Source organism: Salmo salar, chromosome ssa16 (assembly GCF_905237065.1).
Source record: "Salmo salar chromosome ssa16, Ssal_v3.1, whole genome shotgun sequence".
NCBI classification, from domain to species: Eukaryota; Metazoa; Chordata; class Actinopteri; order Salmoniformes; family Salmonidae; genus Salmo; species Salmo salar.
The window spans coordinates 25,667,235-25,811,413 of NC_059457.1; the positions used below are offsets into that span (position 1 = coordinate 25,667,235).

The 144,179-nt window shown below is 41.9% G+C and overlaps 1 protein-coding gene across 1 annotated transcript; it reads right to left on the reverse strand.

Annotated features, from left to right (window-relative positions):
- Positions 1–17,133: 17,133 nt before the first annotated feature.
- LOC106573452 (semaphorin-3D-like) lies at positions 17,134–87,081 on the reverse strand. The gene is made up of 18 exons (XM_014148513.2): positions 86,765–87,081; positions 68,062–68,303; positions 58,987–59,147; positions 53,767–53,829; positions 53,520–53,639; positions 53,328–53,421; positions 52,521–52,649; positions 49,739–49,875; positions 45,864–45,978; positions 45,647–45,716; positions 45,378–45,522; positions 43,456–43,678; positions 43,046–43,134; positions 42,602–42,643; positions 39,973–40,130; positions 34,709–34,773; positions 34,438–34,577; positions 17,134–18,601 (listed from the first exon to the last, which is right to left on the reverse strand). The coding sequence occupies exons 2-18, from the start codon at positions 68,249–68,251 to the stop codon at positions 18,119–18,121; spliced, it is 2,424 nt and encodes an 807-aa protein (XP_014003988.1). The 5' UTR covers positions 68,252–68,303; positions 86,765–87,081; the 3' UTR covers positions 17,134–18,118.
- Positions 87,082–144,179: the final 57,098 nt, after the last annotated feature.

The following is a 144,179-nucleotide window of genomic DNA, read 5'->3' on the forward strand; positions in this document are numbered from 1 at the left end:
TTACCTCTGCTGCAGAAGATAAGTTCATTAGAGTTAACTGCACCTCAGATTGTAGCCCAAATACAGTAACAGACACATCTCAACATCAACTGTTCAGAGGAGACTGCGTGAATTAGGCCTTCATGGTCGAATTGCTGCAAAGAAACCACTACTAAAGGACACCAATAAAAAGAAGAGACTTGCTTGGGCCAAGAAATCGAGCAATGGACATTAGACCGGTGGAATTGCGTCCTTTTGTCTGATGAGTCCAAATTTGCGATTTTTGGGTCCAACCACCTTGTCTTTCTGAGACGCAGAGTTGGTGAACAGATGATTTCTGCATGTGTAGTTCCCACTGTGAAGCATGGAGGAGGAGGTGTGATGGTGTGGGGGTACTTTGCTGGTGACACTATCTGTGATTTATTTAAAATTCAAGGCACCCTTAAACAGCATGCATGCCACAGCATTCTGCAGCGATACACCATCCCATCTGGTTAGCGCTTAGTGGGACTATCATTTGTTTTTCAACAGGACAATGACCCAAAACACACCTCCAGGCTGTGTTAGAACTATTTTACCAAGAAAGAGAGTGATAGTGCTGCATCAGATGACCTGGTCTCCACAATTACACAACCTAAACCCAATTGAGATGGTTTGGGATGAGTTGGACCACAGAGTGAAGGGAAAGCAACCTAGTACTCAGCACATGTGGTAACTCCTTCAAGACTGTTGGAAAACCAATCCTTATGAAGCTGGTTGAGAGAATGCCAAGAGTGCGTAAAAGCTGTCATCAAGGCAAAGAGTGGATACTTTGTTTAACACTTTTTCGGTTACTACATGATTCCATGTGTGTAATTTCATAGTTTTGATGTCTTCACTATTATTCTACAATGTAGAAAATAGTAAAGATAAAGAAAAACCCTTGAATGAGTAGGTGTGCAAACTTTTGACTGGTAGTGTAGTCTAAGTGACAGATGTTTATGAAGGAAACTTCCCGCATAATTTCTTGCATTGAAACATACTCATGTAATTTATACATACCATAATGACACACACACACACACACACACACACACACACACACACACACACACACACACACACACACACACACACACACACACACACACACACACACACAATATGTGTGAATCTCCTTTAGCACACAGCTCATACACCCATGCATACCCTACAAGACATGGCACCAGAGGTCTCTTCACAGTCACCAAGTTCACCAACAGACTTTGGGAGGCGCACAGTGTACAACACATGGAACTCTGTTCCACATTAATGAAATCATGAAAGAAGTCAAATCTGATTTTTTTTTTAAACAAATAAAAATGCACCTTATGAAACAGCGGGGACTGTGAAGAGACACACATACAGGCACACGCATACACACACATGATAACATGGGCACGATACACACACAGACACATGGATTTTGTGTTGTAGATACAGCATGTATCAGTAGAGCAGTGGCCTAAGGGCACACAGTTCATGTGTTGTGAAATCTGTTTTGAAGTTTAATGTTATGTTTTTAACTGTACATAACTACTTTAATTTTGCTGGACCCCAGGAAGTGTTTCTTCTGCCTTGGCAGCAGCTAATCAGGATCCATAATAAATACAATCACCTCGTCTCTCTCAACAATCCCCCATGCTGAACACAGGCTGTGTAAATTGAGATAATGGAGCGATCAGGCATGTGATCAGGCATGTGATCAGAACTCAATAAGAGCAGACACACATGTACAAATACACACACTAATATACAAAAACACAAACCATAACCAATAAAGCAGTCAGCAAATACCAGCATTATAATTATTATTATATACTTACCAATCTGTTTGCATTCATGTAGTGTCTAACAAGGTCTATAGTTTGTCCTATGGGTTCCATGGGTTAATGATATGATGGTGTGTGATGGCTGGTCCCCCAAGCATTCAGACACAGCTTTGATACCAAAGACATCTGAGCCCTACCCACCATCCACTCCATGCCCTCTGACCCCTGATCAGCGGAACATGGCCGTGATCAGAACCTGAGGGAAACAGGATACGCTTGGATGCACTCTGCTCCACGCCACCCGATATCCCATCACCACTGACTCCACAGAGAGAGGAAGGGGGCAGGCAGTCGGCTCAAACACATACAACAGAGAGAGAGAGGAGAGAGAGCTTCTGGACTTTCAACAGCTCTACATTGAACCCCGTTGCAAAGTGACACAAAACAGCATTAAAAAGAGATTGCAGTAGCGAGAGTTAACAAGAGAGACAGGGAGAAAGAGAGAGAGAGAGAAAGAAAGAAAGAAATTAGGCTTCCCAGTCAATATAATATGTAAGTAAGTAATTGCTCACAAACAAATATAGATTTGTCAATACATAACCTTCATTTTCCCTGATACATACTATGAAACATCTGCAATTTATGTTAAGATCAAGATCTCCTGTTATTACTAAATAAAAATAAGGTAAAGAAATAAGGTAATATTCATTGACAAATCAACTTGACCTTGAATTCCAGTAAAGAAGAAACTCAGGATGCTATTTTTTTAGGAGCAAATACCCTTATCTGCCTGAAGTTGAGGTAATATGAGTTAGGAAAAGTAGCTATCTGAATCAGAGTGGTATAAGTCTGACAGATCTGGCTTAGACGTTTGAAACCCTTCCAAACCCTCTGTTAATGGAGACATTACACAGAGGTGTGCATGTGTGTGTCCGGGCATCCCCCCTGTGTGTTTAGGGCATTCGCTGCACCCTGCATGTCCCGACACACATACTGCAGTGAGGAGAAAGGCTGTACATCAGTAAATCACCTGTACAGACCACAGGTAGTTATTAGCTGCTCAGAGCGAACAACTGTTTCTGCCTCACACACACATTCCTCTAGACCCATCACCCCAGGCTGCCATCAATACTAATCTACGCACACACACACACACACACACACCGCTGTTTCCACCACAGCCCAGCAGAAGTTGACTGTCAACACCTGAGTAACAGAGACATCTGCGCGTTGGTAAATACCCTGTAATATACGTACTGAAACACCTTGCAGCTCTGACATCTCAATTCCGCTGTCTTTTTTCTTTTTCCTCCATAATCTTCCTGTCAGGGGTTTGATATCTTGATTTTGGCAGTGAGGCTTGTGAAGTTCTCTCCGGGTCACACTGTTTTCCCAAAAAACACCTTTGCTTTGCATTCCACTACCACAGCACACCTGAATAAACTAGCGTACATACAAACCTAAACTTACTGACATCAATATCAAAGAAAACCAGGATGTTTCAAGTGATAGGATTATTGCGATTGCCGTAGCATTACAATAATACTGCATGGATTCCACTGTCTGTATGAAAATCCTATGAGCCCATGTTGACCACACCCTAAACAATAACATAGGTCTACTGCAAAGTAGAGAAATGCCTTGAGCCTCATGCTTGTATTTTTCGTGTCTATTCGTGTGGTCTCTTCTCACCTCTCATAGCAGGGGTTATAGCTGACTCTCTCACTCATTACACCAATAACATCAACTCATACAGGTCTCTACATTCTCCTCTCTTCCCCTCCCCTTTTATGACCAGGGATAGGCAAACATTTCAAAATACCACAAAGATCAACGTATCAAAATAATCTGCAAAATGATTGCATTTTGAAATGTATTCAATTAACATACATGTATTTTTTTAAATGTAAAATACAGAAAATACATTTGCAAGTAGATGACCGGAACACCAACAACATTCTCATTATTTTTTCTTTTATTGTTATTTCACCTTTATTTAACCAGGTAGGCTAGTTGAGAACAAGTTCTCATTTATGACTGCGACCTGGCCAAGATAAAGCAAAGCAGTGCGACACAAACATCAACACAGAGTAATACATGGAATAAACAAACATGCAGTCAATAATACAATAGAAAATGTCTATATACAGTGTGTGAAAATGAGGTAGGATAAGGGAGGTAAGGCAATAAATAGGCCATAGCGGTGAAATAATTACAATATAGCAATTAAACACTGGAGTGATAGATGTGCAGAAGATGAGTGTGCAAGTAGAGATACCGGGGTGCAAAGGAGCAAAATAAAATAAATAAATAACAGTATGGGGGATGAGGTAGTTGGATGGGCTATTTACAGATGGGCTATGTACAGGTACAGTGATCTGTGAGCAGCTCTGACAGCTGGTGCTTAAAGTTAGTGAGGGAGATATGAGTCTCCAGCTTCAGTGATTTTTGCAGTTCGTTCCAGTCATTGGCAGCAGAGAACTGGAAGGAAAGGCGGCCAAAGGAGGAATTGGCTTTGGTGGTGACCAGTGAGATATACCTGCTGGAGCGCGTGCTGTGGGTGGGTGCTGCTATGGTGACCAGTGAGCTGAGATAAGGCGTGGCTTTACATAGCAAACACTTATAGATGACCTGGAGCCAGTGGGTTTGGCGATGAATATGAAGCGAGGGCCAGCCAACGAGAGCATACAGGTTGCAGTGGTGGGTAGTATATGGAGCTTTGGTGACAAAATGGATGGCACTGTGATAGACTGCATCCAATTTGCTGAGTAGAGTGTTGGAGGCTATTTTGTAAATGACATCGCCGAAGTCAAGGATCGGTAGGATAGTCAGTTTTGCGAGGGTATGTTTGGCAGCATGAGTGAAGAATGCTTTGTTGTGAAATAGGAAGCCGATTCTAGATTTAATTTTGGATTGGAGATACTTAATGTGAGTCTGGGAGGAGGTTTACAGTCTAACCAGACACCTAGGTACTTGTAGTTGTCCACATATTCAGAGTCAGAACCGTCCAGAGTAGTGATGCTGGACAGGCAGGCAGGTGCGGGCAGTGATCGATTGAATAGCATGCATTTAGATTTACTTGCATTTAAGAGCAGTTGGAGGCCACGGAAGGAGAGTTGAATGGCATTGAGGCTCGTCTGGAGGTTAGTTAACACAGTGTCCAAAGAAGGGCCAGAAGTATACAAAATGGTGTCGTCTGCGTAGAGGTAGATCAGAGAATCACCAGCAGCAAAAGCGACATCATTGATGTATACAGAGAAAGGAGTCAGCCCGAGAATTGAACCCTGTGGCACCCCCATAGAGACTGCCAGAGGTCCGGACAACAGGCCCTCCGATTTGACTCACTGAACTCTGCCTGAAAAGTAGTTGGTGAACCAGGCGAGGCAGTCATTTGAGAAACCAAGGCAGTTGAGTCTGCCGATAAGAATGTGGTGATTGACAGAGTCGAAAGCCTTTGCCAGGTCGATGAATACAACTGCACAGTATTGTCCCTTATCGATGGCGGTTATGATATCATTTAGGACCATGAGCGTGGCTGAGGTGCACCAATGACCAGCTCTGAAACCAGATTGCATAGCGGAGAAGGTACGGTGGGATTTGAAATGGTCAGTGATCTGTTAGTTAACTTGGCTTCGAATAGACCTTAGAAAGGCAGGATAGGATAGATATAGGTCTGCAGCAATTTGGGTCTAGAGTGTTTCCCCCTTTGAAGAGGGGGATGACCGCGGCAGCTTTCCAATCTTTGGGGATCTCAGACGATACAAAAGAGAGGTTGAACAGGCTAGTAATAAGGGTTGCAACAATTTCAGCGGATAATTTTAGAAAGAGAGGGTCCAGATTGTCTAGCCCGGCTGATTTGTATGGGTCCAGATTTTGCAGATCTTTCAGAACATCAGCTATCTGGATTTGGGTGAAAGAGAAATGGGGGAGGCTTGGGCAAGTTGCTGTGGGGGGTGCAGGGCTGTTAACCGGGGTAGGGGCAGCCAGGTGGAAAGCATGGCTAGCCGTAGAAAAATGCTTATTGAAATTCTCAATTATCATGGATTTATCAGTGGTGACAGTGTTTCCTAGCCTAAGTGCAGTGGGCAGCTGGGAGGAGGTGCTCTTATTCTCCATGGACTTTACAGTGTCCCAGAACTTTCTGGAGTTTGTGCTACAGGATGCAAATTTATCCTGTTATGGCTAGGGGGCAGTATTTTCACGGCTGGATAAAAAACGTACCCGATTTAATCTGGTTACTACTCCTGCCCAGTAACTACAATATGCATATAATTATTGTCTTTGGATAGAAAACACTCCAAAGTTTCTAAAACTGTTTGAATGGTGTCTGTGAGTATAAGAGAACTCAAATGGCAGGTCAAAACCTGAGAGATTCCTTTACAGGAAGTGGCCTGTCTGACCATTTCTTGAACTTCTTTGCCATCTCTATCTTTTACAAAGGATCTCTGCTATAACGTGACACTTCCTACGTCTTCCATGGGCGCTCAGAGCCCGGGAAAAACCTGAATGTCGTCATCCCAGCCCCAGGCTGAAACACATTATCGCCTTTCTCAAGTGGCCGATCAAGGGACTGTGGGCTTAGGCGCGTGCCCTGGCCGCCCCCGTCTTTGTGATTTTTCCTCTGTTTGCCGAAAAGGAGATTCCCGGTCGGAATATTATCGTTTTTTTACGAGATAAATTGCATAAAAATTGATTTTAAACAGCGGTTGACATGCTTCGAAGTACGGTAATGGAATATTTAGAATTGTTTTGTCACGAATTGCGCCATGCGCACGACCCTGATTTACCATTTTGGATAGTGTCTGGGACGCACGAACAAAACGCCGCTATTCGGATATAACGATGGATTATTTTGGACCAAACCAAGATTTGTTATTGAAGTAGCAGTCCTGGGAGTGCATTCTGACGAAGACAACAAAAGGTAATCAAACTTTTATAATAGTAAATCTGATTTTGGTGAAGGCTAAACTTGCCGGGTGTCTAAATAGCTAGCCCGTGATGGCTGGGCTATGTACTTAGAATATTGCAAAATGTGCTTTCACCAAAAAGCTATTTTAAAATCGGACATATCGAGTGCATAGAGGAGTTCTGTATCTATAATTCTTAAAATAATTGTTATGCTTTTTGTGAACTTTTATCGTGAGTAATTTAGTAAATTGTTAGCAAATTCCCCGGAAGTTTGCGGGGGGTATGCTAGTTCTGAACGTCACATGCTAATGTAAAAAGCTGTTTTTTGATATAAATATGAACTTGATTGAACAAAACATGCATGTATTGTATAACATAATGTCCTAGGTGTGTCATCTGATGAAGATCATCAAAGGTTAGTGCTGCATTTAGCTGTCTTCTGGGTTTTTGTGACATTATATGCTAGCTTGAAAAATGGGTGTCTGATTATTTCTGGCTTGGTACTCTGCTGACATAATCTAATGTTTTGCTTTCGCTGTAAAGCCTTTTTGAAATCGGACAGTGTGGTTAGATAAAGGAGAGTCTTGTCTATAAAATGCTGTGAAATAGTCATATCTTTGAAAAATTGAAGTTTTTTGTATTTTTGAGGAATTTGTAATTCGCGCCACGCCTATCATTGGATATTGGAGCAGGTGTTCCGCTAGCGGAACGTCTAGATGTAAGAGGTTAAGTTTGAAAAAGCTAGCCTTTGCTTTCCTAACTGCCTGTGTATATTGGTTCCTAACTTCCCTGAAAAGTTGCATATCACGGGGGCTATTCGATGCTAATGCAGTACACCACAGGATGTTTTTGTGCTGGGCAAGGGCTGTCAGGTCTGGAGTGAACCAAGGGCTATATCTGTTCCTGGTTCTAATTTTTTTGAATGGGGCATGCTTATTTAAGATGGTGAGGAAAGCACTTTTAAAGAATAACCAGGCATCCTCTACTGTCTGAATGAGGTCAATATCCTTCCAGGATACCCGGGCCAGGTCAATTAGAAAGGCCTGCTCGCTGAAGTGTTTTAGGGAGCGTTTGACAGTGATGAAGGGTGGTCGTTTGACCGCAGACAGCAGAGGTGTATTTGGAGGGCAGGTTGGTTAGGATGATATCTATGAAGGTGCCCGTGTTTATGTATTTGGGGTTGTACCTGGTAGGTTCATTGATAATTTGTGTGAGATTTAGGGCATCAAGCTTAGATTGTAGGATGGCCAGGGTGTTAAGCATGTCCCAGTTTAGGTCACTTAACAGCACGAGCTCTGAAGATAGATGGGGGGCAATCAATTCACATATGGTGTCTAGGGCACAGCTGGGGGCAGAAGGTAGTCGATAGCAAGCGGCAATGGTGAGAGACTTGTTTCTGGAAAGGTGATTTTTTTTTAAGTAGAAGCTCAAATTGTTTGGACACAGACCTAGGTAGTAAGACAGAACTCTGCAGGCTATCTCTGCAGTAGATTGCAACTCCGCCCACTTTGGCTGTTCTATCTTGTCGGAAAATGGAAATTTCAGGGTTTTTGGTGGTCTTCCTAAGCCAGGATTCAGACACGGCTAGGACATCCGGGTTGGCAGAGTGTGCTAAAGCAGTGAACAAAACAAATTTAGGGAGGAGGCTTCTAATGTTAACATGCATGAAAGGCTTTTACGGTTACAGAAGTCAACAAATGAGAGCGCCTGGAGAATGGGAGTGGAGCTAGGCACTGCAGGGCCTGGATTAACCTCTACATCACCAGAGGAACAGAGGAGGTAACGGTTACAGAAATGTTTTACTGGCTATGACTGTGATATGTTGTTGTTTATTTACCTAATGTTGAATGTACTGACAGTAGGTCACTCTGGATGAATATAAACGTATACTGGTATGTGAAAATTAACATAGCTAAATGAACTGCAAAGCTCGCTGGGTATTATTATTGGCCTTTTTTCGGGGCGGAGCTCATTAGAATAATACTCGGCCTGCTTTGCTCATTTTTACATATACATTTATATGTAGTTCATTTTGCAGATGCTCTTATCACACCATTGTGCCATCAGACTGATTCCAATGCAGGGTGACAGGGGGCCACAAAATGGTGAACCGCTATAAAAAAAAATAGTGTAGCAAAGTATTTTGCATTTTGAAAAAATAAATTACAGCTCTGGAAAGTGTCTTGTAGTTCAGCCCAGTGTAATACAAAATACAAACCATCTTTGCTTACGTCTGTCTGTCGGTCTGTCTGTCTGGGCCAGTTGCCCTGACCTACTGACCTCTCTTATGCAATAAGCTACAGACAGAGAGACAGATAGACTGGGTTGAGTCACGCATAGCAACACGCAACGCTGTGGCACCCTGACCAATCCACTGGGGAGGTTCCATCTAAAGAAGGCTACAACAGAACACACAAACAAACTCACATCAGCGTATTTCACCAAGAGGAAATATAAGAATGAGAGAAAAGCAGAGAGATACTACTGGTGCTTGATAAAGGAGCATACTGAGCCACAGAGGAGGCACTCAGTCAATCCCAATGGATGAGAGTACGAGGGCACCACTGGTGGACATTCTGTGCATAGGCCATGAAACCCTAACGCTTCACTCTGCAATCAGAAGTGACAATACACAACTTCCCTTGCCGTGATTCCATATGTGTTATTTCATAGATTTGATGTCTTCACTATTATTCTACAATATAGAAAATAGTAAAAAAATAAGAAAAACCCTGGAATGAGTAGGTGTGTCCAATCGTTTGACTGCACTGTAAACCCATTGATTCTTGAAGAATATGACTTATAAATACCTCATGAGCTTGGTTCAATTGTCGTACCCCATCAGAACCCAGAATGTAAGCTTGTTTTACTGCAGATTCTAGCTTTTATCCTCGAGAGTCTAAGACCTGTCTAAGCTAGAGGGGGGTGGGGGCAAAGTTAAAATACAGAATTGTTTTAAGATGACACATTTACATAAGTATTCAGACCCTTTACTCAGTACTTTGTTGAAGCACCTTTGGCAGTGATTACAGCCTCAAGTCTTCTTGGGTATGACACTACAAGCTTGGCACACGTATTTGGGGAGTTTCTCCCATTTTTCTCTGCAGATCTTCTCAAGCTCTGTCAGGTTTGATGGGGAGAATCGTTGCACAGTAATTTTCAGGTCTCCCCAGAGATGTTTGATCGGCTTCAAGTCCAGGCTTTGGCTGGGCCACTCAAGGACATTCAGAGACTTGTCCCGTAGCCACTCCTGCTTGTCTTGATTGTGTGCTTAGAGTCGTTGTCCTGTTGGAAGGTGAACCTTCGCCCCAGTCTGAGGTCCTGAGCGCTCTGGAGCAGGTTTTCATCAAGGATCTCTCTGTACTTTGTTCCGTTCATCTTTCCCTCGATCCTGACTCCCAGTCCATGCCGCTAAAAAACATCCCCACAGCATGATGCTGCCACCACCATTCTTCACAGTAGGGATGGTGCCAGGTTTCCTCCTGACGTGATGCTTGGCGTTCAGGCCAAAGAGTTCAATCTTGGTTTCATCAGACCAGAGAATGTTGTTTCTCATGGTCTGAGAGTCCTTTAGGTTCTTTTTGACAAACTCCAAGCGGGCTGTCATGTGCCTTTCACTGAGGAATTGCTTCAGTCCAGCCACTTGTCATGACGTTGCCCTCTTTGGACACTGCGAGCACCATCAAATCAAATCAAATCAAATGTATTTTTATATAGCCCTTCGTACATCAGCTGATATTCTCAAAGTGCTGTACAGAAACCCAGCCTAAAACCCCAAACAGCAAGCAAAGCATGTGAAAGAAGCATCCCCTGACCTCTATACTTCTGACACCAGGCTCTGTAAGAGCAGTCATACATTCCTATGAGGAGACCCTCTCCTCAGGGCCCCAGTATAGAGAGAACAAAGGAGTTCTTCCACCTCACAGAACTGGAGAACCGAACGACATTTATGTTCTGGAGAAGGTATAAAAGATCGGTGAAGAATCCAGCAATGAACTGGTCTGTTTGGTTCAATTTTGTGAAACTCATGAGAGACAATACGGCCACATTACCATAATCATGTTTATAGAAGAGTCTCAGGTATGAGACTTACATCTAAATGGTTGTATAAAATGAATGAATAAGGATGGAACTGTTTGTGAAATTGTGTAATGTGATTTTGGACTGTTTAATGAAGGAAACTCCAATTCCCTTTGGGGTCTTAACTAAATCAAAGGAACGCCCCCAGGGACACAGACAGGACCTGGCGTCATGAGGCAGCCTTTTTCTATGTCCCGAATAAAACCCCCACCTTGGTTTTCTATCAGCAGACCGAGCTTACCTCAATTACGAGATGGCTAAAGGTTGGAGACCAGCATTCCTCTTTCTGAACTTTAATCATACCACGTGGTTAAACTCTTAGACTATCAATACCGACAGAATAAGAACTAGTCTTTGATATGAATTACTAGTCTGCAGCTAGGAATTCGGTATCATTGAACGCGAAGACTGACAACCGCCGAAAACATCTGTTCTATAACGACATGAATGAATGTCACTCTGAACAACCCATTCTAACCACAACAGAGAGAGAGAGAGAGAGAGAGAGAGAGAGAGAGAGAGAACGGACAAACTCTCCAACAGAAACAAACTGTTCAACAGAGATCCCGACGACACACTGAGCGTAAATATATATATATAGATTGCAATTGTTCCCGAATGAGTGAGCGTTCATGTGCAAAGGGTTAGCATTTCAATTGTTATAATTATCAACTCTGTAGTGTCTTCTCAGCTGACCCCAACCCCCTTTTGTCTAACAAGCCGCCATGCCGGTTTAGCCCACTAGGGCACATTCCCACATAATTTCTTTGTAACGATATCTACTGTTTGTTATGCATTTCTGTGAATTACTTAGTTAGTAAATAAATGATTTTAAGACAATTGATGTATGGATGACTCATAGTGAAGACTGGGTTCGTGCAGATAACCAACAATTTACGACGTTTGGAATGAGACTGACGAGGTAAAGAATAATCAGAAGACTAAGTGATCAGATATTAAAATATCTGAAAGTTATATTAGGAAAATTATAACTTTGTAATCTGAATATTTTCCTTGGTGCCCCGACTTCCTAGTTAATTACAGTTACACGATTAATCAGTTTAATCGCGTAATAATAATTAGAGAGTTATTTGATAAATATGTCTTCAGTTTTAATGATGCCAAAGACACGACACACTCTACTATAAAGGTCTGGTGGGGTGCTGTAGATTGCTGTCCTTCTGGAAGGTTCTCCCATCTCCACAGAGGAACTCTGGAAATCTGTCAGAGTGACCATCGGGTTCTTGGTCATTTCTCTGACCAAGGCCCTTCTCCCCCGATTTCTCAATTTGACCGGGCGACCAGCTCTAGGAAGAATCTTGGGGGTTCGAAACTTCTTCCATTTAAGAATGATGGAGGACGCTGTGTTCTTGGGGACCTTCAATGCTGCAGACATTTTTTGGTACCCATCCCCAGATCTGTGCCTCGACACAATCCTGAGCTCTACTGACAATTCCTTTGACTTCATGGCTTGGTGTTTGCTCTGACATGCACTGTTAACTGTGGGACCTTATATAGACAGGTGTGTTCCTTTCCAAATCATGTCCAATCAATTGAATTTAGCACAGGTGGACTCCAATCAAGTTGTAGAAACAACTCAAGGATGATCAATGGAAACAGGATACAGCTTAGCTCACATTTGAGTCTCATAGCAAAGGGTCTGAATATATATGTAAAATTAGCTAAAAGAAAAAATAACTGTTTTTGCTCTGTCATTATAGGGTATTGTGTGTAGATTAATGAGAAAAATAAATAAAACATTTTAGAATAAGGCTGTAACGTAACAAAATGTGGAACAAGTCAAGGGGTCATAATACTTTGCACAAGTCAAGGGGTCATAATACTTTGCACTGTATAATTCCATAAATTTTATTAACTGGTACCGGGGACCTTCAGATGAGGCGTGTGGGCATCCTAGAGCACCATCGTGTTCATGAGAGTCTCATCTTTCAATAGAGTGGACATAATACTTTGTAGCGCAGACCGAGATATTTTCGGGAATTCTCATGGTCTGACAAACACCGCTCTAGCTCTGCCACCTTTAACCGCAGATGTGTAAGGTCGATATTGGTGGATGCAGTGGATTGAGATTTAGCCCATGCAACACAGATATCTCTATCTTAAAAAGACGGATTTTGATGGGGAATTTGTTATTATGTTAATTCGATTTTTTACGGAGTGTGCGGAAATTGCAGGCTATGGGTTAATGTAAAAAAAAAAATGGCCACAGAGCAGCGCACACCAGTGGGGGTTGGCTGTTAATTTGGGAACTGGTAATGGCTGTCTGGTATCCAGATCCTGGGGAGCCTAACTAGCAGGCAGTTTTCCGCCTGTCCAGATCTGTAGACCCCTGCTCCCTGACTGTGCCCTGCCAATGCCTTCTAACCATCCCTGCCCCCCTCTTCTACCCCTGTAGAGACCTCTCTCACCCATACTCATCACCCCTTTATGCCTGCCTTAACCACACTTCATCCTCTCCTCTCCCTTCAGTGATCTTCTGATGCTGTCTATGCCTACTGGTAACAATTCTCTCTCTCTCTCTCTCTCTCTCTCTCTCTCCTCTCCTCTCCTCTCCTCTCCTCTCCTCTCCTCTCCTCTCCTCTCCTCTCCTCTCCCTATGGAGTGGGCTAACTGACTGAGACAGTGGGAGGCTGGTGAGTGGGGAAGTAGTGGGTGCCATGGGTATGACTGGAACACAATCCCATACTAAAGGATATTTGAGATCATCAGAGGGTATTAAACATTTAGAAACAAACGGGGGATTTCTCCCAGTGATTTATGTGCTCTTTTATGAACCTCAGAAAGCATACGAAGAAAACAACCACGGTCGTGTGAACATGCTAATCATTAACAATGTGTGTGTGAACATTATAACGGGCAGATTAGGGCTGTTGTTTCAGGCTTTTCTGGAGGTTAATCATAAAGCTGTGTCATGTTTGCCTCCTTTGTGGTCTGTTCCTCTGACTGTTAAATAAACAATAGGCAAAGATAGAAGAGCTTCTCAACGCAACGCACAGTCATGCTGAAATATTCATCATCCTTGTTATGGGACAGAGAGAATTCACAGCGGAAAGGAGAGGGAAAACCTTTTACACCAAGCAATATAAGTCACATCTGTTGTATTTTTAAATGCCATACAACAACTACAGTACTATTTAAAGAGAGTGAAAAAATTGTGTGATCCCATTGTTGTCCTTCCTGTGTGCTACACAGTGATACACAGTGAATTTCGTTGTCAGATTTATGTCAAGGTTGCCATCAATATGTATCAATTACACTAAAAGCCGGAACACAACATATTCAAAAATACAACACTAAATAGCCTAACTCTTTTAGACTCCTGGAGCCTCATTTATCAATCATTCGTAAGCACAAATCTGCTCGTAAACCATGCAGGAGAAACGCTTCACGCAAAGTGGGAGATTTATCAATATGAACATTTGCTTGAGTGTGTGTATAAACTCAGCCTATGCTGCCCTTCAGTCACTTTCAGAACAGTGCTGTGGGCAGCTGAGCGAAAATGGAGGCAAACTAAACTTACAGAGGACCTATCATCCTTTCACTCCCTCCTCTCTAACTTCTCATTCCCTGTATCCACTGCTAAAGTCAATTTCTATCACTCTACATTTCAAGCTTCTGCCTCTAACCGTAGGAAACTATTTTCCACCTACTCCTCCCTCCTTAAACCTCCACCCCCTTCCCTACCCTCTTCACTTTCTGCAGACAACTTTGTCAACCACTTTGAATAGAAGGTTGACAACATTTACTCAGCCTATTGAGTCCACTGGTCCCACTCACACAGAACTACCCTTTGCCTTGACCTCTTTCTCCCCTCTCTTCAGATGAAATTCTGCGACTAGTGAGGTTCGGCCTTCCGACAACCCAACCGCTTGATCCCATCCCCTCCTCTGTTCTCCAGACCATCTCTGGAGACCTTCTCCAATTCCAATTTTCCCTCATCAACTCATACCTGACAACTGGCTGCGTCCCCTCTGACTTCAAAATGGCCCGAGTTGCTCCCCTCCTCAAGAGACCAACACTCGACCCCTCTGACGTCAAAAACTTCAGACCGGTATTCTTTCTTTCTTTTCTTTCCAAAACAAGTTGAGCGTGCTGTCTCTGACCACCTCTCTCGCTATCTCTCAGAGTTAAATAAAGGTTAAATAAAATAAAAAAAGATCTTCTTGACCCTAACCAGTCAGGCTTTAAGATGGGTTACTCAACCGAGACTGCTATTCTCTGTGTCATGGAGGCTCTCCTCTGTTCTCATCCTCCTAGATCTATCCGCTGCTTTCGACACTGTGAACCATCAGATCCTCCTCTCCTTTGTCTGCACCATGTACTCTCACTACTGGTGTCCCCCGGGGATCAGTTCTAGGCCCTCTCATATTATCTTTATAAACCAAGTCACTCCACTCCGTTATATACTCACATGGTCTCTCCTATCATTGCTATGTGGATGACACTCAACCACTTTTCTCCTTCCCCCCTTTTGACACCCAGGTGGTGACACGCGTCTCTGCATGCCTGGCAGATATCTCAGCTTGGATGTCGGCCCACTACCTCAAGCTCAATCTTGACAAGACAGAGCTGCTCTTCCTCTTAGGGAAGGCCTGCCCATTCCAAAACCTCCATAATGTCCCCCTCCCAGAGTGCAAGGAACTTTGGCGTGACCCTAGACAATGTAGAGTACAACCCTACCTCACACAGGAAGCGGCACAGGTCCTAATCCAGGAACTTGTCATCTCCCGTCTGGACTACTGCAAAAAAGAAAGAACGGATTCCGGTCTGAAGTTTTTGACGTCAGAGGGGTCAAGTGGTCTGAGAGTCTTTAGGTGCCTTTTGGCAAACTCCAAGAGGCTGTCATGTGCCTTTTACTGAGGAGTGGCTTCCGTCTGGCCACTCTACCAGAAAGTTCTGATTGGTGAAGTGCTGCGGAGATGGTTGTCCTTCTTGACGGTTCTCCCATCTCCAGAGAGGAACTCTGGAGCTCTGTCAGAGTGACCATCAGGTTCTTGGTCACTTCCTTGACCATTGCCCTTCTCCCCTGATTGCTCAGTTTGGCCGGGTGGCCAGCTCTAGGAAGAGTCTTATTGGTTCCAAATTTCTTCAATTTAAGAATGATGGAGGACACTGTGTTCCTGGGGACTTTTAATGCGGTAGACATTGTTTGGTACCCTTCACCAGATCTGTGCCTTTACACAATCCTGTTTCGGAGCTCTATGGACAATTCCCTTGACCTCATGGCTTGGTTTTTGATCTGACATGCACAGTCAACTGTGGGACCCTATATAGACAGGTGTGTGTGCCTTTCCAAAAAATGTCCAATCAATTGAATTTACCACAGGTGGACTCCAAACAAGTTGTAGAAACATCTCAAGGATGATCAATGGAAGTAGGATGCACCTGAGTTCAATTTCGAGTCTCATAGCAAAAGGTCTGAATACTTATGTAAATAAGGTATTTGTGTTGTTTATTTTTAATACATTTGCTATTGTGTGTAGATTGATGCAACATTTATTTGAATTTAATCCATTTTAGAATAAGGCTGTAAAGTAACCAAATGTGGAAAAAGTCAAAGGGTCTGAATACTTTCCGAAGGCACTGTATGTAATGTATTGTCATAATTACATTTTAAAGGCTAATAAAGCTAACTATTTATAAAGGAAGAACCCTCCAAAGATAAAAGGGTTCTCAGTAGAACCCGTTATAAAATGGTTATTGGTAGAATCCTTAGAGGGTTCTAGGCAGAAACCTTCATAGAGGGTTCTAGGTAGAACCATATACAGGAGGTTCTTTGAAGAACCCTACATAGAGGGTTATATCTAAAGGGTTCTACCCAGCACCAAAAAGGGTTCACCTATGGGGACAAACTGAAGAACCCTGTATGGTTCTACTTAGCACTTTTTTCTAAGAGTACAGAAGAACTTTTAAAAACCAAAAACACCTTGGGCTTTATACTGTTACAGTCTGTCCAATCAGCCCAATACTGACAAACCAACCTCTCCTGTTCATCAGCTTTATCTCCCATGGAAAACACACACACAAACACATACAGATACACAAACAGTTCTCCTTGTTCAGCATCTATGGCCAGCTGGGACTGAATCATCCTGACATGCTTTGAAGAGGAATAGATCATTCTGGCCCAAGCATTAAGGCCAGCTAGTGTGTGTAATCAGTGTGTGTGGTGTGTCATCAGTGTGTGTGTGTGTGTGTGTGTGTGTGTGTGTGTGTACAGCTGCTGTTACTATATCAGGACTGGACCAACTGAGCTAAACAAAGTTCACTGCAGTAAAAAAAAAACTTACGGTGCATTTTTCATTTCTCTCTCTCATTCTCTCTCTCTCTCCCCCCCATACTCATCCATGAGAAATTATAAGACAAGAGTTTATTTACATAACTTTCAGACTCTACCAAAATAAATCTACCTACAAAAAGAAAAACATTCACTTTGTACAAAAATATGATTCTTTGTTCATTCTAGACATAATGTGATTATCATAGTATCAGTCCTATCTAAGCTTAACTAGAGCATGCAGTTTCACCTGTACATGTTATAGAAGTATTTACAGTCATTCAACATGAATGCATCTGATTAAGACACAAAACACTGAGCTCTGGGTACGTCTCAATCGGCTAAAATAGAGTTATGGCTAGAAGGGATGCAGCTAATGTCAAAGTCATGTCACACTCTCACTGTGAACTTAGACTTTGAACAAACCTGCCCATCCACCGAAAGCCAGCTTAGTTAGTTAATGCTTGCTAGCTTACAAGGGCGGTAGTTAAAATTGTCAAAGAAAGTTGTTTGTAGCAAGTGTAGCCAATATCAGTTTGACAACTACGGCATAGTGATTGCAGTGATGTTCCCCTTAAATGTTCCCCTCGTAGTAAAACATAATGATTCTAAACACTCTCCAAAGTCCCAAATTCGGCAGACAAGTTCTAAACTTTCACTGGAATTTAAAATAACTTTTGTCATTAGCTGCAGATCTTCTTAAATAAGGTTACTTTGTTATGTCTGCAAAGGCACTATTGAGACATGGCCCTGGGCTGAGACACAGCCATAGGGATCATGGGTAGTGTAGTTTGAGAAGCCAGGCCTACGTGAGCCCTATGAGTGTTTGACTGGTATGAAAGAAGATTATATCTCTGTAAGAAGAGTCTATCGGGGTCCATATTATCAACTGCAGGACCCCTGTTCCCATGCCGTTATAACTGTCCCTCAACATGATCATCTTCCCTATTGTCCCCTCTTACACCTATAAACATTGATGGTCTCCCCTAATATTTTTGACTGATTACACTTTTTGCTACTGCTGTTTCAGTAGCAACTCCTCCTATTTGGTACCCTCACCACTTCATCCAGTCCTCCACTGCCCTACCCTCTCGCCATCCTTCTGTTTATCCCTCTCTGCACCCCTCTCTCCATGGTGTCGTCTGTTCCTGCTCTTCTTCAGCTCCTGGATGTGTTTCCATTTTCCTGCCCCTAACCCCGCCCCCTGCCCTCTCCCCCCTCTCCTATTGGCCGGCCTCTTTTCCAGCCACAGCGAATCACAGTAGTCCTCCAGCGAGCCAATGGGAGAACTCATCACACGCAGATAGTCCTTATAGCGCTGACGAGACTCAGCCCCGGGGCGAACTTCGACGCTGGGGTCCTCGCTGGGCTTGGTCCGCCCATCCAGATGCCCGTAGGGAATGAGACGAAGTGTAAGGCGGAGCAGAGTGTGTGTGAAGTGTGTGTGTTCCTGTGCCACACACACATACACGCCAGCGTCGGCAGGATGGAGAGAGCGGATGAGAAAACCACGGTCAGTAAGGACCACTCTGTCATCTGGCCTCACCTAGGAGAGGGGGTGAGATGAGAGAGTACACTTGCTATAAGCAGTCATATACTATAGTACTCTATAAAGACAACCATATAATAGGAATGAAACATTGGACAGACTTTTAGCCTAACACAACCAAGAAAACACAGGGAGATACGCAGGACAACATTGATAATGAAACATGTGGAATGTGTGATATGGGCATTAGGTAGCCTAGCGGTTAGGAGCGTTGGACCAGTAACAGAAAGGTCACTGGTTCAAATCCCTGAGTTGAATAGGTGAAAGATCTGCCGATGTGCCCTTGAGCAAGCCACCTAACCCTAATTGGTCCAAGGTCACCGTCAATAATGGTGGATCCCGGGCTCTGACCCCACTCTCAGGAGGAGTGGGATATGCAAAGAAAATAAAATCCAATTCACTTGTACATGTAAAATAGGACAAATGTGAGCACCTAATTATCGTATCTTATATCTGGGTGAACGAACACTCACAAGGTCTAACAGGGAAAACCAGACCCATCAACACCAGACTGTAACCCTTCAACAACATGTCACACACACACCAATGCCTCACTCACGCACACAGCTAATTTGCACCCAAGGTGTGTTAAGCATGGTAATGGCCCTTGAAACAGGATGCACATTAAAGGTTTGGGTGCAGTGTTTGTCGACTGATGGGGTCAGAGGTGTGTGTGTCACGGTCAGTGGTGCTAGTGTAGCAGAGTGATAATGGTCTTCCCACTATGCCCACAAACATCCCCTATGATTCATCAGGTGACACGGCCTAAAACAACACAGCTGGGCTCTGTGTGTGTGTGTGTGTGTGTGTGTGCGCGTGTGAGAGAGAGAGGGAGTAAGCGGGAACGTTTCAAAGCATACCTCCCCCCTGCCAGCGGTGAAGAGGAAGAGATCATTCTGGCCAGCTAGTGTGTGTGATCTGTGTGTGTGTGTTGATGTTGATGATGTGTAGTTGAGCCAGAGGCAGCAGACCGTACAGCTGGGATATGATTAGAGTCTGGACATGGTGGCCCATATAGCGAGGTGTTTAGCACTGTGCTATTATAGATATATACTTTACAGGTGGAATCTGACTGTAGTTTGTAGAGAGTAGAGTGGAATGTACTGTATGTTTCACATGATTCTGCATTTATTCTGAGTATGTTTTGTTTGAGTCAACAGTTTGGAGACACCAGCTCTTAGGTTTTATAGCTGAGTTTTACAAGGGGATGTGTTCAGCGGATATGGGGGACATGAAACACAGTGAATTAACAGATACTGATATGCAGGTGTTCTGACCAGCTGGTCCAAGGTACTTCCTGTCACAGACGGTCTGGATTGGAAATTATGTAAGGAGAAGAAGTATAGAGAGAGAGGGAGAGGGAGAGATAGAGATAGGTGGGGTGGGGGGAAGAAACTGAAGAAACGGAGGGCGAAGATTTGAAAAGGGAGGAAGGGATTGAGGAGAGGTAGAGGACACACGGAATGAGTTGGAGGACAGAAGGAAGGAACGGAAAAGAGAGAGAAAGTGTGATGGGAGGAAAGGAAAGGCGGGAGGGTGAAATGTTGAAATTAAACAGACAACACCCGCTCCTATATTAAGTCCAGCTGTAAGACCACACACACACACAAACGTGCGCGCACACACACACACACACACACACACACACACACACACACACACACACACACACACACACACACACACACACACACACACACACACACACACACACAAAGTGCGACCAATTTGAATAGGCGCAAAATATTTTGCTGTGCGACCAGGAGTTTCAGTTTTGGAGCACTGCACGACTAGGAAAACACTTCTCCCAGACAATAATAGTTTTAATGATAAGGCATTGCTGTACCAACTTTTCCGACTTAATTGAGGAAAATAAGAACAATCCGAAATGTATTTTTGATACTGTCGCAAAGCCAACTAAAAAGCAGCATTCCCTAAGAGAGGATTGCTTTCACTTCAGCAGTAATACATTCATTAACTTCTTTGAGGAAAAGATCATGATCATTAGAAAGCAAATTACAGACTCCTCTTTAAATCTGCATATTCCTCCAAAGCTCAGTTGTCCTGAGTCTGCACAACTCTGCCAGGACCTAGGATCAAGGGAGACACGCAAGTGTTTTAGTACTATATCTCTTGACACAATGATGAAAATAATCATGGCCTCTAAACCTTCAAGCTGAATACTGGACCCTATTCCAACTAAACTACTGAAAGAGCTGCTTTCTGTGCTTGGCCCTCCTATGTTGAACATAATAAATGGCTCTCTATCCACCGGATGTGTACCAAACTCACTAAAAGTGGCAGTAGGAAAGCCTCTCTTGAAAAAGCCAAACCTTGACCCAGAAAATATAAAAAACGAATCGGCCTATATCGAATCTCCCATTCCTCTCAAAATGTTTTGAACAAGCTGTTGCGCAGCAACCCACTGCCTTCCTGAATACGAACAATGTATACGAAATGCTTCAGTCTGGTTTTAGACCCCATCATAGCACTGAGACTGCACTTGTGAAGGTGGTAAATGACCTTTTAATGGCGTCAGACCGAGGCTCTGCATCTGTCCTCGTGCTCCTAGACCTTAGTGCTGCTTTTGATACCATTGATCACCACATTCTTTTGGAGAGATTGGAAACCCAAATTGGTCTACACGGACAAGTTCTGGCCTGGTTTAGATTATATCTGTCAGAAAGATATCAGTTTGTCTCTGTGAAGGGTAGGTCCTCTGCAAATCAACTGTAAATGTCGGTGTTCCTCAAGGTTCCGTTTTAGGACCACTATTGTTTTCACTATATATTTTACCTCTTGGGGATGTCATTCGAAAACATAATGTTAACTTTCACTGCTATGTGGATGACACACAGCTGTACATTTCAATGAAACATGGTGAAGCCCCAAAATTGCCCTCGCTGGAAGCCTGTGTTTCAGACATAAGGAAGTGTATGGCTGCAAACTTTCTACTTTTAAACTCGGACAAAACAGAGATGCTTGTTCTAGGTCCCAAGAAACAAAGAGATCTTCTGTTGAATCTGACAATTAATCGTGATGGTTGTACAGTCGTCTCAAATAAAACTGTGAAGGACCTCGGCACTACTCTGGACCCTGATCTCTCTTTTGGCGCACATATCAAGACTGTTTCAAGGACAACTTTTTTCCATTTACGTAACATTGCAAAAATAAGAAATGTTCTGTCAAAAATTTGGCAGAAAAATTAACCCATGCTTTTGTTACTTCTAGGTTAGACTACTGCAATGCTCTACTTTCCGGCTACCCGGATAAAGCACTAAATAAACTTCAGTTAGTGCTAAATACGGCTGCTAGAATCCTGACTAGAACCAAAAAATGTGATCATATTACTCCAGTGCTAGCCTCCCTACACTGGCTTCCTGTTAAGGCAAGGGCTGATTTCAAGGTTTTACTGCTAACCTACAAAGCATTACATGGGCTTACTCCTACCTATCTTTCCGATTTGGTCCTGCCGTACATACCTACACGTATGCTACGGTCACACGACACAGGTCTCCTAATTGTCCATAGAATTTCTAAGCAAACAGCTGGAGGCAGGGCTTTCTCCTATAGAGCTCCATTTTTATGGAATGGTCTGCCTACCCATGTGAGAAACGCAGACTCGGTCTCAACCTTTAAGTCTTTAGTGAAGACTCATCTCTTCAGTAGGTCCTATGATTGAGTGTAGTCTGGCCCAGGAGTGTGAAGGTGAACAGAAAGGCACTGGAGCAACGAACTGCCCATGCAGTCTCTGCCTGGGCGGTTTCCCTCTCTCCACTGGGATTCTCTGCCTCTAACCCTGTTACAGGGGCTGAGTCACTGGCTTACTGGTGCTCTTCCATGCCGTCCCTGGGAGGGGTGCGTCACTTGAGTGGGTTGAGTCACTGACGTGGTCTTCCTGTCTGAGTTGGCGCCCCCCCCTTGGGTTGTGACGTGGCGTAGATCTTTGTGGGCTATGCTCGGCCTTGTCTCAGGATGGTAAGTTGGTGGTTGAAGATATCCCTCTAGTGGTGTGGTGGCTGTGCTTTGGCAAGTGGGTGGGGTTATATCCTGCCTGTTTTGCCCTATCCGGGGGTATCATCGGATGGGGCCACAGTGTCTCCTGACCCCTCCTGTCTCAGCCTCCAGTATTTATGCTGCAGTAGTTTATGTGTCGGGGGGCTCGGGTCAGTCTGTTATATCTGGAGTATTTCTTCTTTTTTATCCGGTGTCCTGTGTGAATTTAAGTATGCTCTCTCTAATTCTCTCTTTCTTTCTCTCTCTCAGAGGACCTGAGCCCTAGGACCATGCCTCAGGACTAACTGGCATGATGACTCCTTGTTGTCCCCAGTCCACCTGGCCATGCTGCTGCTCCAGTTTCAACTGTTCTGCCTGCGGCTATGGAACCCTGACCTGTTCTCTGTGATTACTGTTATTTGACAATGCTGGTCATTTATGAACATCTTGGCCATGTTCTGTTATAATCTCCACCCGGCACAGCCAGAAGAGGACTGGCCACCCCTCATAGCCTGGTTCCTCTCTAGGTTTCTACCTAGGTTTTGGCCTTTCTAGGGAGTTTTGCCTAGCCACCGTGCTTCTACACCTGCATTGCTTGCTGTTTGGGGTTTTAGGCTGGGTTTCTGTACAGCACTTTGATATATCAGCCGATGTAAGAAGGGCTATATAAATACATTTGATTTGATACCATTGTTTCTGAGTACCCTAGAGAAAAAAGCAAGTGCATATTCAATAGCGTCATGGTTGCACCACAACTGCAGCGTAAATGGCTTGCTTGTAGCCCAACCAGGTCAAAAGATCTGACCCATATTACCGCTGCAACATATTTTCTATAGCAGATTGCATTAAACGTATTTTAGGGTGTTTTCACACTTGATCCCTTTAAGCCAATTTTTGTGAACTCAGTGCGCTTCGCTTACTTTTTTTGTGCAGTGTGAACACTCCACAGGAACTCAGACCCATCAAAAGAGCCCCAAAAGCAAACTGAACTGAGACCATCTCAAGCGTTGGTCTGAGTTTCGTTCACTTGAATTCCGTGGTCTGATTCCCTTTTTGAAGGCAGTTGTCATTATTCCCCCACCCCACGCTTGACTACTGCAACACTGTTTCCCCTGCCATAAACCCTCACATTAGTGCCACAAAAGAGAGAAGATGATGATGTTTGCAGAAAAAAAACATGCCGTTTTTGGATATTGATTAGCGATTCTCAAGGATGCACAGAAATTCCAAAATGTGTGTGGAGTTTTAGGTTCAGAATATTTACAAGATGTGCTCTATATGCTAAGAGAGCTTCATAAGCTGTTTATTCAATAGTGGGGTTTGAATAGTGTGAGAAGACAACAACATATTTGGTGAGAATCACGACAAAGGGGACAAAATCAATTCTAGCTTTTAAAGTGGCAGAAGCCTACATTGGATGTACAATTTTCAATGACAGCATTATTTATTCTGTTAGCAATAATATTGATATGTTAATAGAATCTTCTGATTACAATTATTATGTCCCATGTTTTAACTAAACACAATCTATTAGCTTCCAAAATGTAAGTAGGAAACACATTCTGATGGAATGGGTTGTCCTGCACTTTGTAAAAACCCAGAGTGCATTGAGTGAATGTTGGAAAACGTTATTGGTTCCTTTGTAAACATAGCAATGTGAATGCAAAGAGGACTCGAACCACAAAGTAGGTGAAGTGAACTGGCAAAAGAGCTTAGTCCTCAGTAAAAGGCAAGGGCAGTGTGAAAACAAACATAACTGAGTTACCTCACTTTTTTTAACCCCAGAGTTCACTTTAAAGAGGACTGAGATCCGTTATTTTAAAGAGGACTACAGTACCTGTCAAAAGTTTGGACACACCTACTCATTCAAGGGTTTTTCTTTATCTTTACTATTTTCTACATTGTAGAATAATAGTGAAGACATCAACATTATGAAATAACACATATGGAATCATGTAGTAACCAAAAAAGTGTAAAACAAATCAAAATATATTTTATATTTGAGATTCTTCAAAGTAGCCACCCTTTGCCTCGATGACAGCTTTGCAGACTCTTGGCATTCAATCAACCAGCTTCCTGACGAATGCTTTTCCAACAGTCTTGAAGGCGTTCCCAGATATGCTGTGCAATCATTGGCTACGTTTCCTTCACTCTGCGGTCCAGCTCATCCCAAACCATCTCAATTGAGTTGAGGTCGGGTGATTGTGGAGGCCAGATCATTTAATGCAGCACTCCATCACTCTCCTTCTTGGTCAAATAGCCCTTACACAGCCTGGAGGCGTGTTGGATCATTGTCCTGTTGGAAAACAAATGATTGTCCCACTAAGCGCAAACCAGATGGGATGGTGTATCGCTGCAGAGTGCTGTAGTAGCTATGCTGGTTAAGTGTGCCTTGAATTCTAAATAAATCACAAACAGTGTCACCAGCACAGCACCCCCACACCTCCTACTCCATGCGTCACAGTGGGAACTACACATGCAGAGATCATCCGTTCACCTACTCTGCGTCTCACAAAGACACAGCAGTTGGAACCAAAAATCTAACTTGGACTTATCAGACCAAAGGACAGATTTCAACTGGTCTAATGTCCATTGATCGTGTTTCTGGCCCCAAGCAAGTCTCTTCTTATTATTGGTGTCCTTTAGTAGTGGTTTCGTTGCATCAATTCGACCATGAAGCCCTGATTCACACAGTCTCCTATGAACAGTTGATGTTGAGATGTGTCTGTTACTTGAACTCTGTGAAGCATTTATTTGGGCTGCAATTTCAAGGCTGGTATTTCTAATGAACTTATCCTCTGCAGCAGAGGTAACTCTTTCCTGTGGCTGTCCTCATGAGAGCCAGTTTCATCATAGGGCTTGATGGTTTTGCCACTGCACTTGAATAAACTTTCAAAGTTCTTGAAATTTTCCAGATTGACTGACATTCATGTCTTAAAGTAATGATGGACTGTCGTTTCTCTTTGCTTATTTGAGCTGTTCTTGCCATAATATGGACTTGGTCTTTTACCATATACGGCTATCTTCTGTATACGACTCCTACCATGTCACAATACAACTGATTGGCTCAAACGCATCAAACGCAAATGAACATTTAACAAGGCACACCTGTTAATTGAAATGCAGCCCAGGTGACTACCTCAAACTGGTTGAGAGTAGAAAAAAAATTAAAAATATGAAAAAATATGTATGAAATGTATGCATTCACTACTGTAAGTCGTTCTGGATAAGAGCGTCTGCTAAATGACTAAAATGTAAATATAAATGTAGAATGGCAAGATTGTGCAAAGCTGTCATCAAGGCAAAGGGTGGCTACTTTGTAGAATCTCAAATATAAAATATATTTAGATTTGTTTAACACTCTTTTTGGTTACTACATGATTCCATATGTGTTATTTCATAGTTTTGATGTCTTCACTATTATTCTACAATGTAGAAAATAGTAAAAATAAAGAAAAACCCTGGATTGAGTAGGTGTGTCCAAACCTTTGACAGGTACTGCATATGTGAAAACCCCCACATTCATAAAACATGTCGTGGGCCGTTCTAAAATGACTTGTGTGTCGTTAACCATTTGTTTACACAGTGATGTTACCTCATTGGCTAGCTAGCTGACAACTTGGTAATTTTACCAGTATATCCAAACATTTGGGGGCACAGAAAGTAAGGAAAGGAGATAGCTTACTCAGGAGATCAATGTTCATCGCAATGAATGAATAAGAGATCTCTTGCATGTCGTCATCACAAATCTGACATTTTTAAGAAGACAATTTTCAATGTAATGCGTCTCAATAGGAAAATTGTGCTTTTACTCAATGCAGAAACCTAATATTCCACATGACTAATTTCAATAACAGATATTTGTGTCAACATCTTAGCATTTATAATAAACTAACAGTGTTACATATTTGTTTATGGAGCACAACATGTGCTTCAAAAGTAACTAGAATGAATACTCATGAAGGCCCATTATAAGCTGTATCTCAATCAATTAAAAAATATATATTTTCTTGTGCTCCTAAATTTCATTTGGTGCTCCTAACCTTTTAAATTCCTGTACAGTACATAAAGGTTGATGAAAAGCTTCTCTAAAGGTTATTCCACCAGTAGTGTGTGTGTGGACAGCGGTTAGTGTGAATGTTCCTCTCTGTGGGATTTCTCCCTTTTCTCTGTGGGACTTGGATTAGAAAGAAAATTATGTTAAATAGCATCCGTAGCCACACACTTATCAACATAGTCATGGTCAAACTATTCCAGCGACAGTACTCCTGTATTCAATCTTTCAACCTCCTTCCCATTGTGTTGCTAACCCATAAACCCATGGCCCTGCCTGGGGAGGACAGGGTTATGGTTTCCCTTATAGAGGCACACATAAACACATGCATATGCACATTCACACTCACAATCATACACACTCACATCACGCATGGCCAATAAAGAAAGCGGGGAAGGTCTGGGGTAAAAGGTTGAGGTGACAGGGAAAAGAAGGGACATTAGGAGAAGTAAAATAAGGGGAGAAGAAAGGATGGAGGAGAAAGGCGAGAGGAGAGGGGTGATGAGAAGAGAATGATAGGGGAGGTAGAAGGGACAAGGAGAAGGTGTAATAACTGAAGGTGTTGATTAGGCCAGTCTCTGTCATCTGGTTAAGGAGATGAGTGTCAACTTCAATGAGTTTCTCTGCTCCCCTTTCCTTACCAAAACACCCCCACCCTCTCCCTGTACCTCTCTCGATTCCTCACCTCCCAGACCCACTACTCTAACACAAACACATGTATCTCGCTATCTCTCTCTTTCTTTTCTTCACGCCTCCTCAAATACATCCTCTTCCATGTAAAATACAAATAAAACCCTTTCCTCTATTTCCATCTCTCTTTCTGTTTTTTGCTCTCTCTCGCTCTTCCAGTGTCTGGTCTCAGTCAATCACCACCTGTCTAATAGAGAAAGGGTTCCTGAAGGTTCTATTTCCTCATAACGATCAGTGAGTTCAGGGAGAGAAGAGAATAGATGAGGTGGTAGGTGGAAGAGGAGATGAGCATGATAAAGAGAGAGAAAAAAATACTGATATTTGTATGGGCGGTGTTTCTGCACAACTATCATTATCACTCCTCTCCATCTTGAAGTCACTAGTGTTTGACCCCTGGTCATCGGCTCTCTGCACTACAGAGAGAGTTGACAGTTGAATGTGTAGGTCTTAGACAAGGTTACTCATCGAACATCAAACAAGGAGAAGACCTGATGCGTATACTGTTACATACCACACAGTGGTGGAAAAAGTACCCAATTGTCATACTTAAGTAAAAGTAAAGATACATTCATAGAAAATGACTCAAGTAAAAGTGAAAGTCACCCAGTAAAATACTACTTGAGTAAAAGTATAAAAGTATTTGGTTTAAAATATACTTAAGTATCAAAAGTAGATGTAATTGCAAAAATATACATAAGTATCAAAAGTAAAAGTATAAATCATTTCAAATTACTTCTATAAGGCAATCCAAACAGCACAAATGTATTGTTTTTTATTTATTTACAGATAGTCAAGGGCACACTCCAACACTCAGACATAATTTACAAATTAAGCATTTGTGTTTAGTGAATCTGTCAGATCAGAGGCAGTAGGGATGACCAGGGATGTTCTCTTGATAAGTGTGTTAATTGGACCTGTCCTGTTAAGCATTGAAAATGTAACGAGTACTTTTGGGTGTCAGGGAAAATGTATGGAGTAAAAAGTTTTCTTTAGGAATGTAGTGGAGCAAAAGTAAAAGTTGTAAAAAAAATATGAATAGTAAAGTACAGATACCCCAAAAAATGCACTTAAGTAGTACTTTGAAGTATTTTTACTTACATACTTTACACCACTGTACTACAATCTTAGAAAAAAAGTGCTAAGTTGAACCATACAGGGTTCATCGGTTTGTCCCTATCGGGAAACCCTTTTTGGTGCTGGGTAGAACCCTTTAAATAGAACCCTATATGTAGTGTTCTTCAAAGAACCTCCTGTATATGGTTCTACCTAGAACCCTCTATGAAGGGTTCTACCTAAAACCCTCTATGAAGGGTTCTAATCAAGAACCCTATTATTGTTGGGGGGTTCTTCCTAGAACCCTTTACGAAGATTTATACCAGCCTTAATAGGCTTTAAAATGTAATTATGACAATACATTACCTACAGTGCATTGGGAAAGTATTCAGACCCCTTGACTTTTTCCATGTTTTGTTACGTTACAGCCTTATTCTAAAATGTATTACATTATTTTATTTCCTCATCAAGCAAAAACAGGTTTTTAGATATTTTTGCTAATTTATAATAATTTGGCAGCGATTACAGATTAATTTACCACAGGTGGACTCCAATCAAGTTGCAAACACATCTCAAGGATGATAAATGGAAACAGGATGTACTTGAGCTTGTACTTTAATACATTTTAGAATAAGGGTGTAACATAACAAAATGTGGAAAAAGTTAATGGGTCTGAAAACTTTCCAAATGCACTGTTTATAAGGCCTTTCTTCTAGTGCCTAGTTATAGGGGTGCAACAACTAATAACTAACAGACTGGATTAGTTTAGAAAACTCAATGTTATTTATCTTTGTGTAGCATAAAATGAATCAACCAATTAATGTAAAAACACAGATATTACAGTAAAACAAACAATTCTGAAAAACTCCCTGCAATAGAGCATGCTGGGAAATATTATATATGGTTCTATGTAGAACCCTTGCCTTTCAATGAATAATTCTTGCCTTCCAAAGAATCATTCTTGCCTTCTAAAGAATCATCAAAGAACCCTTTTTTCCAAAACCGGATCTTAGGATGTTAAAGGATCTAGTTAGAACCCTTTGCCTTACAAAGAACCCGTAGAATCATATCCTTCCACAAAGAACCCTTTTGGAACCCTTTGTTCTAAGAGTGTACCCTTCTCCTGACCTTTTCCTCTCATTCTTCTCTTTCTCCTCCTTCTCTTCCTACAGTAATTCTGGCAGTTCCAAAGTCCAAAGTGTATTTTCTGTAATTTTCTGTAATTCATAAATCCCTTAGCCGACTAAGTTCAAAATCTGCCGGTGTGCCTTTGAGCGAGACACTTAACCCTAGTAGAGACCCACAGCAGAGGTGTCATAAAACCTAGCGGTCAAACAGGGCAATGGTTCCAATTGTTTCTCCACCATTAATTTTCTCCATAGGGGATTTTAGGAACTGTTAAAATAAGTGCTGTGTTTCTTGTAGGCTTACCCTGGCATGACATTTTGATAACCATGTAAATCTCTCTTGGACAAGTTCACTTTCATCAATATATTCAGCTCTATTTACTCTCAGTTTCTAAAATGCTAATTAGAATCAAAGTAAACATCACACAAAACTACAAATCCCTGCAAGTTCCAGCACGTCATCTCTAGCTGACACCTTTGCTAACAGGTATTGTGTCAATTTAAAACATGCACAAGACAGTTCACAGAATCGTCCATTTAAAGAAATGTTGGCAATTTATTTATTACTACATTTAGCTAACATTAGATAGTTAATCCAGAGATTCTTACCTTTGCCTCGATTCAACAGTCTCGTCCAGATCATCATGACATTTGTAGTTCTTTAGTTCTTTAGTTTCATTTTGGGGGGGTAAATACAGGCTAATATAATGATCAAAGACACCTTGTCCTAGAGACATTCACACGGTTATTAAAACAAACCTACACGGAAACACAGCCCTTATTTTAAGTGTTTCTAAAATCCCCTATGGGAAAAATGAATGGTGGTTTGACCAGTAGGTTTTATAGGTATTATGACTCATACTGTGGTACTCTATTGCTGCTGTAAGTCACTCTGGATAAGAGTGTCTGCTAAATGGCTAAAATATGAACATGGCATAAGTCAGGGCAAAATGTGTAGAATTGCAGGAAATGTGCTTAAAAACATTTCTCTCCACCCTATGGCAGAATGTCAAAAATTGCATGACATGAGTTATAAAATTGTAATGTTTTTCTCTAAGCAAATTATAATTTTTTTCTTGCAAAGACTGCTGTTCTAGAACATTGAAGCACCCCTCCAGGTTGTTTTGGTTTGGTTGTTGTTTTGCTGTCATGTAAGGGCACATGATGTAACAGTTAAAGCAGTTAAAATGTCTGTTTTTCAGCCATGGGACATGATGACTTACAACGAACCTCTGTAGTACTGCCAGTACTGTAAGCTTCTGATAACACAAGATTTACTTATTTCCTGACCTGACCCCTCTCTACAAGCTGTGTGTGTGCGCAGAGAGGCAAACGGGTGAGGACCCAAAAAAGGCGAGAAAAACATTTCCGCACGGAAGCAGTGTGAAGTGCAAGAAAAAATGTGCCTATTTTCAGAGAATAAGAACATAATACACATTTGATTAATCTCAATACTCCTAACTTTCCAAACCACAATAGACAGATAAAATAGTTCCAGAGAGAGTTGGGGTCTTTGGTCTGTGCTCAAGGTTTATCATGACATGGAATGAAAATCTCAGTCTCCCCAGACAGAAATACATAGCCCACTGGGCACACACTAAATCAACGTTGTTTCCATGTAATTTCAACAAAATTTGTACAGGTTGTACCAACGTGGAATAGACGTTGAATTGATGTCTGTGCTCAGGGGGAGGATACTATAAAATCTTTTCTTCAGTTTTTCACTCTCAAAATCACACTTTTTAAAATAGAAAATCAACGCAATTGGAAGTTCTATGTCCACAACAATGCTTCAACCACATCAAGAGACCACTTTCCACATCAGGAGACCACTTTTGAGGTCTGGGGAAAATTGTAACATTTTTAAAAGGGGGGGGGTGTAGTTGCTTTTAATTAAATTGCACACCAACAAGAGACCATTGTGTTTCGTTAACAGTGTTTCTGTAGGGGTTCTTGTAGTGGTGTTTAATGTGACGGGAGAGTTTGCTAAACAAATACCCACCCATTTGATACGAATTATTATGATATCATTCTGCCATTGCAATCAACATTTCATTTGGAAAGTTTAGGCATACTAATTGGGTACACTACAACACACAGGTGCACAGAAACAGACGTTATTCTTTAGAAAGTTGCAGGAAATACAAATCACTGATGCATTCTTTTCATGAATTATGAGAAAGTGCAATTTCACTACGTTTCTAATAAGTACATACATTTAACCTTCTGTGCTCAGTCCAGACGCTCAGCCAATGATTTCGATATGAAACTTCGGATCTACACAGCAAATTGGCCAGTGTTGATTTTTTTTGGTCTAAAATGTCTAGTGTTGTTTCAGGAGTTAAATTCACACTGTTAGAGTGAAATTAACACTCAGTGTTGTAAAATAACCCCAGTGTTGGTGTTAATAACCAGAGTTATTGTTTTACACTGTGGAGAGTAAAACAGTCCCATCAAAACCAAACCCATCATTACCATATTTCCCAGCATGCTTTGCAAGTATTATTTTTTTTGGGGGGGGGGGTTAATATCTGTGTTTTTGCATGTACATTGATTGAATGATTAATCTTATGCTACACAAAGATAAATAACATATATTTTTCTAAACAAATCCAATCAGTTAGAGACATTTATTGCACCCGTTACTGAAATGGTTGTTCCGGTTTAAATTGTTTAGGTCGTCTACTTAACCTGAGTGCCTAATAATGGTAGTCATTCTGAATGCAGGTAGAGGGGTGAATAAAAATTCGAACTGTTGGATATCTTAACTCTGGCTGGATTCCAAAAGGAATTACACTTTGTCAGACAGTATCATATGGTTTGCAGGCCTGATGTGGCCTGTTATTTGTATAAACCAGGATGTTCCTAACACCCCGTTAGTGTAAAACTAGACCAACAACATAAAGTAAAATAAGATATGATAACATTTGCCTAGGTAATCATTTGGTAAAAGCCACAGACCTTTAAAACCTGTTGGGGCTAGGGGGCAGTATTGACAATTTCGGAAAAAATATGTGCCCATATTAAACTGCCTCCTACTCAAACTCAGAAGCTAGGATATGCATATTATTAGTAGATTTGGATAGAAAACACTCTGAAGTTTCTAAAACCGTTTGAATGGTGTCTGAGTATAACAAAACTCATATGGGAAGCAAAAACCTGAGAGAAATCCTACCAAGAAGTGGAAATCTGGATGCATGGGCTCTCTTCAAGTCGTTTCCTATTGAATACACAGACGGTGATGTAGTAATAATTGTGCACTTCCTACGGCTTCCACTAGATGTCGACAGTCTTTACAAAGTTGTTTGAAGCTTCTACGATGAACAGAGCCCGAATGACAAGGAAGGGAAGTTGTTGAGGCAGGGGTTGACATCACTTCTTGGAGCGCATTCATGAGGATGGATCCCTCCCGTTCCAAAACCTTTTTCAAGACACAGGAACCGTCCGGTTGAAATATTATTGAATCTTCACGTTCTGAAGGCCCTAAAGATTGATGTTTTACAACGTTTGACATGTTTGAACGAACATCGTGACATCGTCCACGCGCTTTCTACACTTGTAGTAGCTTACTGGACGCACGAACAATAAGGAGTTATTTGGATATAAATTATAGACTTTATCGAACAAAACAACATTTGTTGTGGACCTGGGATACCTGGAAGTGCCTTCTGATGAAGATGATCAAAGGTAAGGGAATATTTCTAATGCAATGTATGATTTTAGATGACTCCAAGATGGCGGCTATCTGTATAGCCTAGTGTATTTTTCTGAGCTCAGTACTCAGATTATTGCAGAGTGCTTTCCTCGTGAAGCTTTTTTGAAATCTTTCATAGCGTTTGCATAAAGGAGATGTTCATCTATAATTCTTTGAATGACAGTTTAATTTTGTATCAATGTTTATGACAAGTATTTTTGTAAATTGTGGCGCTGATTTGATGGAAAATATTTTCTGAACGTCACGCGCCGATGTAAAATGCTGTTTTTATATATAAATATGAACTTTATCGAACAAAAAAATGCATGTATTGTGTAACATGACGTCCTAGTAGTGTCATCTGATGAAGATCGTCAAAGGTTAGTGCTGCATTTAGCTGTGTTTTGTGTATTTGTGATGCATGCTAGTTGCTAGGAAAATGGCTGTGTGGTTGTTTTTGTCGATGTACTCTCCTAACATAATCTAATGTTTTGCTTTCGCTGTAAAGCCTTTTTGAAATCGGACAACGTGGTTCGATTCAGTAGAAGTGTATCTATAAAATGGTGTAAAATAGTCATTTATGAGGTTTTGTATTTCGCGCGACGTGATTCCACTGGCTGTTGACTAGGGTGGGACGCTTGCCCAGGGAGGTTAAAATGGAGACCAATTCAACAACCATGTCTCTGTAACTAACAAGTACAGTCATGAGTGGCAACCCTACAATTCACTCGAAAAGAAAAGGCACAATGGGAAATATGCAAAATAGGCTTCACACCATATAGTGTTAAAACAGCCAAAATCACTCACCGTAACAGTGTTTTTGCATAACACTAATAGGAGTTAACTCTAGATTAACACTAGTGTTGAATATAAATAACACTGTGAGGGTTAATTACACCATAGTGTTAAATTTGAGTAACACTGGCAAATGTAAAGCAGTGTTCTTTTTTTTAAGTATTACATTAACACTCAAAATGTAACACTATAATCAGAGCAATTTTTACACTCTGTAGAGTAGGACCATATGTTATCTGAGGTAGCGTTAAAATGAACTCTAAGTGTTTTTGATTTGTCGCTGCAACATTTACTGTGTACACGATTCATGTGGATAGTCTATTTTGAGAACAAAATGGTGAATATTGCAGAAAAGTTTGAATCCCTGTGTGTGTGCATGTGTGTGTGAGTGCTTGTGTGTGTGCTTGTGTGAGTGCTGTCTCACCTCCTCTCTGTGTTCAGCTCCAGGTCTGTGTATGAACCAGCGTATGGTGGCCTGTTGTGATTTGGGGAGACACTCCAGGAAGGTTGAGTTATTCTCCACCCCAAACATTATCCTCTCCTCCACCCTGCCTCCACGCAGAGCTGAGGACACAGAAATTAATCCATGTAGTGTTAATATCGTGATTGTCTGAGCAACACGCATGTGCACGCACACACACGAGAAGGTACTGTATCAGGTCAGGGAAGCATTTAAGTCTTGTTTTATCACTTACTGTCATCTGTGTCCCAACACTGGCTGGATGGGTCTCCATGTTTAATGTCTTGTCTCCTAGCTCTCCTGTCAACCCAAAACGCACACATAAAACACACACACACGCCACAGGGTCAGGGGTGAAAGGTCAATAAAGGTAATAAGGTCACGTCCTTCTGTCAAGGCAATGTTTGGCTCCATACATACATTCTTCAGTGTGAGGTGAGTTCATAGTAGTTAGCCTACAGCAAGACCAGGGGCAACATTTTACTCTTTCAAACGCACACACAAAATGGTACCTGCGGCGTGTGTGTGTATGTGTGTCCTGAGTTCATATTACAGGTAACAGGAGTTACTTCAGGCTAGGATTTAAGCTGCTCTGTCTGTCCTGATAACCCTGTTAAATATGTCTAACATACTGACAACAACCACATATGGACAACACACTGAACCCAACATACTGACAGCCACATATGGATAACACACTGAATACAATAGGGAAAGGGGGATACCTAGTCAGTTATACTGAATGCCTTCAACTGAAATGTGTCTTCCGCATTTAACCCAACCCCTCTGAATCAGAGAGGTGTGGGGGGCTGCCTTAATCGACATCCACGTCTTTGGCGCCCGGGGAACAGTGGGTTAACTGCCTTGCTCAGGGTCAGAACGACAGATTTCTACGTTGTCAGCTCAGGGATTTGATCCAGCAACCTTTCGGTTACTGGCCCAACGCTCTAAGCCAGATATTCAAGTGCCTCTCTTTCTGAAAGTTATGGATGGGTCCATGGATGTTTACACAGTCAACCACATACATTCTATATATTGAGCTTAAACTTCAGATATATGCCTCCCTAAATCGTTTTGTCTCTTTTGCTCTCCAGCTATATGCCTCCCCCTCTCTCACCATCTCTCTCTATCCGTCATAGATTTAGGTAATGTGTAGAGTTTTGTATTCTGCAGCCTTTATGTCCTCAGATCAGTTTTCAAAGTCACAACAGGTAAAACCAGGATTCCCACTATCCCACAATGCAATAACATGACCCTTACTCCCACATCATGCAATGGTGTGACCCCAAACTAAACTCATCAAAAAAAGAAATGTCCCTTTTTCAGGACCCTGTCTTTCAAAGATAAATTGTAAAAATCCAAATAACTTCACAGATCTTCATTGTAAAGGGTTTAAACACTGTTTCCCATGCTTGTTCAATGAACCATAAACAATTAATGAACATGCACCTGTGGAACGGTCGTAAAGACACTAACAGCTTACAGACAGTAGGCAATTAAGGTCACAGTTATGAAAACTTAGGACACTAAAGAGGCCTTTGTACTGACTTTGAAAAACACCAAAATAAAGATGCCCAGGGTCCCTGCTCATCTGTGTGAATGTGCCTTAGGCATGATGCAAGGAGGCATGAGGACTGCAGATGTGGCCAGGGCAATAAATTGCCATGTCCTTACTGTCAGACGCCTAAGACAGCGCTACAGGGAGACAGGATGGACAGCTGATCGTCCTCGCAGTGGCAGACCACATGTAACAACACCTGCACAGGATTGGTACATCCGAACATCACACCTGCGGGACAAGTACAGGATGGCAACAACAACTGTCCGAGTTACACCAGGAACGCACAATCCGTCCATCAGTTCTCAGACTGTCCGCAATAGGCTGACAGGCTGGACTGAGGGATTGTAGGCCTGTTGTAAGGCAGGTCCTCACCAGACATCACCGGCAACAACGTCGCCTATGGGTACAAACCCAACGTCGCCTATGGGCACAAACCCACTCAGTATTTTTGTTAAACGGAAAACCCAAACATATGGCAGCAGATCCACAAGGTCTGCCATGAGAGGTGACTGTATAGTTCCCTTAAGGAAAAGCACCTTTGGTAAATCCGCTTTCTCTGTGAGAGCGTCCCATGTCTGGAATACACTGCCATCAGACACACATAACTGCACCACATATCACACTTTCACAAAATGCATGAAGACATGGCTAAAGGTCAATCAGATTTGTGAACATAATCACTAGCTGTGTATTGCCACTTTCCATGTTGTCTGTTGTCTGTAGCTTGTGAGGTGTGGAAACACTGTTGTTTTTATGGATTTTGTCTTGTTGCTTTTTTGTTCTATGTTGCTCTGTCTGTATGCTACATCTTGCTTGTCCTATGTTGCTCTGTCTGTATGCTATGTCTTGCTTGTCCTATGTTACTATGCGTGTGCTCACTGTTCAATGATTGTCTATATTGTAATTGTTTTTAATAACCTGCCCAGGGACTGCGGTTGAAAATTAGCCGGCTGGCTAAAACCGGCACTTTTACTGAAATGTTGATTAATGTGCACTGTCCCTGTAAAAAATTTAATAAACTCAAAATAAACTCAAACCCTCCTTCACTGGACCAGACGGGACTGGCAAAAATTGCTCTTCACTGACGAGTCGCGGTTGTGTCTCACCAGGGGTGATAATCAGATTCGTGTTTATCGTCAAAGGAATGAGCGTTACACCGAGGCCTGTACTCTGGAGCGGGATCGATTTGGAGGTGGAGGGTCCGTCATGGTCTGCGGCGGTATGTCACAGCATCATCAGACTGAGCCTGGGGTCATTGCAGGAAATCTCAACTCTGTGTGTTACAGGGAAGACATCTTCCTCCCTCATGTGGTACCCTTCATGCAGGCTCATCCTGACATGACCCTCCAGCATGATAACGCCACCAGCCATACTGCTCGTTCTGTGCGTGATTTCCTGCAAGACAGGAAAGTCAGTCTTCTGCCATGGCCAGCGAAGACCCCGGATCTCAATCCCATTGTGCATGTCTGGGACCTGTTGGATCGGAGGGTGAGGGCTAGGGCCATTCCCCCCAGAAATGTCCGGGAACTTGCAGGTAGGTGCCTTGGTGGAAGAGTGGGGTAACATCTCACAGAGAACTGGCAAATCTGGTGCAATCCATAAGGAGGTGATGCACTGCAGTTCTTAATGCAGCTGGTGACAACACCAGATACTGACTGTTACTTTTGATTTTGACCCCCCCCGTTCAGGGACACATTATTCCATTTCTGTTAATCACATGTCTGTGGAACTTGTTCAGTTTATGTCTCAGTTGTTGAATCTTGTTATGTTCATACAAATATTTACACATGTTAAGTTTGCTGAAAATAAACGCAGTTGACAGTGAGAGGACGTTTTTTGTTGTTGCTGAGTTTATATAGTTTGACTAGGCCACTGCTATAGTCTGACTAGGCTATTTATCCTGGATGCACAAACACACACAAACAAAAAGAGGACAACGGAGAGTAACAGTAACATTAATCATTAGCCCATCAAAGAGTTTCTAATCAATGCTTCTGCCATAAGAGAGAGCAAAAGAGGTAAGTGAACACCCCTGTGGCACAGAGAAACGCTGAAGAAACAAAAGCCCACCAAAACAAAAATTTGAGAAAATATCTGAACACTCTATAATAGTCCCTAGAGCCCTGAATTGGGACAAAAATACGGCAAGGTCAGGTAGGATATAAACATTCTCTCTTCTTCAGGTTCATTAAATCATGCTTGCGGACATCTTCACATACCTGATCTGACAGTGAAGGATGAACATGTCAGAGTAAATGACAAATTTACCTCATTTCATGGATAACGAAGAGGTAATCTATTGATCCTGAGGCCTGCTATGGTTCAGATACCTTAGATGAAAAGAATAGCAATGTGGCACAGCTGTTGTATATGCTCCTATATAGTTTATTTGTTCTTCAGGCTACAAAATGTTATATTAATATACAGAGAATATGGGACATTTTTACACCTGGAGAAATGTGTATGTATGTACACTAAGTGTACAAACCATTAAGAACACCTTCTCTTTCCATGACATAGACTAACAAGGTGAATCCAGATGAAAGCTATGATCCCTTATTGATGTCACTTGTTAAATCCAACTCAATCAGTGTAGATGAAGGGGAGGAGACAGGTTAAAGAAGGATTTTTAATCCTTGAGAAAATTGAGACATGGATTGTATATGTGTGCTATTCAGAGGGTGAATGGGCAAGACAAAAGATTTAAAGTGGAACTGACAGCATTTAGCAACATGAAATCGTATACAAATCTGTTCATATACACCCTCAGGAAGAATATGTCACTTAAAAAAAAAATATGACAAGTGAGCACTTAGATATGGACATTTTCACATTTTCATGAATTCTTAGAATGTTTGGGAATTACGTATACTATGGCATTTGTGAAATTTCTATAGCAATATAGAGTGGGAAAGTGGCCTAACAAAAACATCTGTCTCGTCTAGGACCAGAGTCTACGCAGAGCTATAGTAAGCCTTTATTTGCAACATAGGCCTGCCATCATTCACTTTGAACTGGACTGTGTGTTTACATACAGTTGCAACAGTGCGACATTAGAACGCATTTGCCTAAAGCCACAAAATACACCTGAATGGATTTCTGCAAATATGTAAATATCACTTGGGAGTCCTAATGGTCAGTTATGCACATCAACAACAAAAAGATCAACAACTAATGTGAGCCAGATAAAGATGAGCTAAAATCTAACGAAAGAGCATTAGATAAACCCTTTCAAACCTTTTCAGTTAGTTGACTGTCAAAATTACACTAATAAACGATGAGGAATTGTAGCCTACTCGTTCTTCTGCAGCTTGTCTGCCAACAATGAATGCTTGTCCCAACCATATTTGGCTAGCTTGCTAGCTAGCAACTTCCAGACGCAGATGAGAGAACACCTTACTCTGACCATTTTACTCACCCTAGCAGAGCTGGTGGGCTGTTTACATGTTATCTAGAGCATTCGTGACTCACTATTACTTAAGTTGCCTACGTTTACTGCCACTGGCCGGTCATATTCTGTGAGTGCTGCGCGTTCGTAAATTCATCAGTTAGTCTGCGCTCTGGAACAATCAGACGAGAGTGCTATGAAATCAGAGAAGATAGCCCGAGTGAATGTGCGAACGCAATCAATATGATAACTGGATAACAATTGTTCAAGTTCTTGCTAGCTAACCAAATGACACCTGCATCTCTAGCTGTGTATAGACACCGAAAAACGATATGAGGGGAAAAAGTCAGTTACTCACCCACTCCTCCAATGACATGACATCCTCCTAACAGCCTTAGTTACATTTGGACGTTTTTGTCCAAAATATTGAGCCATTCCAAATAGAGGCAGCAGACAATGTACCAGGCCAGCTGTGATGTGATGTGTGTGTTTGTGTGTGTGTGTGTGTTTTGTGTGTGTGTGTGTGTGTGTGTGTGTGTGTGTACTCTACCTCTTGGATGCAGGGATGTATCGTGAGCAGGTGTGTCCGTCCCAGGCACAGTAGGGGTCTCTGGCGAGGCAGCACTCTGCACACACCTGACCATACAGGTGACACCTGCTCAGTGACACCTGGGCTAGCCCCGCCCCCGAACCCACGTATAGCTGTTGCTATGGAGACAGAGATGGAGAGAACAAACAACCTCAGAGAAGGGTACAGTCCAGCCAACTTTTTTCAACTAATCAACTAATCAACTCACCTTGTTACAGTATATGTTGTTGTTTTTTTATCTAAGTTTTGGAAAGTGTGTGTGTGTGCCCATTTGAGTGCACATGTGTGATTTAGTACACCCACATGTCCAGTGGTATATAGTACAGTATCCTCGGGGTTCTAACCTCCAATTATTATTACTGGAAGTCAACCCCCATAACTCTAAAGCTCATTTAAACAACAAAACCTTCAACAACACATGAGAGAGAGAGACAAAAAAGCAAAAGAACGAGAGAGAGAGCGAGAGAGAGAGAGATGTTTTGTATGGATCTGTCGGGACTCGTCTGAACCAGGGATTTCAAAACAAACTCTGAACGGAAACATGGAAAACACTGGGGGTTGGGCTGGGATGAGATGAAAACACACACACCCCCACACACACACATACACACACATGCTGTGGTAGATGAAGGGAGGCTGTGATTGGAGTTGAAGGGTCTGCTGACATCCCGTACCCTCAGATAACGAGGGAGGAGAAGAGAGGGGGAGGGAGAAGGGGGATAGAAGGGAAAACGAGTGGGAAGGTGGCTCTGGATAATGCAGCTAATGGCATTGAGCCTGATTTACAGTGCATTCAAAAAGTATTCAGACCCATTCCCTTTTTCCTCATTTTGTTACGTTACAGCCTTATTCTAAAATAGATTACATAAAAAAATGTCCTCATCATTCTACACACAATATCCCATAATGATAAAGCGAAAACAGGTTTGTAGATTCTTTTGCTAATTTATTAAAATTAAAAACAGAAATAACTTATTTACATAAGTATTCAGACACTTTACTATGAGACTCGAAAATTAAGCTCAGGTGCATCCTGTTTTCATAGATCATCCTTTGATTTGTTTCGACAATTTGATTGGAGTCCACCTGTGGTAAATTCAACTATTTGGACATGATTTGGAAAGGCACACGCCTGTCTATATAAGTTCCCACAGTTGGTAGTGCATGTCAGAGCAAAACCCAAGCAAAAAGGTCAAAGGAATTATCTATAGTGCTCCTAGACAGGATTGAGTCGAGGCACAGAACTGGGGAAGGTATCAAAAAATGTCTGCAGCATTGACGGTCCCTCAAGAACACAGTGGTCTCCATCATTCTTAAATGGATCAAGGTTGGAACCATCAAGACTCTTCCTAGAGCTGGCGGCAAACTGAACAACCGGGTGAGAAGGGCCTTGGTCAAGGAGGTGACCAAGAACCCGATGGTCATTCTGACAGAGCTTCAGAGTTCCTCTGTAGAGATGGGAGAACCTTCCAGAAGGACAACCATCTCTGGAGCACTCCACTAATCAGGCCATTATGTTAGAGTGGCCAGACAGAAGCCACTCCCAGGTAAAAGGTACATGACAGCCCGTTTGTAGTTTGCCTAAAGGACTCTCAGACCCTGAGAAACAAGATTCTCTGTGCAGATGAAACCGAAATTGAACTATTTGGCCTGAATGCCAAGTGTCACTTCTGAAGGAAACCTGGCACCATCCCTACTTGAAGCACGGTGGTGGAAGCATCATGCTGTGGGGATGTTTTTTAGCAGCAGGGACTGGGAGTCAGGATCGAGGGAAAGATGAATGGAACAAAGTACAGAGAGATCCTTGATGAAAACCTGCTCCAGAGCCCTCAGGACCTCAGACTGGGGCGAAGGTTCACCTTCCAACAGGACAACGACCCTAAGCACAAAGCCAAGACAACGCAGGAGTGGCTTTGGGACAAGTCTTTGAATATCCTTGAGTGGCCCAGCCAGAGCCCGGACTTGAATCCGATCGAACATCTCTGGGGAGACCTGAAAATAGCTGTGCAGCGACGCTCTTCATCCAACCTGACAAAGCTTGAGTGGATCTGCAGAGAAGAATGGGAGAAAATCAATGACGGCCTACCCCGGCCAAACCCGGACGATGCTGGTCCAATTGTGCGCCTCCTCATAGCTGGATGTGATGCGGCCTGGATTCAAACCAGGTACTGCAGTGACACCTCTTGCACTGAGATGCAGTGTCTTAGACAACTGCGCCACTCGGGAGCCCCAAATACAGGTGTGCCAAGCTTGTAGCGTCATACCCAAGAAGACTTGAGGCTGTAATCGCTGCCAAAGGCGCTTCAACAAAGTAAATACTTATGTAAATATAATATTTCAGTTTTAAAAAAATTATACATTTGCAAAAATGTCTAAACCTGTTTTTGCTTTGTCATTATGGGGTACTGTGTGTAGATTGATGAGAGGAAAAAAAAATTTTTAATACATTTTAGAATAAGGCTGTAACGTAACAAAATGTGGAAAGTCAAGGGTTGTGAATACTTTCCAAAAGCACTATACTGTAGCTATATGATACATTTAGGGAGGGGTGGAGATGGAAAGGAGGGATAGAGAAGAGGGGTGTTCTTACCTGTTTAGAAGAGATCTCCATACTCAGGATTGGAGTGGGAGTCTGGAGGAGAAAGTAACCATTATCTCCACTACACACATATACACAAAGATTCATACTTTAATACAGAGAACAGTTAGCTAATTAGTTCTGTTTGGGAAAAAACACTCTCTTTCCTTCTACAGAGCTGACTTCATGTTAGGGAGGTCAACCAATAAGTCTGTGAATCAATGTGAGAAAAGGAACTCACTCTGTCTCTGTAATACTAGACGAACACACCATCTCTCCTCTCTGTACCCCTAGATCTACTGCTGTGTGTTTAGAATAGGACATTCATATTTCACTGCTGTTTGATGAGCTGACAACCTCTTGAGAGAAACAACTACAGTGTTTGTCTTCAAAAAGTTCACGTCAGGTTTAAACAGGCTTTGGGGGAACAGAATTAACTTTCTGAGTGTTTCTTACCTGGAACACCTGGAGTTCCTCCAAAATCACCTCCTCAGTGGACCAGTTCTCCTGAGTGATGCTCACCACCTTCAGAACTGACCCAGCATCTGAACACACACACACACATAAGAAACATGTACATACATGGACACATGCACACAGTGACTTTCTCGTTTGGAAACTTTCTATGGAGCGAGTTCTACTGAAATGGGACTACTGGCTCCAAACAGACTATGATGATGTAGAGCTCTGAGCATTAGAGCAAAGATAAGGGGTTCATAGAGCTCATACACTGAAGATGAAACCTATTGCAACCGAACAGCCTTCAAACAGCCTTCAAACACATCAATATTAGAACAGAAAAAAATACTGTGTGTGTTAGCGTGCGTCTGAGCATGTGTGTGGATGTGTGTGTTGGAATCCCTCACCTGTACCCAGAAACATGATTTCATACTGTCCATCCTCAGCCATGACACGGTCCACCACTATCTGTGTCAGTGCGTAGTCGACACGTACGCGTGTGAACACGGGCCGGCCGGTCAGGGGGTAGACAGAGCGGAACATGAGTGGGTGGAAGCGGATGAAGCTGACCACCTCGTCTGAGAAGTCCTTGGTGCTTTTTATCCTGGGGTCATACGTCTTACTGGGACACTGAGGACGGAAGACACTGTCAGTTCCTGAAGATAATCAAATAATGTGTCGTTTCAGAGACTAAATGAGATCAACTAACACAATTTATCTGGAGCTATTAGAGGGCAGTAGAAAGATCAGTCAAGAAAAATACAGTATGGATGTCTACCTTAAAGCAAATACTGACCTAGGTACCTACTGGTAAGACAGACATTTTGGGGATTCGCTGTCATTAAAGTGCTTGTCATATTTTTTCAGGATGGCCAGTGGCCTCTGAATAATAGGTATATGTCACCCTCTGGCGGTGACATGTGGTACTACTCCATTAAATTAAGTACATCTGGCTCACACAATCCTTTTGTACCGGTTTGTTCCTTTTACAATACAGTAATAAGCCATCACTTTATGGCCCTATGCTTGTTGACTCTGGATGTTCTCTCTCTCTCTCTCACACACACACACACACACACACACACACACACACACACACACACACACACACACACACACACACACACACACACACACACACACACACACACACACACACACACACAATCTTGTTTAATTAACCTTGTGGGGACATACAATTGATTCCCATTCAAAATCGTATTTTCCCTAACCGCTAAACCTAACCCTAATTCTAACCCTAACCTCAACACTAATTCTAACCTTAACTCTAAACCCCTTACAAATAGGTTTTTTTCCTTGTGGGGACTGACAAAATGTCCCCATATGATCAAATATTTAGTTTATCTACTATTATTTTGGGGACTTCTGGTCCCCACAAGTATAGTTCAACATGTCCATAGCAGGGTAGTGTTTTTCATCATGAATCTTGTTCTGGAGGGAGCTCTGCAGAGAAGTCACTAGCTGACAGTCACAATTTCACATTTTAGTCATTAAGCAGATGCTCTTATCCAGAGTGACTTACAGTAGTGAGTGGATACATTTTCATTTTTACTAGTCCCGTATGGGAATCAAACCCACAACCTTGGCATTGCGAGTGCCATGCTTTACCAACTAAACCACACAATGTCATAAAATCTGATTTTAAACCTAACCCTAACCTTAACCACACTGCTCACCCTAATGCTTAACCCTAACCTTAAATTAAGACCAAAAAGCTAAAAAAATATAATGAATTTTTACAATATAGCCAATTTTTACTTTGCAGCTGGCCCATCTAACAAGAATCACTTAGTTCTGGCTTAAGGACAAGACTTATCCCAATAAACATCCACCTGCCACACACATACACAGTCACAGTACCTCATGTTAATCAGTTCTACAAACACTGCGTAACAGGACACATATGACGTTGATCACCGTGACGACTTAGTGACATCATCAAAGCTGCCCCCCAGACTGACGTTTATTATTGTTCATCAAGACAGAGACTGAGAGACTGGGTTACACACACACACACACACACACACACACACACACACACACACACGCACGCTTTCACATATAAACGTTGACTTCTGTCACACTCACAGACTATTAATTCATTATGTGCACAGGCACATGCAATAGATAGGTGTTTATTATTGTTAATCAGGACTGGTTCATACATCAGGATTGGGTCATATTGTAAGCCATTTAAGAGGGGTCTTTCTAAATAATCCTGGACAGAAACAATATTCAGTCTGCTTTCAGGCAGGAGGGAAATGGAGTGGGGTATGGTTAACAGAGATGAGCGTGTTTGTTAGTGTACCGTTCCAGGGCGAGGGTAAGGTATTCTCCCCTCATATTCTACCCAACGATGGTCAGGTCCCTCCTTGTGAGCGTAGGGTCCGTTGAACACAGCTCGTATGTCAGACATGCTGTACACACACACCGCCGAGCCACGGAACACAGAGCTGGGGGAAAAACACAGTACAGTGTATGTAGTAAGTATGTTATAGTGGGAGAAATAAGCTGAGAGGTAGAGACATGTCTCAGTAAGGTATGGCGTAAGGTATGGTGTACTAAGTGTCATTTTACCTGGAGGTGGTGAAGACTCCATACACTACAGGGTTCTTCTCATCTCTAGTGGGAAGCATGAATATGTCCTCTACAACACACACACACACGCACACACGCACACAGACACAATCACAGACACACAAACATAAAAGTTAAGAATGTGGCATTTAGTGTGCATGCGTTGTGTGTGTCGACGTGGAAGCATGTCAGGTGTGCGTGTGTGTTTGTGTCTTACGGAGCTCGTCAAAGTGTGTGTCCACTCCTTCAGGTCCAGGGATGGAACACACCAGTCTGGCTTTGAGGAATGTCGTCCACTTATTGGTCAGACTCCTCAACCCTCCCACGTCATTCTGAAACACAACCACAACACAACCATAACACAAACATAGTCTGACAAACAAATACAACTGAAATCGGGTTTAAAACCATAGTCCAAAGACCTGACATACTGTAACAACCACAAAACAACTGCACACCTTTTTACAGACCTTGAAATCCTAAACTCCTGTTTGAGACTAGTTTAAATAAACCCAGGTGAAGGTAGACACATGTCCCCGTTTAAATGTGATTATTCAACTGGCAGAGGAATGAGGCCTGCTCATTAACGGTAATGATGACGGCAGTCACTATAAACTGACAAAGGATGGAGAGAAGACTGAAAAAGAAAATTACTGACAAGGAGGAGAGAATATGGTAGAGGGATTTAGTAAAACAAGAATAACAGTACGAAGGAGGAATTGAAGCAAGAAAAAAGGAGAGAAATAAAACAAAAAAATAGAAAGATGAGGGAAGAAGAATTGAAGGTAAACTAGCGAGTTCATTAATTATGCAGATATTCTAATTAGCATATGTATACCCTTGGCTGAGTGCTCTTCTCAATAAAACATTGCCTTTCTCAGGGCTAGGGCAGGAGTACTCAAGTATATCTCAAGTACAGGGCCCCTTTATCCAGGACAAGGGCCCTTGACTAACCTCCCTATTACACGTGGCCTGGAGACTATCTTAAATAGACACACAATTATAAAAAAACTGTTCGGATAATGGCTTTAGTGTTTTCTAAATGGAATTATCTTCAAACGAAGCTCTGTTATTCCATTTATCCAGAGAGGAACCCCTCTATGGTCAGCTGTAGACACAGGAAAAGGAATCCCTCTCCTGCCTCACCAGCCTTACAGCTTACTCCCCAATCATAAACACTCCAAGTGCCTGTAACTGGGAATGTTGCAATACAGCTTGGGCATTTTATTGTGGGAAGATGTGGCGACATAACTCAGTACAGGGACAGTCTCCCCACTACCTAAAAATACCAAACCTCACATAGCTGGGAACTGAAACTGAATCTCTTCTTCCAGCAGCGGCCAGGAGCTTCCAATAGCAAGTCTGGGTGCAGACTTTTGTTCCAGCCAAGAAGTAACCCGCCTGATTCAACGAACCAACCTGCTGTAGTCACAGAACTACACTCAAAAAGTCCTGCTGTTTTTACGATAACTTACTGGCAGCCAGTTACCTGTAAGTTACTGTAAAAGAAAAGGTACAGTATGTTACTGTAAATTCCAAAGAATCTTTGGCTTAACAGTACATTACTGCAAACTTTACAGCAGGGGTCTTCAACTTTTTCTTGCCCAGGGACCCCTATCATACATTAGCACAAAATAACAAAATCTTGTCTTGTATTATCATCAGGTGAATGATAATGGTAAGAAGAGGTAATCAACATTTTAAAATGAATAGATTTGGTAGATTATAATTGGAGGAAGTGTAAACTCTAACATAGCCTATTATACAGAAAGGTAACTCCAAACACATTTTTGTTAAGAGCAGCTGTTAGCTGGTTAAACAAAGGTTAGCCATTTTTTGGCAAGAATTATTGTTCAAGTCAAGAAAGCTTACCACACACTTGCCACACTATTCACGGGTGCTTTTTCAAAGCCTATGTCAGATATACCAGTGTAATTGCACTCCAATTAGTGTAATTCAAAATGTGTTTATTCTGTTGTTGCTAGTGATATTCATACAAGTATTGGAATAAAATCTTCTTTCTATTTTCGATGTTAAAGCAATGTTTATTAGGAATATACAGTAACATATTGTACCTTTTTATAGTATTCACAGGTAACTGGCTGCCAGTAAGTTACCATAAAAACAACAGGATTGTTTTACAGTGTAGAATGAGATTCTATTTCTATGGCTGTAGTCTCCATCTAGCCCCCAACAAGCCTGAGTAGAGCTGCTGCTGTATTGCTTCATTAATTCAGCTCCTTCAGAACCGTGATCATGGAAGGAGTAAGAGCTACAGGTAGGGGCTAGAGGTACGGTGCCTTGCAAAAGTATTCATCCCCCTTTGCCTTTTTCCTATTTTGTTGCATTACAACCTGTAATTTAAATAGATTTTTATTTGGATTTCATGTAAAGGACATACACAAAATAGTCCAAATTGGTGAAGTGAAATAAAAAAAATAACTTTACGGAAAAGATTTTACGGAAAAGTGGTGCGTGCATATGTATTCACACCCTTTGCTATGAAGCTCCTAAATAAGATCTGGTGCAACCAATTCCCTTCAGAAGTCACATAATTAGTTAAATGAAGTCCACCTGTGTGCAATCTAAGTGTCACATAATCTGTCACATGATCTCAATATATATACAACTGTTCTGAAAGGCCCCAGTCTGCAACACCACTAAGCATGAGGCACCACCAAGCAAGCGGCACCATGAATACCAAGGAGCAATCCAGAGTTGTGGAGAAGTACAGATCAGGAGGGTGTTTCCTTGGCCATCAAGGAAAACGCTATGTCTGGCGCAAACCCAACACCTCTCATCACCCCGAGAACAACATCCCCACAGTGAAGCATGGTGGTGGCAGCATCATGCTGTGGGGATGTTTTTCATCGGCAGGGACTGTGAAACTGGTCAGAATTTAAGGAATGATGGCTGGAGCTCAATACAGGGAAATTCTTGAGGGAAACCTGTTTCCGTCTTCCAGAGATTTAAGACTGGGATGGAGGTTCACCTTCCAGCAAGACAATGACCCTAAGCATACTGCTAAAGCAACACTTGGAATGGCCTAGCCAAAGCCAAGACCTCAATCCAATTGAGAATCTGTGGTATGACTTAAAGATTGCTGTACACCAACGGAACCCATTCAACTTGAAGGAGTTGGAGCAGTTTTGCCTTAAAGAAATGGCAAAAATCCCAGTGGCTAGATGTACCAAGCTTATAGAGACATACCCCAAGAGACTTGCAGCTGTAATTACTGCAATAGGTGGCTCTACAAAGTATTGACTTTGGTTTGGTGAATAGTTATGCACGCTCAAGTTTTCTGGTTTTTTTTGTCTTATTTCTTGTTTGTTTCACAATAAAAATGATTTTGCATCTTCAAAGTGGTAGGCATGTTGTGTAAATCAAATGATACAAACCCCCCCAAAAAATCTAGGGGGCTAGAGTAGGTGCAGGACCAATATGGGACTGGACCAACTATCCTACTGTCATCCTTACAAAAATAATTGAGGTTTCACGTTAAAAAAGTTCACATGTGAAAATAGGATATGCAGTTCTACTTGTGAAAAACTATAAATAAACACATTTAATGTGGCAGCAAATTAATTGTAAATGGATGCAAAAAAATAGTTTTCAGTCATTAAAAAAAACCGCCTCCCTCTTTCCTGCAATTGTCTGGGGAGAAACACATTTGAGTTGTCCACACGTCTGAAAACCATGTGTTTTTCACATTATTTTTTTCATTGTCTTTTTTTTGTAAGGGCATACTTAATTCATACACCTCAACTGCTGTCCTGGGACCTGACATTAGGCTGCCCTGTCAGCCAGACACAAAGAGAGGTTAAACTTTAATTTACCCTCTTTGACAGCAGTGGTCGGCTCCTCTGTCAGCAGACTACACAAGAGGAATGTACCAGGAAGTATCCTCCCAGGGGGGTTTAAGTATATCTGTGGGAGAAGCTAGCTCTATAGCAGTGAACACAAATCTATCACTGTACACGCGCCCTGTTAGATGCCTGTCCTCCTCTTCGCCCCTTCCCTGACATCTCCCCAAACCATCCCTCACTCCTCACCTTCTTTCTTTCACCATTCTACACCTCTCCCCTCTCTCACCTTGCAGACGCGTGCTACGCGGGACAGGACACTCTTATCGCTCCTGTCGCGTGATGACTCTCGGAAGAAGAAGTAGATCTTGTCATCGTCAGGGTTGTAGGTGTCGGACACAGGGTGAGCTGATATAAACCTGGCCTCTAGAGAGAGAGCGAGAGCAAGAGAGAGAGAGAGAGAGAGAGAGAGAGTTATAAAAGCAACATTGTTCATTTCCAGCCTGACCCTATGGACACAGCGGAGCGTCTTTTAGAAGTTAGAGTTAGCACGCGCCTCAGTCTCCTTGGAGCACCTTGATTTATGAACGTTAAAATACCTCCAGACAGAGCCATGGAACAGAGGAAAGGAACTAGACAGAGTGAGAAAGAAAGAGTCAGTGGCTGTGATTTGGGTGTTACAGTAACATGACATCAACCCTGGAAACTAACCGAAGCCTCTGGGTGGATTCCTTAACATAGTCCAATGTAGGCCTGCTCACACACACACTACACATAGTCACTGTTACTGTACGTTAGGTAAAACCTCTGACACACACGTACACAGTGACAGCACGCCTCCAGAGATCTCCCTCACACCCTGCCCCTGGCTCTGAAATGTGGTGAGTGTGTGTCAGGAGTTGGAAACTGGTGACATCTTTTGATACATGACAAACGTAGACGAGAGTGATTCATAGAATAGACAGAGAGGAGTGTGTATCATAGAATAGTGCTTGTAGTGTGTGTATGTAGACCAGGGACCTGTGAACTGTGACACACTGTAAATCCCCTAGTTGGTACAGTACGTATACCCTGTACAGTAGGTGTGGTGTCTATAGTGTGGAACTTGTGTAAAAGTCATAAATGAATAACTGGACTATTTGCTTTGGGCAGCAATGCCAATAACCTCCCTCAAGCCCAAAATGAGAACACAAAGCAGCTCTGTGTATCAATGGAATGACTGGGAAGTGAAACACTCAATGACAAAACTAGCCTATGAATGAACTCACCTGCTTCAACCCTTCAATCCTTATGTACCGAGACTGAGAGGAAGGATGTATTCTAAAGAACTAGGCCAACAGTTACTGAGATATAATGTCATGCCACAATGAATGGCTCTACAAGCTGATAATTCACAGCTCTACAACATGTGTGTGTGTGTTTGTGTGTATGTTGTGTGTGTGCACAGCAAATTGTCCAGTGTTAATTTTTCAATGTAACATTTCTAGTGTTGATTCAGGAGTTACAATCACTCTATAAGAGTGTAAAATAACCCCCCAGTGTTGGTGTTAATAGCCAGAGTTATTGTTTTACACTTTGCAGAGTAAAACAGTCCCATCAAAACTACACCCATCATTATCATATTTTCCAGCATGCTCTAGTGCAGGTCGATTTTCTTTTAAGATTTTTTAAATATTTGTGTTTTTGTATTGATTGATTGATTGGTTGATAAATGTTATGCCACACAAATATAAATAACATACATTTTTCTAAACTAATCCAATCGGTTAGTTACATTTGTTGCGTTAGTTACTGAAATGGTTGTTCCAGTTTAAATGGTTTAGATAGCCTTCTTATCAACTTTCCTAACCCATACAGTCATTCTGAATGCAGGTTGTGGGTGAATAAACTGTTGGATATCCTAACTCTGGCTGGATTCCAATAGGATTTACACATCACTTTGCATGCCAGCTTAATGTGACTTGCAGGCCTGATGTGGCCTGTAAACCAGGAGTTTCATAACGCCACTGAGTTAGGGTAAAACTAGGCCATCAAAGTAAGGCCTTGTGATGACTATTCAGTGCTTGTTTTCTCACATAAACTAAAATTGTAGTGAACAGTGTAGAATATTAGCAACCAGGAAATGAGATAGTGATATCTACATTGGCCACTTGCCCTGATATCCACTAGATAACAGAACCACAAAGTCAAAACAGCTTTTTTGACAGCAGATGCCGGCACGGTGGGAGAAATCAATAGGCGTATATCACAGCCAATCACAACACTGGCGGATAAGTAATACTGTGAAACACTATCATTTTACTATTACTGCAGATATATTATGGACATTTTCTGAAATTACAATGCAAAAAAATACTATGTGTAGCACCTTTATTTACCAGCCCCTAATATCATGCTTGGACAACCTGGGATACAAATGCTAGTTGGTGGCATTGCTATTTGGCAGTCTCGGCCACGTACATAGGCATATGGTACGTGGCCTTCAGATTGCAGGCCTGCTTAAGGGTAGAGCAAATCAACTGGCTAGGTACGGTCTCAACAGTTATGGGCAGGAGAAAGTGTGGTGGAGAAGGTGCTTTTTGTTTCCTTAATAAAGCTGCAATATGTAACTTTTTGGGCGACCCGACCAAATTCACATAGAAATTTGAGTTATAGATCTGTCTTTGTCATTGAAAGCAAGTCTAAGAAGTGGTAGATCGGTTCTATGTGCACCTTTTTCTATGCCTACAATTCTTAAGTTGAGTTTTTGCGGTTTTTACTTTTGGTTTTGTACACCAGCTTCAAATAGCTGAAAAAATATATTTTTGGTTTTGGAAAACATATTTCACAGTGGTTTAGATGGTAAAATGATTCTCTACACTATACTTGCTTATTTTGTCACATAACCTGAAATTAGTCAAACTACTAGAATTTTAGCAACCATAGCAACCATGAAATGTATTCATAGATTTCTGCATAGTGCATCTTCAATGACCTTTGAAATGTTTGAATCCTTTACGATGTAATGTTATTTGTGGATTCAAATTAAGTATTTACAATGTGTGTATGTGCGTGTGTGTGTGTGTGTGTACCATTGATCCAGTAGTCCTCCGAGATCTCAGTGCGTATATAGTGCTGGTCAGGGGGCGGGCCCAGGGAGCGGGTGAAAGTTGTGTCTTTACCCAGGAAGTCTGATGCTGTGCCCGCATACAGGAATTGATCTGCAACCAATCAGACAAAAGGAGGGTTAGCACTGGACCAACGATGATGAGGGTCAAGTAAAACTGTAAATGTGAACCTATTAGAGTAACCAGCTCAACTCAGATAAAAAGGAAGAAAGCAAACCTGAACAAAAACAATTAGTCAATCGCTCTAAAATGTGCGTCATGCTTTCAGTGATATGACATTCTTTGGCATAACCAGATTTCTGAAAGACGATATGCAGAGCAAATATGTTTCAATGAATCTAGCCTTGACAAAAATATTTCTAATAATTTAGGAGTTGGCCTAGTAGATTACAATGTCTTTCTTACCTCATAACACACACACACACACACACACACACACACACACACACACACACACACACACACACACACACACACACACACACACACACACACACACACACACACACACACACACACACACACACACACACACACACACACACACACACACACACACACACTCTGGGGATAGCAGAGAGAATCTTGAGGGAGATACTATGTGAGCCAGAGTGTTTATAGTTCCATGTAGAGGGGTTTTGAACACCAGGACATGACAGAGAAGGTGTTAGGGCTGAATGTGGGTGTAGAATGGTCTCAGGGTGGGGCTGAGGTACTGTCAGTAGGTCTAGGTTAGTAAAAAGAGGACATTATGATGGGGCGTAGTCTGACCTGTGAGTACAGAGGTGAAAGGTTGCCTGGGGTCGTAAGGACATTTCAGCCTCCCAGACTCCACTGTACCGGACAACAACTGGAACACACCCTCCTGAAGAGAAAGAGAGAGAGAGGGAGAAATAGAGAAAGACTGTGTAAGTAAGCAGTGTGTGCTGTGTGTGTGAGTGTGTGTGTTCTCCCCGACTCTACCTCTCTGCGTCCTGAGATCTCAATGAAGGCACAAATGGGGTGGAAGGCTCCTGTCCCACAGGCGTACAGATGGGTGTGGTTATAGTTGTGGAGCACACGCACAAAATTGCCACACTCCAACTGAGAGTAAGAAGAAAGGAACCAAGAAGAGTAAGATATTTTTGGAGTGTCATTTTTTACTCAAACAGTGATTTTATTGTCAATGTGAATGAAACAAGGCTTCAAGCTTTTTCCAGATTGTACTCACATGAGCACTCTTGCCGGCCAGTTTACACATCTCAACTCTGTCTCTGGGGGCTGGCCAGCTGATCTGGGAATAGATGGACAGGGAGGTTTACATGACAGACAACACACCACAAACAATACCACTGATCCTGCATCAGAACCACACAACTCAAGACATAAGAACAAAGCATTACGCACAAAACCCTGAGAGGAAACTTATGTCAATCAGATAGGAGTCAGCCTGTCCTAACAGTGATCTTAAGGGGGGATAATGTTCTGTGTCCCTTGTACTGTATGTATACTGTATGTAGCTGATGTTCATACAAGTGTTATAACTGGCTTATCTTCTTAGAATGTTCACCCCTAACCCGCTACCAAGGAGCGACATCACTGGGGTTACACAGACTCCACACATCCCCCCCACACATGCATATACACGCACTTACGTCAGCGTAATAGGATTCCATAACATTTCCTCGCTCCATGGAATTCATACACGTCTTATGATTTGACATATTGAGTACACAGTACAGTACAGTACAGTATAGTATATTTCAGTTCTAGGCAAGAGAGGATTTTGTCTTGAGCTGGATTTGAGAAAACCAGTAACATAAATCCTATACCACCAATCAATCAATGCATTCGTTTCACAACGGGAGGATTGGGTCACTCTTGACTTCACAATCTGCAATGTACCTGGTATTCACTTAGAACTCGGCATATCATGTGGTTACTTGTTGGTCACTTTGGAATTCATTGCAACAGGTACCATTTTTGCAACTGGTACCACTTTGTCGCAGGTAAGTAAGGATTATGTTGAATTCCATTGTACCCATAGTGCAATTTCAATGTAGTCATAGTTGTAAATATCATGTACTTACCAGCTGAAATAGGACAGTAAGATGTGTTGCAAACTAAGGAAAATGAGACACACCTGTAAATGTGCACTCTGTGTGTTGTCTGAGTGTGTCTAATGTTCTGTCTATCTTATTACTAGATCTACACTGAGTATACCACACATCTTGACCTCAGAACAGCCTCAAATAGTCGGGGCAAGAGACATCAATAAGTGATCATATCTTTTACCTGGATTCAGCTGGTCAGTCTATGTCATGGAAAGAGCATGGTGTTCTACATGTTTTGTATACTCATATTCACACAGCTCTACCACAGAACAATCTAGTCTAACTATCTGGCCAGCATCAGTATCAATGACCAGAAATCAACAGTTAGAGAGCAGCACTCAGACTTTCAACAACCCGATAAAGATCAAAGAAACTTGACTCGGTCTGGCGCAGGGATCAACCACAGCTGCATAAACAAACACTCACCTCTACAACAGCAAATCTACACTGAGTATGCCAAACATTAGGAGCACCTTCATAATATTTAGTTGCACCCTCCCCTTTGACCTCAGAACAGCCTAAATTCGTAGGGGCATGCAGTCTACAAGGTGTCGAAAGCATTCCTGTCACGACTTCCGCCGAAGTCGGTCCCTCTCCTTGTTCGGGCGGCGTTCGGCGGTCGACGTCACCGGCCCTCTAGCCATCGCCGATCCATTTTTCATTTTCCATTTGTTTTGTCTTTGTCTTACACACCTGGTTTCAATCCCCCAATTACTTGTTCATTATTTAACCCTCTGTTCCCCCATGTTTGTTTGTGAGTAATTGTTTGTATGTAAGACGGTCCATTATGTGGGCTCGCTTTATTGTATATTATTTGTCTATTTTTGAGTAAATTACATTTATTTACTCATATCTTCTGTCCTGCGCCTGACTGCTCTACACAAGCTACACACAGACCACATTACAATTCCACAGGGATGCTGGCCCATGTTGACTCCAAAGCTTCCCACAGTTGTGTAACGTTGGCTGGATGTCCTTTGGGTGGTGCACAATTCTTGACACACACGGGGAACTGTCGAGCGTGAAAAACCCAGCAGCATTGCAGTTTTTGACACAAACCGGTGTGCATGGCACCTACTATCATACCCCGTTCAAAGGCACTTAAATCATTTGTCTGGCCCATTCACCCTCTGAATGGCACATGCACACAATCCATGTCTCAATTGTCTCAAGTCTTAAAAATCCTTCTTTAACCTGTCTCCTCCCCTTCATCTACACTGATTGAAGTGGATTTAACAAGTGACATCAATAAGGGATCATAGTTTTCAACTGGATTCACCTGGTTAGTCTACAGTATATCATGGAAAGAGCAGGTGTTCTTAATGTTTTGGATACTGAGTATATGTGTCCCATTTGCAGCTATGTGTGTGTGTGTGTGTGTGTGTGTGTGTGTGTGTGTGTGTGTGTGTGTGTGTGTGTGTGTGTGTGTGTGTGTGTGTGTGTGTGTGGTCTAGGTCAAAGTCAAGGTCAGCAGGTAGACAGTCTGATAGACAGACAGAGCACCGTGTTAATTGACTGGTGCTAATTCCATCCACTCTACAAACTCTGCCCACTACTACAATACATCACTGATTACGCTGCATTCCTCCCAGATCCACTCCACATAGCTGTGTCAGTAGTCATGTGGAAGATATGTAGCACAAGCACAGTCAGGTTTAAATGACTACTTCAATTTGGTATTTGGTGTTTTATTAGGATCCCATTAGCTGTTACAAAAGCAGCAGCTACTCTTCCTGGAGTCCACACAAAACATGAAACATAATACAGAATGACATAATACAGAACATTAATAGACAAGAACAGCTCAAGAACAGAACTACATAAGTTTTAAAAATGTAGCCTACATATCAATGCTTAAACACAACCTATCTAGGTCAAATAGGGGAGAGGTGTTGTGCCGCGAGGTGTTGCTTTATCTGTTTTTTGAAACCAGATTTGCTGTTCATTTGAGCAATATGAGATGGAAGGAAGTTCCATGCAATAAGGGCTCTATGTAATACTGTACGCTTTCTTGAATTTGTTCTGGATTTGGGGGTTGTGAAAAGACCCCTGGTTGCATGTCTGGTGGGATAAGTGTGTGTGTCAGAGCTGTGTGTAACTTGACTATGCAAAAGATGTGGGATTTTCAACACATTAATGTTTCTTATAAAAAGAAGAAGTGATGCAGTCAGTCGCTCCTCAACTCTTAGCCAAGAGAGACTGGCATGCATAGTATTTATATCAGCCCTCTGATTACAATGAAGATAAAAACGTGGCACTCTGTTCAAACTTGCACTGCTTTTCTTTCATAATTTTTTGGTTTGTTGCATGAATACAATTGCTCACTGTTCGTTGTTGGCATTTCCTGCCTAAGTTTGCCCACGTTGCCAATGAAATAATCACTAAAATAATTGGTAACATCAAATGGTTTTGTGATGAATAAGCCATCTGATGTGGATCTGATGTGGATGATCTTGTTCCTGTAGTGTTGGTAAACACCCTGGTAGGTTGATTAGTAACCTGAACCAGATTACAGGCGCTGGTTACAGTAAGAAGCTTCCTCTTGAGTGGACAGCTTGATGAAAACCAGTCAATATACAGGTCCCCAAGAAAGTAGACCTCTCTGTTTACATCACATACACTGTCAAGCATTTCACACATATTATTTAGATAATGACTGTTAGCACTTGGTGGCCTATAGCAACACCCCAAAAGAAAAGGCTTTAGATGTGCCAAATGAGCTTGCAACAACTTCAATAACACTAGGCATAAGATATTCTCTAAGCATTACAGGGATATGGCTCTGAATATATACATCAACTCCTCCCCCATAAGCATTTCTGTCTCTTCTATAGATGTTATATCCTTGTACTGCTACTGATGTATCATCAAATTAATTATCTAAGTGAGTCTCAGAAATGGCTAATATATGAATGTTATCTGATGTTAGAAAGTTATTGATTCCATTAACCTTATTTCTAAGGCTACATATATTAATATGGGATATTTTCAGCCCTTTCCTGGGTAGCTTATCAGAGATAGACATAACACTGAAAAGAGCAGACAAAGCAAGAGAAAAAATATACATTCAGCAGTCCATTAATCAATTGGTGTGTGCGTGTGTGTGTGTGTGTGTGTGTGTGTGTGTGTGTGTGTGTGTGTGTGTGTGTGTGTGTGTGTGTGTGTGTGTGTGTGTGTGTGTCCTGTGGGGTTGAGGCTACGAACCCATAGGCTTGGCTCAGATATAATGATGGGAAACTAAATCTAGTATCTAGTAATGAGTCCTTGGAACATACATACAGTGCCTATAGAAAGTCTACACTCCTCTTGGATTTCTTCACTTTTTATGGTGTTACAAAGTGGGATTCATTTAATTGTCATTTTTTGTCAACGATCTACACAAAATACTCTGTAATTTCAAAGTGGAAGAACCTTTTTAACATGTTTTAAAGATGAATGAAAAATAAAACATACATTGATTAGTTAAGCATTTCCCCCTCTGAGTCAATAAGAAAAACCTTTAGCAGCGATTACAGCTGTGAGTCTTCTTGGGTAAGTCTAATAAGAGCATTGCATACCTGTATTGTGCAATGTTAGTCATTATTATTTTCAAATTTCTTTCATCTCTGTCAAGGTGTTGGGGATCATAGCTAGACAGCAATTTTCAATTATTAACTTGACCATGCTTAAAGAGATATTAAAGAGATATTCAATGTCTGATTTGTTATTGCTACCGATCTACCAATCACTGTCCATCTATGTAGTTGAATCTGTGCTTGACATTCAATACTTGACTAAGGGACATTACAGATGTTGTATGTATGGGGGATAGAGGAAGTGGTAGCCATTCCAAAATTATGTTAACCCCTTTGACATTATGGAATATTCTGTGTAGATCAATTCCAAAAAATACAATGAAATCTATTTCAATCCCACTTTTTAACGCAACAAAATGTGAAAAAAGTTCAAGGGGGTGTTTACTTCCAACCTATAGGCACTGTAGCTGAGCCTATTGGAGAGAGTTGGGTGATTCCCTGCGTGAGTGTGCATGTCTGAGGTGTGGCAGTTTATGTCTGCATGGGGTTATAGCTAGTCAGCTGTTAAGACTTGAGTCCTGCCCAGGGCTTTCCTTCCTTCTGCTGGAGAGATATACTATACTGTCTCCTATAGGTCCAGCTCATACCCTTTTTTGCATAATCATGCCAAATTATACTGTGTTGGCTTAGATATTTTTATTTCCACATTGTCCTTTCCTGCACAATTACATTTATCTAGCTATTTGGATGAAGATTGTGCCCCCTAATTCCCTGCATAATTAAAGTAAATGGTTCTCCAGAAAGGTTGCAGGTGTAGCATACCTTCCTGGGGGCTCTACTGAGTTGGTCAGGGTCCAGTAGGTAAACTGAGTCTCTGGTTCCCAGCAGCAGCCTGCCTCTCTCCTCATCCAACAACACAGAGTGGGAATGGAGACCATCAGTAGGACTCAGGAACACTGATACACTACCACTCTGGACCAGCTCTGAGAGAGAGAGAGGGAGAGAGAGAGAGTTAGGGTCAAAACACTCACAGGACTGCATGCAGACTTTCATACACATATTCTGATGCATGGAAAAAGTTTGGTTTGGTTCATCAAGACTTCATAGAATACACTTAGCTTAATGAGCCTGGAAACTATAAGCAGTTTGGAGATGCATTTTCTAGACAGAGACAGGTTGTGTGTTGAAACAGGTCATGGATGTCTGCGTGTCTTGGCATGAGCTGAAACTTTCTAATCACTTGTCTCACTATTCAACACCTTAACTGAACGAAGAGAGTGAAAATCCTTCTGTGCGTGCATGCGTGTGTGTGTGTGTGTGTGTGTGTGTGTGTGTGTGTGTGTGTGTGTGTGTGTGTGTGTGTGTGTGTGTGTGAGAGAGAGAGAGAGAGAGTTGCTGTCATTGCTCATCACCTCTCCTACACACACAAAGACTTTAGAATGCAGACTGACAGAAAGAGAAGCTAATGCATGGGCACGCTACACTCACATTACAATAAGGGCATAATGAGATATTACAGTGGGTTTTATCTTCAGACAGTGACAGTGTTAAAGACGCCAGGATAATCTGATCTCGACCCACAGTGTTACTGACAGGCTGTAGATGGAGAAGGAAATGAGGAAGAGTGGGTTAGTCCTCAGTCGCCGCCATACCTGCATCATTATCAATAACCCACCATCACCATTGTAACAGATCCCTGTCACCCCAACATATCCATACCTATACATCATCCATCACCATCTTCACTAAATCTCCAGACAGTTAAACCTGACCATTAAACTGATGTCACATGTCTGTCAAGACTAGGTTTAGATTAGACCCTGATCAAAGTTACAGTTCCAGGGGGGGAAGCCTTCTGAATAGCTCCCATACATACATATATTAAACCATGCACATCAATGCCTGCCCTCCACCCCTGAATATATCTTGCTCATCCATGAATACTTTCTTCTAGAGTGAGAGCGGAGCTTCAGAGACAGACCAGTGAGAGGTATGTATGCATGTCTTCACCATATCCATTCACCTGTCTCTAACCTATCTAATCTCCCCATAGGTCAAATGCAGTTAGAAACATGATGTTATTGTCACGCCCTGACCATAGAGAGCCCTTGGTTCTCTATGGTGTTGTAGGTCAGGGTGTGACTAGGGGGTGTTCTAGTCTTTTCATCTCTATGTTGGTGCTCTTGGTATGGTTCCCAATTAGAGGCAGCTGATGTTCGTTGGCTCTAATTGGGGATCATACTTAAGGAGTCCCTGTTCCCACCTGCTTTGTGGGATATTGTTTTGTGTATGTGCATGTAGCACCACTACCTGCATCCGCCAAGTTCGTTAGACTTGGACCAGATGGTGAAGCATGATTCATCTCTCCAGAGAACGCATTTCCACTGCTCAAGAGTCCAACGTCGGAGAGGTTTACACTCCAGCCGACGCTTGGCATTGCGCATCTTGATCTTAGGCTTGTGTGCAGCTGCTCGGCCATGGAAACCCATTTCATGAAGCTCCCGACCTTTCTTCCAGAGGCAGTTTGGAACTCGGTAGTGAGTGTTGCAACCAAGGATTTTTACACGCTACGCGCTTCAGCTGAGGCAGTTTGGAACTTGGTAGTGAGTGTTGCAACTGAGGATTTTTACACTCTACGCACAACAGCACGTGTGGCCTACCATTACTTGGCTGAGCTGTTGTTGCTCCTAGATGTTTCCACTTGACAATAACAGCACATACAGTTGACCGGGGCAGCTCTAGTAGGGCAGAAATTTGACAAACTGACTTGTTGGAAAGGTGGCATCCTATGACGGTGTCACGTTGAAAGTCACTGAGCTCTTCAGTAAGGCCATTCCACTGCCAATATTTGTCTATGGAGATTGCATGGCTGTGTGCTCAATTGTATAAACCTGACAGCAACGGGTATGGCTGAAATAGCCAGATATACTAATTTGAAGGGGTGTCCACATACTTTGTATGTTACGTTTGGTATGGTACGGGGCAGCAGGTAGCCTAGTGGTTAGACTGTTGGGCCAGTAACCCACTGTTCCTAGGCCGTCATTGTAAATAAGAATGTGTTCTTAACTGACTTGCCTAGTTAAAAAAAAAAAAATTGTGGATGTATATTATCCATTTTGTATGACGCAGTATGTTATGAAATTGCAATATGTATGATATGTTAGAGTTAAGGGTTAGGGGAAGAGTTAGCTAACATACTTAGTAGTTGCAAAGTGCTAAAATGTAGTAAGTAGTTGCAAAGTTGTTAAAATGCTGAAGTTGTCCGTGATGAGATTCGAACACGCAACCTTTGGGTTGTTAGACGTTCATGTTATACACCCACCCACCCAACCATCCTCCTTTTCTTTTTGCCTTAATGGCTTATGTAACCTTCTGTCTTTTCTAACCATACCAAATGTAACATATCATACTCATTTTAGTCTCGTCAATGAGACCAGGCTGCATGAAATCATACTTGGGAGGAAAGTACTTTTCTTGTTGAGGGTAATTGCTCTGGGTGAGTTTTCCCAAAACCACTGTAGCTAATATGGTACTTTACTTCACTTGACAACCCAGACTCAAGCACACACACGCACACACCTTCCCTCACCCCAAACTCCCCAAATTGAGGTGATGTTGACTTTATGTTTCTATGCTGGATGAATGAAGGCTGGTGACTCCAGAGATCTGGGTGTGTGAGGGGGTCACTCTGAGAGGTTTGACACTGTGATTAGCCTGAGGGTGTGAAGGCTTAGCGAGGTTACTCACTACCAATATTGGAACTTTTAGACCCCTCCCTTGCCCCCTAATACCTCTTCTTACGCACACACACATCACCCCCACGCACTCACCTTTCTCTCTCGCTCTCTCTCTCTCTCTCGCTCTCTCTCGTTCTCTTTCGTTCTCTCTCTCACTCACACACACGAACCCACACATACACGCAGAGCCACTATGCCCTTTCCACACTAAACCTACAGAGAGCTTAGCCGTGCTAGCCCTTGGTAACTCTGTAATTTGCTCGGTAAACACACAGCACTAGGATCCCAGGGATAGGCCAAGCTTAGCCTCACTGTTAGCACTTAGCTTAGCGCTGAGCTCCAGCCATGACACCCCCCCTTTCTCCACAGTCTCTCCACAGGCACCGTTCAGCAAACCCTGATCCCCATGGAGTTCTACTGGTTTATTTGAGTTAGATAGCATTTCACATCGGCTAGTGGCTAGCATCAGGCCTTAAGATAACCCTACTGACGGACTGTCTGAGTGCATGTGTAGCGTGTGGCAGCTACAGCGCCACAGCCCAGGGCGTGTTCCCTATATGGTGACTAAGAGGCTTCCTCTCCTCCCCAACCTATTCTCTGAGGATGGGAATCAACAGTGACAGAGAAATATGTTTCTGCGTATGATATACAGATGAATATCCTGCAGGGAAATAAATTATAGTTTTTATCTCAAGTTTATCAGATAACAGAGTTCAAACACTGAGATCTTCAGTCAAACTTAATCAGTGTCATGTAAAACAGAATGAGGATTGTTTTCAGATTGGAATGTCATAACTATATAGGGTTGGAGGGTTAACACTCCCGCGATACTGTATAGGAACATTGTGTAATATCACAGAGCTATCGACCTGAATCAGCTTGGAAAAATGTATGACATGGAAGTGTTCCCCTGGCAAAGAGATATGGAGAACATGGATTTACAGTTACATATAATTCAGGGCTATAAAGTAAACTGCTTGTCTGGATCTGGATCAGCATGTGGGTTATGGAACAATTGATTTACATGAGTTTAAAGTGGGAGGGGAGGGCCAGTCAGATTAACTCTGTAGAATATATGCCTGTACTACTATCATAAGACAAAATGCAGGGTTTCAAAAACTCCTTCCATACTGTGGCCATACATGTTATGGATTGATCCACCAAGACCCTGAGAGAGGTTTCAGACTAGAGCTAGGGCTGGTATATCAGTGAATCTTGAATGTTGTTCAAAACAACACAGTACTATGTTGTTGATTGTTCTCCCTTTTGAAAAATTCTGAACGCTTTCACCTCTGAAGGAATCAAAGGACAAACGTTGTCTGATGGTTACTGAGAGGAAAGTTCACTGCGAATACGCTTTCTGAACTCCAGTTCATTCAGCCAGGGATGACGTGTGTATTTGAAGTGTGTGATCATAAAGAGATGATGTTGTTTGAAGCATGTGGTCAATCAGGGATGAAGATGTTTTGGAGGAGTTTGTTCAATCGAAGATGATTGACTTCAGTAGAGTTTGTTCAATCGGAGATGATTGACTTCAGTAGAGTTTGACTTTGCCAACTGTATTTTCAGAGGGGATGATGTTATTTTTTAAGTGTGATTTCAGTCAGGGACAATTTTGCTTGGATGGATTTCATAATACACTCTCAGAGCCTAATCTGACAACATTCTGAATATTTGAGTTTTGCTGAGATCTAAGGCTCAAGTATTCAACTGGCATGAAACAAGGCAATTTGCAGAGCTGAACCTGCATATTTCTACAGGACAAATTGCTAAATAAATAGTGTTTCAGGAAGTTATTATTTCTACCACTACTTATGTACTACAATGTATTTATGTTGTAAAATAACAACATGTAAATGAGCTTCTATTTTCAGCGATGCTGGGTCTGTAGGAGACTTGGCCAGTGAAGAAGGTTGGGGTTAGGGGATGAGAGTCCAAGGATGCAATTGGGATGCGGGGGTTTGTATCTGGGTTACAGTAGTGCAGGGGTTGGCAAAAACCGGCCTGTAATATATATTTTTTGCCCCCAAAAAGTTTTTAGTAAAAAATGTTTTGGGGTCAAGAAGTACTGTAAAATCACCAGGAATTCAGCAAAAAATGTGTTCCCAAGTAGTCCCACAAAAAAAGAGACGTGACTGTGTCTCAATGCAATCAAGGTTTCAAACGATTGTTTGTTAGAAATAAAATCTATGTTTGGGCTTAGTTGTGATCAAAATTGCAGTATAGAAATTTGTATTATTATTTTCCGACCATTCACTCCAACAAAAATTGTCCCGTGGCCTCATCTAGTTGCCTACCCCTGGAGTACTGATTGTGAACTAGTGACTGGTGACTTTATGTTGGGGTGAGGGTTTACAAGTTAATAGTTAGATCAGGGTTTGGTGGTCAGGGTTGAAGTAGGGGTTTTGGGGGTTACAGTCAGAGTAAAGCTTGTAATGAGGTTCTTATGGGTGGTTAGTGTGTTTGTGTTATTGTAGTGTTTGTGTTAAAGTTTGAGTCATTTTTTTGCTACGGGGTAGAATGGGTTTTTAAGGAGCTATAGCTTCACCTGTAGGGCTTAAAAACAAACACAGCCTCTAGTTTACCCAACCCTAAACACACGGACACACACAGAGGACCACAGCTACCACACAGCCAGACCCATTCTGGTCCTGTATTGCTCAGTCAGTAGAGAAATGCCAGGATGCCAGGATACGATTTGGTCCTGCCGTACATACCTACACGTACGCTACGGTCACAAGACGCAAGCCTCCTAATTGTCCCTAGAATTTCTAAGCAAACGGCTGGAGGTAGGGCTTTCTCCTATAGAGCTCCATTTTTATGGAATGGTCTGCCTACCCATGTGAGAGACGCAGACTCAGTCTCAACCTTTAAGTCTTTACTGAAGACTTATCTCTTCAGTAGGTCCTATGATTAAGTATAGTCTGGCCCAGGAGTGTGAAGGTGAACGGAAAGGCTGGAGCAACGAACCGCCCTTGCTGTCTCTGCCTTGCCGGTTCCCCTCTCTCCACTGGGATTCTCTGCCTCTAACCCTATTACAGGGGCTGAGTCACTGGCGTACTGGTGTTCTTCCATGCCGTCCATGGGAGGGGTGCGTCACTTGAGTGGGCTGAGTCACTGACGTGGTCTTCCTGTCTGGGTTGGCGCCCCCCCCTTGGGTTGTGCCGTGGCGGAGATCTTTGTGGGCTATACTCGGCCTTGTCTTAGGACGGTAAGTTGGTGGTTGGAGACATCCCTCTAGTGGTGTGGGGGCTGTGCTTTGGCAAAGTGGGTGGGGTTATATCCTGCCTGTTTGGCCCTGTCCGGGGGTTTCATCGGATGGGGCCAGTGTCTCCTGATCCCTCCTGTCTCAGCCTCCAGTATTTATGCTGCAGTAGTTTATGTGTCAGGGGGCTAGGGTCAGTCTGTTACATCTGGAGTATTTCTCTTGTCTTATCCGGTGTCCTGTGTGAATTTAAATATGCTCTCTCTAATTCTCTCTTTCTCTCTTTCTTTCTTTCTCTCGGAGGACCTGAGCTCTAGGACCATGCCTCAGGACTACCTGGCATGATGACTCCTTGCTGTCCCCAGTCCACCTGGCCGTGCTGCTGCTCCAGTTTCAACTGTTCTGCCTGCGGCTATGGAACCCTGACCTGTTCACCGGACGTGCTTGTTGCACCCTCGACAACTACTATGATTATTATTATTTGACCATGCTGGTCATTTATGAACATTTTAACATCTTGACCATGTTCTGTTATAATATCCACCCGGCACAGCCAGAAGAGGACTGGCCACCCCTCATAGCCTGGTTCCTCTCTAGGTTTCTTCCTAGGTTTTTGGCCTTTCTAGGGAGTTTTTCCTAGGGAGTTTTTCCTAGCCACCGTGCTTCTTTCACATGCATTGCTTGCTGTTTGGGGTTTTAGGCTGGGTTTCTGTACAGCACTTTGAGATATCAGCTGATGTACAAAGGGCTATATAAATAAATTTGATTTGATTTGATTTGATACCAGGATGCCAGGATTGTGTATTTGATTCCTGGGGCCACCCATTCGTAAAATGTATGCACGCATAAAAATGATTTTGTGGATAAAAGCGTCTGCTAAATTGCATAACAACAAAATATTTAAGTGCCTTTGAATGAGGTATGGTAGTAGGTGCCAGGCGCACCGGTTTGTGTCAAGAACTGTAACGTATCTGGGTTTTTCACGCTGAACAGTTTTCTGTGTGTATCAAGAATAGTCCACCACCCAAAGGACATCCAGCCAACTTGATACAAATTTGGGAAGCATTGGAGTCAACATGGGCCAGCATCCCTGTGGAATGCTTACGACACATTGTGGAGTCCCTTCCCAGACGAATTCAGGCAGTTCTGAGAGGCAACAAAGTTTGGGGGGGGGTTGCAACTCATTATTAGGAAGGTGTTCCTAATGTTTGGCATACTCAGTGTATATTTATGTATGACAGACTGAGCTACATACTTTACATACCATACTCATTGTGTATTTCTGTATAAATATAGAACTATATAAAGCACATGTGTATTTAAAACAAATTAAATGTTTGCCTATCCATCATCACCACTATATATGCTTCATAGATTTAACATGGTAACAGGGTGTAAAATAGATTTTCCTTACTGTAGAGACTAAAGCCAATGCAGAGGCTGAAAAGACTACAGTTATTGTAGTTTTACAGCCTGACAAATAAAACCCAACCCTACGCTCTCCCTTTAGTACCTACAGTACGGACCACCCCACATAGCTCTCTGTTTTCAAGCGATCTTTCACACCTCATATCTTTTAACACAGCGGCCAAGTGATTGTTTATTGGTGTGTGTATTGGTACGTGTGTGTGTTCTGATAACAGTTGTGGGTCGTTCCACGAAATGATTACCTTTTGCGTTTTAAGTAGAAATTGTGCACAAATATTGCATTTTAAAAGCCTGTTATATTGAATGAAGTGTCCTTTAATATAGACCATATGGAAAATTGTGCCAGCATGCAGCATTTTGACATGTACTCTCTGTGTATCCTCTGTGACTTCTAGGAAGATTTTAACCCACTTAACAGCAACATTTCTCCAGGTTTTCACCATAATTTTAAAGCCCTTATTTTGTTGCTTTGACAAAGTAATTTCTAAAGATTACTATCTATTTCATTTGATTAGGGATTCATTTTAAGGAAGAAAATAACTGTTCCTCATTTTAATGTCAACCCTGTTACATGAACTGAACTCTCATTTTACTATGGTGAAACTATTTTACATCTAATAGTCAAATCATAGTGTAAAAGCAGGTGAGCTGGTTTTACTCTTTTTGGCAATTTTCTGGTGTTTTGTGGTGGTGAGTGGGTTGAGCATGACATGCCAACTCTGTTACCCATAGATAGACAGGCTAGACATTTTTTCACAATTCAACATTTTTCGTGAAGCTTGCATTCAATTACCCCTTCCTATTGCACAGAACAAGCTTCCAATCCCTCTGTTACAAAGGCATCTACGGCTGATTTAAGACGATATCGTCAACACTGTTATGGTCAACCCTGTTACGGTCAACCCTGTTGCGGTCAACCCTGTTACTTTATTTGGCACTTAATAGGCAGTTACTTTATTATTTTATTTTTTACCAAGTTACACTAGTCAAAATTGGTGTTGGACCCTTCAAACTCACATGAGCTGAAAAGAAAAGTGAAGAAATCTAAAAGTAAAATGATCAAAAAGAGAGAGACAGAAGTCAGAACAATCAGCTGGACATTGCGCCAGAGAACGGCTCATTAACAGATAATTCAACATGGCTACTGATGAAAATACTGCAGGTAGCTATCATAGAGCAACAGTTAAAGTAACTGGCATGATGGAGAAAACGCTGTTGTGTATTTTGCACTTTATGCATATATTAGGTTCCATCTCTGTTGTAGATATCATTTTCTCTCTTTGTAGATGCGGCAGTCAGTTCTTGCTCAGAGCATGCTGCCAAAAACCCGTGCCAACTTAAAGTTAGGCCGTTGTTTCTCAAAATGTTGGTTCAGAACCTACTGGTGGGTCATAGCTAGTTCATCCTCCTAGCTAAAGCATCTTTTAAAACTAGTATAATAATTTAATCAGGTTAAATCATATACTAAACATGATTATTTAATTTGTCCTAAGCCATATAACATTCATCCATCAGTGCATCTCTTACCTTTGTAGGTAAGTTGGACTCTGGGGACACTCTGTTTGACACTTTCTCCAGAGGGCAGGAGGACCAGCAGTACCATCCCCAGAAGCAGCAGCCCTGGGTGGGCTAGAGACAGCCTAATCCTCCCCTGACCTCCAGTAAAGCTCCAGGACAGTCTCTCAACAGGCTCACACTCAGTCCCTCCAGTCTTCATGATGCGAAAGTGAAGGTTTTCTTCTCTGTTCCACTACTGTTTCTCAACAGTCCTGAAAGAAGGAGGAGAGCAATGTCAAGGAGTTTGGGAGTTAACCAAGGTAAGTCGGCTTTCTTCTGTGTCTCTTCTCTTCTCTCTCTCTCCCTCCCTCTCCCTCTCTCTTCCTCTCTCTTCCTCTCTCTCCCTGCATGAGTGTGTCTGTCTGTTCTCTGTGTGCGTGTGTCTGTATTTGTGTGTGTGTGAGTATTCAGCTGTTTCTCCATGGTACCGTACAGGCATGTGTGTTCTCTGTACCAGGCCAACATCAGCTGTTGCCTTTTCCTACCTCTCCTTTTGTGTCCTTCTAAATCTGTTTGCGCAAAACAGAAGGTCAGGCAAACAAAAACAGCCACCATCTTTCACACATAGATCCTTCTTTCTAAGGTCTCTTTCGCCTCCCTTCTCCCCCTCTATCTTTCTTTATCTGTCTCTCTCTTTCTCATTGCATTCTGTACCTAAATGACAAAATTATTCTGGCCCATGGTTTAGACCAATAATACAGGACAGGATGGATAGAGAGTACAGCAAAGGGTTTAGGGGCAGCCTTAAGTCTGTGAGTGGACACAGACTTAATAGTAATTGTTAAGTCTGTAGAAGGTCAGAGGTGACACTAGGGGTGAGACTAAGGGAGAGGCCTGTATGTAGGGCTGAGTAACCAATAACAATGCAGTTTCCTGAACTCTCAGAAAATCTGTTATTTCCTTGCAGTGATTAATCCTAACACATTTCACCTATCTCATCTAGTTAATGATTAACTATCCAATCACAAATGGATGCTTCAGAATGCAGATCCTCCCCCTCGCTCCCTCCCTCTTTCCCTTCATCCCTCTCTCTCCCTCCATCTCTCACTCTACCTCCCACACAGATAACATACATCAACCTGTCAAGGTTTAACATAAATAATGTCAGACTAAATTCATGAATCTGATTAATTCTACATAGACACATTTTTCAAACTATGCAACAGCAAAAAGGAGCGAGAGAGAGAGACAGAGATAGAGAGAGAGAGATAGATAGAGCAAGAGAGACAGAGGGTAGTAGAGAGAGAGACAAGAAAGAGAAATAAAGAGAGAGAGAAAAAAGAGAGAGAAATAGAGAGAGAGAGATAGAGAGACAGAGAGGAAGAGAGAGAGCGAAGGAGAGGGAGAAAGAGAAAGAGAAAGAGAGAGAAAGAGTGAGAGAGAAAAAAGAGAGACAGGGAGAGAGAGAAAGAGAGAGAGAAAGTGAGAGAGAGAGAGCGAGAGAAAGCGAGAGAGATAGAGGGAGACAGGGAGAGAGACAGACCAACCAACCAGCACATGTCCTCTATGCTTATTGTTATTGTTCAATATATGGTTATTTTAACCCCTGATTATTGTTGCTACTGTTGTTCCATTGACAATATTGATTATTATTATTTTAATTATGTTAATATTGTAAATCTCCAAAGTAAGCTTTGGCAATATGTACATTGTTATGTCATGCCAATAAAGCAAACTGAATTGAATTGAGAGAGCGAGAGCGAAAGAGCGAAAGAGAGAGAGATAAAGAAAATTAGATAGAGGAAGAGAAAAAGAGAGCAAGAGACAGTGAGAGCAAGAGAGAGAAAGAGAAAGAGAGAGAAATTACTGTACGACAGACCACGTATTCACCCTGCCCACTAGAGGTCGAATGGCCGATTAATTAGGGCCGATTTCAAGTTTTCATAACAATCGGAAATCGGTATTTTTGGACACCGATTTGGCCTGATTTTTACCTTGTCAGCTCGGGGATTCAATCTTGCAACCTTACGGTTAACTAGTCCAATGCTCTAACCACCTGCTTTACATTGCACTCCATGAGGAGCCTGCCTGTTATGCGAATGCAGTAAGAAGCCAAGGTAAGTTGCTAGCTAGCATTAAACTTATCTTATAAAAAACAATCAATCAATCATAATCACTAGTTAACTACACATGGTTGATGATATTACTAGTTTATCTAGCCTGTCCTGCGTTGCATATAATCGCTTAGGTACACGTTGCTCCAACCATAAACATCAATGCCTTTCTTAAAATCAATACACAAGTATATATTGTTAAACCTGCATATTTAGTTAATATTGCCTGCTAACATGAATTTCTTTTAACTAGGGAAAATGTGTCACTTCTCTTGCAACAGAGTCAGGGTATATGCAGCAGTTTGGGCCGCCTGGCTCGTTGCGAACTGTGAAGACTATTTCTTCCTAACAAAGTCAGCCGACTTTGCCAAACGGGGGATGATTTAACAAAAGCGCATTTGCGAAAAAAGCACAATCGTTGCACGACTGTACCTAACCGTAAACATCAATGCCTTTCTTAAAATCAATACACAGAAGTACATATTTTTAAACCTGCATATTTAGCTAAAAGAAATCCAGGTTAGCAGGCAATATTAACCAGGTGAAATTGTGTCATTTCTCTTGCGTTCATTGCACGCAGAGTCAGGGTATATGCAACATTTTGGGCCGCCTGGCTCATTGCGAACTAATTTGCCAGAATTTCACGTAATTATGACATAACTTTGAAGGTTGTGCAATGTAACAGGAAGGTTTAGACTTAGGGATGCCACCCGTTAGATAAAATACGGAACGGTTCCGTATTTCACTGAAAGGAAAAACGTTTTGTTTTCGAGATGATAGTTTCCGGATTCGACCATGTTAATGACCAAAGGCTCGTATTTCTGTGTGTTATTATGTTATATAATTAAGTCTATGATTTGATAGAGCAGACTGACTGAGCAGTGGTAGGCAGCAGCAGGCTCGTAAGCATTCATTCAAACAGCACTTTCGTGCGTTTTGCCAGCAGCTCTTCGCTGTGCTTCAAGCATTGCGCTGTTTATGACTTCAAGCCTATCAAGTCCCAAGATTAGGGTGGTGTAACCGATGTGAAATGGCTAGCTAGTTAGCGGGTGCGCGCTAATAGCGTTTCAAACGTCACTCGCTCTGAGACTTGGAGTAGTTGTTCCCCTTGCTCTGCATGGGTAACGCTGCTTTGAGGGTGGCTGTTGTCGTTGTGTTCCTGGTTCGAGCCCAGGTAGGAGCGAGGAGAGGGACGGAAGCTATACTGTTACACTGGCAATAATAAAGTGCCTATAAGAACATCCAATAGTCAAAGGTATATGAAATACAAATCGTATAGAGAGAAATAGTCCTATAATTCCTATAATAACTCCAACCTAAAACTTCTTACCTGGGAATATTGAAGACTCATGTTAAAAGGAACCACCAGCTTTCATATGTTCTCATGTTCTGAGCAAGGAACTGAAACGTAAGCTTTCTTACATGGCACATATTGCACTTTTACTTTCTTATCCAACACTTTGTTTTTGCATTATTTAAACCAAATTGAACATGTTTCATTATTTATTTGAGGCTAAATTGATTTTATTGATGCATTATATTAAGTTAACATAAGTTTTCATTCAGTATTGTTGTAATTGTCATTATTACAAATAAAGAAAGAAAGAATTGGCCGATTAATCGGTAACGGCTTTTTTGGTCCTCCAATAATCGGTATCGGCGTTGAAAAATCATCATCGGTCGACCTCTACTGCCCCCCCTAATTGACAAACAAACAAACCAAAACAAAGGCAAAGTCTTCTCATGCTTTGTTGGCGTTCGACTCAATTTGGCATGAGGGTCAGCTATACACATTGATGGAAAGTGCTGTTGGGGAAAAACATACAACATTATAAAATCCATGTACACAAACAACCAACAGCACCCAGCCTCACCCTACTAGAATCTGAAGTCAAATGTCTGCTGATGATCTGGTGCTTCTGTCCCCAACCAAGGAGGGCCTACAGCAGCATCTAAATCTTCTGCACAGATTCTGTCAGACCTGAGCCCTGACAGTAAATCTCAGTAAGACAAAAATATGGTGTCCCAAAAAAGGTCCAGTTGCCAGGTCCACGAATATAAATTCCATCTAGACACCGTTGCCCTAGAGCACACAAAACATGATACATACCTCAGCCTAAACATCAGCGCCACAGGTAACTTCAACAAAGCTGTGAACGATCTAAGAGACAAGGCAAGAAGGGCCTTCTATGCCATCAAAAGGAACATAAAATGTGACACCAATTAGGATCTGGCTAAAAATACTTGAATCAGTTATAGAACCCATTGCCCTTTATGGTTGTGAGGTCTGGGGCTGCTCACCAACCAAGAATTCACAAAATGGGACAAACACCAAATTGAGACTCTGCAAAAATATCGTCAGTATGCAAGGTAGAACACCAAATAATCCATGCAGAGCAGAATTAGGCCGATACCCGCTAATTATCAAAATCCAGAAAATAGCCATTCAATTCTACAACCTCCTAAAAGGATGTGATTCCCAAACCTTCCTTAACAAAGCCATCACCTACAGAGAAATAAACCTGGAGAAGAGTCCCCTAAGCAAGCTGGTCCTGGGGCTCTGTTCACAAACACAAACAGACCCCACAGAGCCCCAGGACAGCAACACAATTAGACCCAAACAAATCATGAGAAAACCAAAAGATAATTACTTGACTAAGAATTCACCAAAAAAACAGAGCAAACTAGAATGCTTTTTGACCCTAAACACACACCCAAAATTCAGGAAATCTTTGACTATGTACAGACTCAGTGAGCATAGCCTTGCTATTGAGAAAGGCCAGCGAAGGCAGACCTGGCTCCCAAGAGAAGACAGGCTATGTGCTCACTGCCCACAAAATGAGGTGGAAACTGAGCTGCACCTCCTAACCTCCTGCCAAATGTATAACCATATTAGAGACACATGTTTCCCTCAGATTCCACAGACCTACAAAGAATTCGAAAACAAATTCAATTTTGATTAACTCCTATATCTATTGGGTGAAATACCACAGTGTGCAATCACAACAGCAAGATTTGTGACCTGTTTCCACAAGAAAAGGGCAACCAGTGAAGAACAAACACCATTGTAAATAGAACCCATATTTATGTTTATCTATTTTCCCTTTTGTACTTTAACTATTTGCACATCATTACAACACTGTGTATAGACATAATATGACATTTGAAATGTTTTTATTCTTTTGGAACTTTTGTGAGTGTAATGATTACCGTTATTTTATAATTTTTTTTCACTTTTATTATCTATTTCACTTTCTTTGGCAATTTAAACATGTGTTCCCCATGCCAATAAAGAGCCTTAAATTGAAATGGAATTTAGAGAAAGAGAGAGTCAGGGAGAAAGAGAGAGAGAAAGAGAGATCAAGAGACAGAGCTATGTGGAATTTATCCTTGTATTGTCAGAGATACACCATATCACTCTTGTTTAAACAAAATGGAATCAGAGCTGAGAGGCAGTAATTCATCCACAACACACACCCATCTCCCTACAGCTCTATATACTGAAGGGGATAAGGGATTGATAGAAATGACTCGTGTTTACTTGGACCGACCACCTCAGGCCCTTTGGGCTTCTGTGCTACAAAGTACAGGTAAAAAGCTTGATATGATGGAAAATGTATCAGTGTGTGTGTGTGTGTGTGTGTGTGTGTGTGTGTGTGTGTGTGTGTGTGTGTGTGTGTGTGTGTGTGTGTGTGAGTGTGTGAGTGTGTGAGTGTGTGAGTGTGTGAGTGAGTGAGTGAGTGAGTGAGTGAGTGAGTGAGTGAGTGAGTGAGTGAGTGAGTGAGTGAGTGAGTGAGTGAGTGAGTGAGTGAGTGAGTGAGTGAGTGAGTGAGAAGGTGGTCTTTCTCCTTCACATCAGGGGGTGAGTAAAATTCATGTAATGTACAGTGAGGGAAAAAAGTATTTGATCCCATGCTGATTTTGTATGTTTGCCCACTGGCAAAGAAATGATCAGTCTATAATTTCAATGGTAGGTTTATTTGAACAGTGAGAGACAGAATAACAACAAAAAAATCCAGAAAAACGCATGTCAAAAATGTTATAAATTGATTTGCATTTTAATGAGGGAAATAAGTATTTGACCCCCTCTCAATCAGAAAGATTTCTGGCTCCCAGGTGTCTTTTATACAGTAAACGAGCTGAGATTAGGAGCACACTCTTAAAGGGAGTGGTCCTAATCTCAGCTTGTTACCTGTATAAAAGACACCTGTCCACAAAAGCAATCAATCGGATTCCAAACTCTCCACCATGGCCAAGACCAAAGAGCTCTCCAAGGATGTCAGGGACAAGATTGTAGACCTACACAAGGCTGGAATGGGCTACAAGACCATCGCCAAGCAGCTTGGTGAGAAGGTGACAACAGTTGGTGTGATTATTCGCAAAGGGAAGAAACACAAAAGAACTGTCAATATCCCTCGGCCTGGGGCTCCATGTGTAACGGCTAGTTAGTTAGCGGTGGTGCGCGCTAATAGCGTTTCAATCAGTGACATCACTCGCTCTGAGACTTGAAGTAGGGTTTCCCCTTGCGTTGCAAGGGCCGCGGCTTTTGTGGCACGATGGGTAACAATGCTTCGTGGGGTGTCAGTTGTTTACATTTTAGTCATTTAGCAGATGCTCTTATCCAGAGCAACTTACAGTAGTGAATGCATACATTTCATGCCCTTTTTTTTTTTTGTACTGGCCCCCCGTGGGAATCGAACCCACAACTCTGGCGTTGCAAACACCACGCTGGCGTTGCAAATACCATGCTCTACCAACTGAGCCACAGGGAAGCCATGTGATGTGTGCAAGGGTCCCTGGTTCGAGCCCGGGTTGGGGCGAAGAGAGGGATGGAACCTACACTGTTACATTGGTGCCATGACCCGGATCATTGGTTGCTGCGGAAAAAAGGAGGAGGTCAAAGGGGGGGGGTGAGTGTAACCGATGTGAAATGGCTAGTTAGTTAGCGGTGGTGCGCGCTAATAGCATTTCAATCAGTGACGTCACTCGCTCTGAGACTTGAAGTAGGGTTTCCCCTTGCGTTGCAAGGGCCGTGGCTTTTGTGGCGCGATGGGTAACGATGCTTCGTGGGGTGTCAGTTGTTGATGTGTGCAAGGGTCCCTGGTTCGAGCCCAGGTTGGGGCGAAGAGAGGGACGGAACCTACACTGTTACACATGCAAGATCTCACCTCGTGGAGTTGCAATGATCATGAGAACGGTGAGGAATCAGCCCAGAACTACATGGAAGGATCTTGTCAATGATCTCAAGGCAGCTGGGACCATAGTCACCAAGAAAACAATTGGTAACACACTACGCCGTGAAGGACTGAAATCCTGCAGCGCTCGCAAGGTCCCCCTGCTCAAGTAAGCACATACACATGCCCGTCTGAAGTTTGCCAATGAACATCTGAATGATTCAGAGGACAACTGGGTGAAAGTGTTGTGGTCAGATGAGACCAAAATGGAGCTCTTTGGCATCAACTCAACTCGCTGTGTTTGGAGGAGGAGGAATGCTGCCCATGACCCTAAGAACACCATCCCCACCGTCAAACATGGAGGTGGAAACATTATGCTTTGGGGGTGTTTTTTTGCTAAGGGGACAGGACAACTTCACGGCATCAAAGGGACGATGGACGGGGCCATGTACCGTCAAATCTTGGGTGAGAACCTCCTTCCCTCAGCCAGGGCATTGAAAATGGGTCGTGGATGGGTATTCCAGCATGACAATGACCCAAAACACACGGCCAAGGCAACAAAGGAGAAGCACATTAAGGTCCTGGAGTGGCCTAGCCAGTCTCCAGACCTTAATCCCATAGAAAATCTGTGGAGCTGAAGGTTCGAGTTGCCAAACGTCAGCCTCGAAACCTTAATGACTTTGCAAAGAGGAGTGGGACAAAATCCCTCCTGAGAAGTGTGCAAACCTGGTGGCCAACTACAAGACCCGTCTGACCTCTGTGATTGCCAACAAGGGTTTTGCCACCAAGTACTAAGTCATGTTTTGCAGAGGGGTCAAATACTTATTTCCCTCATTAAAATGCAAATCATTTCATAACATTTTTGACATGCGTTTTTCTGGATTTTTTTGTTGTTATTCTGCCTCTCGCTGTTCAAATAAACCTACCATTAGAATTATAGACTGATCATTTCTTTGTAAGTGGGCAAACGTATAAAATCAGCAGGGGATAAAAATAGTTTTTTCCCTCACTGTATCAGACATATCACACAAACACACACACACACACACACACACACACACACACACACACACACACACACACACACACACACACACACACACACACACACACACACACACACACACACCATTCAACACCAGCGCCTCTGCAGTATCTGTGTTGGAGAATGTAGTGTTAACAGAGAGAGACTCAAGCTTTAGGAGAGGAGCTTCAACAACCCTCTTAGCCAACTCATACGGAGACAGCAAATGAGGGAGAAAGCAGTGGGCTTGGCTGTACTAAACACTATTTTCAGAGAGAGGTAAAGCCCTATTAAAGTATTAAAGAGATGTCAGGTTAGATCCCCTATGTGCCTCGATAGAAAGAAAGAGCGAGAGAGAGTGCATGTGTGTGTGTGTGTGTGTGTGTGTGTGTGTGTGTGTGTGTGTGTGTGTGTGTGTGTGTGTGGAGTCCTGAGCTTTTGACATACTGAATGTCTCTAGAGAATATGTAACTATGCCTCCATTACAGAAGACACTTATCCTGAAGGCACCATTCATCTAGATAGAACGCATGAGAAGGAGAGAGAGAAAAGGGGGCACAGGGAAAGATGGAGGGAGAGGAAGAATTGGTTGTCCAGCCAGTGCCATGCAGTTAAGCTAACATCCCTGTTTCATGGTGGACTGCATTAAGTGTGTTTGTGTGTGTGTGTGTGTGTGTGTGTGTGTGTGTGTGTGTGTGTGTGTGTGTGTGTGTGTGTGTGTGTGTGTGTGTGTGTGTGTGTGTGTGACGGGGCAATAATAACTGTTATCTTTGGCAGGGTGGGCAGCACACAGTGCAGGGGGCAAGGGGAAGCGGTTATGATGGTGATAGTGACAGTGACAGACCAAAGCTAATAGTTCTCTCTCTCACACACACACACACACACACACACACACACACACACACACACACACACACACACACACACACACACACACAGCAAGAGTCTGGACGGTGTAAAGTTCAGTTCTGTTATAGCTTGTGGTGTTCAGCTCGACAAAATGATGTCTCATCAAAAATACAGCATTCCGCTTTGAACTATCCAACGGTTTTGGTCAAACAGTGACAAACCCAACCCAAAAGCATGTCACTAAATATTCTAAATCCTGTTTCTAAACCACCAGCCATAACCGACATACCAGAGTCCCCAACAAATAATTTGGGAATCATTGTAATGGAACCTCAGTTGTCGTGGATTGCTGATGGCGGTCATATACAGTGCCAGAGGAATGTTCCCTAGAATTGCTCCCTCTCTCTCTTTCCCTCTCTCGCTCTCCCTCCCTCTATCTCTCCCTGTAGCACTACCTCCAAAGAAAGACCACCCTAAGTAAAGCATTTAGCGACAATTGAGGAGGGAGAGATGGAGAAAGAAAGAAAGAGATAGAGGGAGCGAGCGAGCGAGCGAGCGAGAGAGAGAGAGAGAGCGAGAGAGAAAAACAGGGGAGAAAGTTAGGGTACAAAACACACACAGGCATGCATGAAGACTTTCATACACATAGTATGATGCAAGGAAAAAGTTTGGTTTGGTATATCAAGAATTCATAGAATACACTTGGTTTAATGAACCTGGAAACAACGTAGCACAGTTTGGAGAGACGTTTCATAGAGACAGGTTGTGTGTTGAAACAGGTCATGGATGTCTGCGTGTCTTGGCATGAGTTGAAACTTTCTAATCCCTTGTCTCTCGGTTCAACACCTGAACTGAATGGAGAGAGACTGAACATCCATTGAATGCATGGTGTGTGTATGTGTGAGAGGAGAAAGAGGGAGCGAAACAAGGAAAGACCACCCTTGGTAAAGCATTAGCTACCACTGAGGTACCCAGTAAGTAAGCCATAATCACATCTCTCCATCTATCAAGGACAAAGTGAATTAGACCTCCTATTATACACACACACACACACACACACACACACACACACACACACACACACACACACACACACACACACACACACACACACACACACACACACACACACACACACACACACACACACACACACACACACACACACACACACACACACACTATTCCCTGACCAAGGGCACAGACTTGGCGTAATAACAAAGCTAATTGGTTTTAGCTCTCAGGACTTGAGCTGTTTTTCTTGGCAACAGTCAATCATGTTTCTTTGTGCTGTTTAAGAAAGCATGTTGCTAACTCCCATGTGGTTCTACTAGGCTAAATACATGACTGACACTATGTTATGTTGAAACAATACACAACATAAAATATACTAACAACATTTAAATGTTCTATGCTATGACTCAAATGACTGTATAAAACACAGTTAAGGGAGAAACATAATAAAATGAAGCTCAGAAGGCCCTAAAACAACAGTGTAACTTATAGCAGGATTTCTCACAGTCAGTGTTGGTGCTGTTTTGTTCACAGTGTTAGTATGTTGTTTCTCCATTCATAAAAAGCTTCCATTGACTTACACTAACATAACTCTGAAGTGATGTCTGTGTAATATTGTTCACAAATGCTCCACTAATGTTTATTTTCAATTATTTCCACTAATATTAGTGCCACCTCCTCTATTGTCTCACTCACCTCTCCTCACTCCTGAAGAGAGACCTCCCTGTTCTACTGTATGGGAACTGTTGTGTTTTACACACACACACACACACACACACACACACACACACACACACACACACACACACACACACACACACACACACACACACACACACACACACACACACACACACACACACACACACACACACACACACACACACACACACAGAGAGCGAGAACTCCTTGGGTTAAAGTGAAAGGGGTGAAATGTGTTTCATTGCACAACCCTAAAGGCTACAGTAAACAAATACTCTGATATCCTCTGCATTTACCATCCCTACAGGACTTAACATTAGTGATAATATCAATATAATAACTATATAGCACATTCTAGTATGATGTGAAATAGAGGTCGACCGATTAATCGGAATGGCCGATTAATTAGGGCCGATTTCAAGTTTTCATAACAATTGGAAATCGGTATTTTTGGACGCCGATTTGGCCGATTTTAGATTTAGTTTTAACTTTTTTATTTTTTTACTTTTTTTTTTTAGATCTTTATTTAACTCGGCAAGTCAGTTAAGAACACATTCTTAATTTCAATGACGGCCTAGGAACGGTGGGTTAACTGCCTTGTTCAGGGACAGAACGACAGATTTTTACCTTGTCAGCTCAGGGATTCAATCTTGCAACCTTACGGTTAACTAGTCCAACGCGCTAACCACCTGCTTTACATTGCACTCCACGAGGAGCCTGCCTGTTACGCAAATGCAGTAAGAAGCTAAGGTAAGTTGCTAGCTAGCATTAAACTTATCTTATAAAAAACAATCAATCAATCATAATCACTAGTTAACTACACATGGTTGATGATTTTACTAGTTTATCTAGCCTGTCCTGCGTTGCATATAATCGCTTAGGTACACGTTGCTCCAACCATAAACATCAATGCCTTTCTTAAAATCAATACACAAGTATAGATTTTTAAACCTGCATATTTAGCTAAAAGAAATCCAGGTTAGCAGGCAATATTAACCAGGTGAAATTGTGTCATTTTGCGTTCATTGCACGCAGAGTCAGTGTATATGCAACAGTTTGGGTCGCCTGGCTCGTTGCGAACTAATTTGCCACAATTTTACGTAATTATGACATAACATTGAAGATTGTGCAATGTAACAGGAATAACGTTTTGTTTTCGAGATGATAGTTTCCGGATTCGACCATATTAATGACCTAAGGCTCGTATTTCTGTGTGTTATTATGTTATAATTAAGTCTATGATTTGATAGAGCAGTTTGACTGAGCGGTGGTAGGCAGCAGCAGGCTCGTAAGCATTCATTCAAAATAGCACTTTCGCGCATTTTACCAGCAGCTCTTCGCAATGCTTCAAGCATTGCGCTGTTTATGACTTCAAGCCTGTCAACTCCCGAGATTAGGCTGGTGTAACCGATGTGAAATGGCTAGCTAGTTAGCCGGGTGCGCGCTAATAGCGTTTCAAACGTCACTCGCTCTGAGACTTGGAGTAGTTGTTTCCCCTTCCACTACGTGGGTAACGCTGCTTCGAGGGTGGCTGTTGTCGATGTTTTCCTGGTTCAAGCCCAGGTAGGAGCGAGGAGAGGGACGGAAGCTATACTGTTACACTGGCAAGACTAAAGTGCCTATAAGAACATCCAATAGTCAAAGGTATATGAAATACAAATCGTATATAGAGAAATAGTCCTATAATATCTACAACCTAAAACAACTTACCTGGGAATATTGAAGACTCATGTTAAAAGGAACCACCAGCTTTCATATGTTCTCATGTTCTGAGCAAGGAACTTAAACGTTAGCTTTTTTACATGGCACATATTGCACTTTTACTTTCTTCTCCAACACTTTGTTTTTGCATTATTTAAACCAAATTGAACATTTCATTATTTATTTGAAGCTAAATTGATTTTATTGATGTATTATATTAAGTTAAAATAAGTGTTCATTCAGTATTGTTGTAATTGTCATTATTACAAATAAATAAATAAAATCAGCCGATTAACCGGTACCGGCTTTTTTTTGGCCCTCCAATAATCGGTATCGGTATCGGCGTTGAAGAATCATAATCGGTCGACCTCTAATGTGAAAGTGTTTTAGCAGTCTGTATTGCATCATATGTGTTCATCTGCACTCTGAAGTTTGAATGTGGGTTATCCAACACGACAGAATGTCAACATCGGAACCAACAATAGCCTGCTTTGAGATGTTATCGCTGTTATAGCTTTCGAGCATAACAGCAGCATATGCTTATCTCTATATAATTACATGAAAAACTCACATTAATTAAGCATAAGTTATTAACTGATTAATCGTTATGATTGCTATAGAGGCCCCTGACATACTTCCATACATGCTAACGTGAGAATCCATCTAATCTGAGATGATTAGATGAATAGTGATAGAACACATCTTACAGGTTTAAATAGCTATCATACATCATCCACAAGAACATTTTAATCCATGCCAAAAAAGTAAAGGAAGGTAAGGAGGTAAAGAAACCCAACACCCAGTCCATTCTTAGTAGTGTACAGTGACTATTTGATCCTGTGCCTGAGGAAAGGCTGTAGTTCCTGTGCTAATGTGCCTCCTAATAAATCCTATACATCATCCTGACAAAGCTCTTTGGTCGGATCCAATGACCTATAACAGCTTTAGGGGACTTTTCAGTATAACTGGACTTGGTTAGGGGACATTTCAACGGTGACTCTTTTTTGGAGACCATTTATCATGCAAACATCAGATAAAAAATAGCTGCAATCCAAGAACTAACTTCCCCCGAAAACCTTAATGCATTCAATCAATACAGGGTGAGGTTCCAAAGGGATGATATTACAACAGAATTCCTTCAGTTGAGCTTTTACAGGAAAACCTACTCAGTGCTGGAAACCAGAGGGAAAGTATCAGGTTCCAGCCCTGTGGTCCTTGTGCACTCTGGCAGAGATGAGACTGTTATATGATGACAGAGCTGTTATCTGTAGCCCAGTGCTGTAGTGGTAAGACAATACTACGGTCTATGATAATAGACATGTGCTGCTGTTATTAGAGGCTCATTTCATGTTTACTGTAGCGATTTAATCTTCCGTTATGTATAAATGTGAGAGCCCTCAGGTCAGTGCAGAAGATTGCTTGTGTGTGTGTGTGTGTGTGTGTGTGTGTGTGTGTGTGTGTGTGTGTGTGTGTGTGTGTGTGTGTGTGTGTGTGTGTGTGTGTGTGTGTGTGTGTGTGTGTGTGTGTGTGTGTAACCTTACGCACCTGAGAGGGTTAGGCCGACGGACAGTAACAGGACAGGTAAACCTAAACACTAAACATCCTGAGAGCTACACTGATAGGATTAATCGCCTGTGACTAAAAGGACTGACAGGTCTGAGTGCTGCATTTACATCAGCCCAATGGCCTGAGGAGACAGCCATACTTCTTCAACACTCATTACACTTACTCCTGCTAGGGGATGGGCAACTCCCATCCTGGAGAGCTAAAGGGTGTTTCAGGCTTTTGTAGGACATTATTAGCTGAATGGTGATAAGCAGGTCATGGACCTGAGGGAACTGACTTTCTGCCATATTGCTTTCTGTGAAGGGGAGTGAATAAGGGGAAATAGAAGTAGACATAATGATATATAAGAACTGCAACGCTGCTGGGTTTTTCACGCTCAACAGTTTCCCATGTGTATCAAGAATAGTCCACCACCCAAAGGACATCCAGCTAACTTCACATAACTGTGAGAACCATTGGAGTCAACATGGGCCGCTTCGACAGCTTGCAGTCCGTTCCCCGACAAATTGAGGCAGTTCTGGCGTGCAAAAGGGGTTGCAACACAATATCAGGAAGGTGTTCCTAATGTTTTGTACACTCAATGTATAAAGAGAGAGAAGGAGGACAGACAGGAAGGAATGAGAGCCAGCAGGGCTGTTCTGTGCCACTTGGATGTTGTAGACTCTGAGCACACACACACTCATTTTCACGCATACATGCACACATACACACACAAATGTGCACACACATAAACACGTGCACACACACACACACACACACACACACACACACACACACACACACACACACACACACACACCATCTCATCTAAGGTACCCCTCTCTGTTTGCGTAAAGGGATATAAAATCATAACCATATAAGGACATGCTATTACCACCAGTCAGATAACTTCCAACTGCAGAGGTGATTCTAGGTATTTAACCTCCTGACAAAAAACAAAATACTCTAACACAAAACATAACAGATTACAGTTCCGTTGGCTCAACATTCCAAAATCCTGATATGCTATTGATAAAATGTCAGTGCAGATTCTATAATTATTACACAAACATGCACGCACACACACACCTTCCACCCCTGACCAGGAGAGCTCTGAGAGAGTGGGAATGCTTTCAGCCCAGTCCAGGAAAACGTTCAGCCATAAAACCCATGACGCTGTCACACAGCTCAGGAATGGTGCTGAGGGCCATTCTAAACACAGCAGAATATTGATGCGTACTGGAGCCTGTCCAGCACAGCTGGATATATTGTAGCATTGATGTTTTATTTCAGAAAAGCAGGTGTGAAATGGCCTCTTCATTGCTATCAATTTTACCTCTTCCAAAAGGTAAATATTTTCAAACACAAATGTCTGTATCAGAATCAACCTCCAGTCCTTTGCTTGCACCCTGTCCCTGCCACTGTGTGTCTGTGCTTGCGTGTTGTATGTCTATGCCTGTGCATACACTAATCAGTCTTAAGCATGTCTGACAAAGCATGGTCAGTGAGGCAATGATTGGCTGCTGTTTAAAGAGTCCAATCACAGGAGGTTTTCTCTGTTGTCTTTCTGAGGCGAAACGGCAGAAAATTTGCCAGCATTTATTTAGCTACGTCTCCTCTGACTGACACTACTGCCAGACAGAGGAGAGCAATCACCATCCTCATACCTCTCTGTCTCTTTCTCTCTTGATCATTCTGTCTCTGTCACTTTCTCTCTTGGTCTATCTGTCTCTGTCTCTTTCTCTCTTGGTCTATCTGTCTCTGTCTCTTTCTCTCTTGGTCTATCTGTCTCTTTCTCTCTTGATCTATCTGTCTCTATCTCTTTCTCTCTTGATCTATCTGTCTCTATCTCTTTCTCTCTTGGTCTATCTGTCTCTGTCTCTTTCTCTCTTGGTCTATCTGTCTCTGTCTCTTTCTCTCTTGGTCTATCTGTCTCTGTCTCTTTCTCTCTTGGTCTATCTGTCTCTGTCTCTTTCTCTCTTGGTCTATCTGTCTCTGTCTCTTTCTCTCTTGGTCTATCTGTCTCTTTCTCTCTTGATCTATCTGTCTCTATCTCTTTCTCTCTTGGTCTATCTGTCTCTTTCTCTCTTGATCTATCTGTCTCTATCTGTCTCTCTCTTTCTCTCTTGATCTTTCTGTATATTTCTCTCTTTATCTTTCTGTCTCTCTCTTTCTCTCTTGATCTTTCTGTCTCTGTCTCTTTCTCGCTCTTTCTCTCTTGATCTTTCTGTCTCTGTCTCTCTTGATCTATCTGTCTCTCTCTTTCTCTCTTGATCTTTCTGTCTCTCTCTTTCTCTCTTGATCTTTGTCTCTTTCTCTCTTGATCTTTTTCTCTCTCTCTCTTTCTCTGTTGATCTTTCTGTCTCTGTCTCTCTTGAACTTTCTGTCTCTGCCTCTTTCTCTCTTGATCTTTCTGTCTCTGTCTCTCTTGATTTATCTGTCTCTCTCTTTCTCTCTTGATTTTCTGTCTCTCTCTTTCTCTCTTGATCTTTGTCTCTTTCTCTCTTGATCTTTTTCTCTCTTGATCTTTCTGTCTTGATCTTTCTGTCTCTTTCTCTCTTGATCTTTCTCTCTCTCTCTTGATCTTTCTCTCTCTCTCTTGATCTTTCTCTATCTGTGTCTTTCTCTCTTGATCTTTCTGTCTTTCTTCCTCTCTTGATCTTTCTGTCTCTCTCTCTTTCTCTCTTCCTCCCTGTTTCTCTCTCCCTCTCTTTCTCTCATTCTCTCTCTCTGCCTACCCTGTGTCCTGGTAGGGTCTGCAGAGCTGAAGTACAGCTATATAGCTGGGAGCAGGCTGGCCTGGGATGGCTAGAATAACGAGGTAGCAGGTTATGACTGCGTCTTTATCCTGCCCTGCCTGTTACACTGACCACAGGGTGTCAGAGAGCTTCAAAACAGACACTGTGTGTGTGTGTGTGTGTGTGTGTGTGTGTGTGTGTGTGTGTAACATTATGAAAACTGTTACCAAGCACACACATATGTAACCAAAGAAAAACAATGAATCATTATACTTATAAAATATTATGAACTATTATATTATTCCTTTGTCAATCTTCTGCCATGCTGCCTCTTTGAGCTTTTTTTAAGGAAAAACTTCAGCTCTACTTCAGATTTTGACAGAAGGGTATTAAGCCACTGAGTCAACACAGTGACCAGACAGTACCACACCCACCCACACACACACACACACACACACACACACACACACACACACACACACACACACACACACACACACACACACACACACACACACACACACAACCTCAGGACACAGAACATTAGCACTGAGGTGTGAGAAAAAGTGTGTAGCGAGGAGGAGAGTTTACTACTGTCAGAAGACTGTCAGAATGTCCTCATACCAAACTCCTCTTAAACATTCTGTCTGTCTCTCTGAAATACTCCTTATACCCCAGTGGACTAAATATTTTCATCCACATCGTATGCAGTATTTATGGACTGTGAGAGATAAAGACAACACTATATCATAAAGAGAAAGAAATATGTATACCATATGAGGCTTATCCAATGTTCAACTCCTGGCTCATGAAAGCCTAGTTTTATGAGAACTATCCAGCTGTTCTACTTCTAGCTAGGTTATACAAATCAAATTCTACAAGCTTTGTCCTACACCTCTGTAGCTTCGGAACACACCACTTGTTAGTAAACCAATCTAAACCTTGTCAGTAAACTGTTTGTGTGCTTATCTTGTAGGCCGATTGTTTTGTGAGAAATAGTTAGTCGTGGAAACCCGATGTTGAATTGCAATGAATTCTAAGTAGGGCAGAAATTAGCTTTTGAATCAGGAACGTTTCCTCTCATGACCTCTAGATGCCAGAACGTCGAATGAAATGATATGTTAACTTACTTTACAGGTTGTCCATGCGGTTGGTCTATTTGGCGGTAGGAATGTGTGTCAATATATCCACAGGAACGTATAATTACATATTTTCAAAGTGGTGGTAGTGCATTCAGATTCCCTACACCTGAAGCATGTGCAGAGCCATGTAAACATGCTTACGACCTAGGCAAGTATGCATGCGTCACCTGCATGTCTTTTCATCTTGTGTGCATGCTTCAGGTAAAATAAATCTGAACGCACTACCAAGCGCTTTGAAAAGTTGGTGTAATTATACTTTCCTGTGGATATATTGTCTCACTTTCCCACTGCCAAAAGGACCAACCGCACAGACAAACTGTAAAGTACTGTACATTAAAATATGATTTGATTCAACATTCTGGATTGTAGAGGTCGTGAGAGAAAACATGTTTGCCAATGTCGGGTTTCCAGACAAGAAGTGCTCTAGCTGTGCCATTAGTCATAATTCAATATGCAGCAGTTAAGAGCTGATGGCAAACTGATGAGGCTATGAAGACATCAAAACATTCTGCTTACAAAACACATTGCCTAAAATACCAACACCCAATGAAATATGTACCTAACAACACGTGCATTTGGCTATTCATCGTACACTTTTCTAACCAGATTAATTATTTGCATTATGCATGGTCAAGTTCTACACGAATTTTCACATACATGTAGCGTTGACTTATTGTTAATCGAGCCTAATAAATAAAATAAAATAATCCATAATTCTTTATCAATTTACCTGTTCTCAACGTGGTCTTGTCGCTCCTGGAGTAGGATTCCTCCCGTGCGTAATGATGACAGGAGCAGACGACCCAGGAGCGCTGTTTAAGAACTCACACAAAACTCAGCAACAACTTTCCCTAAACCTTTCATTGACGCGCACTGCCCTCTCCAAACAATAAAACAGTCAAAGGGTTAGCTGGGTTATATCACAGCAGCAATAAAAGTCGCACAAACTAAATTGCCCCGATATTTCCCCGCCCTTCCTTTTTATTAAACTCTGAGCGGTTTGACGCACGCTCGGTAGTCTCCGCCACAGCGATGAACTCTGTGCACTCCACTTGTGCATGCTGGATGGATAGAGGGATGAGTTGGATGTGCGGCGTTTTGCCTCAAGGGAAGTGGGGATGGCAAACCCCCACTCAATAGAAAAAATGCTTATGTTATAGGTAATAATAAACTGGACTGCTGTATAACCTCTGCTGTATAACCTCCAAAACACATTGATTTTAATATATTTAAACTAGGGCTCTATTCAATCAAATCCGCTTTAGCCAACATACACATAACGGTTGTTTTGGCACTGTTGGAGGTGGAACTGTGTTAGAGCTGTCAAATCCACAAGAAGCTCCTGGCATTATACCTAAAGTTGACATTGTCACTGGCTGCATGGAGACAAATTAAGAGAAATCCAATGCAGCCTTGTTCGGACACAGGAATGTGAGATGTAATCTACACCTGATTAGACTGATATAAATCCTAATTATTTAATTAAATTATGTTTTAATTGGAGCATCATTATTAGCCTAAACTTTCTCATTCAGAACTTCTAATGCCAGTGGGATGGGTGTGGCTTCATGATAATGATCAAGAGCAGTTGCTCACCCATTTGACAGCTTCAATGCAGTTACACCTCTGACACGACCGACATTTTCAGATATGTGGGTGTCAGCTATCGCTCGTTAACTTTTGATCTGATTGAATCTAGGCACCACTCTGTTTTAAACCTACACTCAAAAAATGCTGGGTTAATAGCAACCCAGCTCTGGGTAAATAGTGTACAGAACCAACCAGGACTTAGAGGTAGATGTAACTTAGTAAATGTAAATCTGTATCCCTCCATTTAGTATGATACAGTATGTTAGTTCGCATGGATGTCCATCGTGATATGTTAGGAATTACAATTCGTATGATATGTTACGAATTGCAATTTGTACAATATGTTATGCATTTGCAATACATATGATATGTTATGAATTCCAATTTGTTGTGGCTAACATTAGCTATGTGGATAGCGCTAATGTAACCTATGTGGCTAATGTTAGCTAGGCTAGGGGTTAGGGGTTAAGTATAGGGTTAGGAGTTAGGTTAAAGGGTTAAAAGAAGGCAAAGACACTTTTGTAGCTTTAATGAGCCTTACAAAACAGTATGATTTACTCAAGTGCCTATGCATATCCCAATGTTGGGAGAGTTACCACTTTGTTATAAAATTTCAATAATAATGTTACTACTACCCGATAGTTATTTTGGCCAGGTGTGAGAGCAAATGTCATTCCGGTTCATGTTAAGTTTGTACACTGCAAAGTTCACTTTTCATTCAATATTTTTGCACATTATATATGTGACTCATTTCAGGAAACTAGGCGTATGTTGAGCGACATTACTTCACAGGAGAGGCATTTGAATGTCATTTTGTGGGATGAAATTCCTTCTGGAACATGTAAACTTTCATGTTAATAACAAACCTGTATGCCGTCTGTAAATATGAATAAAATAGTTAAATTATGAGCCTAGTTGGTTTAGTGACAAAAAAAGCCAGGAGCCTTCACGCTAGCCATGATTGGCTGAGATAATGGATGAGTTTGGATTAGGCTGCCATGTAGCAGGATTCTGTCTATAACATAGACTCAGTGTGTGTACGTAATCCTTTCTAACGCAGCTTTTTTTAGTAAAGATATCACAAAGAACTGCAAAAGTGTTGCTAAAGCTCTCAACTTTCTGGAGGACCGAGTTTTGAAATCAGTAGAATGCCTGGTGGAAGTAGAGTATGATAGCTAACAGGCGATTGATTGCAAATGCGGAGGGAGTCGAAAAGAGAACACAGAAGGCTGTTGTTTAAAACACCTGTCTTCAGATGACATCTTCAAACTAAGGGCAACCATGGCAACCATGACAGAGAGGGAGAAGTGTTTAACAATGTGTATAGGTAAGAGAGTCTGGCTAACTACATTTTCAGATATTATTTCTAATTTGGTCAGAAAGTCATTACCATTGCAAGTTAGTGTACTGTTAGCTAGCTGTCTAATGTTAGCTGGCTGGCTGGCTCGCTAGCTAACGTTACATGTATGATCTGTGTAGTAATATTATTCGTATCTCAGAGCGATTTGCATTGCTAGATATAGCCTAATGTTAGCTAACTAGCTAACATTGAACCTAGTTGATGGTTAGCTTTAGCTACCTGAAGATTCATGCAGGGTAGTACCATTATGAGTTGGGATTATGGTTCATTGTTTAGCTACCTAGCTAGCTACATGTCTAAACAAAAGACTCCACTATGCAAGTAACCATTTCACTGTACCTTTTACACCTTCTGTATCCTGTGCATGTGACATACAAACATTGATTTTATTTTATATTTGTGTTTACCAGAGACAGTAATGTGAAGAACAACATGACCTGCAACGAAGTCAAATTAGGATATAACGTTAGGCCAACGAGACCATGTCCAAGTTCTGAAATTCTCTGGTAGAATGCCCTGCTTTTATTTCATCACACTTACAACCATAAGCTATTTTCTGTAATTAGCTTGCCAATAACTTGTAAACAATGATCTTGTTGTGAGTTTATTTTCCTGTAATAATGAATACAAATTAGCTAAAGTTAAGACGTTGTCAGATATATGATATGGTCATTATTTGAACTGGCTAGCCAGCTAACTTAACGTTAGGAAGCTAGCTAACAAGTTAGAAACGATTAAAAACATTGTTTAGAAAGTTGCTTTTAGTTCCCTGGTTTGCTTGATTGAAATATACATAGATGTAAACGGATGGGGAGAAACTAAAGCCCTGCGCCAAAGTTGGCACCTCCATTCTCTCTGGGTATGAACACAGATGGAAGAGGAAGCGAGACACCTCACTCACTGTTTTTTTAAATGAATTTTTCTGGTTCAATGAAAGTGAATGATCTAAGTAGACCAGATGCAGCTGCTATTGCATTGGTGTCTATAGGAGACACACCCAGTAAACATGACCGATTAACCTAACAAACAGAAGCAAGGTGAATGGTAGCCCTACTGCCTCCAGATGGCGCTATTATTCCTTACATCGTTGGTCATTCTGGAGTCGTACTCTAATGTGTGTCCTCCGTCGGCTGGTTTGTATTTAAAACATACTCCGTTCAGACTGCAAAGGCCTTGGTTTCCTCCTTAATTAACCTCTTGGGGCTAGGTGGGACGCTAGCGTGCCACCCGTGGTGCACTCCATCAACAGCAGGTGCATTTCAAGAGCGGCAAATTTGAATCCAAATAAATGTCAAAATTCAAATTTTTCAAAAATACAACTATTTTACACCATTTGAAAGATAAACATCTCCTTAATCTAACCACGTTTTACGATTTCAAAAAGGTTTTACGGCGAAAGCATAAATTTAGAGTATGTTAGGACAGTACATTTACAAGAGTTGTGTGTAATGTTTTGTCAAGTCAAAGACAGGGTCACCAAAACCATAAAACCAGCTAAAATGATGCACTAACCTTTTACAATCTCCATCAGATGACACTCCTAGGACATTATGTTAGACAATGCATGCATTTTTAGTTCTATCAAGTTCATATTTATATCCAAAAACAGCGTTTTACTATGGCATTGATGTTGAGGAAATCGTTTCCCTCCAATAACCGGCAGTCAAGTCAGCGTAACAAATTAAATAATTAAAATTAGAAAACATTGGTAAAATATTATATTGTCATTTAAAGAATTATAGATTTACATCTCTTGAACGCAATCAACTTGCCAGATTTAAAAATAACCTTACTGGGAAATCACACTTTGCAATAATCTGAGCACTGCGCCCAGAAAAATACGCGTTGCGATACAGACTAGACGTCATGTTGGGGAGATCTAAAATCGAAAATACTATGTAAATAATCCATTACCTTTGATTCTCTTCATCAGATGTCACTTCCAGGTATCACAGGTCCATAACGAATGTAGTTTTGTTCAAAAAAGCTCATCATTTATGTCCAAAAATCTCCGTCTCGTTAGCACATGATGTAAGCCAGCCGGACTTCTCGTCATGAACGAGGGGAAAAATATATTTCCGTTCGTTCAAACATGTCAAACGTTGTATAGCATAAATCATTAGGGCCTTTTTTAACCAGAACATGAATAATATTCAAGGTGGACGAATGCATACTCTTTTATAACGTATTGGAACGAGGGTACCCAACATGAACTCGCGCGCCAGGTGTCTAATGGGACATCATCGTTCCATGGCTCTTGTTCGGTCAGATCTCCCTCCAGAAGACTCAAAACACTTTGTAAAGGCTGGTGACATCTAGTGGAAGCAATAGGAAGTGCCAAAATATTCCTAAACCCCTGTGTTTTTCAATGGGATAGGTTTAAAGTCAATACAACACATCAGGTATCCACTTCCTGTCAGAAAATGTCTCAGGGTTTTGCCTGCCAAATGAGTTCTGTTATACTCACAGACACCATTCAAACAGTTTTGGAAACTTTAGAGTGTTTTCTATCCATATATAATAAGTATATGCATATTCTAGTTACTGGGTAGGATTAGTAACCAGATTAAATCGGGTACATTTTTTTTATCCAGACGTGCAAATGCTGCCCCCTAGACCCAACAGGTTAACTCTATTTAATGATGAGAAAGCGGAATAAAACTGAGGAAACATGCGTACTGTCTTAATAAAACACGATTTTCCACAACCATGCCAGAGTGGCTAATGCTACTTGCTTATTTTGCACACCAGCTTCAGCCACGGGTAAACAACAGACTGCTGCAACCTGATTGGCTGAACACGGTGTACAACATCGGGAAGTACCATTAGCCACTCTACTGTAGCATGGCGGTGTAAAATGGTGCTTTATTAACTTCTCTAGGGTAGGGGGCAGTATTTTGACGTCCGGATGAAAGGCGTGCCCAAATTTAACTGCCTGCTACTCAGGCTCAGAAGGTAGGATATGCATATTATTAGTAGATTTGGATAGAAAACACTCTGAAGTTTCTAAAACTGTTTGAATGATGTCTGTGAGTATAACAGAACTCATATGGCAGGCAAAAACCTGAGAAAAAAACAACCAGGAAGTGTGGAAATCTGAGGCTTGTAGTTTTTTAAGTGATTGCCTATACAGTACACAGTGACTTAGGGTTCATTTTCACTTCCTAAGGCTTCCACTAGATGTCAACAGTCTTTAGAACATTGTTTCATGCTTCTACTGTGAATATGGAACGAACAGGAGGGCCTGGAGTCAGATGAGTGAGGAAATGACATGAGCTCAGAGGCATGCGCTCACGTGAGTGTGAGCTGTGTTCCTTTTCTTTTCTGAAGAAGAATTGTCCGGTTGGAATATTACTGAAGATTTATGTTAAAAACATCCTAAAGACTGATGCTATAAATCGTTTGACATATTTCTACGAACGTAAATATAACTTTTTTTTGACTTTTCGTCCTGACATTTTTGCGCGCTTCCTGCATTTGGAGTAGTGGACTGAACGAGCAAACAAAAAGGAGATATTTGGACATAAATGATGGACTTTATTGAACAAAACAAACATTTATTGTGGACCTGGGATTCCTGGGAGTGCATTCTGATGAAGATCATCAAAGGTAAGTTAATATTTATAATATTATTTCTGAGTTTTATTGACTCCACAAAATGGCGGGTTTAGTTTCGTGTCTGAACGCTGTACTCAGATTATTGCAAAGTGTGCTTTCGCTGTAAAGTTTTTTTGAAATCTGACACAGTGGTTGCATTAAGGAGAAGTGTATCTATAATTCTTTGAATTACAGTTTAATATTTTATCAACGTTTATGATGAGTATTTCAGTAAATTGATGTGCTCATTCACCGTAAGTTTTGGGAGGCAAAACATTTCTGAACATTACACGCCAATGTAAAATGGGGTTTTTGTATATAAATATGAACTTTATCGAGCAAAACATACATGTATTGTGTAACATGAAGTCCTATGAGTGCCATCTGATGAAGATCGTCAAAGGTTAGTGATTAATTTTAGCTGTATTTTGGGTTTTTGTGACGCCTCTCCTTGCTTGGAAAATGGCTGTGTGGTTTTTCTTGTCAAGGTGATGTCCTAACATAATCTAATGCTATGCTTTCACCGTGAAGCCTTTTTGAAATTGGACAATGTGGTTGGATTAACGAGAAGATTATCTTTAAAATGGTGTAAAATACTTGTATGCGTGAGAAATTTGAATTATGAGATTTTTGTTGTTTTGAATTTGGCGCCATGCTATTTCACTGGCTGTTGAATAGTGTGTCCCGCAGGTGGGACGGTCACGTCCCACATACCCAAGAGAGGTTAACTCGATTTGAAAGCCAGTCTGCCTAAAAAAACAGGGGACATATCCGATCTGTAGACAAAACGACGCCTGTGCACCCTGAATGGAGGATGTTCTATACTTAAGTGGTCGCCGGGGATAGGAGTGTATGTATTTTTTTTTTTTTTTGGCCCACCCCTCAGCTTCCCTCAACCGCTCCCATCTATCCCTGAACACCATACAATTTTGATTAGCCATATATTTTTCAACTGTACTGTGATGCTTCACAAAATCCTGAACCTTTCTGTTCGCATTGTATTGCAGATTGTAAATTAAAGGTAACATGTTTTGCTAAGAGTATTATTATATTATTGATCGATTGACTATGACTTTTCAAATCATCCAGCAGTGCCATTTGCAGAGCGAGCTCCAGGTACATATTTAATATAAATTCTTCAGCCATTCCTGTACCTGCGACAAAAACATATAGGATAGGAGTGTATTACTGGCTGGGCACATTAAAGCAGGATACCAAGATGACCAACGACGTAAGGAATAATTGCGCCATCTGGTGGCAATAAGGCTATGTGAACGGCGCTGTGCATATCTCTAACCACATAGCAATTGATAAAGTCAGAAAATGACAAGAGAGGTACTTGACTACAACCTACAAGGAAAAAGAAAGCAGGGAAGACCTTAAACCTACTGGAGACACTCCACTCTACATGAATGGAGTAAAGCGGGGTTCTCCTGGCAAGAGACAAAAGCCCTCGTTCAGAAGAGAGCGAGGTGGAGAGCCATGGTCTTCGCCCTAGTATGCAGCTAAGGGGGGCAAGAGGATTGAATGAAGTGTCATAATTTGAAAATGACTTTGATGATTATATAACTATTACTGGGATAATTATACAGCATAATAGCAAACGAATGTTTATACATTCGGCAACAACTTAATTGAATGGAATTTTCACACTAAGCTAGGCCGGTGCCAAGCTGCATTGTCACATCCTCTCTAGCATGTTCCTCTGCCCCCTACTGTTTCTTCTTCTACGGGGTGTATTCCTGCAGTCTTCCTCAGAGGTGCAGGTTAGAGATTACAGCTGTGTTAGGGAGGAGATCCTCAGAGGCCTGTCTTTGGCCTGCCTGTCTTCCTGGTTCACTGGGTTCCCTAGAGGAGCCGTAACTTGATGTATCAGACACACACGGTAGATATTTTGGCAGGCATCAGCATGTGGGGTGCAGACAATCACACACAGATGCCTCCTTAGGGTCTCACAGAAATATAGGTTGATATTGGTCAATATAGACTCACAAATACACACACACACACACATAGTATATACTTTGGCAGGCTTTTGGTAGGTGTGGCAAGGTTAGATAGAACTCTGATTTTCCCATGCGAAGAATAGTTTGTTTTGTAGTGAGGTGTGTGTGTGTGTGTATTCTTTGGCAGGTGTTTAAGAGCCAGAGACAGGTGTGGTGGGTCAGAGCTATGTCCTCCACTCACTGGTTCTGAGATTTATGACAGGGTGTGTGTGTGTGTGTGTGTGTGTGTTATGGGTGGGTGTGTGTGTACTCCTGCCCTTCCTCATGTCAACTCATCGCACATCAACATGGTTCCCTAGAGTATGGGTGTGCGTATGTGTGTGTCTTTGGTGTCATCAATGCCACTCACCCATGACAGTGCTGAAACACACACACGCACTCGCATTTCAACCTAACCTCACCCAAATGCTTCATAGATTTAGAATAAGAGAAAAGATCATAGTGGGGATTTCATTTCAACATGAGCCCACTGGGCAAAAACTGGTTGAATCAACATTGTTCAACGTCCTTTCAATGCAAAAAATCTATGTGATGACGTTGAATCAACGTGGAAAACTGATTGGATTTTCAAAAAGTAATCAGTCTTTTTTTCAACCAAATTGTACCCTAAATCCAATCATAAATCCAATCACGTTTTTATTTATTTCACGTTGAATTCACGTTTGTTGACAACTCAACCAAATTTAAATCAAAACTGCACTTTGAATTGATGCCTTTGCCCAGTGGGAAGGCATTGTGTGAACAAATCCTAAAACGCTTGCTGCCTAATCTCTGTTAACTAACACACTAACTAGAGGAGTGGTTCCCAAACTTTTTATAGTCCCGTACCCCTTCAAACATTCAACCTCCAGCTGCGTACCCCCTCTAGCACCAGGGTCAGCGCACTCTCAAATGTTGTTTTTTGCCATCATTGTAAGCCTCCCACACACACACACACTATATGACACATTTATTTAACATAATAATGAGTGTGAGTTTTTGTCACAAATCGGCTCGTGGGAAGTGACAAAGAGCTCTTATAGGACCAGGGCACAAATAACAATATAATAATAATCAATAATTTAGCTCTTTATTTAGCCATCTTACATATAAAACCTTATTTGTTCATCAAAAATTGTGAATAACTCACCACAGGTTAATGAGAAGGGTGTGCTTGAAAGGATGCACATAACTCTGCAATGTTGGGTTGTATTGGAGAGAGTCTCAGTCTTAAATCATTTTCCACACACAGTCTGTGCCTGTATTTCGTTTTCATGCTAGTGAGGGCTGAGAATCCACTCTCACATAGGTACATGGTTGCAAAGGGCATCAGTGTCTTAACAGCGCGATTTGCCAAGGCAAGAAAGTCTGAGCGCAGCCCTATCCAGAAATCATCTGGCAGTGGCTTTTGATTAAATTCAATTTTCACAGAACTGCTTGTTGCAATTTCGATGAGGCTCTCTTGTTCAGATATTGGTAAGTGGACTGGAGGCAGGGCATGAAAGTGATAACGAATCCATTTGTTTATGTCGTCTGTTTCGGGAAAGTACTTGCGTATTTATGCACCCAGCTCACTCAGGTGCTTCGCTATGTCACATTTGACATTGTCCGTAAGCTTGAGTTCATTTGCACACAAAAACATCATGCAATGATGGCCATCAACACGGTTCCCTAGAGTATGGGTGTGCGTATGTGTGTGTCTTTGGTGTCATCAATGCCACTCACCCATGACAGTGCTGAAACACACACACACTCGCATTTCAACCTAACCTCATAGATTTAGAATGAGAGAAAAGATCATAGTGGGGATTTCATTTCAACATGAGCCCACTGGGAAAAAAACTGGTTGAATCAACATTTTTTTCCACATCCTTTCAACCCAAAAAATCGATGTGATGATGTTGAATTAACGTGGAAAACTGTTTGGATTTTCAAAAAGTAATCTGTATTTTTTTCACCCAAATTGTACCCTAAATCCAATCATAAATCCAATCACATTTTTATTGATTTCACACTGACAACTCAACCAAATTTAAATCAAAACTGCACGTTGAACTGACGCATGTGTGTTGTCCTTGTTAAAGCAGACAGAAAAGAGCTCCAATTTCTTAATCATAGCCTCAATTTTGTCCCGCACATTGATATAGTTGCGGAGAGTCCCTGTAATCCTAGATTCAGATCATTCAGGCGAGAAAAAACATTACCCAGATAGGCCAGTCATGTGAGAAACTCGTCATTATGCAAGCGGTCAGACAAGTGAAAATTATGGTCAGTAAGGAAAACTTTAAGCTCGTCTCTCAGTTTAAAAAAACATGTCAATACTTTGCCCCTTGATAACCAGCACACTTCTGTATGTTGTTAAAGCGTTACATGGTCGCTGCCCATATCATTGCATAATGCAGAAAATACATGAGAGTTCAGGGGCCTTGTTTTAACAAAGTTAACCATTTTCACTGTAGTGTCCAAAACGTCTTTCAAGCTGTCAAGCATTCCCTTGGCAGAAAAAGCCTCTCGGTGGATGCTGCAGTGTACCCAAGTGGCGTCGGGAGCAACTGCTTGCACGCGCGTTACCACTCCACTATGTCTCCCTGTTATGGCTTTTGTACCATCAGTACAGATACCAACGCAGCTTTACCACCAAAGTCCATTTGATGTCACTAAGCTGTCCAGTACTATAAAAATATTCTCTCATATTGTCCTGGTTTCCAGTGGTTTGCAGAAGAGGATGTCTTCCTTAATTGACCCCACATAAACGTAACGGACATATACCAGGAGCTGTGCCAGGCCCGCCACATCTGTGTACTCATCCAGCTGTAACACATATAATTCACTGGCATGTATGCCAAGCAGTAATTGTTTCAAAACATCTCCTGCCATGTCACTGATGCGTTGTGAAACAATGTTGTTTGATGGAGACATTGTCTGTATAGTTTTTTGGGCTTTTTCCCCCAGCATTGTCCCAGCCATATCTGTGGCAGCAGGAAGAATTAAGTCCTCCACAATAGTATGGGGCTTGCCTGTCCTAGCCACTCGGTAGCTCCCCATGTAAGACGCTTCTAGCCCCTTCTTATTAATTAATGGTATCTGTTGCTTGAATACATGTCTTACTACTCGAAAGTTGTCTTTATTCTCGCTCAAAAAACTGTTTTGTTTCTAAATGTCTGTGCAAGAGTGAAGGTTTCCTGCGAGAGAGTAACGGTTAATGTGATTGGATGTTAATTATTTGACTAGGCTACCTGTATTTGACATTGTGTTGTTATTTTGCTGAACACTAGATGGTTTAATTTTATTTTTGGCAGTGAAACGAGGATACTCAGGCGAGAAAAAAACCTCACCCAAATGTATAGCCCCGTTGGAAAATATAAACGTACTGTTTGAAAATGTGAAAAAAACACACAAAAAAACATTGTTTTAACTTTTAATTTGAAAAAATGTGAATCACATTTTTATTTGGCGTACCCGCGACGAGAATCAAATATTGGAAGTGAACCGATGCGTTTACACAGAGTAGAAATAAATGCTGTTTATTACTTTTCTCCATAATGTTTAGCATCTGTAACTGAAAGGGAGCACTTCCAGGGGATCTGAACTGGGAGAATAAGTCATTTGAAGTCCTGAGCCAAATGTAGCCAATACTATATAACAATACCAGATCAGGGCTTATGTCCACAAAGCGTCTCAGAGTAGGAGTGCTGATCTAGGATCTGTCCATACAATCTTATTCATTATGAACTAAAAGTCCAAACTAATCCTAAATCAGAACTCCTACTCTGAGATGCTTTGTGGATACGGGCCCTGGTCTCCATCAGTAGGATTAGAAACACTTTTAAAAGGATAAGAACATGTATTTATCACTAACATGTTATGGACCTGGGATATCTAGTATGACCTTTAATACTAACTCTATGGCTCAATTTCATTTTGGTCCTTATTCCCTATTCTCCCATTTTTAGATCCTACCCTTTGAGTTATCACAGATCTATAGGAATGGATTGATGAAAGCAGTTGTGATGATGGTTCCATTGCACTTTCCAAAAGGCTACATGGAGTTTCTGCCGTATTGATTTCACCTATCCATCCCTTTCATATTTGTGGACTGGCTATGGTAAGGAGCTATAAGGGGATGAGGGAAGGGCACAGGGAGCCAAATGGAATCAAGCAATACAACTATGTTAGTGAGAGAGTGTGTTTTCTTGGATTTTATGGAAAAGGAAAGAGCTTATTTCAGTCAGTAAATCCATATTACTTTAGGACAGTGGAACACGCGCGTGCACACACACACACACACACACACACACACACACACACACACACACGGTCTTGTACAGCTAACCTTGTGGGGACACACAATTCAGTCCCATTCAAAATACCTTTTTCCCTAAACCCTAACCCTAAACAGTACTCTTACCCTAACCCTAACCTTACCCAAAAAACAAACCTTAACCCTAACCCTAGCTCCAAATCCTTAAACGAACCCTAGCTCCTAACCCTAAACCTAATTCTAACCCTAACACTAATTCTAACCTTAACCCTAAAACCCCATAGAAATAGCATTTGCCCTTGTGGGGACCAACAAATATTCCCCAGCTGGTCAAATTTTTGTTTGGTTACTATTCTTGTGGGGACTTCTGGTCCCCACAAGAATAGTTAAACATGTCCAAACTCACACAGCTCAATTAAAACGTAGAGAAATCTGTGAATAATTTCTGCTTCTACAGTAATCATGCAGTAGATCTGTAGTGTAAGGAGAACGTCAGCCAGCCTTCGTTACCCAAGAGTGCACTTACCACACACACACACACACACACACACACACACACACACACACACACACACACACACACACACACACACACACACACACACACACACACACACACACACACACACCACCCAACAGAAACACATTAGCACTAACAGGCTAGCAATCATTAGCTAATCATGCTATTAGTAGACCATACAAGCCAGCAGGCACCCGTAGCTCTGCTACAGCTGCAACACAGTAATCATCTCTTATCAATAATTAGGATAAAGATCAATAATTAGGTCTCAGCTAGTCAGGGCCAGGGGCTGGATAGGGCTGTTATCAATGTTGATACTCCCCAGAGCATTCTGGATTGTTGGAGTACTGTACTGTACAACCTAGGAACAGGATTTCTCTTTTTGTTCCTAGAGTAGAACGCACACACGGTTCTATGGTTGTGTTGTGTTTATGTTTCAGAATGATGTGTTCCATCCCTGGACCTGAAGGAGTGGACCCACACTTTGACGAGCTCTGTAAGACACATACATACACACACTGACACACACAGACACACACACACACACACACACACACACACTCTGATGGGCCAGTGGAAAATCAAGTCATTAGATTAGATTAAGATTTGATAAAATATAGTAAGTGAGTTTATTTAAGAGGGCCTAATAGGGCTGAGGCAGTAAAGTGAGGTTAATATGAGAGTTTTGCTGTAATCTGAGAACCAGTGAAACACATGACAGTCATTGGGACCCCAATAATAACTGAAGACCAGGAGGCAGATATTGCAATTTTTTCTGAGTCATGCATTTAATCAATAGAATGGCAGATTTACTCACGTTTTAGCAAAAAACAGATGGGAATTCCAGTTAGGATTGGGGTTGAATGCTTTTACGTATTGTTTCAGACCTAACAAATGGCTGTCCTGTACTACACTCTCGGAAAAAACAGTGCTATGTGGCACTATTTGTCTCTGTAGGGGAACCCTTTACCTTTAAAAAAAAAATCAGATCAGAAATAAAGCTTTCTGGTTCCAAATAGCACATTTTAACAGGTTCTATTTGGAAACAAAATAGTTCCATCTGACTTGAAAAGGGTTCTATCTGGAGCCAACTTTCAAGGGGTTCTCCTACAGGGACAAATGTACATGTTTTTCTGAGTGTAGTATATACAGACTATTTATGGCTGGTCAACAGACACACACACACACACACACACACACACACACACACACACACACACACACACACACACACACACACACACACACACACACACACACACACACACACACACACACACACACACACACACACACACACACACACCCTCTCCAGAGTTCTCAGATGGACCAAAGAATTACAAGGTACGCTTGACCCTAAGAGCCCATTCTCCAGGACAGGTAACTATAAATCTCTTTAATGTCTTGTGGAAGTTTGTCTCTGAGAATAATGAAATACGACCAGTACTCAAACAGGTGTAGCTATACACTTCGGGTTATGACTCTTGTTCGCTGTTCTCTTTTTGTGTGTGTGAGAGAGAATACCATTGCGTGTGACCTCTGGTGAGGGGTCATCCCACAGTGAGAAGGCGAGACAATTAGACACCCTGCCACTGCTACTGAGAGTAACGTGACTGTTATAACACACATGCATAAACTCAAACAACGTCTCAACCCGTTGTCTTTGACTTAACCATTAGGCTGCATTATATTTATAAATGATAGCATGTATTCACAATTCCTAAAAACAAACCCTGTAAGCCATATGAGATGTGAACATGTTCATGTGTATGAGTCTGCACCACAGAGAGTACAGAGAAGGTACATAAACATGGTTTCAGACTTCACAGACGCACACAGTCAAAGGAAAATAGGAAACACAGGGATCAACTGCAGGAACAACATGTAATCAGAGAGGGAGGGAGAGAGCGAGAGAGGGAAGTTTGCTCTCCTTCTGTCATCTATTTGTTTGCTAGTTTGTTTAGTTAGTGATTGGCGAGCGTCTAGGCATACAATTATTTATTTGTTTCCAGCAGGTCAGACAGTTGTTTAAACTGTGCTATGATGGTTGTGTGGGGTAGTTTACACTGAGCTCTGGTTGGTTTGGAGTTGCCTGCAGTACCCTGGGGCTATCAGATAAGAGGGGGTTGATGGATGCAGCCAACACAACAGACATGTCCTTTTAACAGGTTTGTGTGTGTTTGTTTTTTAAAATATATTTTTTTTGTATCCTAGCCATCCTTTGAGACACCAAAGGCCGGATCCTGGAAACAGATCAATTTAAGGTAGACTCAGCGAGATGACGTAGATGCACAAAGTAAACAGTAGTGGGTCAATTCCTGGAACAACTAAGAGTTTTGAAGCGCTAGGTTAACTTCTCAGCTGTTTTGGTCCTGTAGGTAATCACATTGTAGCAGCGTGGAGCACACCTGTGCACATGCGCAGTGTGTGACTGTGTGAGAGCAAAGTCTTGCATCGCACTCATAACATTTCAAGTTTCAGAGTATATTCGCCATGTCAATCTCAAGTTTCAAAGTTTATTTGACAAGTCATCTCAATATCTGCTGTGCTGCTCCTGGCAGCATCTCACGCTACTCCAGGAGTAGGCTTAATCTGTATCTGGGAACACAGACCTGTAACTTTTAGTCTGTGGATAAACAAGGGAGTACACTATATATACACAAAGGTATGTGGACACCCCATCAAATTTGTGGATTCAGCTATTTCAGCCACACCCGTTGCTGACAGCTGTGTAAAATCGAGCAGACAGCCTTGCAATCTCCATAGACAAACATTGGCAGTAGAATGGCCTTACTGAAGAGCTCAGTGGCTTTCAACGTGGCACCATCATAGGATGCCACCTTTCTAACAAGTCAGTTCGTCAAATTTCAGCCCTGCTAGAGCTGCCCCGGCCACCTGTAAGTGCTCTTATTGTGAAGTGGAAACATCTAGGGGCAACAACGGCACAGCCGCGAAGTGGTAGGCCACACAAGCTCACAGAACAGGACCACAGAGTGCTGAAGTGCGTAGCGGGTAAAAACCGTCTGTCCTCGGTTGCAACACACTAACGACTTACAAACTGCCTCTGGAAGCAAAGTCAGCACAATAACTGTTGGTCGGAAGCTTCATAAAATGTGTTTCCATGGCCGAGCAGCTGAACACCAGCCTAAAATCACCATGTGCAATGCTAAGCGTTGGCTGGAGTGGTGTAAAGCTCGCCGCATTGAACTTTGGAGCAGTGGAAACGATTTCTCTGAAGTGATGAATCACGCTTCACCATCTGGCAGTCCAACTGACGGATCTGGGTTTGGCGGATGCCAGAAGAACGCTATCTGCCTGAGTGCATAGTGCCACCTGTAAAGTTTGGTGGAGGAGGGAAAATGGTCTGGGGCTGTTTTTCATGGTTCGGGCTAGGCCCCTTAGTTCCAGTGAAGGGAAATCTTAGCGCTACAGCATACAATGACATTCTAGATGATTCTGTGCTTTCAACTTTGTGGCAACAGTTTGGGGAAGGCCACTTCCTGTTTCATCATGACAATGCCCCACGCACAAAGAGAGGTCCATATAGAAATTATTTGTCGAGATCGGTGTGGAAGAACTTGACTGGCCTGCACAGAGCCCTGACCTCAACCCCATCGAACACCTTTGGAATGAATTGGAACGCCGACTGCGAGCCAGGCCTAATCGCTCAACATCTGTGCCCGACCTCAGTAATGCTCTTGTGGCTGAATGGAAGCAAGTCCCCGCAGCAATGTTCCAACATCTATTGGAAAGCCTTCCCAAAATAGTGGAGGCTGTTATAGCAGCAAAGGGGGGACCAACTCCATTTTAATGCCCATGATTTTGGAATGAGATGTTCGATGAGCTGGTGTCCACATACCTTTGGTCATGTGGTGTCTGTCTAGTTATGAGTTTGCCCTGTACAGTGTTCGGATAATGAGGCATGGTTAAAATCTGCTTTGTAATGACTAATGATTGCTTGATAAATAACCAGGGAAAACACACTTGTCTTGACTTTTATTACAATAACTATTTTCAGGATCAGCTGCCAATATCAATATCATTATCTCTTTAACATTTCATTCCTCTGCTTTAAGGGAGTATAAGAAGGGGACTTGGAATTAGAGAAGAGAGAAGGGGAGGGAGAAGAGGGATTGAGTGAGAAGAAGAGAGTGATTAGGGAGTGGGTGATTGAGGGAGGAAAGGATGGAAGGGCTTGAGGGAGGGAGAGAGGAAGGAGGGAGTGTCTGTCCTACGAAATAGATTAGCTTTATCTAGCCCTGACCAGTTGAGGATGTTAAGGAATAGTTTCAGTAGAATCTATCTGTTTATGAGTCTTCTCAGCCAGATAGCAGTAGTTTGGAGCCAGTCCTCAGGCCTAAGCATCATGTCCTCAGTTTCCTCAATTCAAAATCAAATCAAGTATTAATTGAATCATATAGAAACTTCACACATCTGATGTAATTCAATCAGATACTGTAGGTGCTTTTGCATTTCTTTATTACAGTCTGGACTCCATGTCATAGCTACTGTTTCAAGTATTGATGAATGTTGTATTCCTGCACAATGACATAAACATCTGTTGAGATTATCTGATCGTCAATACATCTTCTCTCTCTCTTGATCTCTCTCTCTCTCCCTCATTCTTTCTCTAAGAGAAAGATAAAACCATGAAGAACGGAATGAGTTTAACACATGTCCTGTCATGGTCTGGGTAGCATTACACTCAAACGTGATTAAGAAGAACATCCTCACTCACTCCCTGTGTGTGTGTGCGTGTGTGATAAAACACAGATGTTAGGTTATCGTAAAGACCTATCCTCCCTTAATAAACTGATTCAAAACATGTAGCGTTAAAGACAGAAAATATTTTTGCATCTGACTCCAATTCTCTATCAGCAATAATATATAAATAAACGTGTCCTTTAAACATTTCCTTTAAAAGAGCACTGTGTTGAATGTACTGCTCTACAAAAATGCATAAACAGACAAGCAATGTGCTGGAATTGTAACCACTTGGGGAGGTCATGTCATGATGATGTCATTCTGAGGTCATGATGAAACCATGAGGAGATTGACATTGGAGCAGGTCAGAGGCCATCAGTGGCGTGTGTGTGTGTGTGTGTGTGTGTGTGTGTGTGTGTGTGTGTGTGTGTGTGTGTGTGTGTGTGTGTGTGTGTGTGTGTGTGTGTGGTAGTGGTAGTGGTAGTGGTAGTGAGTGAAATGTTGTCAGCTGGTGACAGGGGATAGGAAGTGGGGGTGAGAAGCATGTGCTCTCCACTTCTTATGAGTGTGTGTGTAATTGGCGTGTGCCAGTGGGACTTCACCCAGTGGTGCTCCGGGTCGCATTGGATAGATACATCTAGATTCTCTCTCTTCCTACTTCCTGTCTCTCTCTCTCTTCTCCATCTGTTATCTTTCTGCATCACTATCCCTCTATGTCTCTATCAGAGAGAAAAAAACAATGATTCTTACAGACTTATTACATCATTTTCCGTCACTCTAACCACATATCAGACTCCACTGATGTTTTCTCTCTCTCTCTCTCTCTCTCTCTCTCTCTCTCTCTCTCTCTCTCTCTCTCTCTCTATTTATCTCTATTCCTCCTCCCTTTCTCCCCACTATATTTTCTAACTGTCTACATTCTGATCTTTATCAGCCCTGCCATGTGGCTGTTTCCCCTCTAGGTACCTCACTGTAGCTGGTTGTGGAGCGCTGCCTGTGGTCCTTGGACCTCACCACACTAAACTCAGTGCATATTTTTCACAGCTTATCAACCATCTCAATTCACTTACAGAGAAGGGAAGGGGAGAGAGAGGAATACAGATATGGTCAGGGGAGAAGTAGAGGGGAGGAAATTGGGAGAGGAGAATGGAGAGAGGGGAAGGGGAACGTATGTCCGTTTTCTACATTCCACAAATGAATCAGTTTTAACCATTGCTGTATCCTGTGTCAGCCCTAATGGTTGTAGTTTTTAATTGCAGTCAGTCAAGCAGAGAGAGAGAGAGAGAGAGAGAGAGAGAGAGAGAGAGAGAGAGAGAGAGAGAGAGAGAGACTGTCACGTCCTGACCATAGAAAGCTGTTATTTTCTATGGTAGAGTAGGTCAGGGCGTGACAGGGGTTTTTTCTAGTTTAGATTTTCTATGTTATGTTCTAGTTTTTGTATTTCTATGTTGTTTTTTGGGATGATCTCCAATTAGAGGCAGCTGGTCATCGTTGTCTCTAATTGGAGATCATACTTAAGTACTTGTTTTTCCCACATGGGTTTGTGGTAGATTGTTTTTGAGTTAGTGTATGTTGCACCTCTTCGTCACGGTTTGTTGTTTTTGTTCTTTAGTTTATTTGTGTATCTTGCGTAGTTTCACAGTTCAATAAAATATGTGGAACCATACACACGCTGCACTTTGGTCCGCTTCTTCTGACAAACGACGTGACAGAGAGAGAGAACTACAGTTATTGGGGTATCTTTTGTCTCATACAGTAGGCCAATAGATGTAGGATCTTAATTTGATCTTCCTTTTGCAGGAGTACTGCAAAAAGGGTTAAAATGCTTCAAACTTGAAATTTCCTGTTGCTGCAGGATTATTTTCCTGCTGTAGCAAACTGGCTAAAACTTACTCTACAAGGATGCTGGCCCATGTTGACTCCAATGCTTCACACAGTTGTGTCAAGTTGGCTGGATTTCCTTTGCGTGGTGATACACACGGGAAACTGTTGAGTGTGAAAAACCCAGCAGCGTAGCAGTTCGCCTGGCACCTACTACCAAACCTGTTCAAAGGCACTTAAAACATGTGTCTTGTACATTCACCCTCTGAATGGCACATATACACAATCCATGTCTCAATTGTCTCGAGAACTAAAATTCCTTCTTTAACCTGTCTCCTCCTGAAATGCCATTAAAAAAGATATTTCATTGGTAGAATCCACACAAATCCCCCAGTGTTAAAAAATAACTGAATGTGTTGAGTCTGTGGACCCATATAGACACATGAACAGTGTTAAATTAACACACTGTTTAGTGCAAAGCGTTATTCAAATATTTCCAAGATGGCCTTGCCTTTCGAGTAAATTGTACAGTTACCATCCATGACTGTATTTGTTAATGACAGACAGTTCTTGCATTCATCCATTTTCAGTCCCATGCACTTCCCCAATGAGATAAAAAGTGGATAAAAGTACATCTTTTAAGTCACGAACAGTCAAAATATGTTTTTTCATGAAATCGTATGATGTTTGAAGGGAACCATATCAAAGTATGTTGAGCAAAGTATAAAAAAATAACTGTTGCTTCTACATTGATAAAGCTTGATCATAAAGTTACTGGTCCCCTCCCCCATGTCAAACACTTGGATTCATTATTAAGGGGACAAGGTGACATCGCCTTAAGTCTCATTGTAGTACACCAATGGTAACACGATATTCTCATACCTAATTTAAATAAGTACAACATTGGAGAAGGCGTGTTTGCAGAGGAGTGTGGTCTTGGTACATTGTAGCTAGATAGCTACTCAACTGGTGCCAAAATTTGACTGTAGGGTGTCAGCAAATATAATAAAAGCTGACCCTATTCATCTATGGCAAAGATGCTTACAGTTGAAGTTGGAAGTTTACATGCACATAGGTTGGAGTCAGTTTTTCAACCACTCCACAAATTTCTTTTTAACAAACTATAGTTTTGGGAAGTCGTGACACAAGTAATTTTTCCAACAATTGTTAACCTCTAACTCAACAGCCAGTGTAATCCCGTGGCGCGATATTCAAATACCTCAAAAATGCAAAAACTTCAATTTTTCAAACATATGACTATTTTACACCATTTTAAAGACAAAACTCTCGTTAATCTAACCACACTGTCCGATTTCAAAAAGGCTTTACAACGAAAGCAAAACATTAGATTATGTCAGCAGAGTACCCAGCCAGAAATAATCAGACACCCATTTTTCAAGCTAGCATATAATGTCACATAAACCCAAACCACAGCTAAATGCAGCACTAACCTTTGATGATCTTCATCAGATGACAACCCTAGGACATTATGTTATACAATACATGCATGTTTTGTTCAATCAAGTTCATATTTATATCAAAAACCAGCTTTTTACATTAGCATGTGACTAGCATGTGACTAGCATTCCCACCGAACACTGCCGGTGAATTTACTAAATTACTCACGATAAAAGTTCACAAAAAGCATAACAATTATTTTAAGAATTATAGATACAGAACTCCTCTATGCACTTGATATGTCCGATTTTAAAATAGCTTTTCGGTGAAAGCACATTTTGCTATATTCTCAGTAGATAGCCCGGCATCACAGGGCTAGCTATTTAGACACCCAGCAAGTTTAGCACTCATCAAAGTCAGATTTACTATAAGAAAAATGTTATTACCTTTGCTGTCTTCGTCAGAATGCACTCCCAGGACTTCTACTTCAATAACAAATGTTGGTTTGGTTCAAAATAATCCATAGTTATATCCAAACAGCGGCGTTTTGTCACCTGAAACCCCACCTCTTTAAGGAATACCTGGGATAGGATAAAGTAATCCTTCTAACCCCCCCCTTAAAGATTTAGATGCACTATTGTAAAGTGGTTGTTCCACTGGATATTATAAGGTGAATGCACCAATTTGTAAGTCGCTCTGGATAAGAGCGTCTGCTAAATGACTTAAATGTAAATGTAAATGTTTTGTTCATGCGTTCAAGACACTATCCAAAAGGGTAAATAAGGGTGACGAGCATGGCGCAATTCGTGACAAAAAAACCTAAATATTCCATTACCGTACTTCGAAGCATGTCAACCGCTGTTTAAAATCAATTTTTATGCAATTTTTCTCATAAAAAAGCGATAATATTCCGTTATATTGCGTTTAGGTAAACAGACGAAAGAAAATAAAGCATTCGGTCGACTCGGGCACGCGCCTAAGCCCATAGTACTCTGATCGGCCACTTGCCAAAAGCGATAATGTGTTTCAGCCAGAGGCTGCCTCGATATCGTTCAGCTTTTTCCCGGGCTCTGAGAGCCTATGGGAGCCGTAGGAAGTGTCACGTTATTGCAAAGATCCTCAGTCTTCAATAAAAAGAGCCAAGATGAAACACAACTTGTCAGACAGGCCACTTCCTGCATGGAATCTTCTCAGGTTTTGGCCTGCCATATGAGTTCTGTTATACTCACAGACACCATTCAAACAGTTTTAGAAACTTTAGGGTGTTTTCTATCCAAAGCCAATAAATATATGCATATTCTAGTTACTGGGCAGGAGTAGTAACCAGATTAAATCGGGTACGTTTTTTTATCCGGCCGTGTCAATACTGCCCCCTAGCCCTAACAGGTTAACCTCTCTAGGCTAGGCGGGACGAATTCGTCCCACCTACGTAACAGCCACGGCTATCCTGTGGCGCGATTTTCAAAACCTTAAAAATCCTATTACTTCAATTTCTCAAACATATGACTATTTTACAGCCATTTAAAGATAAGACTCTCGTTAATCTAACCACACTGTCCGATTTCAAAAAGGCTTTACAACGAAAGCAAAACATTAGATTATGTCAGCAGAGTACCAAGCCAGAAATAATCAGACACCCATTTTTCAAGCCAGCATATAATGTCACCAAAACCCAGAAGACAGCTAAATGCAGCACTCACCTTTGATGATCTTCATCAGATGACAACCCTAGGACATTATGTTATACAATACATGCATGTTTTGTTCAATCAAGTTCATATTTATATCAAAAACCAGCTTTTTACATTAGCATGTGACGTTCAGAACTAGCATACCCCCGCAAACTTCCGGGGAATTCGCTAACATTTTACTAAATTACTCACGATAAACGTTCACAAAAAGCATAACAATTATTTTAAGAATTATAGATACAGACCTCCTCTATGCACTCGATATGTCCGATTTTAAAATAGCTTTTTGGTGAAAGCACATTTTGCAATATTCTAAGTACATAGCCCAGGCATCACGGGCTCGCTATTTAGACACCCGGCAAGTTTAGCACTCACCATAATCATATTTACTATTATAAAAATGTCATTACCTTTTGTTGTCTTCGTCAGAATACACACCCAGGACAGCTACTTCAATAACAAATGTTGGTTTGGTCCAAAATAATCCATCGTTATATCCGAATAGCGGCGTTTTGTTCGTGCGTTCCAGACACTATCCGAAATAGTAAAGAAGTGTCACGCGCTTGGCGCAATTCCTGACAATAAAATTCAAAGTATTCCATTACCGTACGTCGAAGCATGTCAACCGCTGTTTAAAATCAATTTTTACGTCATTTTTCTCGTAGAAAAGCGATAATATTCCGACAGGGAATCTCCTTTTCGGCAAACAGAGGAAAAAATCCCAAAGGCGGGGCGGTCGGGGTCACGCGCATAAGCTAGTGTCTCTTGATGGGCCACTTGAGAAAGGCGATAATGTGTTTCAGCCTGGGGCTGGAATGACGACATTCTGTTTTTTCCCGGGCTCTGAGAGCCTATGGAAGACGTGGGAAGTGTCACGTTAGAGCAGAGATCCTTAGTAAATGATAGAGATGGAAAAGAAGTTCAACAAATGGTCAGACAGGCCACTTCCTGTAAAGGAATCTCTCAGGTTTTGACCTGCCATTTGAGTTCTGTTATACTCACAGACACCATTCAAACAGTTTTAGAAAATTTAGGGTGTTTTCTATCCATATGTAATAAGTATATGCATATTCTAGTTACTGAGTAGGAGTGGTAACCAGATTAAATCGGGTATGTTTTTTATCCAGCCGTGTCAATGCTGCCCCCTAGCCCTAACAGGTTAAGTATTTTTAAAACCAAATACTTTTAAACTTTTACTCAAGTAATATTTTACTGGGTGACTTTTACATGAGCCATTTTCTATCAAGGTATCTTTATTTTTACTCAAGTATGACAATTTAGTACTTTTTCCACCACTGGATGTGGCTGGGGGTTATAGCATTTCTTTCACATGACCCATCAATGTAGACAAGTGTTTCTGGGTAAGCGTCATCTAATATTTATAAAATATTTTTATCTGGACACTTTCTGTTTACCTGGAATTTTTCCTTATTGTAGGCTACTACTTTTACCACATTTAGTCTTAATCTTAACAACACTACTCACTGTTTAGCACATGCCCTCACATGTGAATCCTTAAAGAGATGGGTGGAGCTGGTTTAAGAACAATGCTGAATGGGTATAGAAAAAGGAGAGCTTTCCAGTAGGTACCAAAACATTCAATGGCCATTTTCTCAAAAGTGAGTTTACAAGTTTATCAACTTTCAAAGCAGAATTACTTCCCCATTGTTCCTCAAATGCAGTGTATGATATACCACTTTGTAGCTCTGAGTCTCTACTTTTATCCAATGTAAAAAACACAATTTCAAATTTTGCTACATAAGACCGATTTGAGCCGGTTAGTCACAAATATGAAAAAAGTCAAGGAGTCTGAATACTTTCCGAATGCATTGTGTAGAAAGGGCCCATGGAGTTGGTGGAATCGGCCTTTAATTCATGGCCACTTGAACAGCACTTTAATTAGGTTAGGTGGAAATGTCCGACAGATCTCAACCAATTAAAAGGAGGAAATTGCCACCACCAGACCTCGCTGCTTTCTCTTCCCCAACTCTGTCTAATCTATCTCATGACTATGATGAATGGTTATGATCCTAAATGATTAAATCATGCTTCATATTATAATCCTATTGAACTGAATTTCTGAATTACCTCATGAAGTTAAACACTTTGAAATTTGACGTTTGCAACAACTTCGAAATTTGATGGTTGACAGCATGGATAAACATCGAATTCTGACGTGAAACATTGAGAGCTAGTAGTTTACATCAATCATCAACATCAATGATCAGCTGATAGCCCACGCTCTTTTCACAATGGCAGTCAAGTCTTCAGGAGGCACTGTAACTAGCCTGCTTACCATGTTTGATAAGTGAGTGTGTTGTTGCAGCAGTAAATAGGTCTGTGTTCAACAACGTATAAACATTCGCTATGAATTAGGAAAGTCTTTTTTTTCCTTCAGTTTGAGCACCTGCCCCCTGAACGTTCTGGGCATGGCCCTGACACTACTCAGAATTTCAAAACAACAACAACAACAACAACAGAACTGTCAAAGCTGTATTTCCTTCATCGAGCTATTTGTTCTGATTAATTCATTCACTAAAATAACTATTTTGTATAGAAATCCATAGTAACAGAGCAGTTAAGGCTCTGAGAATTATTGCAACAGAAAAAATAAAGAGAGGGAGAGAGCAGTGCAATGACAGATGGGAATACAAACAGAGACAGAGGGAGGAAGCAGATAGAGACAAATACACTGACTGTACAAAACATTAGGAACACCATCCTAATATTGAGTTGCACCCCCTTTTGCCCTCAGAACAGCCTCAATTCGTCAGGGCATGGATTCTACAAGGTGTCAAAAGTGTTCCACAGGGATGCTGGCCCATGTTGATTCCAATGCTTCACGCAGTTTTGTCAAGTTAGCTGGATGTCCTTTGGGTAGTGGACCATCCCCATTATTTCTATTTCTACTTTGCACTTTCTTCCACTACAAATCTACCATTCCAGTGTTTTACTTGCTATATTGTATTTACTTTGCCACCATGGCCTTTTTTGCCTTTACCTCCCTTATCTCACCTCATTTGCTCACATTGTATATAGACTTATTTTTCTACTGTATTATTGACTGTATGTTTGTTTTACTCCATGTGTAACTCTGTGTTGTTGTATGTTGTCAAACTGCTTTGCTTTATCTTGGCCAGGTCGCAATTGTAAATGAGAACTTGTTCTCAATTTGCCTACCTGGTTAAATAAAGGTGAAATAAATACAAATAAATAAAAATTATTGATACACATGGGACACTGTTGAACGTGAAAAACCCAGCAGTTTGCCTGGCACCTACTGCAGTACCCCGTTCAAAGGCACTTAAATATTTTGTCTTGCCCATTCACCCTCTGAATGGCACACATACACAATCCATGTCTCAATTGTCTCAAGGCTTAAAAATCCTTCTTCAACCTGTCTCCTCCCCTTCATCTACACTGATTGAAGTGGATGTAACAGGTGACATCAGTAAGGGATCAGAGCTTTCACCTGGATTCACCTGGTCATGGAAAGAGCAGCTGTTCCTAATGTTTTGTACACTAAGTGTAGTTGGCAGCACAGCTGGAAGAAAATAACAGGGTGAAACTATGACCCAGTGAACACTTAGCCTTTAGAAAGCCTGTCATATCACAAGTGTTGTAGAAACCCTGGTTGGCCTTGGTGTGAAAACAGTCAACAATCCACCTGAAAACACAGCACAAAAATCCCTTTAAACAACTCCCCCAACCACTGATTCAAGTGATTGAATCTCCTTGATAAAAACACAGAGAAGTCCCTGGCTTACTTCCCTGGAATCACAATAGTTGACTTTGGTTGTGCTTGGATTTGCTTTATGACCGATAACCAACATTGGTCTCATATGGAGAGACAGAGTTGACCTTGGTGCTGTTCTGGTTTTCTTTGAACCCGTTACTGTTTACGGAGGTTGAAGTGTCAACATTGGATGTCCCTCTGATATATTTCATTGTTATGGCAACAAGACCCTGTCATGGCCAGCCCAATCTCCAGACCTGTACCCCAATGAAACCTCTGGAATGTGATCAAGAGGAAGACGGATGGTCACAAGCCATCAAACAAAGCCGAGCTGCTTGAATTTTTGCACCAGGAGTGGCATAAAGTCACCCAACATCAATGTGAAAGACTGATGGAGAGCATGCCAAGATGCCTGAAAGCTGTGATTGAAAATCAGGGTTATTCCGACAAATATTGAGTTAAAACATCAGTATTGTGTTGTTTAAAAATAAATATAAACTTATTTTCTTTGCATTATTCGAGGTCTGACAACACTGAATCTTTTTTGTTATTTTGACCAGTTGTCATTTTCTGCAAATAAATTCTCTAAATGACAATATTTTTATTTAGAATTTGGGAGAAATGTTGTCAGTAGTTTATAGAATAAAACAAAAATGTTCATTTTACCCAAACACATACCTATAAATAGTAAAACCAGAGAAACTGATAATTTTGCAGTGGTCTCTTAATTTTTTTCCAGAGCTGTATATTCAACAATAAAAAGAATATGTAAGTTGGAGCCATCACATCAGACTAAAGCATTGTGTGCATGTACACTATCGTTCAAAAGTTTGGGGTCACATAGAAATGTACTTGTTTTTGATAGAAAAGCAAAAAAATGTGTCCATTAGAATAACACCAAATTGGTCAGAAATACAGTGTAGACATTGTTAATGTTGTGAATGACTATTGTAGCTGGAAAGAGCAGATTTTTAATGGAATATCTACATAGGCGTACAGAGAAGCATTAGGCCAGTTTTATTGCTTCTTTAATCAGAACGACAGTTTTCATCCTTGCTAACATAATTGCAAAAGGGTTTTCTAATGATCAATTTGCCTTTTAAAACGATAAACTTGGATTAGCTAACACAACGTGCCATTGGAACACAGGAGTGATGGTTGCTGATAATGGGCCTCTGTACGCCTATGTAGATATTCCATACAAAATCTGCTGTTTCCATCTACAATAGTCATTTACAACATTAACAATGTCTATACTGTATTTATGATCAATTTGATGTTATTTTATTGGACTATTTTTTTTGCTTTTCTTTCAAAAACAAGGACATGTCTAAGTGACCCCAAACTTTTGAACGGTAGTGTATATGTCACTCTCACGTCTAGTGATTGATCACCTCCCCACAGCGTGCTCCCTCTCGCTCTCTCACTCCCTCTTCCTTGTTCTCTCTTTTGACTTACTATTTCTTGAAGTCATGCATCCGCTGTGAAGATCGGTGTAATTAACACTGGGCTGAAGTCATCAGTTAACTGACTGTACTTCAAACAGACCAGACTGGAGTCTCCTGGGGCCACAGGTGGTCAGGGCCTGGGGAGAGAGCTGGTGGACAAAGATTGGGAGGAGAGAGAAGTAGCGAGGAAGCAGAATGTGAAAGGGTAGAGGGATGGAAAGAGAGATTGGGGCAAATAAAGGAAGAGGACAGGTGAGAGAGATTGCTGTAGAAAAGAGGAGAGCGCTGGGGACAAAGATTTGGGTAAAGAGGGCTGAGGGAGAGAGATTGGGGGAGGGAAGCAAAGCGTGCTGGGGAGAGTGATTGGGGTAAAGCGGGCTGGGGGACAGAAGGCTGAGGTGAGAGGAAAATAAGGGAGAGGGAGGACTGGGGGAGGGTAATGGGATAGAGAGGGACAGGGCTGGGGAGAGCAATTGGGGGAGAGGGCTGGGGAGAGCCTTTGGGTAGAAAGGGAGAGTGGGCTGGGGGACAGAAATTGTGGTAAGAGAGAGGGCTGGGGACAGAGATTGGGGTAGAGAGGGCTGGGGGAAATGGGGGAGATGGCTGCTGGAGTAGAGGCTGACTGTGAAATTGAGAATCCCAGACATAATGTAATATAAAAATACAGCTCATGATTTAAATACATATATTGTTTCTAAAGATAAATATATTGATTTAGATCAAAGACAGGCATTTTCAAACTGCGGCCCAAGGTACTGCAGGGGGTCCTCAGATGTTTTGTACCAAACATTTAGAGAAATATTTTGGGGGATTTCTTTATGTGAAAAATATGTACAATTTTATGAATATCGCTAACTGTAACATAATACCATTGTGGATACCATTTGTATGTCTCTGCATCCAGTATGAAGGAAGTTAGAGGTCGTTTCTTCTTCCAATTAACTGTGGGGAGGTCAAAATAATAAAACTGTCTACCAAATCTATTCATTTTAAAATATTTATTACTTGTACATTCCATTAACATTCACCTGCTAACGTATGATGGGGGTCCCTTGGTTGCCGGTTTGTCTGGGCAGAAGTTAGCAAGAAAAGTGTTAAACCCCCTGATCTAAGGTATCAATGTATTGAACAAAAATATAAACGCAACATGCAACAATTTCAAAGATTTTACTGAGTTACAGTTTAGGGAAAACATTCATTAGGCTCTAATCTATGGATTTCACATCTGGGAATACAGATATGCATCTGTTTGTCACAGATACCTTAAAAAAAAGGTAGGGGCATGGACCAGAAAACCAGTCAGTATATGGTGTGTCCAGCATTTGCCTCAAGCAGTGCAACACATCTCCTTAGCATAGAGTTGATCAGGCTGTTGATTGTGGCCTGTGGAATGTTGTCCCACTCCTCTTTATTAGCTGTGTGAAGTTGCTGGATATTGGCGGAACCTTGAACACGCTGTCGTACATGTCGATTCAGAGCATCCCAAACATGCCCAATGGGTGACACGTTTGCAAGTATGCAGGGCATGGACGAACTGGGACATTTTCAGCTTCCAGGAATTGTGTACAGATCCTTGCGACATGGGGCTGTGCATTATCATGCTGAAACATGAGGTGATGGTGGCGGATGAATGGCACGACAATAGGCCTTTTGTCACGGTATCTCTGTGCATTGAAATTGGCAGAGATAAAAATGCAATTGTGTTCGTTGTCTGTAGCTTACACCTGCCCATATAATAACCACACCGCCACCATGGGGCACTCTGTTCACAACGTTGACATCAGCAAACCGCTCACCTATAACACCATACATGTGGTCTGCGGTTGTGAGGCCAGTTGTACATACTACCAAATTCTCTAAAACGATGTTGGAGGCAGCTTATGTTAGACAAATTAACATCAAAGTCTCTGGCAACAGCTCTGGTGGACATTCCTGCAGTCAGCATGCCAATTGCATGCTACCTCAAAACTTGAGACACCTGTGCCATTGTGTTGTGTGACAAAACTGCACATTTTAGAATTGGCTTTTATTGTCCCCAGCATAAGGTGCACTTGTGTAATGAACAGGCTGATGATGGTTCAGGCTGTTGAAGAGCTCCAGACTGGTTTTCAGTCACTGCAGGCCTCCCTTTATGGTCTCAAACTGGTCTTGAAATTACAAAAAACTAAATTCATGACCTTTACCAGAGCTAGAACTCTGCCAGAGAAGGTTAGCATTGTCACATCTGGTGGCTTATCCATTGAAAAAGTGTCATCCTACAAATACCTAGGTATTTGGTTGGATGACAAGCTGTCCTTTAAAGTTCATGTGGATAATCGTGTGACAAAGCTTATATTGAAATTGGGTTTTTATTTTCATAATAAGGCTTCCCGATTATGGCTAGAAAGAAGCTTGTTCAGGCCACTTTATATGCGCAGAAAGATACATTTGTATGAGTTCATCTACAAAGCCCTTTTAGGTAAACTCCCTCTTTACCTCTGTAGTCTGGTTTCCTTCACCACCAGCAGTTACCATACCCAGTCTGCTAGGTGGTTGCTACTTAAAGTCTCCAGGACATTCAAGGTATTAGGCAAGACTGCCTCCTCTTCTTGAGAATGCTGTTTAATCAATTTCTTGATATGCCAGACCTGTCAGGTGTATGGATTATCTTGGCAAAGGATACATGCTCACTAATAGGATTGTAAACAAATTTGTGCACAAACTTTGAGAGAAATAAGCTTTTGTGCCTTTGGAACATTTCTGGGATCTTTTATTTCAGTGTATGAAATATGGGACTAACACTTTATATGTTGAGTTTATATTTTTGTTCAGTGTCTATAGATCCTGATCGAAGACAAATATATTGATCCTTATTAGCCTTTTGTGATTCTCGGATATCAGGAGACATTCCAGACTCTTTTCCCTTTCAAAAAGACACATTGACAATGTAACTCTCCGCTCCCCTCCCTTTCTATCTCCCTCCCTCTCTTTCTCTCCCTTCCTCAGTCTCTCTCCTCTCTTTATCCCAACCTCTCTCCCAATCTCTCTGCACCCTAAATCACTCCCTCCCCCCTCTCTCCCTTTTTCTCGTAGGCCATGTGTGTTCTCAGACAACCTCTAGCTCACTAATGGGGGTTCTCCTGTTCTAACTACCATCTGGTATTAGTTTCTGTTTCACTGTAAGGTCTGATCTAATTAACCATCCCAAGGAAAATGATTTGAGATTCAGAACAAGTTGTACAAATTAATGTATTGAATTAAGTTTACAGTAATGTACTGTTAAACTAAAGTTTCTTTGGAATTTGTGGATATCACACTGTAACATTTTTTACAGTAAAAACAGGATTGTTTTTAGACTGAACTGTTGGAAATTTACTGCGAGTCTACGAGCCTCACAAAGACACAACTAATGACCAGTAGTGGAAGATGAAAAGCAGAGAAAGGGTTTCATTTCTCTAACTTTACTGCCGTCTCTCTCCATCTCTCTCTCTCTCTCTCTCTCTCTCTCTCTGTCTCTCTCATATTTACGACCATCCTGTGTGGTTATGTGTGTCATAGAGTCAGAGTCAAGCTACAGACTGACCCAGACTCCATAGGTGTCCGCAGCCACAGCCATTAATAAGAGCTGTGTTCACAACTGTTAATAACTGATAAGAGTTGCATTCACCATCAGAGCGGATATGCAACATTAAACAAAGTTGACCACATGCAGGACTTACTCTATAGCATTCCAAATATCTCTATTGTCCTCACATGTACCTCTCTGTACTCCAGTGCTCCTCGGGGTTCTTCTGTTTAGTCAGACAGTTCATGGTTTGCATGCAAATATACTGCTAAAAAAAAGGGAACACTTAAACAACACATCCTAGATCTGAAAGAAAGAAAAAATCTTATTAAATACTTTTTTCTTTACATAGTTGAATGTGCTGATAACAAAATCACACAAAAATAATCAATGTAAATCCAATTTATCAACCCATGGAGGTCTGGATTTGGAGTCACACTCAAAATTAAAGTGGAAAACCACACTACAGGCTGATCCAACTTTGATGTAATGTCCTTAAAACAAGTCAAAATGAGGCTCAGTAGTGTGTGTGGCCTCCACGTGCCTGTATGACCTCCCTACAACGCCTGGGCATGCTCCTGATGAGGTGGCAGATGGTCTCCTGAGGGATCTCCTCCCAGACCTGGACTAAAGTATCCGCATGTCATGAACAGTCTGTGGTGCAACGTGGCGTTGGTGGATGGAGCGAGACATGATGTCCCAGATGTGCTCAATTGGATTCAGGTCTGGGGAATGGGCGGGCCAGTCCATGGCATCAATGCCTTCCTCTTGGAGGAACTGCTGACACACTCCAGCCACATGAGGTCTAGCATTGTCTTGCATTAGGAGGAACCCAGGGCCAACCGCACCAGCATATGGTCTCACAAGGGGTCTGAGGATCTCATCTCGGTACCTAATGGCAGTCAGGCTACCTCTGGCGAGCACATGGAGGGCTGTGCGGCCCCCCAAAGAAATGCCACCTCACACCATGACTGACCCACCGCCAAACCGGTCATGCTGGAGGATGTTGCAGGCAGCAGAACGTTCTCCACGGCGTCTTCAGACTCTGTCACGTCTGTCACATGCTCAGTGTGACCCTGCTTTCATCTGTGAAGAGCACAGGGTGCAAGTGGCGAATTTGCCAATCTTGGTGTTCTCTGGCAAATGCCAAACGTCCTGCACGGTGTTGGGCTGTAAGCACAACCCCCACCTGTGGACGTCGGGCCCTCATACCACCCTTATGGAGTCTGTTTCTGACCATTTGAGCAGACACATGCACATTTGTGGCCTGCTGGAGGTCATTTTGCAGGGCTCTGGCAGGGCTTCTCCTGCTCCTCCTTGCACAAAGGAAGAGGTAGCGGTCCTGCTGCTGGGTTGTTGCCCTCCTACGGCCTCCTCCACATCTCCTGATGTACTGGCCTGTCTCCTGGTAGCGCCTCCATGCTCTGGACACTACACTGACAGACACAGCAAACCTTCTTGCCACAGCTCGCATTGATGTGCCATCCTGGATGAGCTGCACTACCTGAGCCACTTGTGTGGGTTGTAGACTCCGTCTCATGCTACCACTAGAGTGAAAGCACCGCCAGCATTCAAAAGTGACCAAAACATCAGCCAGGAAGCATAGGAACTGAGAAGTGGTCTGTGGTCCCCACCTGCAGAACCACTCCTTTATTGGGGGTGTCTTGCTAATTGCCTATAATTTCCACCTGTTGTCTATACCATTTGCACAACAGCATGTGAAATTTATTGTCAATCAGTGTTGCTTCCTAAGTGGACAGTTTGATTTCACAGAAGTGTGATTGACTTGGAGTTACATTGTGTTGTTTAAGTGTTCCCTTTATTTTTTTGAGCAGTGTACTTTAGCTCTATGGTATAGTATTGCTAGCTGCAATCTCCAATTAATTCAAATGTTAGCTACCCATCCAGGTCACTCAGGATCCATTGCGAAATTCAACGTCCATCCAGGTAAGGAGGACGTCGGCAGATGACTTACAAAACCGTCCACTGCAGGAAATTACCATCAAGTAAGCTTGGGTTTTTCTAGGGTGTTGTGCATAGGGATGGGGGTTTGAAATCATTTTACTATTCGAATAGTATCATGAATATTTGTCGGATATCCGGATATTATAATACATATGTTTTATTAAATGTACGTTTTTAACCTGAGCACTGCTGTGCAAGGGAGAGAAGCTGGCACTCTACTGCTGCAGCTGCAGATGGACCAGTAAGTGTGAGATAGGAGTGAGCAGATGGAGGGAGAGAGAGAGAGAGAGAGAGAGAGAGAGAGAGAGACGCTGTAGCCACTAGCCAAGGCAACTCGGCTACAGCCAAGACTAGCTAACTTTTAGCAGCCACAATGTTATTTATCATCCCATAAAACAGTGTCTGTCTTGACTGGAATAGCCTAGAGAAGCTACACTAGCTGGCTAAGCTAGCTAGCTAAGTGAATTAAGGCTACATGCTGCACCTCCTCCCCAACCCCATTCAGATAAAACAACAGCCTACCTGGTTGCTCGTTGTAGCCTACTCCTTCTCATTTCGCTAACTTTTAATTCCGTAATTTATTCCATCTCACATTGCGTTAGTGAACTCTCACTCCAGTTGCTACACATTGAACATTGAATGTGGTGCACGTCATAAAAACTACATAAAAATGCTGTTTTATTAAATTAATAGTTGTAAATGTTATGGTATATCCTTGTATGTATCAATGTCAATGGATATTTGAATTTAATTTAGAAAAATCATTTTCAAAATAGGTCTATATATTATATTTTTTCACACATAAGTATTTGAATACTAACGTCAGTTCGCATATTCAAATATCCAAATAACCATGTACATCCCTAGTTGTGGATGGGAGATGGGCATAAGCCTTAAGCTCCGGCTGCGTGTTCAGTTGCAGTATTAGGCACACAGTTTTTAAAATATTCGTTACCCTATCCCAAACCTTAACCCTTACCTTAACCATTCAGAATGAGTGTCTAAATTTAACCCTTACCTTAACAATTCCGAATGAATGCCTAAACTTAATTGTGGAGTTGTTTTTGTTTTAATCCTATCCCAAACTTGAATCCTTAGTCATTTGCAATTAATGACTAAACTTAACCTTTGAAATGTGATGTTTATGTGGGAGGGAGGGAGAGGTGAAGGTTTCTACACCAGTTTCAACCCCTCACCCATACACATTCTTACAACAAACACAGTCATAGTGATGTTAAATAACTTGATCACTTTTGTAAATGGCCACCAATGACACCATTACAAATATCAACCGACCTAGAGCTCAGCCATATGCCCTCTCTTCCAGCCCTGCCCAGCCCCAGCCCAGGACTGGCGCCACTAACCCCCTTCAAGCCCACTACCCTCTTACAGAGAGAACCATTGTGGCGATCACTTGTTATTTTATTATTTCCTTTATACTGAGGCTCATAACGGTGCATATAGCAGCCTTACACAGAGTTGGCATTATGCACTAATTGAGGGAAAGGTGTTTTTACAACTCAGTCTGCTCCTGTCGCAGTCAGGTAAAACACAACACACATACTGTACACTCACGCACGCATGCACGCACGTACACACACACACACACACACACACACACACACACACGCAGATTTCCCACCTCACTGACCCTCGGCAGCTTTTAAAACACTTCCACCTACCCAACCATACAATCAATCTGCTACACAGTTTATGTGCTGTTACATCATTCTATATGGGTGAGTTGGTTTTAATGAAACTGCCTTAAATTGTTCCCCATTATTCCTAATAGTTGGGTAAAAGGTGTTATATGGTGGTGTAGGAGTTGTGGTAATGATAGCGTCGGTGTAAAAGTTGAGGTTTCTGGTTTTGCAGTAATCTGTCAATGTGTGGTTAATTGGATCTCTAAATGCTCCTAATTAGGTTTCAGTGTGAAATACAGTAAAATAATAATTTATAGCTTCCAATGAACACCTTAGAGGCCTGTCAGGAAACAGCCACTTCAGAGCTGGGCTGGACCAATAGGAAGCTCTCTATAAAAGCAGTCGCTGGCAGATGTTGGTTGAATAGTACCAGTTTGAATCAGTTAGATCTACACAAATTGATACTGCATTTCAAAGTACGATCCGCAGCATAAACCAACCTTGAATGAGAGTTGGTATCTGTCTTTAGTAAGAGAGAGGGGGAGGGAGAATAAGGCAGCGTGAGAGAATTGATTAAGTAAGTGTCAGGGAGAATCAATTTCCAGCAGGACTGTTGAACTTTTCACAACTTAGAGTTCTGCAAGGGGACATCTATGCTACTCTCCAAACATCAGATACAAACTGCTGGTTTCCCGCATGAAAAAATACTACAGTTTACTGTAGAATAATACAGTACTAACTATAGAATTATATAATAAACTGTAGTGATATATTTGATACCATAGCTACGAAGCATGGGTCGAAATCACTAAGTAGCTAATTTCGAAGCAGTGTGCCAATGCGTGTATCACTTTATCAGAAGTAGAGTTGAAGTCGGAAGTTTACATACACCTGAGCCATTTACATTTAAACTCAGTTTTTTACAATTCCTGACATTTAATCCGAGTAAAAATTCCCTGTCTTAGGTCAGTTAGGATCACCACTTTATTTTAAGAATGTGAAATGTCAGAATTATAGTAGAGAGAATTATTTATTTCAGCTTTTATTTCTTTCGTAACATTGCCAGTGGGTCAGAAGTTTACATACATTCAATTCGAATTTGGTAGCATTGCCTTTAAATTGTTTAACTTGGGTCAAACGTTTCGGGTAGCCTTCCACAAGCTTCCCACAATAAGTAGGGTGAATTTTGGCCCATTCCTTCTGACAAAGCTGGTGTAACTGAGGTTTGTAGGCCTCCTTGCTCCCACATGCTTTTTCAGTTCTGCCCACAAATGTTCTATAGGCTTGAGGTCAGGGCTTTGTGATGGCCATTCCAATACCTTGACTTTGTTGTCCTTAAGCCATTTTTCCACAACTTTGGAAGTATGCTTGGGGTCATTGTCCATTTGGAAGACCCATTTGCGACCAAACTTTAACTTCCTGACTGATGTGTTGAGATGTTGCTTCAATATACCCATATGATTTTCCTTCCTTATGTTTCCATCTATTTTGTGAAGTGCACCAATCCCTCCTATAGGAAAGCACCCCCACAACATGATGATGCCACCCCCGTACTTCACGGTTGGGATGGTGTTCTTCGGCTTGCAAGCCTCCCCCTTTTCCCTCCAAACATAACGATGGTCATTATGGCCAAACAGTTCTATTTTTGTTTCATCAGACCAGAGGTCATTTCTCCAAAAAGTACAATTTTTGTCCCCATGTGCAGTTGCAAACCGTAGTCTGGCTTTTTTATGGCCGTTTTGGAGCAGTGACTTCTTCCTTGCTGAGCGGCCTTTCAGGTTATGTCGATATAGGACTCGTTTTACTGTGGATATAGATACTTTTGTACCGGTTTCCTCCAGCATTGTTACGCACGCCTCTAGAAAGAGGGAACGCAACACCCTGCTACAACTCAACTCTCCTTGTTGTGAATAAGGTAGGGAAGTGTAGGTGTGAACAAGTATGACGAATAGGCAGAGAATACCGTTAACAGGGAATTTATTCCTTCACGTGGTAAGGTTTGGGAAAAAGGGGCTGGACGGAACCAAAGCAAAGAAAGTAAATATCAAAGCCCCCTCTCCTACCTTACCTGACTACCCACTACTTACCTATCTAGCACCACCTGGTGCACTAACCAAAATACAGGGGATGGTCCGCCCAGGTCTTTCCTAATGTGCATAGACAGCAAACTACTACGGGTATATGTATGCCCGCGGGCCTCTTGCCTAAACACTCCCTAGGTGCCTTCCCCTTCCCCCCTGGGAACAAATGAAACAGAATTACACAAATGTAAGTCAATAATCAAAACACTGCATCCTATTGACACACACAACCAATCAGCTCCCTCAGCAACAACGGACACAGTACATACCAAAATTCTTGGAAACAACCAACATGCTATAACCCTCAGCCATTAGCCTTGTCTCTCAGCAATCATCTCTGTCTCTCCTCTCCCTGAGCAACAGCACACTGGCTTATATTGGGGTTGTTAATTGAGACAGCTGCGTCCTGACGAGGGGGCGGGGTCAGCTCTCCAATCAGCAATGGGGCCGACCAATCAGCTGCTTGGAGAACTTCAGGAAGCCATTACCTGAAACACACTAACAAATATACAAACTACAACACAGAAACTGGGGAACGTAACACGCCCACCACAAAAAATGCAAACATACAGTTTGCAATAACAAAAATCAACGCTTCCCCAGTTACTAAACCCGTGATAGAGCGTCGGCAACCACATTTGCCGAGCCCTTCACATAGGCTATCTGTACATTATATCCTTGTACAATCAGAGCCCACCGCATAAGGCGGCGGTTCTGATTGTACATTTGCTTTAAGAACACCAAAGGATTATGGTCCGTGAAGACCATTACAGGCAAGGCACTGGAACCCACATATACCTCAAAGAACTGTAATGCTAGCAATAAAGCCAGCGTTTCCTGTTCAATTGTGGAGTACCTTGACTGACACGAGTTGAACTTACGGGAGAAGAAACTGACGGGTCGATCCACTCCATCTTCATCTTCCTGCAAGAGAACCGCACCCACCCCCACTATACTAGCGTCTACCTCCAACTTAAAAGGTTTGTCAAAGTTGGGGCGGCAAGCACTGGGGCACTACAAAGTAGCGCTTTAGCGGACTCAAAAGCATAGTTACAGTCCTGGGACCACTTAAATGGTACCTTCGGACTAAGCAGAGATGAAAGGGGAGCTACTACCGTCGAGAAATCCTTACAGAAAGTACGATAGTAACCTACCATCCCCAGGAATCTGCGCAACTGGCGGCGAGTCGTGGGAGCAGGAAAAGCAACAATTGCTTCCACTTTGCCAGTTACTGGGCGCACTTGACCTCGTCCCACTTGTTTCCCTAAGTAAGTCACTGTAGCCTTCCCAAACTCACACTTGGCCAAATTGAGGGTTAAAGAAGCATTCGCCAACCGCTGAAACACACTTTTCAAGGTGGCGAAATGATCAGACCAAGTAGACGAATGTATTACCACATCGTCAAGATAAGCAGTACAATTTGGTATATCGGCAAAAACAATGTTAACTAACCGCTGAAAAGTAGCAGGTGCATTACACATTCCAAAGGGCATCACAGAATATTGTACGAAGTTATCTGGCGTAACGAAAGCCGAGATGTCAGAAGCTCGAGAGGTCAACGGCACCTGCCAATAACCTTTTAGCAAATCTAATTTACTAACGTAAGCAGCAGAGCCAATTCTATCAATGCAGTCATCTAAGCGAGGTAGAGGAAAAGAATCAGTCTTTGTAACGGCATTTACTCGACGATAATCCGTACATAAGCGAGACGTACCGTCAGGCTTAGGAACAAGAATACACGGGGAACTCCAGGAGCTGTTACTGGGTTTTGCCATGTCATTCTGTAATAAATAAGCTACCTCACTTTTCATTACCTCCCTTTTCTTTGCATTAACCCGGTACGGATGCTGACTTATAGGAACAGCGTCCCCCACATCCACGTCATGTTCCAAGATGGACGTGCGACTTGGAACATCCTGAAACACAGTGAGAAAACTGTTTATCAATAAGATAAGATCCTTAGTTTGGTCTTTATCCAAATGTTCCATTTGAGACGGTAACTTTTTCAGCATCTCTGAATTACATAAGCGTTCACACTGCTGTAACGTATGGCGTAACTCCAACCCATCCTCCTTATCCTCCTCTAGATACCAGCCAGGCTTCAGCACCACCGCAGCCACACTGGAAACGGCGGGCTGGACAGGCTTTCTTGAGGAGCTGTTGGGAGAATCACGCATATAATATGCTTTCAGCATGTTAACATGACACATTCGGGAAGAACGCCTCCGATCTGGGGTCTTTATCACATAATTGGTGTCACTGAGTTTCTTTTCCACAAGATATGGTCCAGAAAAACGTGCTGACAGAGATGAGCCAGGGATTGGCAACAAAACTAAAACTTGATCACCTGGTGCAAAAGAACGGCCAACAGCCTTTTTGTCATAATGCAACTTCATGCGTTTTTGAGTAGAGGAGAGAGACTTTTGGGCTAATGCACCTGCAGCGTGCAGTCTCTCCCGCATCTTACTGACATAATCCAACACATTTTTAGGGGCGCTACTGGGTGTAGGAGATAAGATATGCTCCTTCAAAACCTTTAGCGGACCCCGTGGGGTGTGTCCAAACACAAGGTCAGCAGGGCTGAACCCTAAGGACTCTTGTATTGTTTCCCTAATAGCAAATAAGACAAAGGGCACCCCCTCATCCCAATCAGTACTGGTATCCATGCAATACTTGCGTAGCATTGCCTTCAGCGTCTGATGCCAGCGTTCGAGAGCCCCTTGACTCTCTGGATGATACGGACTGGAGACCTGATGGGAAATACACAGCGTCTTTAACACACTAGAGAACAGCTTTGACATAAAGTTGGATCCCTGGTCAGTTTGGATTACTTTAGGGAGTCCAAACGTAGAGAAGAACTTCACTAATGCCTTCACCACAGTCTTAGCCGTTATTGTCCGTAGAGGAATAGCCTCTGGGTATCGAGTAGCACTGCACATTATTGTTAGTAAGAACTGGTTACCTGACCTGGTTTTCGGCAATGGACCTACACAATCAATTATCACTTTTTCAAACGGTTCCCCCACCACAGGAATCGGGCAGAGCGGCGCACGTGGAACTGTTTGATTCGCTTTCCCAGTGAGTTGACATACGTGGCATGTCTTACAGAATTGGACAACGTCAGACTTCAAACCTGGCCAAAAAAATGTCGAAGGACTCGGTTATAAGTCTTCGTGATCCCTAAGTGTCCGGACCACGCCTGGTCATGGGCGAGTGACAGCACCTGCTGTCGGAATGGTGTAGGAACAACCACTTGACACACTTCACTCCAGTCACTAACGGTGTCATGAGCTGCCCATTTACGCATCAAAACTCCTGCTTCCATAAAGTAGGCAGTCTCTTTAGTTTTAGCTTCCTCAATGGAAGTTACCGAAGCAAAACACTTGCGAAGACTGATGTCTCCCTTTTGACATTCCATCACCTTCTCGGGGTGACAGTCAAAAGAATGTCATGTAATTGGGGCGCGATTTCACTTCCCCTGGGCTGTTTGTCAGAGGTGATCAGCTTCTTAGAGGTAGTACACAACCCATCCTCTTGATCAACTTCTTTAAACAAAACAGTTTTTGACAAATCTATCACGTCACCCATTTGTCTTGCCTGAGCACGAGTGACAGCACAAGCGGGGAACACATGGGGATAACTCTGTGCCAACTCATTGGAGAGAGAGTGGTCACTTTTATCCAACACTTCCAATACGGGTACTACCTTTCCTCCAGCAATATCGTTACCCATTATAAAGGTCACACCTTTTACTGGCAACTTAGGACGTACCCCTACTCTGAATATTCCACTGATTAACTCAGAGTGTACATTCACAAAGTGCAACGGCACTGGGACAAAACCCATTTCAATACCCTGAACTAACACACTGGAACCACAGTATGTATTGTCGGATAAGGGCAACACATCAACCAATATAAATGACTGCGCCGCCCCTGTATCTCTAAGGATTTTAACAGGACGCTGAGATGCTTCGTCATTCGCTATGGACACAAACCCCTCAAAAATGAACGGTTCGTAACTGCGGTCGGGTACTGAGACTTTCAAACTACATTTACTCTGAGGCACCTGTTTTGTTTCAGACCTCACAACAGTACGAATTAGCCCAACACCTGTTGGCGGCTTGGCACGAAAAGGCATCCCTTGTTTGCGTTTTAGTAGGAAGCAATCATTAATCACATGTCCCACTTTATGACAATAGAAACAGGGACGCTCATTTTTCTGGCGTGCTTGATATACTGTGGGCCGACTGGGACTAAAAGTAGGCAACTCAGTAGCTCTACTCTCAGTATGAGCCGAAAACACACTCTTGTGCGTCAACACAAACTCGTCTGCCAACACAGACGCTTCTGACAGGGAGGATACTTTCTGTTCATTTAGGTATACTACAATGCGTTCGGGTAAGCAATTTTTAAACTCTTCCAACAAAATTAACTCCCGGAGAGAGTTGAAATCAGTTACCTTACTAGCAGCATGCCATTTATCAAACAGATTTCCCTTGTCTCTAGCAAATTCCACATAAGTCTTACTAGGAGACTTTCTATGAGACCTAAATCTCTGTCGGTATGCCTCAGGCACAAGCTCATAAGCACGAAGAACGGTAGCTTTGACCACTTCATAGTTCAAACTATCTTCCAAAGGTAGCGCTGATAAAACCTCTTGGGCTTTTCCAGTTAATTTACACTGAAGTAATAAGCACCATACTTCTTCAGGCCATTTCAAGGCTACGGCTATACGTTCAAACACACAAAAATAGGAGTCAACCTCTGATTCTCTAAACAAAGGTACTAAGGCAATCTGCCTACTAATGTCAAACGTGTTGGAAGCTCCAGCTGGTGAGGACGACTCACTAACAGGCACAGTAGGAACAAAGGCTAGCCTCGCTGTCTCTGCCTCCAATTCCATTTGGCGCATTTTGAAATCCATCTGCCGCTGTTCTCTTTCTTTTTCAGCCTCTATTTTACAGATTTCCAAATGCCGCTGTTCTCTTTCTTTTTCAGCCTCTATTTTACAGATTTCTAACTGGAGATTTTCTCGCCTAATTTGGGCTCTCTCTTCCGCTTCCAGTTGAAACTGTATAGAACGGACATCCCTTCTGGCATCACCAGTTGACAGTGGGGAGAGCGGATCAAAACGGGGAAATGTGGCTGGAGCTTTAGCCTCGCCTTCGGTCTCAGAAACCGACGGGCTTACAGGAGCAGCAACATCCCCTACAGGGGTAGTAGGTTCAGGCAGCGGTAACTCAAGCACCTCCTCTTCTAACAATACATTTAACACTAGTTTCTTAACCTCCGCCTTAACTAAATTGTGCGAAATAGACAATGAATAATGGTCAGCCAAGGTCATTAAATCACTTTTACGACACTTATTAAACACCTCCCACGACGGGTTATCCAAAAAGGATTGTACATCAAAAGTAGCCATTGTAAACTACTACACCAAACACAAGAGCCAACAAATAGCTAATGCTATGACGCTCAACACTGAACTAACCACAAACTAAACTAGTCACCCTTTTCTCACAAATCACAGAAAGCTCAGTGCAGCAGGGTCCGGGGGTTTAATGGTATCCCCGGATGAGCCCCCATTATGTTACGCACGCCTCTAGAAAGAGGGAACGCAACACCCTGCTACAACTCAACTCTCCTTGTTGTGAATAAGGTAGGGAAGTGTAGGTGTGAACAAGTATGACGAATAGGCAGAGAATACCGTTAACAGGGAATTTATTCCTTCACGTGGTAAGGTTTGGGAAAAAGGGGCTGGACGGAACCAAAGCAAAGAAAGTAAATATCAAAGCCCCCTCTCCTACCTTACCTGACTACCCACTACTTACCTATCTAGCACCACCTGGTGCACTAACCAAAATACAGGGGATGGTCCGCCCAGGTCTTTCCTAGTGTGCATAGACAGCAAACTACTACGGGTATATGTATGCCCGCGGGCCTCTTGCCTAAACACTCCCTAGGTGCCTTCCCCTTCCCCCCTGGGAACAAATGAAACAGAATTACACAAATGTAAGTCAATAATCAAAACACTGCATCCTATTGACACACACAACCAATCAGCTCCCTCAGCAACAACGGACACAGTACATACCAAAATTCTTGGAAACAACCAACATGCTATAACCCTCAGCCATTAGCCTTGTCTCTCAGCAATCATCTCTGTCTCTCCTCTCCCTGAGCAACAGCACACTGGCTTATATTGGGGTTGTTAATTGAGACAGCTGCGTCCTGACGAGGGGGCGGGGTCAGCTCTCCAATCAGCAATGGGGCCGACCAATCAGCTGCTTGGAGAACTTCAGGAAGCCATTACCTGAAACACACTAACAAATATACAAACTACAACACAGAAACTGGGGAACGTAACAAGCATCTTCACAAGGTCCTTTGCTGTTGTTCTGGGATTGTTTTTCATCAAAGTACGACAGAACCCATCTCCTTCCTGAGCGGTATGATGGCTGCGTGGTCTCATGGTGTTTATACTTGAGTACTATTGGTTGTACAGATGAACTTGGTACCTTCAGGCATTTGGAAATTGCTCCCAAGGATGAACCAGACTTGTGGAGGTCTACAATTATTTTTCTGAGGTCTTGGTTGATTTCTTTAGATCTTCCCATAATGTCAAGCAAAGAGGCACTGAGTATGAAGGTAGGCCTTGAATACATCCACAGGTACACCTCCAATTGACTCAAATAATGTCAATTAGCCTATCAGAAGCTTCTGAAGCCATGGCATCATTTTCAGGAATTTTCCAAGCTGTTTAAAGGCACAGTCAACTTAGTGTATGTAAACTTCTGATCCACTGGAATTGTGATACAGTGAATTATAAGTGAAATAATCTGTCTGTAAACAATTGTTCGAAAAATTACTTGTATCATGCACAAACTAGATGTCCTAACCGACTTGCCAAAGCTATAATTTGTTAAGAAGAAATTTGTGGAGTGGTTGAAAAACGAGTTTTAATGACTCCAACCAAAGTGTATGGTAACTTCTGACTTCAACTGTATGTCATCAATGTCATCCAAAGCTTCATTTGATCATGTGCTTTTTCAAACTGTGTGTTACAAAATGCGAGATCCCACTGATTTTGCCATGGCTCCGGTGCGTTCTTTGATTCCAAGCTGCTTTCAAACGCCAACCTCTACTGGACACCATGCTCACAAATATAGTTAGGATTTTGTATAAAAAAATTCACCTGACCGGTAGCTTTGCAGGTAGAGTACGGGACTATGGAATATTCAGGGGTGTGAAGGTGTGAGGTCGTATCCCATTGAAGGCACACTATTTCGAAAATAGTTTTATGTGAAGCCACTCTTTCTGCACTGTTGTTCAAAGTATTTCGTTTTTTTAATAGTAAACTTGAAGGCAAAGAATTTCCATATACCCTGCAAATTCCCCTCCCCCATATCACAATTTTTGCCACACATAAGTGACATGCCTTCCCTGTAGCTCAGTTGGTAGAGCATGGTGTTTGCAATGCCAGGGTTGTGGGTTCGATTCCCACGGGGGGCCAGCACAGAAAAAAGATGTATGAAATGTCTACATTCACTACTGTAAATTGCTCTGGATTAGAGTGTCTGCTAAATGACCAAAATTAAAAAAATATATTAGAAACCTACATGCCATATTGTGTTTTTTTTTCTTTTTTTTTTTTCTGTACATATAAAAAAAGAGCTATGTTTAGACCCCAGTCCTAGCTACAGGTTATAGAAAATGTGCTCTTTCATATTTCTCCAGTATGTTTCCAGAAGGATAAAGCCTCTACTTCTATGTCAAAGATACTAAAACAAAAACACTATAGTAAACAATATAGTAATATCTGCAAAAGCACTACAGTATGCTACAGTCTGCAGAAACACTACAGTAAATATTACAGTATACTACAATTTGCAAAAACACTACATTTTTTTTGTCCAGCCAAATGAATTGCAGGCAGATCATTGGAGATGTAGTTATCTGTTGTCGTAGTATGAGGTTATTTTTTATTCCTATTGACCCTGACCTCTGACATGACCTTTGACCCTAGACGGCAGTTACTGCCTTCTTGCTTGGTACACCCACTGGAATATCACTCCCCCAGTTAGGGGGAGTGATGAGCTCTACAGCAGAGTCTCAAAACTCAATCACTGGTTGAAAACTGTGTTCTGCCCCTCCCAAAAGATAGAATTTGTAGATAATTGACCCTCTTTCTGGGACTCACCCACAAACAGGACCAAGCCTGGCCTGTTGAGGAGTGACGGACTCCATCCTAGCTGGAGGGGTGCTCTCATCTTATCTACGAACATAGACAGGGCTCTAACTCCTCTAGCTCCACAATGAAATAGGGTGCAGGCCAGGCAGCAGGCTGTTAGCCAGCCTGCCAGCTTAGTGGAGTCTGCCACTAGCACAGTCAGCGTAGTCAGCTCAGCTTTCCCCATTGAGACCGTGTCTGTGCCTCGATCTAGGTTGGGCAAAATTAAAAATGGCGGTGTTCGCTTTAGCAATCTCACTAGTATAAAGACCTCCTCCATTCCTGCCATTATTGAAAGAGATTGTGATACCTCACATCTCAAAATTGGGTTACTTAATGTTAGATCCCTCACTTCCAAGGCAGTTATAGTCAATGAACTAATCACTGATCTTAATCTTGATGTGATTGGCCTGACTGAAACATGGCTTAAGCCTGATGAATTTACTGTGTTAAATGAGGCCTCACCCCCTGGTTACACTAGTGACCATACCCCCCGTGCATCCGGCAAAGGCGGAGGTGTTGCTAACATTTACGATAGCAAATTTCAATTTACAAAAAAAAAACAATGACGTTTTCGTCTTTTGAGCTTCTAGTCATGAAATCTATGCAGCCTACTCACTCACTTTTTATAGCTACTGTTTACAGGCCTCCTGGGCCATATGCAGTGTTCCTCACTGAGTTCCCTGAATTCCTATTGGATCTTGTAGTCATAGCAGATAATATTCTAATTTTTGGTGACTTTAATAACATTCACATGGAAAAGTCCACAGACCCACTCCAAAAGGCTTTCGGAGCCATCATCGACTCAGTGGGTTTTGTCCAACATGTCTCTGGACCTACTCACTGCCACAGTCATACTCTGGACCTAGTTTTGTCCCATGGAATAAATGTTGTGGATCTTAATGTTTTTCCTCATAATCCTGGATTATCGGACCACCATTTTATTGCGTTTGCATTTGCAAGAAATAATCTGCTCAGACCCCAACCAAGGAGCATTAAAAGTCGTGCTATAAATTCTCAGACAACCCAAAGATTCCTTGATGCCCTTCCAGACTCCCTCTGCCTACCCAATGACGTCAGAGGACAAAAATCAGTTAACCACCTAACCGAGGAACTCAATTTAACCTTGCGCAATACCCTAGATGCAGTTGCACCCCTAAAAATTTTAAACATCTGTCATAAGAAACTAGCTCCCTGGTATACAGAAAATACACGAGCTCTGAAGCAAGCTTCCAGAAAATTGGAACGGAAATGGCGCCACACCAAACTGGAAGTCTTCCGACTAGCTTGGAAAGACAGTACCGTGCAGTATCGAAGAGCCCTCACTGCTGCTCGATCATCCTATTTTTCCAACTTAATTGAGGAAAATAAGAACAATCTGAAATTTCTTTTTGATACTGTCGCAAAGCTAACTAAAAAGCAGCATTCGCAAATGGAGGATGGCTTTCACTTCAGCAGTAATAAATGTATGAACTTCTTTGAGGAAAAGATCATGATCATTAGAAAGCAAATTACGGACTCCTCTTTAAATCTGGGTATTCCTCCAAAGCTCCATTGTCCTGAGTCTACACAACTCTGCCAGGACCTAGGATCAAGGGAGATACTAAAGTGTTTTAGTACTATATCTCTTGACACAATGATGAAAATAATCATGGCCTCCAAACCCTCAAGCTGCATACTGGACCCTATTCCAACTAAACTACTGAAAGAGCTGCTTCCTGTGCTTGGCCCTCCTATGTTGAACATAATAAATGGCTCTCTATCCACCGGATGTGTACCAAGCTCACTAAAAGTGGCAGTAATAAAGCCTCTCTTGAAAAAGCCGAATCTTGACCCAGAAATTATAAAAAACTATCGGCCTATATCGAATCTTCCATTCCTCTCAAAAATTTTAGAAAAAGCTGTTGCACATCAACTCACTGCCTTCCTGAAGACAAACAATGTATACGAAACGCTTCAGTCTGGTTTTAGACCCCATCATAGCACTGAGACTGCACTTGTGAAGATGGTAAATGACCTTTTAATGACGTCAGACCGAGGCTCTGCATCTGTCCTCGTGCTCCTAGATCTTAGTGCCGCTTTTGATACCATCGATCACCACATTCTTTTGGAGAGATTGGAAACCCAAATTGGTCTACATGGACAAGTTCTGGCCTGGTTTAGATCTTATCTGTCGGAAAGATATGAGTTTGTCTCTGTGAATAGTTTGTCCTCTGACAAATCAATTGTAAATTTCGGTGTTCCTCAAGGTTCCGTTTTAGGACCACTATTGTTTTCACTATATATTTTACCTCTTGGGAATGTCATTCGAAAACATAATGTTACATTTCACTGCTATGCGGACGACACACAGCTGTACATTTCAATGAAACATGGTGAAGCCCCAAAATTGCCCTCGCTAGAATCCTGTGTTTCAGACATAAAGAAGTGGATGGCTGCATACTTTCTACTTTTAAACTCGGACAAAACAGAGATGCTTGTTCTAGGTCCCAAGAAACAAAGAGATCTTCTGTTGAATCTGACAATTAATCTGGATGGTTGTACAGTCGTCTCAAATAAAACTGTGAAGGACCTCGGCGTTACTCTGGACCCTGATCTCTCTTTTGAAGAACATATCAAGACTGTTTCAAGGACAGCTTTTTTCCATCTACGTAACATTGCAAAAATCAGAAACTTTCTGTCCAAAAATGACGCAGAAAAATTAATCCATGCTTTTGTTACTTCTAGGCTGGACTACTGCAATGCTCTACTTTCCGGCTACCCGGATAAAGCACTAAACAAACTTCAGTTAGTGCTAAATACGGCTGCTAGAATCCTGACTAGAACCAAAAAATTTGATCATATTACTCCAGTGCTAGCCTCCAGTGCTAGCCTCCTGGCTTCCTGTTAAGGCAAGGGCTGATTTCAAGGTTTTACTGCTAACTGTCACGTCCTGACCAGCAGAGGGCGTAATTGTGTTAGTCTTGGTCAGGATGTGGCAGGTGGTTTGTGTTTGTTAAATGTTTGTGTTGTTGATTGGGACTTCCAATTGAAGGCAGGTGTGTTGAGTTGCCTTTGATTGGAAGTCCTATATAGGTGTGTGTGTTTTTCTTTGGGGTCGTGGGTGGTTGTTTTGCACTGCGTTTTTTTTGCCTGCAAACTGTTGCTGCTGTCGTGTTTATTGTTTCCTGTGGATGCTTTACTCCTTTTGTTGGGTAATTAAAGATGAGTATTCACATACCTGCTGCGCCTTGGTTCATTTCTGAAGACAGCCGTTACACTAACCTACAAAGCATTACATGGCCTTGCTCCTACCTATCTTTCCGATTTGGTCCTGCCGTACATACCTACACGTACGCTACGGTCACAAGACGCAGGCCTCCTAATTGTCCCTAGAATTTCTAAGCAAACGGCTGGAGGTAGGGCTTTCTCCTATAGAGCTCCATTTTTATGGAATGGTCTGCCTACCAATGTGAGAGACGCAGACTCAGTCTCAACCTTTAAGTCTTTACTGAAGACTTATCTCTTCAGTAGGTCCTATGATTAAGTATAGTCTGGCCCAGGAGTGTGAAGGTGAACGGAAAGGCTGGAGCAACGAACCGCCCTTGCTGTCTCTGCCTTGCCGGTTCCCCTCTTTCCACTGGGATTCTCTGCCTCCAACCCTATTACAGGGGCTGAGTCACTGGCTTACTGGTGTTCTTCCATGCCATCCATGGGAGAGGTGCGTCACTTGAGTGGGTTGAGTCACTGACGTGGTCTTCCTGTCTGGGTTGGCGCCCCCCCCCTTGGGTTGTGCCTTGGCGGAGATCGTTGTGGGCTATACTCGGCCTTGTCTTAGGACGGTAAGTTGGTGGTTGGAGACATCCCTCTAGTGGTGTGGGGGCTGTGCTTTGGCAAAGTGGGTGGGGTTATATCCTGCCTGTTTGGCCCTGTCCGGAGGTATCATCGGATGGGGCCACAGTGTCTTCTGATCCCTCCTGTCTCAGCCTCCAGTATTTATGCTGCAGTAGTTTATGTGTTGGGGTGCTAGGGTCAGTCTGTTACATCTGGAGTATTTCTCTTGTCTTATCCGGTGTCCTGTGTGAATTTAAATATGCTCTCTCTAATTCTCTCTTTCTCTCTTTCTGTCTTTCTCTCGGAGGACCTGAGCCCTAGGACCATGCCTCAGGACTACCTGGCATGATGACTCCTTGCTGTCCCCAGTCCACCTGGCCGTGCTGCTGCTCCAGTTTCAACTGTTCTGCCTGCGGCTATGGAACCATGCTGGTCATTTATGAACATTTTAACATCTTGACCATGTTCTGTTATAATATCCACCCTGCACAGCCAGAAGAGGACTGGCCACCCCTCATAGCCTGGTTCCTCTCTAGGTTTCTTCCTAGGTTTTTTGCCTTTCTAGGGAGTTTTTCCTAGGGAGTTTTTCCTAGCCACCGTGCTTCTTTCACATGCATTGCTTGCTGTTTGGGGTTTTAGGCTGGGTTTCTGTACAGCACTTTGAGATATCAGCTGATGTACGAAGGGCTATATAAATACATTTGATTTTGATTTGATTTGAATACGTTTCCATAACAATTTTTATTTTTTTTAACTTGTGTTAATATATTTATTTGCATGTGGCCGTCAGTGTCATATAGTTTGATAATTGTATCAGCGAAGAACAATAAATAATACCAAGGTTTACCGTAGACACTGCAGCCCAAAGTTCAGTGAAACCAAGGTAAAAGGCAGTAACTGACATGAGTAACTTTTTACAGTTACTGTAAACATGACCGCCCATTTTCTCCATAACACAACACAATGGAGGCAGGATATTTGTCCACATGATAAAGCATGTATTTAATGTATAAAAAATTAAATAACACATTTTTGACCAAATGCACAGCTACTACTCTTTTGCTTGGTAGGGCGGTACAGTATACTACACTAAATACTACAGTAAATACTATAGTATTGACTTTAGTAAAGTCTGCAAAAACACTACAGTGAATACTATATTATTTATACTGTAGTATATTATGTATTTTTTGGGTCGAGAAATAAGGAAACATTTCATCTTTAACAAATGTTTCACCCGACAGGTAGCCCTATCTTTCGGGTGTACTTTTGAGGTCACCCTGTTGGTGAACAGGAAGTGGCCTGTCTGACAAGTTGTTGTTCATCATGGCTCTTTTTATTGAAGACTGAGGATCTTTGCTGTAACGTGACACTTCCTACGGCTCCCATAGGCTCTCAGAGCCCGGGAAAAAGCTGAATGATATCGAGACAGCCTCTGGCTGAAACACATTATCGCGTTTGGCAAGTGGCCGATCAGAGGACAATGGGTTTAGGCGCGTGCACGAGTCGACCCCGTGCTTTATTTTCTTTCCTCTTTTTACCTAAACACAGATTCCCGGTCCGAATATTATTGCTTTTTTACGAGAAAAATGGCATAAAAATTGATTTTAAACAGCGGTTGACATGCTTCGAAGTACGGTAATGGAATATTTAGAATTTTTTTGTCCCGAAATATGACTATTTTACACCATTTTAAAGACAAGACTCTCGTTAATCTAACCACACTGTCCGATTTCAAAAAGGCTTTACAACGAAAGCAAAACATTAGATTATGTCAGCAGAGTACCCAGCCAGAAATAATCAGACACCCATTTTTCAAGCTAGCATATAATGTCACAAAAACCAAAACCACAGCTAAATGCAGCACTAACCTTTGATGATCTTCATCAGATGACACTCCTAGGACATTATGTTATACAATACATGCATGTTTTGTTCAATCAAGTACATATTTATATCAAAAACCAGCTTTTTACATTAGCATGTGACGTTCAGAACTAGCATTCCCACCGAACACTTCCGGTGAATTTACTAAATTACTCACGATAAACGTTCACAAAAAACATAACAATTATTTTAAGAATTATAGATACAGAACTCCTTTATGCAATCGCGGTGTCCGATTTTAAAATAGCTTTTCGGTGAAAGCACATTTTGCAATATTCTGAGTAGATAGCTCGCCATCACGGGCTAGCTAATTTGACACCCACCAAGTTTGGTACTCACCAAACTCAGATTTACTATAAGAAAAATTGGATTACCTTTGCTGTTCTTTGCTTCGTCAGAATGCACTCCCAGGACTTCTACTTCAACAACAAATGTTGGTTTGGTTCCAAATAATCCATAGTTATTTCCAAATAGCGGCGTTTTGTTCGTGCGTTCAAGACACTATCCGAAGGGTAACAAAGGGTCATGCGCGGACGCGTATCGTGACAAAAAATGTCAAAATATTCCATTACCGTACTTCGAAGCATGTCGTTGTTTTTGTTCAAAGACTGAAAAAGTAAAATGGACTCTTCACGTGCACGCGCGCACCCGTCTCATTGTTCTCAGATTGACCACTTACCAAATGCGCTACTGTTTTTCAGCCAGTAACTGCAGAGTCATCAGTCAACATTCTGGCACCTTCTGAGAGCCTATGGGAGCCTTAGAAAGTGTCACGTTACAGCAGAGATCCTCTGTTTTGGATAGAGATGACAAAGAAGGCCAAGAAATGGTCAGACAGGGTACTTCCTGTACAGAATCTTCTCAGGTTTTGGCCTGCCATTTGAGTTCTGTTATACTCACAGACACCATTCAAACAGTTTTAGAAACTTTGGAGTGTTTTCCATCCAAAGCTACTAATTATATGCATATTCTAGTTTCTGGGCAGGAGTAATAACCAGATTAAATCGGGTACGTTTTTTATCCGGCCGTGAAAATACTGCCCCCTATCCATAACAAGTTAAAACAAAAGCAACTTTCTATCACTAGACTGAATTTGCAGCCTTTGGAATCATAGCCAGATGCTTATGCCCAGCCATCATCCCCTTCCACAAGACCCTAGCAAAACCGAAACCTACTTGAAGGTAACAGCGCTCACTGTTGCCCTAGTGGCCGGTTTCCAAGTCATCTCCTGACGTCCTCAGACATGGCTGAACGTCAAAAACTTACCAAGCTGGATGTAAATCTGGTAGTTAGTGAGCTCAATAAAAACAAATGTGATTTATCTTCAATGTTCTTAAATAAGAACTTTATAATATTATATTCATAATCGTCTAACTCAAGATATATGGCTGGCAGGCCAGAGGTTTGTGTGGATGTTTTAGTATACTTAAAAAAATATATAAACTCAACATGCAACAATTTAAAAGATTTTACTGAGTTACAGTTCAAATAAGGAAATCAGACCTAATCTATGGATTTCACATGACTGGGAATACAGATATGCATCTGTTGGTCACAGATACCTTGTGTTGTCCCATTCCTTGTCCCACTCCTTGACCTTGAACACACTGTCGTACATGTCGATTCAGAGCATCCCAACATGCTCAATGGGGGACACGTCTGCGAGTATGCAGGGCATGGACAAACTGGGACATTTTCAGCTTCCAGGAATTGTGTACAGACTTGGGGCTGTGCATTATCATGCTGAAACATGAGGTGATGGCAGCGGATGAATGGCACGACAATAGGACTCAGAATCTCGTCACGGTATCTTTGTGCATTGAAATTGGCATAGATCAAATGCAATTGTGTTCGTTGTCCGTAGCTTATACCTGCCCATACCATAACCCCACTGCCACTATGGGGCACTCTGTTCACAACCTTGACATCTGCAAACCGCTTGTCCACACAACGCCAAACACGTGGTCTGTGGTTGGGAGGCTACTTGGACGTACTGCCAAATTCTCTAAAATGACGTTGGAGGCTGGGATTATGGTAGAGAAAATTAACATTAAATTCTCTGGCAATGGCTCTGGTGGACATTTCTGCAGTCAGCATGCCAATTGCACACTCCCTCAAAACTTGAGACATCTGTGGCATTGTGTTGTGTGACAAAACTGCACATTTTAGAGTGCCTTTTTATTGTCTCCAGCGCATGGTGCACCTGTGTAATGATCACGCTGTTTAATCAGATTTTTTATATGCCACAACTGTCATCTGGATGGATTATCTTGGCAAGGAAAAATGCTCACTAACGTGGATGTACACAAATTTGTGCACACATTTTTTGAGAAATAAGATTTTTGTGAGTATTGAAAATGTCTGGGATCTTTTATTTCAGCTCATGAAACATGGGGCCAACACTTTACACGTTGTGTTTATATTTTTGTTCTGTGTATATGGTGGTTAGCTAGAGTCTAGACTACCTGTGTTGCTGCTTCTGACTGAGGAAGGGATGGAGTTGGTTCGGAGCGAGGGTTGTTGATGCAGTTGCTCGTCTCTGTCTTTCTGCCTCTCTGCTGTGCATATCAGCCAACCAGGCCCGAATATTGATTATGATGTAAAGTGTTATCAAGCATTAATCAAATGTTATGCTGCTGTGGAAGAACTGTTGATATTTAAACTAGGTAGCTAGCAGGGTTGGGTACTTTAGGTTCATTGTTTATCAGTAATGTAACTTTTGTATTACCCAAACTCAGTAACATAATCTGATTACTTTCAGTTACTTTTAGATTACTTTCCCCTTAAGAGGAACATGAAGAAAACTTCAATGAATATTACCAATTGAATGACATCTATTGGAGGATAAATCAATGTTATAGTTTACAGTACATAGCTGGTCATAAATGGATGTTGCATTTTACTTTATTGGTTATGTAGGCTTCTTCTAACCCATTGCATTCTACTTCTATACAGATAATAATATGATTAGGCTATATCTTTACATTAAAAACCAAAGTCTTCAAGAATTTTCCAAATTGTTTTACCTGAGAATAACCCAAAAACTAAGGACTTATTAGCCTCTCTGTTGTTTATGATTTTGTTGTCATGGAGGACTGATTGAGTTAGTTGCTTCGAGTTGAAAAATAAATGCTGCCCTCATGTAATGGCATTCTTTGAGCACTACCGAAAGTGCTATTTGCATGTGAAAAAGTAATGTTATATGCTGGCTGCATTTGCTATAGTATTTACGTTTTTGTTGGTGACATATTGATATCGTGATCGTTTGCAGCTGTTTTAGTCAAAAAGTGCACAAGTTTGAGCATGTGTCCTTCAGGCCTATGGTAAAAAAAAATGTATCAGCATGAATTAGATTGAGCAATCAAAACCCCACTCGAAGTAATCTGAAATTAAACTTGTTTTTGTCAGTATATGGAGCACAATACCACGGAGGAGTTTAGAAGAGAGGAACTCCCCAAGACATTTAATACACAGGCTGGGATCTGGGTGAGCGGCCCGCACGACTATGAGCTATTGCAAGAGTGCATTTTTCACTGGCTGACCACTGGTCGCAAAAACAATGATTGACAGCCACCTTAAACTTCCTCAAGTCAACCATTATTGGGTTAAAATACACATATACATTTGTGAACAACAACAACCACAATCCATAATGTGCAAATAGCTAAATGAGAGAGCAGCAGTGTGATTCACATAATTGTACTATGTAGATTTCAGTAATAAGTGATATCTGTATCACCAGTAGGCTGTTTATTCAAATTGGATGTATAAACTTTGGATGCCGACAGCACTCGCACCATTGGAAGACATGGCTTAGACTGTAGTTTACAAAAGCCTATTCCTGCTCTTTTCTCGCAATCCATCAAACACATTTGATGTGTCATCATATAGGTCTCTGACTTGTGCTCAGGCAGAACAAACTTAAACCTGTGCCATTTTTCAATATTGATTTGAATGCCATTGAGAAAATATATGTTTTTTTTAAATCATCTAGTTTTTCAAAAGTATCTGTAATCTGACAACAATATTTTTATTGGTAAGGTAATGGATTACAGTTACAGTTTTTTGGGTAATCAGTTACAACCCTGGTAGCTAGCTAGCTACACACACTCGACCGGTGACCACGTCTCAAGCCATGCATGTTTGGATACCAGGGTACACAATCTCAGTACAGGGCAAACTTGGAAAAAATACGAAACCTGGCATGCGCAAGCTCTGTACAGGGCAGACCAACAAGACAAAACTTTATACAAAATGTTTTAAATTATACCACCACCAAAAAGGGCACTTGGTTAGTGGGAGGGCAAAGGGGCATGCGCTGGGCACAGATTTATTCCTATCTATCCACATGCCTGAGTGGTGTTGTATTACAAATCTAGCTAGATGTAGGCTACACTGGCTTTTCTGAAGTTAGCTAGCTTCAGTTAGTTTCACATTCCAGCTCAGGCTTCATCCATTTTACAAAGGTGTATATTGATAATGTGAACGCCGTTACCTCAAGCCAGATTGTAATTGCGAGTTTGTGTCGAACATGGGTATTTGAACGCCAAACTCTTCATTGAGACAATGTTGAAACAGCAATCCATGGGCGAGTCAGTGCCACATTTTCCTTTTTGACGATTTATATAAAATTGAAAGGTTATCATGCACAATCAGTGGGCTATGGCGGGAAATAGGCTGTTAGAAGTACCGTCTTTCCTTTGGTAACCCTTGTGTGGTGTTGATGTTTTTGTTATTCAGCTAATGTACACGGGTCTGATGGACCCACAACATTATTGGGTTTTTAAAACAATACAGTCATAACAATTTACGTAAAAATACTTAATACTTAGATGTTGACTTATATGACTTACAAGGTCTGCTAGATCACTTTTATCAATAAAAGTGATATTTCTTACATTTTTTTATAAAATATTATTTTTGTAAACAAAAATCTATTATAATCAAGACATGGGTGGAATAAATCCTGTTTATCTTGAACAAATATAAACGAAACAAGGTTTTCATCACTATTGATGTTTATTGCTTTGAACTTAACAAATTGGAAGGACAAATTTTACATACAGTATTATATGGAAATTATAAGTTAGCCTCATTGAACACAAATTAAGGCCGGTCTACACACCACAAGGGACAGAGTTGTACTGTGTGTGTGTTGCAAACGTATTTCTTGCACTTGATGCATGTGTACTGTGTCTTCCTGTCCTTCTCGCAACACTTATTCTTGTTGCTACTAGCTGCAATCTAGAATGATGAAAAAACTTAGTTCAGAAATTCTACTAACATTTCACTCACTCACTGACATATATAGTTACAGCAGGCCAAGGTAGGAGAGTCAGACAGATACACATGCAACAACATCACTCACACTTACTTCCGGTATTGGAGTTGTTAGTTCTGTGGGTCAGGCGAATGGGGCACCAGCATCCTCCTCCTGAATCCTCTTCACGATGGCTGCAGAAACTGGGGTCCTTGGGATACGTTGCCTCCTCTGGATTTGAGGTCTTACCAATGCCTTTCCCAGCTCCTCGAGAAAGAGTCGTGTCCTCTGGAGCTTCCCTCTGTTCCAATCTGGGTTCAACGCCATCCAGATGACAAACGCGTTGTACGCTGAGATGTCCAAGATGTTGAAGAATATTACAAGTGGCCAGCATAGGGTTCTTTTTTTGCAGCTGTAGCCAGTCACCAGCTTGTCTAAATTTTCCATCCCTCCTTTTGTGGCATTGTAATCCATTATGATTTCTGTTTTTTGATGATGTGCCTGGCCACAGATTCTCCCATCCTTATGCAGTGTACTCATGAGTACCACATTTTTTCCTTTCTTTGGCATGTAGGACACAAGGGACGTGTCGGCCGTGAACACAAACTTAGAGGAATTCATAGGCCTGTTCTGTGTATTCAACAGCTGAGGTGGGAGCTCTGGCTTGATTTTTTGTACTGTTCCTATCATCATTAGCTGCCTCTTGAGGAGCTCCTGTCCCAGCTTGTGCAAACTAAAAACTTATCACATGTGATAAGGAGTCCCTGTGGCCAAGGAGTCCCTGTGTCACTTCCAGGACAACCCACATCACTTTGTTCTTCTCAGGGGCTCCTCCATCTGGCTTCCCCGTATACACTTTCAAGTTCCACGCATACGATGAAGCAGCATCACAGGCAGCCCAGAGCTTGATTCCATATTTGGCGAGTTTAGATGGTATATACTGCCTGAAGGGGCAGTGGCCTCTAAATGGCATAAGCTGCTCATCACCAGTAAAGTTGGGCCCAGGGTTGTAAAACAGGGGAAGGTGGTCCACCCCCTTGTCCCACACTGACCAGATTGCAGCTAGCTTGTCTCTCTACCGCCGAGCTGGTCTGGTGTCTCGGTTATCAAAGTGGATAATCCTGGAAATAATGTAGACGTTTTCGAGAGACATTGTTGCATGGAAAAGTTATCTGCCCGTTTCTGCATCCATTGACAGAGACATGATCCTCATATTCGGAAAATTCTTCATCTTCCAAAGTGGAAGATGCTCCTTCCACACTAGCTTCTCTCTCTGCAAAAATGATTTCTAAGGACCTCTGAGCAGAGATAATTTTTTGCCATACTGATTGATTGTGGTAAGGAGCCACAAATGCAAAGCTATTAATTTGTTGTGTCCCTCCCCCAATTTGTACCTGGCATATCAAAATAATGTATCAAAATAATGTATAGTAATAACATTGTGCAGGTTCCCGCAAGACATTGTGTAGTTTCACATACTACAAAGGGTAAAGAGTGCGAGAAAAGAGGGAGACAGGCTGACAGGCAGGGAAACAGACAGGTTCTTGGTGCTATGTTGAAACAGTAGGCCCAGGGAGGACGAAGACAGAGTGAAGGCACACAGCAAACC

Excerpts from the sequence above, each read along its gene's own strand:
- LOC106573452 (XM_014148513.2), bottom strand. The coding sequence starts at position 68,251 with ATGAAGACTGGAGGGACTGAGTGTGAGCCTGTTGAGAGACTGTCCTGG. Across the intron at positions 53,422-53,519 it reads AGATCTCAGGACGCAGAGAG|GAGGGTGTGTTCCAGTTGTT; the intron begins GTAGAGTCGGGG and ends CTTTCTCTTCAG. Across the intron at positions 45,523-45,646 it reads GGAGTCTTCACCACCTCCAG|CTCTGTGTTCCGTGGCTCGG; the intron begins GTAAAATGACAC and ends TTTTTCCCCCAG.